The sequence below is a fragment of the Hetaerina americana genome, unplaced genomic scaffold (assembly GCF_022747635.1).
Source record: "Hetaerina americana unplaced genomic scaffold, ioHetAmer1.1.p SCAF_6, whole genome shotgun sequence".
In the NCBI taxonomy this organism is placed as follows: Eukaryota; Metazoa; Arthropoda; class Insecta; order Odonata; family Calopterygidae; genus Hetaerina; species Hetaerina americana.
This window is the reverse complement of record NW_027287205.1, coordinates 31,409,988-31,554,166: the sequence shown is the minus strand read 5'-3', so window position 1 is coordinate 31,554,166 and position 144,179 is coordinate 31,409,988.

Here is a 144,179-nt window from a genome sequence, read left to right as displayed (position 1 = left end):
CCTAAATCTTTAGGTATTTCATTAAAAATTAGAGGTATAGTAACGTCCAATTTTCTTCTACCTTGATTCGTATGATCTTTTTATATTTTATTAATATTGTCCCTTTATGGTTATTCCTTTTTATTTTAATTGGGTATTTTATATTTGTAATAAAAATAGTTTCATAATATGATGGCATATGTATACAGCCTGCCTACCGGTAATATTCCTAATTTTTGAAAGATATTTCTTTCACCTAGAATATTTATATTTTTTGATCTAGCCTCAGACTCTCTATGATTCTTTCCTGTTTATTCTATCTCTAGGAGTCTTGTTTGCTGCTCTCTCTAGGATATTTTGCTGTTTATTTTTTAGTGTATTAATTTGTGTAGAGGCAGTGGATCCCAAGACGGGTATACCATATCTTATAATACTCTCAACCAGTGCAAAATACGCTATTTTGATGACATGAAAACTTAAAAAACTAGAAATGTAGTGAACTTGACGAAGGATGTAATGTAATTTGTTATTTATTAAAAAAAATATGTTCATCAAACTTAATATTTTGATTATAGATTACCCCCAAATAATTATATTTATTCACTTGTTCCAGCATGGGCAATTACAGTTATTGGTGGGACAATGTAGGTAATTGGTGGATTAATCTTAATAATATTTCTAATAATTTATTAGGTTGAATATTTCCATTTTGATAATGGAAATATTATAAAAATATAATTTTATCTTCCGATTTGGATACAAGGACATTTTCTTTTTTCCCTTCTTCTTGCGGCCTATTTTTAATATCATTCGTAAAAAAATCCAGGTTTTATATGATCAAAGGTAGTAGGGACGCGGGCTATTGAGCAATTATCACTTTCGGCAAAGTATTTTCTTGAGTGAAATATAGGTTATCCCCATGGATACTGCTAGTTAGATCATAAGGGAATGAATTTATTGAATATAAATAAAAATAATAGTCTGGTCTCCTAAGAATTGAAATGGGCCAGGGACGTGCCTTACCTTGCTATCATGGTCGGGGTTGTAGGGATGGTTTTCTCCTACTCTCTTCTTCTCCTAATAATCCCTTATCTCCTTGCCACTTTCATTAAATGTAAAAATATAACATTCACCACTTATTGAATATGTGGACTTCTTGGTGATAAGAGAAAGCGATTGATGTTAAAATTGAAGAGAGGAAATTTACGAAGTATTTTTGTTTTATTACTTTTCAAAGTAGCCCCAATTGGATGCAGTGCACTTACCCCATCTTTTTCCAGCTTTTATTCGTAATCATCCTGGCATGCGTTTTTGGAAGGTAATTCAAAATCATCTGATCAGCATTTACCGATTCTTTTGATAGTGAAAAACTCTCTCCAAGAAGGTGTATCTACACGCTGATGAACAGTAAAGAGACGAATTGGGATACATCTTGCCCATAGGGAGGATAGGAACATCTTTTATATTGGTTTATGCCATGATAACTCGTCCTTTATCTGTGAATACTTTGTAATTTCCTTAATTAAATTCAAAATGCATATTGCTTTTCTTCTCCTGCCACCCTTTCCCAATCTCATGTGCCAGAGTACCAATTCCTCTTATTATCTCCTCCTGCATCTGCTTATCCTTCCTCCTTTCTTCCAATTACTTGCAACGACCTCCTTTCTTTCTCTACAACACCGAACATACGAGGGTCATCCGGAAAGTAGTACCCGTTCGTGCCGCATGAAGTGCTGACGACGCGAGTAGCCGCTGGACGAGGTCAGATAGCTTAAGTGGCTTGTCTGCCTTCTCTGAGCCAAGTTGCGTGACGCTAGCATTGCCTGTGTTGTTTCTGTGATTGTTTACAATGTTTAAAAAAATTGAGAACGCCGCCAGTTGTGAAGTGAGGGCAGTGATTAAATTCCTCAATGCAAGAAACGTTCGCCCATGTGATATTCATCGCCAATTAAAGGAGGTGTATGGAGACAATGTAATGGACGAGTCGTCTGTTCGGCGGTGGTGTCGCAACTTCAACATGGGGAGGGGGAACACACACGACGATGAGCGTTCGGAGAGACCGTCTGTCATTACAGACCAACTGGTGAGCTCAGTTTTACGAATTCGTGAGGAACGATCGGCGCGTCACAATTGATGACATCTGTGAGCATTTTCCCAATGTTTCTCGAACAATTGTTCATGAAATTGTTAAACACCATCTGCATTATGCAAAAATTTGTGCAAGATGGGTCCCTCGCGTATCTCAATGAGCTGGCGGCGAAGGACTATGCAGCAGGAATACAGAAACTTGTCACACGTTATGACAAATGCCTTAATTTGCTTGGAGATTATGTTGAGAAGTAGTTTAAAGTATCCTCTTTCAAATAAAATTTTTTATGCTTGTTAATATTTACTTTTGTGTCTTTATTTCACGAACGGGTACTACTTTCCGGATGACCCTCGTAGATTCGTTTCTGTTGCTTCTGCTCATATTGTTTTTACGTCCTCTTCTCTTCTAAATGTCTGTCCCTTTTATTTTTTCAATTGCATTGTTGTTTTTCTTGAAATTCCAGTATTTACATGCTTAACTTTTTTAGGTGAAGGGGCATCTTTCTTGAACGCATTTATGACATTTGAGATACTCGTAATGATATAGCTCTTTGTTTGCTCATCTTTACCTGTGGTCAAAAGTTTACTAAGCCAAAGAGGAATACAGAGTAAGGAAAGAAGGTTAGGAAATTTTTCTCCCGTGAGGTAGTATAATATTATTTGTATTGCCCTTATGTACGGTATCCCAGTTGTTGAATTCAGTTTATTATTGATGTCCTCGGTCAATATTTACCTGTGATGATGTCTACGCTAACGCTGACGGTAACATATTTTAAGATATGTCATTTTTTGCGACTTTTATTGGGAATGTCAGCATTTATGAATTAGTCTCTTGTTAGTATTCATAAAGTAAGCAAGAAAAACTTCCACGCGAGAATGGGAATCGGACACTCGTGACATTTGTAAGAATGTATTCGAAAGAATGCTTGTTATATCTAGTTGAAAAAAGTCTATACGTTTTCTGATCACTTTTCAGCGTATTGCCATAACCTTCAGAAACATCATTATCTTTTTCCACCTTAAGCAAATGATGCTGTATTGACATTTTTTCCTCCAAAATACACGAATGCGTCATGCCTAGTCATTCCAGCCATGCACCCAGGTTGATCTGCGATTCAACTAGACGCTGTTAAACTTCCTCTAAGTGACGGGAACTCGAGTATTAATGGCTCGTGCAGATTTTCATTTAATAATTTTCGTAGAAATGCACGAAATTTCCACACGTTTGCATTGAAGTTAGTCAAATGCTCTGCGAAAAAAACCGAAAACGAATTGTTTTTAAACGTAGAACGTTTCAGAGTAAATTTATCATACCTTTCCTAATATTGCTCGTATTTCACATTAATGGAAAATAGTATCGCCCTTCACTATTTGATGTCCCTGGTGAGATAGACCTGATGTCAAGCTCCTTCCTTGTCACTTTTTTGATGTAGCCATACCTTGGAAAAGTGATGAGCGAAGGTAGTTTCAGCCCTCTCTTTTCTGGCAGCATATAATGCTTAGGACGTACGAAAATGTTAAGCGACTTCTGAGAGAGTCTAAGTGGTTCCCAAGGGAACTTTATCCCACCCGAGAGATTACCTTCTAATCTTGGATATTAAAGATAAAATTGACAGTTTTGCTAGACCTAGCGTTGGCGAGTGTCTCTAACTCTAGGTTGAAAAGTACGGATAAGTGCTTTTACTGGGGGGTAATTAGTTAAATAGCGCTGTCCCGTCGAATATACTACCTTGATCAAAAATTTCCCGGAATTTATTCAGAAAATTAAAAATACAAGTTTATTCATCTAAATCTATATTGTCCCCTTCAAAGTAATCCCCATCGACTGCAACACACTTATGCCAGCGCTTGATCCAATCCTCGAAACATTTTTTATATTCGGTTTTCGGTATGTCCATCAGTGCTTCCTGCGATTTTTCCATTACTTCCTCTCGGCTGCTAAAACGCGTTCCCCGTAATGGTTTTTTAACTCGATTGAACAGAAAGAAGTCACAGGGAGCCAAATCAGGTGAATTCGGTGGCTGTTGGATGGTATTTGTTGCATTTTTCGTCAAAAAATTACGAATAATGATAGCACTGTGCGACGGTGCGTTATCATGGTGCAAAATCCACGAGTTTTCTGCCCACATTTCTGGTCTCTTTCGGCGAATTGCTTCACGCAAACGTCTCATAACGCCCAAATAATACTCTTTGTTTACTGTCTGGCCTTCTGGCAAAAATTCATGATGCACTACACCGTTGTAATCCATGAAAACCGTCAGCATTGCCTTCTTTTTTGACTGAAAACGACGTGGTTTTTTTGGTCTCGGCTCATTTGGTGAACGCCATTCACTTGCCTGATGTCTGGATTGCGTGTCGTACTCATAAACCCACGTCTCGTCTCCAGTAATGATCCTTTTGATGAATGTGGGATCGGATTCAGCCTCGCAAATCATGTCTTTTGCGACGTCAACACGGTCTCTTTTTTGCATGAAATTGAGGAACTTTGCTGCTACACGACGGAAACCCAAATCATTAACCACAATGTCTTGGGCGGATCCATAGGCAATGTTCAAGTCCTCCGCTATTTCTCTGATGGTTAATTTGCGGTTATTGACCAACATTTCTTTTACTTTATCAATTTTTTCACCGACTTTCGATGTCGATGGTCTGCCACTGCGTTCATCATCTTCGTTTGACTCACGACCACTTCTGAACCGCTCGTGCCACTGGTAAACGACCGTTTTTTTTAGAGAATCGTTGCCGAAACACTTTTCCAACATTTCCAACGTCCGTGCGCCACTAAATCCGTTTTTTACGCAAAATTTAATACAAGTTCGTTGTTGCAAATTTAAATCCATTTCTGCAATTGTAAAAAATCGCCAACACACACAGAGATAGATGTACTCTTGGCTACGTAACTTTTGCAAATGTCAAGTTATGACACTAAGATTTAAAGGGAATATCAACCACAGATGTACCAATTTAACAAAAAAAACAGAACTCAAATCGGAACGATGGGAGCGCCACACGGTGGTTATTCCGGGAACTTTTTGATCAAGGTAGTATACTGTTAAGTCTACGCCAAAAGTATAAAGGGAATCAAACTGAGAATTGGTTTGCTTCATATCTACACACCAATCTCTAAGTTGATCTGTTTCGTGATGTCTTAGTGTCTATTCTAAGTTATTATTTCACTGCCATGCTCTAGTGTGGTAGGTCACATAATGGGTGCTCTTTAATTAGATAAAAAGAATCTATAGGGAAGCTAATGTATCTTTGGGTAATAATTATAGGTTTTTCCAATGCTTTCCTTTTGACAATACAACCTTTTTAGTTTCAAATCACAATTTTTACTGCAAATAAGTGTGTAGTAGGCCTTCAAATGGAGAAAATTCTTAATATTCATACGCCTCATATATCAAAATTAATCTAGCAAGTATTTTGTTCAATCGGCCTTTAATTAACTGACCATCAAATTGACAAGTTGTTTGATTTCCAGCGCATTTAATTTCAATGAATACATTAAAAATCGAATAAAATGTTGAAAGTGTTGGAGAAACCGAATTGATTCTTCAACATCATGGTTCTTCTGCTATATGATGGCCATTGCCATTCGATAGGCTCCATGTCCTGCTCCCGGTGCTGAATAAACGTATGCATCTTAGAAGGATCTCCCCAATATTTATCATTTCTTGGAATCCTGTTTGATAATTTTTTTAGCGCCTTAATTTAACTATTCAAACTAGATGTAGAAACTAAAAATGTCCTTGTAAGACTAGTGACTCAATTGTAGAACCACTGGTATATATGGTCAGTCCCAAAAATAAGAAGAATAAGTCAGGGAAAAAATGTATTGCAGATCAAAGTACAAATGACTAAAATTCTTCAAAATAGCACCCTTGTGCATCGACATATCGATGTCAGCATCTCTTCCAGTTGCGATATGCATCCTGTAAGCCGTTGACGGGAACCTCGCTCTGGTGAACTCATCACGGTCTCTTTGACGTTATCCGGTGTTCCAAAATGGTCACCTTTCAAGCTCCTTTTTATTCTAAGGAATAAAATGAAGTCCAGAGGTGCTGTAGGACTCATGGGACAGCGTTGCCACATTTTTCTAGGCCCTGTACTCAGTCAAGAAGGAGGCGGTGTGGGACGGCGCTTTGTCTTGGAGCAGCCTCAAATTGGTTAAAATCTCCTTTCTTACGCGTTGCACTCTTTTCCGGAGCTTGTGCGTACCTCCACGTAAAATTTAACTATTCACTGTCTGTCCCTGAGGCACAAAAGATTCGTAGATAACCCTTTTGAGTCGAAAAAGACTACTTATTTTTTGGACAGACCCTGTGCACATAATCCTATTATATTATAAAGCATTTTGAATTAAATCTGTTTTTCAGTTGATGATAGGTAAATTTTCAGGATCAGGACTTATAATCTCAGAAAGATTAAATCGACCTTAGACCCGTGATAATTGAATCGAGAGAAAATGGGATAATATGGCCTAGGCTTTTAGTACAAGCTTAGATGTGTTTACATCAGACAATCAGCAGAAAACCTACAGTCAAGGGAACGGTTAGACCGTTAGAAGGCACTCTGCAAGTTACAATGCAGCGATTAAAAAGAATATCAAAGTCTCAGGGTCCATCATAAACCTTTTCTAAGCCGATAGACAACCACTTATAACAATAGTACGTATCAACCGCCGGAAACCATTTCATCATAGCTGCCGCTTTCATTATAGTACGCCTAGTTAGACATAAGGTATTTTTAGTGCAATGCAGTAACTGAGGATGGACTTGGCCTCTTCAAAGGAGCTTTACTTCCATCATCATCTCTTCAAAATTATCAACAAAAAATAATTTTTACTTTAGTGGAGTTTGATGCCTCGGGTATCTTATTGAAAAAAAGGATGATAGATACCTTAGATGGAAACTATCACTCCTTGGACAGTACTGAATTTTTGAATGTTTCAATATTATCATTTCCTATACATTAACAAACGCAAATCCATATGGATGCTTTCATTTTGGGACCGCTTCTATGCCAGAGATACATTAGTTAGAAATGCGAAGTAATCGCATTATAATTCAATGCATTTCGTTCAATTAGTCCAAAACAGTCACAAAAGTAGCTTCACACCCACTCCTAGGCCATGCCGCAGCCGGCTGCCTGGTTTCAACTCTTTGGCTATCTTTAAAAATACGTCGATGTATTTGTAGACTAAATTTTTTCTCATAGATGAGGTGAAATGTCTGAGTTCACCACGACAAAGACATTCGATTACTCAGAGATTAACCTTGTACTTGGTCTTTGGTGGAACTTGCAGGAAAAGTATCCGCAATCATCGAAAAATACCAAAGTATTTAAATTTAGTACCTTAACGGATATGGTTAATGCCTTATAAAGAAATTTCGAAATTTTAATCGAGACATTCCAAGTTTCAATTTAAACGAATAAAATACCGTTGATGAATATTTATGCCAAATTTCTCGTGCAAACTCTTGATCTTTCAGTCAAGTAAAAACCTTCTGCCGGGCTATATTTCTTCAGATGTAAGATAATCCAATTTTGTTCGAAAAAATCAGTTTGCGGTTATCTCGTCACAAACATTCCATGTAAAAAATTTACTTTACGTCAGTTTTTAATATCGGCCTCGAGAAGAAATATTGAAGTTATGAGTAGTAAAGAATCAACTATTACTGTGAAATCCGGATTGTTAAGGCTGATTAATACGAGGACCGATAAAAAAGTAGTTTAAAAATAGTAATTTTGTGGAAAGATTGAATAATTTGCATCTATAAGTCAGCTTTGAAAGTTTCGGGCGGCCATTCAACACGATTTGATTGATATACCCTGGATTAGCGATTTTTTACACCTATTTTCACGCCCCAGCAAATCTTAAGGCTTTTAGTATTCATATGTTATTTGTGTGAAGACCATTTTTTTTTAAATTCACCTCCCCAATTTGAGTATTATATGTGCCTCGGTGACGAAGAGACGTGGGTGGCAGTGCACTCATCCCGTGATTTGAATTGAGTCGTAGAGTTAGAAATGGTAAAATACGATCATCCAAACCGTTTAATACTTTAAATCCTTAAAAAAAACTCTTGGGAATGCGACTGCCATGCCCAGAAAAAATAGCCGTCGAACTAGTCATAAACTCACAGGCGGATCATAACTGCCATAAGGGTAAATTCACGAGATCAGCTTTTTCTATCGCGCTTCTGGTGGTGGGAATAGAGAAAAAAAGTTTATCCTTTCAATTTTTACTATTAGGAGATGTTTTATAAATGAAATGAGTAAGTTTATATTTGTAATTGTTGATGATGTCTTCTGGTAACGTAGTAATCGCTTCTACTCACTGATTAATCAGTCAGGGTTGATATGACTTAGAAGTTCGTTTTCTACTAGGACTTACTCTGAAAAGAAAAAGAAAGCCGGGTGAAATCTCGTACGGAGAGACAGATATAAACGGATGATACCATTCGTTCTATATGTCAAGAAAATGATTTAACCACTTATCCTGAACTCCTCTATTCACCACACTTTTTCACCCGAGTTATTCTACGATATTGGTTGGGCTGAGGCCTTTTCAAATAGAAGTATTGTATCACATAACGATGACCAATTTTCTGCATTTTCACAAATTCACTGGAAAAGTTCTCTATTGATGGCTGTCAAATAAATACTGAACAATGTAGCGTCTTCAAACTTGAAACATATGCTTTATAGATTACGTATTTTATAATGCAGTGATATTTTTCAAACAACTACCGCCATCTCTAGGTCAGGCCGGGTGCTTCTGGGTCTTCCTATATACTTGAAAAACTAAAATAGAAGAAATGGAAGCAATGTCTGTGGTCCTAGAACTCGTTAGTAAGGCTAAACCTCCACTTTCAGTTCGTGTTCATATTCTAAATGCAGAGTCAAGTCTTGCTGATTCCTCAATAATAATTTGTTCAATAATATCACCTATTAAAAATTGATATCTACCGGCTGTGGTTTTAAAAAGAGCATTTATGAGTTTTTTTACCGGATTGTTTCACAAGCAAACATAATGCACGGTCTAGTTAATTTCATTAAAATTCAATTCTTTTGTCAATGGGATTGTAGATGGTGGCCAAGGGCTGCAAATATGTACGCATAAATCACTTTGTGGTCTGGAAAAAAAGGTATTTGATTTCCCTCATATGTGACCAGTATACGTGCCGTCAAAGCGTAAACGAGTCCGATTTTATAAAAGCCAGTGACATTAAAAAAAGTGGAATTGTAAAAGCATACGATTTCCAAACTTTTTTTCTCACGGCTTATTTAAGTTTATTTTAGTGTCACATTTGAAGACTGCGGACATTGTTAAACTTTGGATTCTCTCCAGGAATATATTCCTTGGCGAAATGTATCAGTAAAATAAATCCCCGCGGAGACTTTCTGGGACTCGAAGCGCGCTTTGCCTGCTTGTTTTTTTATTCTATCTCCTCCAACCCCCTCCCTCCCTTTGCGCTTGGTAGTCGTCGTTGCGAAGGAGCACTGTTCCCTACTTGTTACACACATAAACACGAGTTGTTGGCACTACATTTCCTAGAGTAGGGAAAACGTTATTTCAAACGGGAAAGCAGTAACTCAAGGGAGGTTTAAAGGAGTTTGGATAGGTTTGAGACGGAAACCCATTTCCTCCGCGGCGGCGAGCTCTCCTCATACTTTCACACTTTCTCTACACACTACTTCTCTCCGTGTCCTCTCTTTCTCTTTCTATTTCTTTTTTTTCCATTACCCCTGAGCCCTACGGAACCAGAGAGAGAAAAAGGGAAAAGGGTGATATGTTCCTCTCTCTCTGTCGTCCTCTCTGTCGTTCTCTCTCTCTCTCTCTGTCGTGTTCTCTCTCTATATATATCCGTCCCTCTCGCTCCGTCTCCAGAGCCATTTTCTCAGTCCCATCTCGCCCTGCAACTCCCGGCCCCCTCCTCCGCTGTCGTCTCCGGTTTTGTCCCACTTCTTAAGGCTCGTCTCTTCCAAACCCGTCCCGTAATCTATTCGAGAACGTCTTCTTAATCCGTTATGCCTATCGCCCGGGAAATGCTGCTTCTAGGATCCGCTGTGGTTGAACAAACGTGGCTATTCTAGAGCTGTATTTTTTCCCCGTCTTACAGAAAGGGTAAAGTATAAAGAGAGGAATGAAAGCCTATTTTGAACAAAGAAAAATGGGTTATTGTGAAAATGTCCGGAGAGTGTCTAGAAAGGAGGTTATTCCAGATGGTTTCTAAAGACTTATTTCAATTAGTCTTGATAATCAGATAATTTTATTTGGGCACTTTACAAATTTTGGGTACTTTTGAGTAGTTTTCTAATCTTTGATCTAAATAATACCGCATCCTTTGATTTTGAGAAATATTCTCGAGAACTTTCACTATACGCATAGTTTTCCTTGCATTTGTCCGAAAAAAAATTAATTGGCGTTCACGTAATGCATGCTTGAAACAATTGATCATAATGTTATTTGATCAAACCTGGTGTTCATGATGTAGAATGCATTAAATAATGAAATAAATTTCTGGAATGAAATATAAATCCGACCACGTGAATAGGGCTGAATCAATCCTTCTTTGATTGTTATCCATTTATATGTATTTCCATTTTACTAAATAAGGTAAGCCCAAAATATGGGGACAGGAAAACTTTAAGACAATAGGAAAAAAAAATCGTATATTATAGTCTGTAACCCCATTGCATATGGGAAATACTTTAGTATTAGTTATGCTTAACTAAAGTATTCCTTTATTTATGGTCAAGTTCTTATTTCCCGTAATTCTCGTAATATCCGATTTTACGAAAATAAATTTACTTGGTTATGTTGATTATTCCTCATGTTAAATTAGTGCTACCTTTTTTGATAACTTCAGATATTGTCAAGATTGACCCATTGAATGTTATATCACTCTTTTAATTTTTGCTATTTATACTCATCAAGTAAAAGTGCTATTCTTGAGTGGTCATTGACTTGAAATAGGGATAGTAGGAGTTCTTCGTTGCTAAGATGTACTTTGTTGCTTTGTTGTTGGGATGCACGCTGCAGATTTAAGAGAAAGTTCATCGCATAGTGACGAACAAAATTCAAGGGTATAGTTTTGACCTTCAACCTTCGATTCAGCCGATGGATGCTGCACTCATTGACCTCGATGGCACCTTTGCGGGCGATCATTCAATACCCTTACTATTTCATTGAATTAGAGCGCTGTTGAGGTCTTTATTATTATTATTATTATATAAACTTTTCAATCAATTTAAAATGCATGCTGAAGACTTGTGAAACATTATGAGGCGCTGGAAAATTTCTTTCTGCTTTTATTCAGAATACATTTTAGCCATTTATTCCGTAATTTAATAGATAAATAAATAGATAAAAGTGTGTACTACAGGTACTTTTGAATATTCTTCTATACCACGGTTTATGAAGTGAATTCTCAATTTAACGTTGCAGCGACTTAAATCTTTTAAATGTATTTCATCGGAAGTTATTTTATCCTCAATAGTATTATGGGGAACTGTCTTGGGAATCGTAATGTTATATTTTCTTTCCTAAACATCTTTATGTCATTGCTTCACTTGCATAAAATACGAGATATCCTTACAAATAAATGTTACCCTCTCAGTCTCCTTTGGTTTCATTGTATTTTGTATCCAGCCATTAGTGCGTTCGGTAATTATTGGTTTTCGTTCTTATTAAATTTACTATTTGACCACATTACCGTGCGTGATGATGAAGACCTTGTATGTTACAACGAATTGTGAGGGTTAAAATGGATTACTTTTATCTGCATTCAGTTCTACTTTAAATTCTCAATATTGTTTCCCCTGCCAATGTAACCCGAAGCTAAATCAGTTTCTTCAGCTTCAATGTTAAGTTCCTACAACTTATGTCTCTCATATAGTGCTTGTCTGCTAATTTATCTTCGTTTCCTGTGGCTCCTAACACAAAATTATCAATATGAACGTGACTTTAACCGTTCTTGTGTAGCGTTTTTAAACTGAAGGTATAGCTTTCGGCTGTGTCTAGTTAAAGCCATAAATTTTGTCAATTACGACGGTTTCTAAACGTTTGCAGATTAATCGGTGTTGGGTGTGACCAATGAGAAATAACACTTCAAATTCAATTTTAACATTTATTCACGAATTGCGTCACGCTAAGATGATCTAACCTAAAACGTGATGAATCATTTTATATTCTAGTGTAAAATAATTCATCCAGAAATTCTAAAATAACGCGTTGTGCTCGTGTACGTGATGACTTTGCTCTAAAAGTAAGCGTTTTCCTGGATTTTGGTGTTCTCCCTAACATCATAACGAAGAATGAAACTTTTATATTTTTATAGATGTTAATGGCTCCGAAATTTTCCATTCTACTAATGTACTGTTATGTCCGTTCATTTTCAAAAGTATTTGATGGAAAATCTAAGTTTTCAGGGCTCAATTTTTTGCGTCGAATTATTTTAACTGTAGTTATCTTTTAGTCGACACTATCAGTATTTCTATCGATAAAATAGGAAGTGCTAAAGCTTGGCAAAATCGGATATCTTAAAGATCATGTGGTGTGAATATAGGAAAAAGCAACAGAATGGAAAGTACATTTCTTGCGTATCCTAGGCCATGATGAAATTTCCATAGTTTTACTACAATATGTTAGGGTGGTCAGAATCATCTCGTCAAACCACATAACGAGGCAGCGACATCCGATTCCTGTAGCTCAGAACGGTGGGGCATTTGTGGGGAATTTCAAGCTTAATACGAATTGCATAAACTATTTCGCCTCTCTGGCGGTTATCGATCCGGCTAAGGAAAGAAACCATTTGGCGCATTCCACTCCAGTTAAATGTGTGCCTAGAAAGTGCATCCGCGGGTAGTGCTCCAAAAGAGCTAAGCACGAATTCCACTAAATAGAAGCGACTTGCCTCGAGTTTTAGTGCTTTTTAGATTGCTGGAGGGTTGGCAGCCGGAGGAGGGCACACTCTTTCAGTGAAGGGAAGAAACAGGTCGACTTGATGAGAGGAAATGTGTGCGGAATTTCTGCGGAAAGAAGGTAAGAGGTCGTTGTCGTCGCTGCGGGTCTCCTGAGAGACGTAATTAAATAAAGCGTGGTTAATACCATGGAAACGCCTCGGTAATAATTTTATCACCCCCAAAACTCGGAAATTCAGGTCGTTTAACATATATTCATGAAATTCAGACATTTTTGCCTCATTTAGGAAGGTAGGAAGACGGTAGTGGCGTATTTAAGACAGTAAAACCTTCTTAGCACTGAGAATGTGGCATGATTTTTTTGTCTATTCCATTGCAGATCTCTAAATTAAAGTCATTGTGGGTTTGAATATGTGACATGAAATAATGCTCTCATTCAAACGAAACTAATCCGTTTGCAAGGAATACTAACAGCTTTAAAACAGATGATAAGGCTTGTGTGACGAGAAAAACTTCACGCAATATCTTGGAAATGTAATCGCACTTGGATAATTTCCGCCTGCTTGACGAAGGTAATATACGAGAAATATATATATATATATATATATATGAAATTACGTGTGTGTATGCAATATATATATATATATATATATATATATATATATATATATATATATATATATATATATATATATATATATATATATATATATATATGTATGTATGTATATATATATGTATGTATATTTGCATACACACACGTAATTTCATCAAAGATAGTTATTGGAATCATCTCATATAAATTTCTTTTTTTAATTTTCCACTAGCTAATTCATTTTTCATTCGGTGCATTATTCTTTTGCGATGAATGGGATTCATCAGCCGTGGTGTAAATAATTGTCGACAGAATAAATTTCACTTCAAACTCTTTCTCCGCCGTCAGCCAGATGAAATTAGGTAGGCAAAGAATGGTTCGCGATCGATACCTTCACCAGATCTATTGGTCAACATAATTAGTATTGCTATCCGAAGATTGGTTTACTGCGACCTTCCCTTATTCTGTATTCAGTGGTGATTCCCTCACCCCCTGATAGATTGTTTGTTTTTTGTCCTTAATTTTCCCTATGTACTTGAAACTAGATCTTTCAATACACGATTACCCCTTCAATTTTCCCTTCTATAATGTTTCTAGTTAATTCATTATGCCTCAATTTGTTTCCAATCCATTTATTTCATCTTTGACGTCGAGTTCTTCTCGTGGTCCTCTCCTTTTCTGCTCATATGTATACTTCCTCGTTCCTCACTATTGTCTGTCCAATTAATCTTCGGCATTCTCCTCCAGTATTAGTTTTAAAGGCTTTTATTCTTCGCTGATCCACTTTTCCCAAGTTCTATGGCTCTGATCCGTAGAGTGCCATGCTCTATGCGACCGTTTTGACGAACTGCTTTCTTGTTTGCAACCTAAGATTCTTTGACCAGAGTAGTTACCTTTTCACAAGCACCTTCTTAGCTTTAGTTACCTTTCGCTTGATGTCAGTCGAACTTCTTACATCCCAAGATATACTGCTTGTGGCGTAGATAAAAGATTCCCATTGCTCTACTGTTCTACGTGAACTTATCAATTTTTGATATCTCTGTCTTAAACTTCTCTCTTCCACATTCAAGGATTTTAGTTTTCTTCTAGTTGATGCTCATAATATTACCGAAGTAATTAGCCCGAAGCATGATAATTTGTCCGCCAGTCACATCCGCTCCTTTGATTCCCAAGTATTGTATTTTCATTACTGATCTCGATATTTGTTGGATAGTGCTGGCGCGAATTGGTATATTTTTCTGATACCTTTGTATATTTAGGCTTTTTTTGCCTTCTATTTTTCCTTTGCATAGTTCTCGGCTGAATATTGTTGTGATAATGATTTATTTTTCTGTTCTTGTAATCCATTCCAAGCGCTTCAGATATTTTGAACTACTCGTTCCATTCAACGTTGTCGAAGGCTTTCTCCATGTCCACGATTGCCACATATACTGGCTTTATGTATCGATAAGCAATATACATTTCAAATTAATTACGTATCCAAATGTCTGTATTTCTATTAAATTATCCTCAGTATTTCGATAATTTTATATTGAATGAATATTGCGAATATTCTACATAAAATACAACGCCACTTCTGTACGTCATATCCATTTGGTTGTATATTTTCGAAATACCCGGAAGTTATTGCGTAGTAGATGAAATTTCCTTTATTTGGTATCGTATTTCAAACCAAGCCTCATTTATGTAAACTTTTTTTTATTCAGCGAATTATAAGAGCTTAGGTAAAGTGCAGGAAGTCGATTGAAGGGGTTTCTAACTTTTACTTCATGGAAATTGAGATCTCATTATTGCACTCACTTGACCCTCTATAGTAGAGGAGCAATTATTTGGCTCGCCGGACTCGCTCTACCACGAATAGGTCCCTATTGTTGCCTCTCTAAGTGATTCCTTAATGGATTTCTTTTGTGAAATAGACCTTAAGTTTGACTGAACTGCTCAACTCAGGTTTCTGACGGGATACTATGATCTTTTGTGTCTATAATTATGACTCTAAAATTATTTATTTAACAGAAAGTAGCCTTTGGATTGGGGGTTATCAAACTGAAATATAACCTTGATGAGTAATTAGTGACTTGCTGTGAATATGTTATTTCGCTAGTTCAGGGGTCAATAAGGATTTCATAGTACGGGCATTAAAATTTACAGATATGAGTAATAACTTTATTGAAATGGACTTCCCATCGTTTTATGACCATGAAAATTAGCCCAACGGTACAATATACTGTGTATAGAGCACGAATATATTTGTTGGAACCAATATTTATGGGCAACATTGCCACAATATGGTTGAGTTGTTGAAATAATAACTTAAAAGGGATTCAGATTTGGGAGATTATATTTAAATGATGCCGGGCGGTGAAATATTTTTTTCTTTCATTATTTTCAATATGTAACGTTGAATTCAGTTCGTTTTTTCACTTTGGTAATGAACTGACTTATTTTCCTTGTTCTAACCTCATTCACTTGCGTCATTCTTAAAAGAGGGTTTTTTTCGAGATTTGATTGGAGCGCACAGCAGTTTACTTTTTTCAGAGGAGAAAGGACACTTTGCCGTGAGCTGAAGGAAGCACGGCCGATTTATACTTTGCGGTTCGGAAAATTGCCATCGCTGCGGAGGGATTTTCGTGAGAAATTAGACGGGGAATACTTGCCGGATTCCCACTTTTTTTATAACACGGTCCCACGAATCACCTGCAAGGGAGATGAGGAAAGTACTACTCTCTATCGTTCCCCCTATAAATCCCTCATTAATAAAGCGGAAAAGAGCACTCAAGTCGTCAGTCTGATCGACGAACTTTCCATTTCTTAATTCATTTGCTTTTGCAACCAAACTTTTTCTCCCTAAACTCGTAAGAAACGACTCACAGATATTTTAAGGACTCACGAAAGACAGATTTTAATGAAATAATGGACAGTGAGTTATTTCGCAGCTTGGAAATTTGTCTTATTCTTTTCGCAAGCATGGAACGATTTTTTTTTGGAAAAAGTTTCCCTGGAAAGGAATATTAAAAAAGAAGACAGTGAGGTTTAAGAAAAAATACTGAATTTTACCTCAGGTGTGTATACATCTACATAATACCCCGCAAGCCGCGGCAAGGGCGTGTGGCGGGGGATGTGTGCATATATATTTATTAATATATATATACATACTGTATAGATATGTATATATTTGTGTAAATATGTGTATATGTGTTGTATGTGTATACATGTTTATATATATATTAATATATATATACACACACACACGAGGTGTTTGTATTTAGGTGTTTGTGTTTGCACGTACACACATGTATATTGGTTTAGGTACAAGCGATAGAAATACAAGCAAGGACGAATTCAAGGAATCGACCCGGCAATTCGAAAGTCTATTGTTCATGTCTTTGACGAGGAAACATCCGCTCATGATCTGCGTCCTTCGATCTTCCCCATTAGCTTTGTCGTCTTACTCGGGATTTAAACCATGGACCAGCGGCTTGCCGGGGCGACGCTCGACCAATTAATTTATCGGGTAAATCTTACGAGTCTTACGAGCAAATCTCGTATTATCGCCGAAAGGCTTATGCTACTAAGTGCCCCGACTCTTTAGCCATAAGATATCACTTGGGAGTTGATTCATCCACTGCCAGAGAAATGGACGCACGTAATAGAAGGAAGGATAGTAGGGAAATCAGGCATGCGTTTTCATTTAAATTAGTTACGGCGCGTTTAAAGATACGCATCGCCGGAACATGCCCGCTATTTGAAAGATTCGGTGTTCAAGTCCCGGTCAAGGAAATATTGCTTAACTTGTGATCTTCTCGAGTCCGCCTTCCCCATCTCTCCTGTGTTCGTCTTTTATATGTGTTCCTATCCATTTTCCTTATATCTAATTCCATGTCTGATATTGATGGGGGGTTGGAATGCGACGGTAAGCGAAGGTGTTGAGATGGTCATGAAGTGGGGGACTACGGTTTTGGCACGAGAATTGACCGCGAGGAGAAAGCAATTGAGTTCTGGAGGAGACAGGGGTTAGTTATCACCAAAACTTGGTTTAGACACCACAAAAGACGCAGGTATACATGGAAAATGCCAGGTGACTCAGAAAGGTATCAGCTAGATTATATTCTGGTTAGACACGGGTTTAGGAAGAGTGTGATAAATTCCCACAGATTCTTGGGAGCGGATGCGGACTCTGACCACAATTTAGTGGTTATGAAATGTAGCGTCCGTTACAAAAAGATAAGGCAGGGGCGGCGGGTTAGAAAATGGAACGTAGAAGCATTAATTGGATTGAAACAGAAGGAGTACCAACAGGCTGGAGAGGAAATTATGGAGGATGGTAAAGGGCAAAGTACTATCGAAGAAATTGGGAAAGCATCAAGAAAGAGTTATTAAAAGCCGCAATGATCAAATTTCTCCCCGCTCGGAGCAGCCTCGACCTCTTCTTAGCTAGCTTCAGCTGTATTCAAGCTATGGGACGCTTATGACGGGCCCACGGCGAGACTTGGATGTCGGCTATCTTCCGTATGAAAGGCGCCTCCGATTCTCTCGATTTCTTGAAGAATATACCTGAGATCTTTGGTAGAAGGATGTCCAGGGGTTCTAGCTTAACGTCTTCGTGCATTTCAGAGACGCGGTCTTAATGATCGCGTTCTAAGATACAGCGAAGAACTTAGTTCTGCAGCCCTTGAATTCGAGCGAGACTCGATCACAACACTCATGGCCATACCGGCCCCGTGTACGTGATGGCGGGTAACACGAACGCACGGTGCAGTCGACTCTTCGTACCCATTCTTAGTACAGGCGGGCGGATAATCAAGCGTGGTCGTCTAAGCGCCGCGAATGACTTCGCACGAACATGAAGCGCTTGGGTTTTCCAAAAGAGTTTCCGATCCTTTAGCACTCCGAGGTAGAGAACCTCTGATTCCCGCGGTAGAACGACTCCATTCACCGACAGGTCCGCTCCTGGCGGCCCTCCACGTCTCGTGTGAAAGATAATCTCCTTCGTCTTCTGGCGTTGACTGCAAAGCGCCATTTACGATATCACATCAGCAGTCCGTCGACGGCTCCCTGCAGTCTCCGCACGGCGCGGCGGTCTCTTTCCTCTAGGATCTGCACAGGAGCGCTGCGTCTGAGGACAGGATTTCATGATTCCCACTCCGTGTTGGGAGAGAGATGTCATAGGAATAGATTTTAAAAAGCGATGGGCCTAATACGGACTCTTGAGGTACGGCGGCGGTATTTCCGTCTTACCCCTGATTCCGCCTCGAGCCATCGCTATCCTTTCTGCTGGATACGAAGGTAGGGTGAAAAGAAAATAAAAACCTCATGACTCACTCAAACGATTGTCAAGCATCAGATTAATGTCCAAAATGGCTGAAATATTGGTGAGTACCTTTAAACGAAGGCGCATACGCATTCTTCAACTTTTGTGAGAGAGTCTTACTATCTTCATGTTAAGATTGAAACTTTTCGGCACACCCTCGCCTATTCCCCGTCTATTATCTGTCGTGATTGATTACCATTTAGTTGTTATGAATTAGCTATCATAGATTGATATATTTGAAAATATTTTTACTACGTTTAATTTATTTGATTTGAATGTTACTCCAAATATACATTAATCAATTATGTATTCAAATTCTAATGATAAATGACTTCTACAAGTGCATTTGTTGCCTGATGTTTGGTTCTGTAGAAAAACTGATTATTTTATAGGTACGACACTTATACGTTATTTTTTAAACGACAATTTTGAAGTACTTATTCATTGATGGGAAGAGATCAGCGTAGTTGTCGGTTTTCATGAAAATTTTACCATAAAATGAACCATATCTAGTTCAAGAAGGTACAATATTTCTCCATAGAGTTGTTCTTTACTTAAATGATAGCTTTTCCTGAACGTTGCAGTTTTATCTACGGGAACTTCGAGGTAAAAAATCTCAGAAAAGTTTCGGTCGTATATTTTTCTCTACTCGAAACTGGTACAAGATGAGTTGCTTCTTGAATTCTTGATTCAGCAATTACTCATAAATACCAAGTTGCAGTGAATGAATCAACTTGGAATGATGAATTTGGGTAATGATCATAGACGCCCTTCTCTCAAGTTCATCAATATCTTCTGTGATGGTTTTGCTTTTTGGATACCGTTCCATTTCTTTCATTATAACTCCATATCAACTCGAATAAAGATCAGCGATACTTAAATAAAGGAAAACTAAAACCTTCAGAGGCAACCATAAGAATGGAAAATGGGGAATGAACTATGAAGTTAAGGACAAAGCGAGAGATTTTAAAGTGAATTGAAGGGTAGAGTAATAGAGGAATATGATCATGGAATCGTTGGAGCTAAATAATAAATCTAGCAGAGAAGTTAATAGAAAATATAGTGGAAAGTTCATAGCCCACCATATGGAGACTTTCGGGTACAGTTAACATTAGACGCACTATATAACGAATGTGGTATATTGGCAGGATGTAGGAAAGCAAAAAATGTACCAAATATACGTTATACGACATGGGAAATACACTTGGTTCAGCCGAAGAAGATTGAAGGAAGGTGGAAATAATGCATAGGGGAACTCAATGGCCGAAATATTACGATAGCTAGCTTATGGAAAGAGTTTGATAAAAAATCCATGGGTAATCTTGATAGCAACATAGAAAAAGTATTACCGAAAATAATAGGCGAATAAAACAGTATGAATAGATATTATCCCCGTGGATTTTTCAAGGTTTGAGTAATAATGGAAAGAGATTTATGAGTTTATACATTTCGCCCTCCACATTATGGGGAAGATATCTGTCGGAATGTCTACATTTCGATCCCCACCATCATGAAAAAGAGTAAAGCGGCGGTATGTGGAGACCAGACCAATAGGATCATAATCTTATTTCTACCAGCAGCAAAGGTAATAATTGGAATAACTTTTAATTAGCTACTCATGTTAATTAAGGGTAGGGGAATAATATTGAAGAAAGGATTCTCATCAGGAAGGAAATTGGCAACATGTGCGCTAAGACGAAAAAAGATTTGAAGACTTTACACATTGACTATACTGCTGAAGGAATACCAAACCTGGTTTCCGACGTAGGAGCATGATTGGACATAGGAGACTATTATAATGTGAGTATGAATAACAATGGAGAAAGTAAGTTGGACTGCGAGGAATACTAATGACGAAGCTATAAATATGGTGGGAGAAAACACGTAGTCGCTAGGAAAAAATTAAAGAATGGGGAAAACGTGAGAGGACCAGATATTGAGAGATAGTGCGATGTAGTCTGTTGTGATATGAGAAGTGAGGTATGGCGGAAAAAATAACGAATGGGCTTTTTGACTCGAATGAAAGCAAGTCACAGTTGTGAAGAACTGAAGAAGGGAAGGATGTGGGACAACCAAAAGGGAGTCCACACGAAAAGCTGTTTACAGAGATTTTGAATTGACAACGATACCTTTACAATTACCCTTTATGCACTGCTGCTCTTTACGTAGGCACGAGATCAATTGCAATTTACTGGCTGACTCTAACTAATAGTAGGGTATTGACAAAGCAGCTTGTGTTGCATCAGGTACGAAGAAGTTAACGGTTGGTCAACCATATTTATTCGAACTGCATTCAGCGTAAAATATGATCGATACGCGGTATATGTTCAGTTGCTACATCAAAACAGGGCGTTTACTCCAAGGCGTGCCTAGGCCACATGCACGGACGTGTTACACATCCAGAGTATTCCGTCCCCGATCCCCGATCATACGTACGCGCACGCGTGTAAAAAAACAAGGAAACATCCGACCGCGTGGAACACGTAGGGGCTAGGGATTTGTGTAACCCCTCCATGATTTTCTCCTCGTCGCTCTCACAGCCGGGAGGACCAGGGATGAAGCGGATTTTCATCAACCCCCCTTGAAGGGCAACTTAATCATGCTTTCACTTTTAACACCGTCACGTATTTCCACTTCATATATCTCTCAACTTGAATCATTCTCCCTCTCCCCGCAACGTAGCCTTCCTTTTACCTATTTTCTTCTTCTGGATACTTCATCTATTCCTATTATTCTCATCATATTCCTTATCTCTCTCCTTCTTCAAATTTATTCCTCATCCTCTCGCAAATTTCTTTATATAAGTTGACGCCATCTTATGTGTCAGTTATGCCTATTTTAATATCATGATTCATTTAGTCTTGGTTCTATCTAAAATTATGCATGAAAGGTGTTCAGGAAAGTTAGTCTTTTGTGATTTGCAGGTACAGATAGTTATGCCATTGTAAGATATCGGTTTCACTCTTCAGCCTCTGCCCTAGCTTGCGTGTAAAGAAACCCCCGAGTCCCTTAAGGAGCTCTCAAAGTGTGTATAGGAACGTTTGGGGTATCAGTTACTTAACAATTTAGACCTCAGAGCCTTTTTTAAAGAGAATTTAAGTATCCACAAAGAAATTGGACAAAATGGAAAATATTGAACGCTATAAGAATAAATCGTAAATTTCCCATACTGGCGCTCTTGTGATCACCTTGTAATAGCTTCCTTATGAAGAAATTCAATTTATTTCCATATAAATGTTTGGGGGTCTTCTTAATATAAAATTGTGTAAATCTAAACAAGATATTTTTTAATTTACTATTTATATCTTTTCTTGCCGTGTGACGTGTGGTGCTGATTGAGTACACGGACTTTTCATGCTTTAAACAATTGAGGATTATTTTGATTGTTAATTTACGGACTAGGAAACAGTTTCATAGGATATTAATTACCTAGACCACTTAATAATTCTTTATTATTCACTGATATTGAATTACCTTCCCTCAGTCATGCTGAATGATTTTTGAAAGTAACTTTCATTGAAATTAATGAATGATTATTTTATCTCAGCTATTATCCTGCAATTCTAGAATAATATATTGAATTTAAACTAGAGACTGAAAATAATTGCAAAGTATTCATGAAAAGCGTATCTTTGAAGTTATGTAAAACATTGCAGGAATTTCAGTAATCCGATTGCACTTATGACTCTTTATATTTCTCTATTATTCACGGTGATTACCCTATGAATTTTCTGAAATGGAAAAAATGAAAATAAATATATTACTTTGTTGAGTTTTATCCAGTCTTTCTCTGGAAAAACAGTAAAATATTATTAGCCCTGCCAGAGGCCATAATATCTTTCTTTATTCCAATGCAAACAGTCGATATTTAAACATATCCTCCTTGCTTCTCAAATAATTTGCTTTAAACTGAACCTTAAACAATTTCTTTACTGTGGACATTGCAACAGTTCTGGTTACTTTCATAAGCAACACATTTTTACTGTCCTTCTGACGAGTTCGCTCATTTGAGTAGTTAAAAATGCTTCTCATCCATTATTATTAAATTATAGAGGTGGAACTTGGTCTTTGAACCTGGTGTAGGATGACACCACGAGTTTGAAGATAATTAAGTTAAAATATCTGACATGGTCCGTTCAAATTAAACGGTGATAATTAGAATTTCTGGCAATAAAATGTTGTTGTTTAAAAACTACTGCACCACAATACTCACATGTACTAGAGAAATATGAATTTGAAGATATATATTGCCATGTGCTTCTAACTGGAGGACCCTGGTTTGATTACGGTTGAAACCCTTTAGCTGCTCTTTCAGCTTCACGCAAGTTACGTGATTTTATTCGGGTACCATATCTTCCTGGGAAGCCACAGGCGGCACAAAGAAAGGAGCTTGATCCCGTGCCCGTAAATTCCTCTATTATTAGGTTTAGGTCTAACCTCACCCATCAAGCCAATCTCACCATGATTTCCATGACGATTACCATGATTTCCAGTCTATTGTAAGGTAATGATGAAGTAGAGGGATATAAATGCTTGCCATAACATTTTCAAAATGAAATATTAATGGACAAATTGGACCAACATAACTTTTCCCGTCCATGATTCTAGTGTCCTGGTACGAAGGGCGTCTGTATTTAATGATGGACGATTCTCCATCAAACTTGAAGTTATCGTTAATATGGCTGATGAAACAAGTTCATGAATTTTTTAAGTACCAGTTTTGGTCGGGAAAAGATTGATTTAGAGTTAAAACAAAGAAAACCCTAGAAAAATAGCGAAAAAAACTTTTGATGCACGTATGGAATCACCACCAAAGTTGTAATTTTTGTCGCATTATTTTCTCGGTGGCAGGGTTCTCTTTTTTTGGGATATCTCACGGGGGATGAAGAGAAGGTGGGTTGAAAATCTGAGATGTAGGGACCCATCTTTTCCGTCGCTCCTTAACCCTCTCTTCCACCGATCCTCCTGGACCGCCCCTCCTCCTCTCCTCGTCTTTTCGCCTTCCTTTCCCCATTCCCCCTCCCCCCCACTTCCGCTTCCTTGTTCCCGTTTCTGCAACTCCAGCCCTCGCGAATTCCGCCTCCTCTCCTCACCCTCATATCCTCATCCTCTAACACTTTCGGTTATCCTTCTCCCCATCCTGGAACTCAACCGCCCCTACCCTCCCGACCCCCCACAGCTCTCTCTCGCCTGCCTTCTTCGATTTCCATCCGCCCTAACTCCGACATTTTTCTCCTTTCATAGCCCCCCCAACGATCCCTCATCTCCCAACACACCAATCCAATCTTCTCGTGTAGAGCCTACTGGGCACCCTTTCACCTCTCCCTTCCCCCCGGAACCCCTCACCGCCCCCTCACACCAAACCAACTACTTCTACCTACAACGCGAGCGTACACCTATCTACTGGCCACCCTCTTTCTCTACTTTCAACCCCCACTCCTCATCCCTCTCACCCCCGTACACTTTCGCCCTGGATTTCCTCCACTTTCTCATTCTACCCCCTACCCCTTTCTCTGGCCATAAGGATCCTCCACCCTGCCTCCCCTATCCCTCGCTCCATCCCCGGTAGCTCCTCTCTGGATTTTCCTCTTCCTTTCCTATCCAGTGCACCTTTCCACCCTCCCCACCTCTCGCTTTGATTTACGGTACGCCAGATGGCGTGCCGCGTTACTGCAGCGCCACCTCCCCATCCAATTCAAACCTCCCCTTCACCCTGGTTCCGCCACTCGTGCCGGCCACCTTCTGTGCGTAGGACAATCTGAGAGCACGGGGTCCGCAATCTACAGTGCGGGTTCAAATTATCTCCAACACCCACAAGATCAAGCCATGGGTCGTGCTTTTATACCGAAATCCATACTATCCGCTTCTGCAATAGAGCTAGGGACAAAAATAATGGGGAGTGCCCATGATCAATGATTCAGTGGAGAAGGAAATTAGAAAACAAATCACGTGGAGTTTGGTGGAGTTCAGTCTTTTTTATATTGTTGCTTCTTGAAACAGGTTAGGCGCAATCAATGAAAAAAATAACATGGTCTGATGGCTACATAAATTCTCCCGCTAAACCGACTAGCGTTTTGATGTACGCCTCCTTATGTAGAAGACCTTTTCACAAATTACTTCGGCGTATTTTTTGTTTAACTTCCGCGATGTTCCACCCGCTACATACTTATAAATCGGCGATGTATTAGTAATTTTTGAAGTTATCATTACTCTTTCACATTCATAATATTAGTGCGCTTTGAACTGTTTTTATATAATTTTGAAATAACTATTCAATGAAGCCTGTAGAATTATAATATTGAATTTAAAACTCTGATGGAACTCTGCTAAACTTCAAGTCTAAAGCATATTATTTATCTGGAGGCATTACCAAATATAGCTACTCTTTTAGAGCATTTATTCAACTACGTTCCATTACTTTATTTACCTATAGCACTTTTAATCACACGAAGGTCATTTATTTCTCAAATAGCTTAAGTATTTTCAAGGAAATTAGGGAATCCGAAACCCTCTTACCCGCTTTTAATCTGAATGCCCGTAGTTGTTTTAAGCATATCGCTGAGCTAATCATCGGAAATAAAACCCTTTCCACAATTTAACACGCTTCTAGGCTCATGTATCACGGAAACTCTAACCCAATTTCTATCACTTCATGGAAGTCTTGGTTGATTTTCTTTTCCTAGCGTTGACTTAAGGATAACTAATCTTCGGAAGAATCGTAAAAGTTCCCGAAGAGAAGGAAATATTATATGCATATTTAGGGTACATTTTTCGAATGAAATCAATAGTTAAAAAATATTTTTAAGAGAAAATACCTGTATAATATTTGTAAAATACTGCATCCTGAGTAGACTTATAATCCCGATTTGGGACAACCTCCATTCCGCCAAGCTGTTCAATTTTGTTTGTGTACCGTAACTTAATGGGAAAGTCTTCACAGTGAATGAAACTGCTCATATACCCTATCCGTAATATTCGCACACCGAAGGGCTATTTACGTACCTCTTGGTGAGTCCCAATTACACCATTCAAATCAATCTTCTGCTGGCCTAGTTTTTTACTGTTGATGAGGAGTGACCGTCACTTGAAAAGCTTCAATTCATTGAAACACATTAAGATCGTACTTGTCTATGGCAGTGACCATGAAATCCGAGAGAAGCAAAGAATTACTGATGGGACCAATGGAATTGTGACATTACAGGAAAAATATGAAGATAAAAGATGGACAGGGCAAAGGAATTCCTTGACGAAGGAAACAGAATTGTGTCTTTTAACAGTAGTGCTTAATAGAAGTGCCATCTACACTTGTCATCCTCATATTCTGCATGAAATACTATATTAGACAGAAATGGAAAGGACGAGGTGGAAATGATAAGAAATATACTGCGACTTCCAAGTATGCCTTTTGCGCTGTAGGCTATGAGATTTATGACTGTAGGAAGTTGGGAGAAATAAAAAAGGATATTTAGCACCTAAGTAGAGGGCTGCAGAACAGCGATATTCGGATTAACATGAGTTGATTATTACTTTCATCTCTGAAATTTTATGAACAATTAAAATCGCTCATGAGCCATTTTTGTATATCCATGGGTATTTTTTCGAATTACATTAGTGTGCTCTCTTTTTCTATAAAAAGCAACATATTAGTTATGGCCTTAGCCTTATATCCATACTATAAGTCGTATCCTAAAACGAACATAAAGGCCTTTGATGAAGCTGATTTCTCAAGATTTTCAATTCTCGAATATAATAAATAGCCAGATCGCAAGCGAGAACATTCTCTTTAAATTAGTTTCACAATAATTGGTCAAGGTAATGAAGAACTGACTACCTTACTGTTGGAAGAATTTACAAATTTTCCTTAGCTCACTGTCGCATTCCATGTTCTTTCCCTTTAAGTGGCGAGAATTAGCTGATTTTACAGATTTTTTTCAGTACTCCTTTATTCACAGCCAATTCTTGTGATCACTTGTTACCAGTAGTTTTTTCCTTTTCTTACGTAATTGATTTTTCATTGATTTACAATCAAAATGTAAATTATTGTACCTGATTTGCAGCTATTTCTCATATTGAGTGCCAATGGGTTATTTGGGTAATTTTTGATTAAAATTCTTTCAAATGCGTTTTCGTGTCCCGATTCAAAAGTTAAAGCTTCAAGAATAAAGAGAGACTTCGTTAAACCCTTTAATTACTCAAAGTGAAGGGCATACGGGTCATTAAGGTCATGTTTGTGATCCCCACTGCACCCAAAACGTCCTGACGAATCTTGCGTCCATATTTTAGAAATTACTTCGATCTTTTATATCATTTCGGTGCAATAAATTTTCGCCTAACTGTAAATAATTTTATGACAAATATACGAAATATGAGACTATTAATACATTTTTATGCACATTAAGGCTGATGAGTTAATAATAATTATTAAAAATGAATAACACGATAAATGCTAGTAATTTTAGATTTGAAAATATCTCCTCCATTAAAAAAATAATTTCTTATTAATATGAATAAGAATTAATATAAAATTGAGGCATATTAATCGGAAACATTGGTCGCACGGTAAAATGTGTGAGAGATGAATTTCTTTTCGACATACGATAATGTTTCAATTAAATCAGGGCTCTAGCTTTACAAATTATAGCCTGCACGTTATTGGATTAATTTCATACTGGAACCTAAGGTGCCATTATTTGTTTGATGACAGTATATGTTTTTGCATGCGTGTTGAATAAAAGAATTTTTTCATGAATGAATACGCCACTGTGGGTATAGTATTGAATGTATGTGTTGATTTGACATGTGGTTTTATTCCTTTTTACGGGTGGTGACCTAACACCCCCCGCCGCACGCCCTTGCGGCGGCTTTTAGGGTATTATGTAGATGGCTTTCCTATAAATGGCATGTGTTACTAAAGCTTATATAGATCGGTTGAAAAAAGTTGGAACTGATTAAGCGAGAGGATAAAAAGCATAAAATATCTCAATTAAAAGCTTAATTCAAATCCTCATCGGTAGGAGAAATAGTTGATGAGGCATTGTAATAATTTTTAAATTACCTTTTTTCTTTATGTAATTAATAGTTGTCTCATAATATGTTCCAATTAGTCTGCTGCAGTCAACGTTATTAATAAATCAGGGAACTACCATCATCTTTGGTACTGAATGAACAGGGTCAACTTTTAAATGTATGATAGCAATAACAGCGGGTTGAGTGAAAGAATAAAAATTTCCGTTTATACCAAAATTTTATTATTTAAGACCACCTCTTATGAAAAAAAATACCTTTGGTAACTCAGCTAATCAATACATTACACACTCTGAAGTTAGAATTCAAAATGTAACATAAATAATTAAAAAATAAATGACTAACTAAAACAAAAATTTAAACAAAAATAATCCATCAAAACTCCCTGCGACCTTCTAGAAATAGACGTCATTAGTTGGTGTTTAACCTCTGAAACTTAAAATTTCCGTATTTTTGTGTGCTATTTAGTGTATTGAAATTAAATTTTCGATTCGGTGATTCTCAGATTTGCTATTTTAACGTTTAGGTTATAGTTTTACGGGGGGCACTCTTTGTGTAATAATTTGATCAAACACGCTCTTGTCATGCCTAAATTTTAATTTAACATTCATTAAGAAATGGTTAGAGTATGTTGCATGAAGCTGATTATAAAAGTACGAAGTGAAAATGAGAACCACATCTGGTAAACATCTTTTTAGCTCTAGCATGGTGGTTGTACTTCGTTTGTGGACTTCCCGCTGACGTTAGCGGGGCCTGTGTTTGTATTTTGCCAAAATGATGGAGAAATGCATAGTGTCCCAGTGGGTAGAGCTACCAACGGAGGGTTCGGATTCGATTGCCGTTGACGCCTTAGACACCCTCAGGTTCATGCGAGCTATTTGAGTTTTCGGGTACACGAGATATCCAGGATAAACTCAGGCTGGTCTTATTTGAAAGGAGCTAACTAACTCACTTTAATGCTTGACTTCCACACGCCATACTCATAGGGCGTCAGTACGAGGTTGGCTTTACCATGGCCTATTTACAAAAATTCCGGTAATTACTGTGGTTTGTTAATTTTTAACGGCTTATTATCTAGAGAATAATTTGTAAAAAAACTAGCTTGGTTTATTTTCGTTCTCTTTCGCCGAATTTCAAGACTCATGCATTTTTATCGTTTATGTAATTTTATGACGTCATATTAAAATGGCGCCGAACGACTTTTGTCTTATTTCGCTGGGCTACTTCGAGTTGTTATTAATAAGACAAACTGGGACCTTACTTAGTACAGCCCTAATAATTGTGTTCTTTCTTTATTATGCTTCCAAGTTTCGAATTTCTAATTATAATTAAAAATTTTTAATAGCTTAATTCAACATATTTTTACATGTATACTTGTTTGTGGCCGCTAACATTAAAGGCTTGGATATTTTTTAACTCTCTACTATTAGAAATCGTAGCCCCTGAATGGGTTTGCGAGAAATTATATGCATGTATTTAAAAAGCACGCTTTTGAAGGGTCGATTAGTGGCATACTTTAATTGAATTAAGCGTATGTTTCTCTGGAGTATGTATTCGCAGTAATACGGAATTGAATCTTGCAATTAACGATGATGCACAATTCTGATCTTTCTCCGTTGAGTTACTGCTCCTTGGTTACAATTAAACGTTTCCCTCAACTTTCATTCCCTTCAATGAGCTTGAATCCCTTAGAGCTCATATTTTAATTATCTTTAACATTCTTCTTAAGTATCTTATCTTATGCATTCTTTTTTGCATTTCACCGTCTTCAAACATACTTTAAATCCCGTCCTAATACCTTCCTAACATATTTACCCTCATCTACTGTGCCGTCAATTTATCTCTCGTAATTCTGTCTTTCCGAAAGCAGTCTCGTTTTCTCCGTCTTTTCTCGTTATTTTTAACTTCTCCATCATTTCTTAATTAATCCACGAGACTCGCCATATCTTCTTAAGGCTTCGAAGGGTTCAGTAGGGTTTCTCAAATATTTTCATCCTCCCTCTCGAAGATTGCCAAAATTTCCACGCTGCCCACTCCATTCACCCGTTTAAATTACCATAGCAGGGCGTATAGCAGTTTAAATTCCCCAGTGATGCATTCCCTTTAATCTTAATCTTACTCTCTCATGGGTGTGTCGCTGAAGTAATTTTTTTCTTTCTGATGAGGAGGCGACAAAATTCCCAAATTTTTTTGACTGATCAATACTGATGCTGATCTGATCTTACGATGTCATTATGAATGTGCATTTTCTTGCTTGCTGAAATAATATAACCGAAGAATGTAGAGTAAAAATACGTAAAATCCTAAAAATATCTTCTAGGAAAAGAAATAGTGCTTCGCCGAATATTCTAAATGGAATAAATCTGATTTAAACATTGTCTTTCTTCAATGAGATCCCGAGGTCAAATCCCAGGACTCGCCGACTTTTTCAGTGTAACCGCGATATGGAGGACATGTGAAGGGCATTTGAATCGCAATCCATCCCCTGCGTGGAAAGAAAAACTAAAGAGCTCTTGGGGATGTTTTTTACACAGGTCTAAAGAGTACTTCAGTTCCTTTCTATAATTCTTCTGTTCCCTAATTATTTTATAATCACAATTTTCAACACATTGCCATTTCAACTAACGATCTTAGATGTCGGGCCCCGTGTATAACAAGTATTAATAAGCACTGCTGTTTTTTGTAGCTTGTAAAGTCAATATTCACATAAATGAGAAAATTACCCTCAAAGACGTGATAAAATAAAATTCATGATGAACTTGAACATGCAGAAGCTAGGAATATTACTCCTAAAATAAGAATTAAGGGAAAGAACATAATCTAAGAATTTTACACTATTTAAATTTTACGATGCATAAAAAATTGATGCTCACTCAGCCTCAACATTTTTAAGGAGTTTTAAAGCTTTCTTTAAAAAAATGAATTTTTAGGTCTTCATACTTCGCATTAAATGTACGTATTAGATTTTTTCGAAATCATTTTTCTACCTCACCCAAATTAAAATTCAAAATCTAGAGGTGAAAGGAAAGAACGTTGGTAGTGTTCACACTTGAGTAGTGTATAAAGTGGTTTTAAGCCTTAGCCCGAGTCATAAAATATAAGTTATTTGACACCCTTAAGCAGATAATTCTTGGGGAGTAAATTTAGGGAAAATAACGCGTATCTTCCTTGGATTTATTCCTTCGCGACTTTCGAGCCTCGGAAACAGCCTCCTTACTCCTTTCCCAAAAGCATTAAACCCCGGGCCCCTTCTTTTTTCCCCCACTCTCCTACTTTCCAAGTCTTCTCTTTTCGCGTAAAATCTTAATTTCTTCACTACTTTACGCACTCTCCTCCCTCCCCTTTCTCTTGACTCCTACGCCACCTCTGTGCAGTGTTGCCTACTCAGGTCCATAATAGGAATGTGGGAGAAATCATTAAAGCGTGACGACGGATGAAAACTCTATATAAACCATTCTCTGCTGCTATGTATTAAAACAAATACTTGACTCTAACCATGCTTTGGTGTTAGAATGCACGCGTAAATTAATTCTCCATGAATATGATGGAAATCTCATGAAGGGAAGTTCAAAAAATTCAAATATGTATTGCTTAGGCATATTTTCCTCCCTGCCAATGTTAATCAGTAATATTTAAAACTTAAAAAAGGTCGAAGGGTATAACATGTACAACACTTATTATTGTTCAAAAGGAATTCAAATTAGTATATTTATTAAATGATTGTACGATAACACTTTGGTGATAAATGTTTTCTGATAATTTCTCTTCAGCGTATTCATGCAATATTTCGCATTTTCATTCAACTAATTAGCGTAAGCGCGAGATGCAACATTTTCTCACCTGTAGATACATTAGCTTTTATAGCTACTGGTTTAGTCACCCAGGGTATGTATTCATATCAGAATATGTATACAGATGTGGAAGACTTTCTTATGTATTATTCATGTTTCAAGAGGCAACATGTAAGGCATTCAGAGAGTAATGAGAATTGATGCAATGGCTCTGCATCTAGGAGCAGGGCTAAGGGAGACAACATTTTTCGACACAATCGCTGAAACGGCAACGCTGTTCGTCCCTTTCCCTCTCTCTCATCTCTTTGCATTATCAATCAACCGTTAACCAACTTCATTCCTCCCAACCCACCCCTCTCACACCCCTCGCTCCCAGCCTAATACTACTTCTCCCTAACTCGACACCCTCACCCTTCTCCATCCCCTCCTCTCTCGACCCATCTTCTCGCCATCATCTCCCGTCCACCCCGCTTCATCTCCTTGCCCCCAGACCCCCTTCCTTTCCCCTGCGTATAAGGCTCCGTAAATTTTCTTTCAAGCCATGTGCACACACTACTCTCTTCCGTCGTTCTCAACCATTCTCCCTCCCCTACCCCCTCTCCCGCCTTATCCTCTCTTCCCGTCTCATATCCTCTTATTACTTGCCTCCATTCTTCTTTTCCCGCCGCCCCCATCCCCACCCCTACTCCTCTCCAGAATCTCATTCTCACGCAAAACTTTCCTCAAAAGTTTTAAATTTGTCACTTCTTTCGTGCCCGGAGCAGATTTATCGACGAAATCATGCTATCGACTAGTTTTTATGGACGATATTCAAGATTTGCTTGCTCGGTGAATGCATAGAATATCCGTGAATTTGAAATTTTAATGCTCATTGGAATTTAAATTAATGATTCGAGGTGTAAAATAATTTCACTTATCGATATTGATTTGATAACTGCAAATTTATTTTCACTATTTCTACCCAAGGGCTAATTTGAGTGATTAGAACAATTACCAGTTTGACTTATTAATTTTAGTAACGGGTATAAATTGGTTTTATCTCTTCTTAAACAAGCTCCAATAACTAAGTAAATCACCAAATAGCATCTAACACTGAATTATCGATTGAAATGTAGCAATAACTCTTTATTCACATCTGTTATACTTCAAAATTTCTTGTGTGTGTATGTATACATGTATTATGCATATTTAAACGTACATACCACGACCTAAATGCCTCTTTTGCAACATAACTCGGTAGAAGTAGTAGTTTGTGGACAGTATTTCTGGTGTAAGTTTAAGAACATTTCAGCGAAGCAGATGTATTTATGGGAAAATATTTGGATATAACTCTTTTGAATTTTCAAGTGATCGGGAAATTGGTTTTGATCGAATTATAAGATTATGCCAATTATTAAAAGTTTTCGTTTCGTTTCTTACTTTCTCACAGAGACTGTTTGAAATATTCCAGCCCGTATGTACTTTGTCATGTCGGGATTACTTTCATAACAATTTTATATATTCCAGATAAATTTTTAGAACTACGCCAATCATCTTCATACGAGTGATGAAATGTCAACTTGTGACTGCTGAAATTATTTTTGTCATCTTAGCCTTAGCCTGTTTGATCGGTATGGCCAAAACTTTTTTTCTTGATGCACGCTCGAGTTCTTGATACTGAAGGTAGATTCATGAAAATATTTGGAATTACCATTGCCTCTCCTTTTTGATTACTTCCTTTCCTATCATAAAAGATTCAATTTCAAGTTTAGCGTGCTTTCTTACCACCTTGTTCTTTTGTCAACTTTATTGCCCAATTAAGTGTTTAGGAAAAATCCTATGCCCTCTGCAGAGACAGGTATTGTGGATTTAGTATTATTAAAGCCCATATTCTAAATTAAATTTCGATACTGGGATATTACATGATCTGAATTTTTCTCCGGGACAGCAATTCTATTGAATGCATGAATCAGTCGAAACTTGAATGCCTTAAATATGACTTTTGATTGGGCTCTTGTTTTTCACGGCATATATTTATTTGAGTATATAAGTGAACACGGAAAAGTATGCGATGTATATACCTGTATGTAATAATAGTGGTACAAAGTATATGAAAACCGCAGACTGTCGTTTTATATTATTCACCTCCCCATGAGTCATTAGCCTCGTCAGGAGGTTCTTATGTATGTAAACGTTCTTATGCATTTTAAAGAATATGCTCTCTATGATATGTCTTTTCAGACTGAATTAGAAGGGGAATAAGGAAGGAGATAAGTTGTATGTAGTTTCATTTGTTAATCCGAAATTTACTAGTACAAATCAAGCACCGAATATGGTATTACATCTGCTGTGAAATTATAAACTCTGGTCGGTGTGCATTGAAAATTGATACCAGCTGTTTTAAGTGTTTCTATCCCAATTGCGTTTATATAGTAGTAATATATTTCAGTGATTAAATAGCGTAAATATTAATGTAATTTTACTCCTAAGCTATTCTGATTTATTTCGAGGTTGTTTCCTCCTCATATCTCTAACGTTTTGCCGGAAGAATATTCCTATTTAATGAATCTAAAGTGCCTCAAACAAACTGTAAGCGCTTTTAATGCGTTTATCGCCCTTCCAAGCGCGATGTCCGCTCCCAAAGATATTTCCCTTTCGCTTGCACACCCCTGCTTCCTATTTTCAGAATTCTCATTTTCCGTTCTGATTTCATGTGAAGAACTCCAAAGAACTCTCTTTCCCAACCCCCCCTTTCTGCTCTATTCTCTCTCCCTGTCCTCTGATCTCTCTCTTTTCCCTTCTCTTCAATTCTCTATCCTTTACTCCTCCTGCACACTCGATTACTCCTCCTTTCAATGTCTCTTTGCACTACATTTCATTCTTTCGCCCTTTCGGTTCGAGTAACTCTTCACGTTGTTTCTTAAGCCCACGGCACACACACAAAAATGCTCACCGAAGCTCTTTTTCTTCAGTAGTCTGCGCAGCGTGGATTACCCATCACACGGCCTTTTTCAGCACCTCGTAGCTTCTACCCAACGACATATCCATGCCTCTCCCCGCTTTTCCTTTTACCTAGCCCTGAAAAACTCGTATACAACAGTATTCAACGCCCATCTAGCTCGCATTATCTCGTTTGTACACTTCCGCTTTCCCATAAAAATTTTCCTTGACGCCTTCCCTTCCTTTCCTAGCTCCATCTAATACTTCTTCGTTTATTTTTCCTTTATTTTATACCAGACTTTCATTTAGGAAGTCAACAATTAGGGTCTATCGTCTTTTTCCTCGAAGAAGGGCTAAATGAAACTGAACGCTCGGTGAAACATTTCATCCTAAAATGAACTTGAAAGTCAATAATTTGGGATGCCACTCGTTACATTAAGGGTGTTTTTTTTTTTTACAAATATTGGAATAAATTCTTCAATATATTGGATTCGAAATAAATGTGGAATTCAAAATCCGAAGGTAATACTTGAAGTTATTTTCCTTGATTACTACAAAAATGAACTAATGATGGCCATATTTTGGAGAGACTGAGAATATAAGAAATTCCTGAATAGAGTAACTGTCTAAGTCAACTTTCGTCCGTAATAGGGCGGGTTTTAAAGTTTTTTATGGACCATCTATGTCAGTAATACAGAGCAGACAAGGAAAGTGAGACATTTGGTGAGGATAATGAACTATAAATTTTTCATTATTTGCTGATTGGAGCATTTTCATTCCACTATAATTTTTTTCCCTAATACTCTTCGTATCTACCGAAGAAACATAACTGAAAGAAAATTAGTCACACCCGAAATTGAACTTAGAATATTCAGTCGCCATTAAGGAAGATATTTTCATTCAATTTGACGGAGATTCATCGTAAAAAAATACTTATTGAATACCTATTTCGCTTCATTTTAAATATGGGTGTGAGTCTTTATTTTCGATTTCAGATACTCCAAAATTTAGTATCGTGTGAAAAGGAAGATATTAAGAACAGCGATGTTATTTATCGAAGCATGCATTGATGGTCAGCCTTAGGACACGTGTCGGTGCTCGTAATACAAGCTTCTCATATAGCAAAAGAGACTTGTCATTGCCGAAAATGTGTAAACGCAAGACGGATGAATGTAAAGGGATCTCTTCTACTGCTTTTAGTTGAATAAGATCCGTGGGAATCTTGGAAAGCTGCATGGAAGTAGTGGTAGAGTAGTAGCCAATGGATGAGGAAAGGTGATGAAAGATGGAGGTACGGAAGACGATGGATATGGCATGATGAGAATGATTATCTATAGCAAGGTTACGAAAGGGAAGGTGGTCAAAAGGGTTGCTAGGGGATTACGGAACCGGCCAATGGAGACGTGGTAGATTAAAGCAAAGAGATTCACATCAATCAAGGGGCTGTGGTCTGCACCCTAATACCTCAGCTTCCAATCATTTCCCTGTCTCTTCCGGTGTGGAAACTCCTGAGGATTCCCGCCAGTATACAAAATCCATGTCTAATTTCTCCCATCTCCTCTCCCCTCCCTTCCTTTTCAACTTCCGTCGCCAGGACTACCGAAATCTGTCGGGCGTGTCTTCATGCCGACCCCCAGCCCCGACAGGTCCACTAGTTAAGGCTCATCCACCAATTAGAGTAACGCACATTGCCCATTGGACATGTTTTGGTGATGAATAATGCAATTCATTGCATTTAGGACTTCTGTCTTCATGTCCACTACACTATAGAAGTGTAATTGAAGCCATTAATGACTTCATGAATTATTATTTTAAATTGAAAGGATTTATGATTACGGATACGTTTATGCGCCGTAGATGTACAAATGTCATTTAAATATGTTTCTTCGTTGGAAGATTTGTAAACATTTCGAAAAATTACTTCCCTATGCTAATCTAAGTTTAGCATTCAAATTTTCGACACCAATACAACCTACGAACCCAGAATACAACCTTAGAACGAACTCCCTGCATCATCGTAATCATACTGTATAGCTCCGATATAGCTCCTGAGTGAGTGAACGGAAAAAATCATAAAGCTTTGATATGTCTAAAAAGTTGATTGGTATATAGTATGTTATAATTAAAAATATCTAATATGAGGATTCAAATTCTAATGGATTAATAAATTAATCGGGTGCTTTAGATGCATTTAGTTAACGCATAGATATACCTTTGACGCATCAGTAAAAATTGTTTCAGAAATATTCTTCCACTATTTGAGGAGAATTTTACTTTATATCCTGTAATTCAGTATCCGAATTGTGCACTAACTAACTTCTCTCACAGGCACATAGTTTTCTTATGTATTCTATCCTTCTATTCTATCTGTATGTATTCTGTCCTTAGGAGCCTTTTTTACGTATTACGTATTCCATTCCATTAACTCAAGAGTATACTCTTCAAATCTATCAATCAATAGGGAATATATATATATATATATATATATATATATATATATATATATATATATATATATATATATATATATATATATATATATATATATATATATATATATATATATATATATATATATATATATATATACATAAACATACATATATACGAGGGTCATCCGGAAAGTAGTACCCGTTCGTGAAATAAAAAGACAAAAGTAAATATTAACAAACATAAAAAATTTTATTTGAAAGAGGATACTTTAAACTACTTCTCAACATAATCTCCAAGCAAATTAAGGCATTTGTCATAACGTGTGACAAGTTTCTGTATTCCTGCTGCATAGTCCTTCGCCGCCAGCTCATTGAGATACGCGAGGGACCCATCTTGCACAAATTTTTGCATAATGCAGATGGTGTTTAACAATTTCATGAACAATTGTTCGAGAAACATTGGGAAAATGCTCACAGATGTCATCAATTGTGACGCGCCGATCGTTCCTCACGAATTCGTCAACTGAGCTCACCAGTTGGTCTGTAATGACAGACGGTCTCTCCGAACGCTCATCGTCGTGTGTGTTCCCCCTCCCCATGTTGAAGTTGCGACACCACCGCCGAACAGACGACTCGTCCATTACATTGTCTCCATACACCTCCTTTAATTGGCGATGAATATCACATGGGCGAACGTTTCTTGCATTGAGGAATTTAATCACTGCCCTCACTTCACAACTGGCGGCGTTCTCAATTTTTTTAAACATTGTAAACAATCACAGAAACAACACAGGCAATGCTAGCGTCACGCAACTTGGCTCAGAGAAGGCAGACAAGCCACTGAAGCTATCTGACCTCGACCAGCATGGCGTATTTTAGAGCGTAAAATTCTGTGTGATAAATGATTTAAAATAGCTCAATAGAAGTAAATAATTAACTTGGTTGCTTATTTGAAGAACTTAGTCAATTAGAGTTGGGAATGATATACGAGGGTCATCCGGAAAGTAGTACCCGTTCGTGCCGCATGAAGTGCTGACGACGCGAGTAGCCGCAACTTCAACATGGGGAGGGGGAACACACACGACGATGAGCGTTCGGAGAGACCGTCTGTCATTACAGACCAACTGGTGAGCTCAGTTGACGAATTCGTGAGGAACGATCGGCGCGTCACAATTGATGACATCTGTGAGCATTTTTCCAATGTTTCTCGAACAATTGTTCATGAAATTGTTAAACACCATCTGCATTATGCAAAAATTTGTGCAAGATGGGTCCCTCGCGTATCTCAATGAGCTGGCGGCGAAGGACTATGCAGCAGGAATACAGAAACTTGTCACACGTTATGACAAATGCCTTAATTTGCTTGGAGATTATGTTGAGAAGTAGTTTAAAGTATCCTCTTTCAAATAAAATTTTTTATGTTTGTTAATATTTACTTTTGTGTCTTTATTTCACGAACGGGTACTACTTTCCGGATGACCCTCGTAAATATGTATGTCTTTATTTTGTGGGTATGTTATGCATGCTGTGAATGAAAAAGCATAGAGACGGAAATTAAACTATTGGAAACACATGTTCTCCCGTCGGGAGGCACTCTGATCTCGCGTTAAATTAAATTGCTTCCCCATTTCAACGGGCACGCAACAACTTCTGAGCGCCTAAACAAGGGGATGCGGGAATATCCACAATACCATGTCACTCTGTCCAGAAGGACCCTCACCCTCGTTGACCCCTTTCTGTCCTCTCTAGGTTCCCTCAAATCACTCTTTTGCCTTAACTTTTCCTCCCTTATTTATCCAACTAAGAACTCTACTCACGTCCCCACTGACGTTCCGGAAACTCGTCCTTTCGCGCTTCTCCATCTAACAGGCGGAAATTATAGTTTTCCAGACAGGCTACAACAGAATTATTGGTGTTTTTGGGGTGCTTCGACCCAAAAAATATTTATATTTATGTATACACATATGTGTGTGTGTGTACAAAAGGAATGGACACATATTTGACGATATTTTGGGGGTCCCAGTCAACTTTATAGGAGAATGAGGGCTAGCTGAAATGACACACGAACAGTGATACGAGTTTTACATATACTATGCTTACACATATAAACGTCTATATTTGCATTTTTTTTAAATTAGCATTAATCCGAAACCAGCCCCTTTTGGCCTTTAAATCGGACTCTTATTAATGAATTGCAAACAATTACACTCAAATCCTAGGTTGAGAACCATGTATGCTTCTCCTAACATAAAGCTACCGGATAGAGGGGAGAATGTTAGGCAAATCGATCGCCTAACATTCTCCCCTCTATGAAAGTCTTTAATATCCCACTGCCGATTAACACGACCTTCATCCATTTTTTCTCTCCTTATTATATGATTACTTCCAAAAATCCCCTCTTTTCTCCCCCCCATACATACCACTTCATTTGTTTTTCGTTCAATCCACTTCACCTTCTCCATCCATCCCCACACCCACATTTCAAAAGCCTCCAATCTACGTCTATCATCTTAATTATTAGGTAGTATTTTCAAATCGTAAATAAGTAGGTTCCATATCGATGTTTTTCCGTGTATTCTCCTAACATTCTTGCTCAACGTCCCTGTCATTAATTTCCGCCTCCTTGTAAAAACCTCTTTGCCTAGTTCAGTTCTTCTCATTATGCCCCTAATAGTTTGATCGGGTTGGTCCAAAACACTTCCGAGATTCGTAAACTATTCCGCCTGCTCCAGTTTTTGCCCTCCTATTTTAATGTTAAGCTTAGCCTTTGTCTTTCTGGAAAATTGCATAATCTTGGTTTTAATTATATTGATAATCATCCCATATCTATCGCCCTATATTTCCTGTTCACCCGGCAATGCTTACAACCCCTTGGCTGACTGACAAACTAAAGCTTGGTCATCAACAAACCTAACTGATTTAACGAATTCCCCACCGACTCTGATTCCTACCTCCAGCTCATTTCTCTTTAATCATTACCACATATATGTTGAACAGCAACGGTGATAATGGGCAACCCTGCCTTACACCTCTTCCTAACACTGCACATGCGCGGCTCCTCGTTCTCCGCGCGCACCTTAGGATGATATATTTCTTTATCATTATGTTTTTGGGAATGATAATTGAGGTGGTTTCCCGTTGCCTTCCTCAATAGTTTTTAACGTGACACCTTCACACAATGGCCGCCCCACTGGGGTCAGACGCCATTGAAGTCGCCTCACTGAGGAACAGACGGTGCGTGGACTAACTTTCGTCTCGCTTCTAACGTTCGACCCATGGGTGTACCTACCAGGAGCAATTATCATTCCCCCCGCCAACAAAGCTCGAGTGGTCATTCGAATGCTCAGGTCCTTACAGCACGTCTAGGTTTTAGTCCATTGGAGGGCCATTTAAATATAAAGTTCAAATATTAATTTCCATATTTGAACTGTAATTATATTTACTGGTAATTTATTTTTAGAATGAAATTTTTTACCTACCATACTTGTGTGCGTCACATTGTATATGAGTTTGAATTTACGAGTGCAAATTTTAAAGACCGTCAAAAGTAGCCGACGACAACCTACTCAAGTTATAACAATTATGCATAAAAATCTTCAAGTTGATTAAAAACGCCTGACTTACGGATTCATATGGCCAACCATGAAAAATCTATTTGAAGAATAAACCATATCGGAACAAAATTTTTTATTGAATGATTTTTTAGCAAATTATTCCTTTTTTACTGTAATAGCTCCGACGTATCGGAAATACGTAGCCGAAGGCGAGAGTCATTAAACAAGGCGTAACTCCCAGAGTTGACAAAATACGCTGGCAGATTATAATGAAAAAATTCTAATTTAGCAATATGACAATGCTTTTTTCTTTCATAAGAACCTGGTTTCTTGTTCCATTCTTCTATTTGGCGTCGTTCCCGTCTCCAGATCTCTTCATGTCCCTCTCTGCTATCCCCCGCCCTAGAAAAATCCATTTCCGCGAGCTTCTCCTCCTTGGCTTTGCTGCTATTACTCAAGTCTCTTTATCCAGTGCACATCCCTCTTACTCTCATCGTCCCTTGTCCTATCAGGGGAACCATAAAAATTCCGCAAACTTGGCCCAGATTTTCGTGTAAAATTGGCAGAGGAAGAAAAGGGTGGTGATGGCGAGAGGGGACTGGCAGTTGGTTGGGAAATGGTGCGAAGTTTTCGACTTAGAACAACAACTCGTTAAAATTCTCCTTGGGGGGGAGGGGGCGGGAGTGCGAGGCGAGGAGGAACTAGTAATGTGTGCACGTGATTTCCGAGATATCAATTAAAATGATGCGCGTCGGAGCGGACTGGAATATATTTGCCACAGCGGCGGGAAGAATGCGTTATTCATGAGAGAGGAACGATACAGTAGAACTGGCGGAGATCATTAACATCGGTTTTTTTTAGTGAGCGTGTATTTCATTTCTACGCTTAAAGATGAGTGTGGGCGGAGAATTTCCGCTCTTTTTTATGTCATGCACGTCAATGATACATGGCGATCGTTTTCGAATGTCGTTTACTTAAATCATTTAGGGTGAAGAGTGAGGTCAAAAAATGATTCATTGATAAAGCAAGGGCTTTTTCGCTACAAGAAAACACACAAGTACGCACGCATGCTAGCAGTTTCGCATTCCATTATTTTATAACTACAGTATAATTAATGCTAAAATATGTTTTACTTGTATAGGATAATTGTAATACGTAATACTATGTTGCAATGCTAATGGATAGCCTAATTCGCAATGTGGCTAAATGTATGATCATAGATTCATTTCATCGTGCAGGTCCGTCACTTCATTTATTGGGAGACTGCAGTAGTCAGTAGGAAAACACCCATATCGCTTAAGGCATCATAATAAATATTTAATCAGTTGCAAAGTTGTGATGTGGATGTCATGGCAAAACCACCGCGTTACAGCCCGAGGATTCTAAGGTCGCCAATCCTCCTTTTAATTTGTTTTGATTTTATTATTTAATTCTAAATGTAATTAAAAGTAAATTTAATTGTAAAGAAGGGTTGTTGAAAATTTGGATGAGGTGCTAGGAGCGAACGGCAGGAAGAGGATACAAGAAGACCAATAACATGCGTAGGCCATGGATGGACATAAACTACGGTGTTGTTTGGGACCTCCCTCTAGGCGAAAAACTGTATTTCGATGAATGATCAACGTAATGGTGCTCTTTAAATGCAACAATTTCAGAGTGTAAAAATCATTCGCCTTGACTGGGACGAATGATTTTTACACTCTGAAATTGTTGCATTGAAATGCACATTAGCGGATGACTCCGTTAAAAGTTACTTTTGCGGCATCTCCCGCAGTTTCTTTGGAATTTGTAATGGTGCTCTATTGTGTACAATATTCTGGGAATAAACAAGTCCCTTATTACGATCTCTAGACTGGAACTAGTGTGTATATCATTCAAGAGTGCCGATGAATATTCGGTTCAGGACTGTTAGTGTCAGGTTATCAGAGACTTAGCATTCAGAAATAGTCTAAGAGGAAATGGTTTTAGAAGGTTTTATAGGTATTTGATGAACCGATTAGGAAAAATTACAAATAGGGTAAATAGAGATTCGCAATAGTTAAGATATAAAAGCTTTGCAAAGGACGTAGTGTTGAAAAGTCAGCCTATATACATGTATGTGTATAAATATATATATATATATATATATATATATATATATATATATATATATATATATATATATATATATATATACACACACACACACATACACACACATATATGTATATGTGTGTTTGTGTGCGTATAAAGGCTCTTGGAGATTGGAATTCGTGGAACAGTAAAAGTCAGTGTAAGGAAAATAACTGTTTCAGAGAGAAAGTATTAAAAAAAATTCACCCAGAGTAAACTAAGGGAAGAAAGATAACATCCTGTCTTTATCCTTGTAAAGCAAACATTTAGGACTCGCAAATAGACTGAAAGATACTCTTATACTATTCGTATAGGTAGTTACTAAAATTATAGTATTTATGGAGTGCTACCATTAAAAGTTGATAATCATGACGAAGAATACCTCATTCTCGTTGGTGTGTGTGTGTCATTTTTAGCGAAGCACGAATTTTTCAAAGAGGCACCAGGTATTGACAACATCCATCAAAACCTATAGAAAATGCAGATAAAAAGATGTGGACACAGCTACACAAAGTCATATGTAATATTTAAAATAGGGAAGGAAAAATGCGATCATATGAAACATCAGCGTTCATATGAAGAAAATAGGCGGAAAAGTTAGAAAACTTTAGAATAACTATTCTGTTTGTAAACACATCTATGATATTGAATAAAGTTATCTATCAACTACTTAAGACGAAAACGTAATAGTTTTTATGCGAAGAAAAATAATACTATTGAAGAAATAGAAGAATAAGGATAAGCTATTACTTTTCAAAGGTTATATCAGAGAAGGGAACAAAGAAAGATAAACGGAATTTCAGCTACGCTAATAGGGATAAAACGCTGTGGACCCTAAAATAAATTGAAATTAGCGTACAGGAGAGATAATTAATACACGCTCTACAGTGAGAGCAATCAGAATTGTACGTATATGATGGAAACGGTGAAGACGTTAAAGTAGAGAAAGGGGTTATGCGGGGATGTTCATTATAATTAGCAATATGCAAGATCAAGGAAAAGGTGCGGGTGGTGTAGGGATGCCTGGAAAATATTGATTTCGAGGATTGGGTAAGTAAGAACTGAAGATATAGTGATATTGTAGGCTTGGGGACTTCTTAGAGCAGTTGGAAAGGCTTACTTCTCAAGGATGTGTTTTGGACTAAAATGACCAAAGTAGTAGGGTTCAAAGAGAACTTGGGTTAGGCAAAAACGATTTCTCAATGAGAGAGGAATACGTGCTCTACCCAGTGAGTTTATATTTGCTGAATTTAATGATAGAATTCGTACGTGTGAACTTGTGCTAAAGCTATTGATTGGAAATAGTTATTGTAATATTTCAGATATTAATTGAGGATGTTAATGAAGGCATTCTACCGTTTTTGAAGGTAGATCATGGGCGATTCCTATGGACTGTTCATTTCCAAGTATCGTGGGAACTTCCCATTTTCCCATTTCTTTCTTCATTACTTTGTAACTTCTCCCGGTCATCATACTGCCTATAGAGCCCCTCTTTTATTCTCTACCCCGTTTAACCAACATTCCGTTTCCCTTCTATCACAGCTTTATCAACGTGCAACTACCCTTCAATATTTCCGCCATCATTTTCTTTACCCTTTTATACTTTCCACCAGTAACTTCCTCTCTTCGCTCGCCCTGTTTAAAATCTCGGCGTTTATCCTCCACTCTGTCCTTTTTTCCCTCCATTCTCCACCACACCACATCAAAAACCTCAAATATGCGCCTATTTTCATATTGCCTGAAGACCAAGTCTCACATCGATTAGGCGCTTGGTATCATACTGAAGTTTTTACTAATAATTTCTTCATATATTTACTCCAAGTACCCTTCTTTTATTTTTCTTCTTGCGAATGCCACTCTAGCTAATTCAATTATTTTCTTAATGTCCAAAATACAATGACGAGGGTGGGGTGGATGCAATAAACGTAATGAAATTTTATTGAATTCTTTAATTGTATGCAAAGGAATAATTGCATTAACTAATGGACACTGCCTAGTCATTAAGGTCGAAATAATGGAGAATTTTCTGGCAGAGCTAAAAAGTTTTACTGCTGTTAGCTTCGTTACTAATAAACACTATACAGGGTAAAAATACAAACCTGTATTAAAAAATCAGTACCCAAGTGAATTTTATTGAGGTCTCACATTGTTTGAGGAATCACTAAATATGTTAGTTTAAAATAAATGTGGTAATATGATATTCCAACACAGCTGAAGCACACATGAGAATTAAAGGAAAGCATAATAAGTCAACGGTGTTGACTGTTGCATCAAATGATGGTTGCATCCTTATACTGCCTATACCATTATGCAATTTTGAGATACTGCTGTTGTTTGCACTTCAATGAGTCCAATTATACTGTTATCCCGACATTCGCAATGAGTGCTAAAGGTGTCCGTCATTTTATAAAATTGGCGCCTTTTCGCACCAGTAGATGTTTTCACATGTTCATGGGTGGTCCGATCCAGTCCACTCACTAAAATGACCTATTACCTATGTGCATAATCATTAAATGTTTTATTTGTCATATTCATGGTACGTCTATTTTTATGCCAATATCTATTTACGTATATTTGTTGATATCCATAGTACGGCTATTTGGATGGTGTTTTTTTAAGAGACTTTATCGTGATATGGTAACTATTAAAATTAAAAATGGAACTAGTTTTGAATCCCTGAACACAGCTTTATAAAAATGCTGTGCTCTGGGACTAATGATGAAAAAAAATATTGGTAAAATTAATCGATAAACACCTCTAAGCGTTTGGGCATTTATATGAAAACATTTAATGATATCATGACCCACCACAGGGATGAATGCTTCACGGAATAGTCACAGAGATAATATTATTATTATGCGGCCGTAAATTGCGGAATTATGAGTGGAAGTTTGGTTTGCCTATTTTCATAAAACCTATTTCAAAAATAAGGTACGAAAGGAGTGGAATTAAGGGTCTTCGCACGCAACGAGGGAGAATCTTTTCTCTGAATGGCGTTCTTGATGTCACTGGTTGATGGATTGATATAGAAAATGAGCGAACAGTTTAATAGGCCAGTGAAGATACAGAAAAGAATGTTTGAGGTTGTGGAGGAGGAACCTTTAAGAAATTGGCAAGTATGCTGTAGAAGAAAGAAAAGGAGTGAGAACTACCTGGTGATAGCGTGAACAAGGAATTTACCTTAAATATTTTGTGCCCTCGAACAGTAAGCCGCAAATCACGGGTGGCATAGGATTTTCGAACACCATCCATGAGAGAGGGGTGGAAGAAGACTATTAAGGTGAAAAATATTTATAATCAGTTGGCGATACTTCGTATTTTGGGGTCGTGAAAAAGCGAGGGAGGAACGAGCACTAAAATCTCTATATCTCATTTTGTCGCTACTGTCTGGCTTAACTTTGTTGTGCGGATATTGTATTATGTCGCGGTTGTTAAGAGTGAAATAGTCTCGATAGATATCGTAAAAATAACTTATAGTCCAGTATGAATCCTTCATTTCCTACAAGGTTCACTTCAAAAATTGTAGTACATGTTTGGTGTGTGATATTCCTAAATGTCATCTCTTTCATGAACTTTGCTCCTTGTTCTATGGTTTATCAATTTATGATAAAAATGCTCAATAATATGGCTGCTAAATGTTTTTGGAGCTCTTGTGGACACATTATAGTGTTTATGTGCAAGGATTTTAATCAATAAAATGAATGTTTACAGGCGTTACTTTGACGAACGACCGCATTTTAAAAGACGGTATAAAGAGTCTTTGAAGAAATTCGTAAACAAATTAATCTTAGCGCTTCTGGCTTTACTTCTACTTATCACCTGATACAATTTTGTTTCAAGCATCGAGGTAAAGTTATTTACTGATGCAGAGGTAAAGGAGGCGATGGTGACCTCAAAGGGTCAGGTTAGAAGGTAGCTTAGGGAGAAGAAAGGTTGAGTGGTGGGAGGGGAAATAACCATTTGACAGGCTTCCACCATGATAATCTTTTCTTTGCATATTTACCATATTATGGTAATAACTTTGGACCAAGTGGTTGTTCTTTTTTCCTTATGAATGTGTATTATATTTGTTGATATTTAATTATATTTTAAATTTCAGTAAGCAAATTTTAAAAATTAAAATTTGAATCGAAAAAAATAAATTGACATTGAAATTTACGAGGGTCATCCGGAAAGTAGTACCCGTTCGTGCCGCATGAAGTGCTGACGACGCGAGTAGCCGCTGGACGAGGTCAGATAGCTTCAGTGGCTTGTCTGCCTTCTCTGAGCCAAGTTGCGTGACGCTAGCATTGCCTGTGTTGTTTCTGTGATTGTTTACAATGTTTAAAAAAATTGAGAACGCCGCCAGTTGTGAAGTGAGGGCAGTGATTAAATTCCTCAATGCAAGAAACGTTCGCCCATGTGATATTCATCGCCAATTAAAGGAGGTGTATGGAGACAATGTAATGGACGAGTCGTCTGTTCGGCGGTGGTGTCGCAACTTCAACATGGGGAGGGGGAACACACACGACGATGAGCGTTCGGAGAGACCGTCTGTCATTACAGACCAACTGGTGAGCTCAGTTGACGAATTCGTGAGGAACGATCGGCGCGTCACAATTGATGACATCTGTGAGCATTTTCCCAATGTTTCTCGAACAATTGTTCATGAAATTGTTAAACACCATCTGCATTATGCAAAAATTTGTGCAAGATGGGTCCCTCGCGTATCTCAATGAGCTGGCGGCGAAGGACTATGCAGCAGGAATACAGAAACTTGTCACACGTTATGACAAATGCCTTAATTTGCTTGGAGATTATGTTGAGAAGTAGTTTAAAGTATCCTCTTTCAAATAAAATTTTTTATGTTTGTTAATATTTACTTTTGTGTCTTTATTTCACGAACGGGTACTACTTTCCGGATGACCCTCGTATCTTCCATTTTCAAGCAATATGCTGATAAACCAATTCATGTTTGCATCGATCAAATGTTTAGTGCGAAAAGTGAATACTTGCGCAAAGAGACATTATTGTATTTATTAAATTAGCAAGAATATAGGCCTATCCGTGCAAAGGCTGTGGAAGTTAGTGGCATAATAACTTATCAAAACTAATCTCTCCTGCCGAGCAATTAGCCATTTTTTTAACTCCTAAACATTTAATCAAAGCCCATCTACACTCGTTTCGCTCTGTGATATGACGTTTTCCCTGGTCTCATTATATAGTTTTCATGAGAGCCGAATAATCCGGTCAAAGTCAACAAGCCTATTATTTTAGCGCATTCCAATTAATTGGGTAATATATATTGTAATTCTGCGTGTTTTTAATTATTTGGGACGAAATTACAGACATTGAAACCAGAGTTAATGAGCGCTTTGGTAATAAATCATTTTGCGCAACAGTTTTGGGGTCTCAAAATATTTTCCTGAAATAACCCATTGCCCATTAGCTGGATGGGGAAAATATTTATCATCATTATATATCGTCTGGAATTAGTCTGATACGTTAATGATTTGGTGTTTTTTGGAGTTAATTTTTCCTCACGGCTATTCGATACATTATTAGCAATTAAATTTATTTTATTTTAATTTTTTTCACAATGACAGAGCGTTTTGTCAGCATATAGTATGAATAATGCATTAATATATTTAATTAAAAAGTGTGGAAAGGAGTAAAATAGCTCATATAACCGATGGGAAGTCGGAAAATAATTAGTTATCTGGTTCAAAAAGAAAATTCAATGGTTTATTTGAGCGGACAAGCGCCAGCACAGGCGCACGGTATCATGGAATGAATGCAATCATTAATTTGAAAAAATAATAATTTGACCGGTATCTACTCTTTGTTCGTATCAATTGTGAGGGGTAGGGAGACAAGAAAGTCAAATTGAAACATGTACAGGGTTCGTCCGGAAAATAAGTGTACTGAGCTCAGGAAAAAAATTTATTACACTTTTACATATCTTAAGCTAATATTCCTCAAAATAGGACCCTTGTGAGTCGATACAATTGTTCCAGCGGCGTTCCCATTCCTGGAACGCTTCCGCGAAGGCATCATCGGGAACCTCTCGAAGACACGTCGTCACGGCCTCTTTGACGGCGTCCAAAGTCCCGTATCGCGTTCCTTTGCGTTCCTTCACGTCTCGTCACCCGAAACAACGTTCTCTAAAAAATGTGGATCATTTTTGCAGTGATCCGCAAGTTGTGTCGCGATTTCCAAACGATTGGTCATCACTGAGCACTTTCGGCACCAACTTTGCACAAATTTTTCGCATCTGTAATTGCTCCCTAATAATCTCGTGCACTATTGTTTTTGGCACATTACACTGCTCTGCTATCATCCAAACACTAAGACGACGATCAGAGTTCAGTACATCGCGAACTTTTCGCACATTTTCGTCGGTGAGTGTCGTTGATGGGCGTCCAGGCCGTGGTTCGTCGTCGACCTCTTCTCTGCCCTCCACGAACATCTTGTGCCACCGAAAGATCATGTTTCTGGACATGGCTGACTCCCCGTAAGCCTGGTTAATCATACCGACAGTTTCGGTAGACGATTTCCCAAGCTTTACCGCAAATTTGATGGAATAACGCTGCTCCAAAAACTTCGGCATCGCGTTCCGTGACGTGGGTCGAGCGTGGAGGTTCGCGTTAACAGAGCTCCTCACTACACCACAGCTCAGAGCCGACTGCCTTTTTCAGCGTCGCTTGCCAACATATCCCCCTCCAATCGCAGCCCATCAGAGCGGTGCTGGGCGCGCCTGGAGCGGCGGGAAAAAATCAGTACACTTATTTTCCGGACGAACCCTGTATGTATTGCATTGTAATACAGTTAGTACTCAAACTGTCAAAATAACTCGTAAATGAGATTATGGCTCAGAAAGCACGCCGCTAAGGGTCACCATAAGAATGCATTGACATAAGATTTTAATAAAATAAAATTATAATTTCTCATCTTGAACTCTAGAGGAAGATGGGAAAATAAACTTTTTCTCGAGATATTCATTCTCCAGGGGTTAATTGAAATACCTTAGTTCTCACATGCCAATTTCTGTCATTGGCGTTTCATAAACATTTTCTCACCTTGTGTAATGTATTTGTTGTAATTGAATTAATTTTATCTTGACTTAATCTCACAATTTTTTTAAAACTTTTTGAATAATTTTTATATAGGTATAATACATTATATTATATGGCCTCAGTATTTATTTATGCAAATCACTTGGAAAAAATATGATTTTGTTCATTTATACAAAAGGGGACCCCTGAAATACATTTTTAGTCAAATTGGAATAAAGATTCTTGAAGTGGATACTTACAGATAGTTTTCTATTTCTTATGATTTTCCTTTTATGAATGGTAGCAAAAGAAAAATGAAATTTTACACAAGGTTTGTACCATAAGAAATGAGACTTTATTTTCCGGATAGACGGACGGACGGACCGGCGGCGGTTTCTCTGTCTGGTTTCGAGGAAAGGGTGTCTCGGGAAAGGCCGGAGGGTAGTTGGCTCCCAGCCTTTATGGAATGCAGATCGTCCGTCTGCGAATCATATTCACTGGATTTTGCCCGCTGCGACATTTTCCTATTCCCAAAACTGAAGAGATCTATGAAAGGATTTTCTACGAATAAGGAGATGAAGACTACATCGCCGGAAGAGGTTAAGGCTACACCAAAATGACGTTCATCAGAATTGAACAGAACTGACGTGAACAGAATTGAACGGTGTTCATCAGCGGACGTGAAATGAGATCATTATGAAATACTAAGAAAACTAATGTCAGATTCAAAAGAAAAATACAGGGAAGACGGATAAGGAATTAGAATATAGACAATTAACCAGGACAATTACAAGCAGGCTATCAGGCTGTACATGCCAGTACAAGCAGATTGTAGATAAAATCATGAGTTCGGATAGGGAGTCTGGTAAAATAGGAAAAAATACGAACGCATCAAAAAAGGGATATTGATAACTGAAAACTAAGATTTGGAAGCAATAAATGGGAAAAGGAAGAGGGAAACATGGATCTAGGACTAGTTGATTAAGAATATAGATGAGAAAAAGACATGGAAGATGGTAAACAAAAAAATAACTTAGTAGAAAGTAAAATACAGATTTGTATAATAAACTGTCGTTTAAATAAAACAGTTTCTGATGTCACTTGGTGGAAATTCTTCATATTGAAATTAAATTTCAAATAATTCGCCTTTCGCCTTCGCCTTCGGTATAACATCATCAGGTGACCTGATGATGTTATACCATAACGAAACCTAGATCGTAATAAAAGTGTTTTATGTGGAAAGGCGAAGTATTTTAAATTTAATTTCAATATGTAGTTTAAATGAAAAACTGAGGCGGGAAGCTAATTGGGCGAAAGGAGTGGGTTGAAGGCGCAATGCCAGGATAAATAAGGTATACAAGGGAAGGGCGATTTCAGTGCGTTGTTTAGAAAGTTGAAAGTTTCAGAGTAAGGAAGTAATCTGTGGCAACAGTCGCAGATAAATCAGCAACGTTATTATTTGAACCAGGGAAGATTCAGGAAAACTAGAAGCAATGATAGGATAACTGAATGGTGAAGAACTTAGGCCAGCAAGGTTAGACATAGAAACATAATATGATGTAGATGAGGATAGCTTAGGTCCAGACTTACTCGATGGTACAATAGTAAGGGTATTAAGGGAATAGAAATCAAATAAGTTCGAGGGGGTAGACAAAATTCCCGCGGAAATACCTATAGATTTAGAATGAGGTGGAACGAAAGATTTTCATGGGCTAATTCGTATAATTTATGAGGGAACAATCTGGCCGGAAGATTTGTTTGATGAATGATAGTTCCTATCCCAAAATGGGAAAGGTGGCAATATGCGATGGATACAGTAAAACAAGCTTGATTTTGTACTCGACTTAAGTGATTATCAGAATCTTGAATCAGAGGATGGAGAGGAGGGCAAGTTTGCTTAGAGGATGGTCATTTTGGGTTCAGGATTGGAAGGAGCACGCGTGATACCATATTAGTACTGGTCACTAGCTGAGAGGAACATTGGATACAATCAGGGCACATTTGCCGGCTTCGTGGTTTTCGGAAAGGCGTTTGACAGGGTAAACTGGGAAGAATTGATTGATTTATTGCAGAAATATTTGGTCGGTTGAAATGACAGGCAATATAAATTGCAACCTGTAGATGTCACAGGCTGTTCAAGTGCGAGCGGGGGATGGAGAGTCTGAATGGACAGTGTTAGGAAGAGGAGTGAGGCAGGGATATCTATTATCACCTGCGCTGTTCAATTGTATGTGGAGGAGATGGTTAAAGAGCAATGACAAAAACTGGCGGTGGGAATGAAAATCGGTGAGGAAATCAGAAAATTGCAATGGATTGCTGATGATAAAACTTAGGTTTGTCAGTCAACCAAGGGATTGTAATCATTGCTGAGTGTATTGGAAAGCCAGCGCTGAATTTAGGACAAGAATAATTGAAAACAAGATAATGTTTATGAGGTTTGCGAGAAAGAGAATAGCTAATTTAAGTATTGAAATAAATGTCAAAAATTTGAGCAGGTAGAACATTTTAACCAATTTGGAAGTATTTTGGACCTAAATGGTCGAAGTGGTATGGTCATAAGGAGTAGAATCGCATTAAGCAAAGGAGTTTCAAGTAGAAGGGAATTGGGGACAGGGAAATTGAGGGAGGAGATTAAGAAAATGATCGACAAAACTTGGATATGTAGCATAGTTATGTACGGTGCAGAAACATGATCAATAAAGGAGGAGGATAGGCGTATATTGGAGGCCTTTGACCTGTGGGTGTGGAAAAGGATGGAGAAGGTGGAGAGAACAGAAAGGAAAACAAGCAAGGAAGTTCTAGGTATGGTGGTGGAGGAGAGGAAACTGTTGGGAGAAATTCGAAGGAAGCAGAAAAGAGGGATGAAAAATAATTTTGCAATGGGGTTGTAAGGAGTTTGATCGTGGGTAGAGCGTGAGAGGTGTGTGGATAAGGCAGTCATGTCTGACGGAATGAATGAACGGAGGAAGTATGCGAAATTGAATACGATTTATTCTACTGCTTGACATCAGTTCCTGTTTCCTTTGGAGGGGCTAAGAAATATATCGATGATCATCCCATTTCCATTGAAAACCTTACTTTAGCGATAAGGTGCAAATTGATAAAAATGATTACGTATTTTATGATTTGGATTCTTCCTGTTACATTATAATAGGATTAGGGTATTTTATTTTGAGGAGCGTAGCATCTAGTATTCAATTCTTTAAAATTGATGAATGTGGACTAAATTCTTTTGGTGTTGGCGTTAATCGCAACATTATAAGATATAAATAAAAAATAGGGAATGCAAGCAGTTTCTAAGAAGTTTCAATGGCAATAACATTAGTTAGCATCAAAGTACTCGCTAAGGATGGTTATATTAGTTTCAAAAACCATAACTGCAGTTGCTATTAATAGTGTTATATAGATTTATGGTGCAGGGTTAAAAGACAGCGAATTTAGGAAAGTATTGATGCAGTTCAGTTTTCTGAAATAAGGGATATTTTTTTTGTCCCAACAACCAGCCATATTTGAAATTTCCTTTATTTTTCCTCACATCTTTCAACTCTGGCCGTATCACATTGGAATAGAGGTAGCTGATGTATGCCCACCGTCTTATCGTTCGTATCCATTACTTATTTACGACAGTCATTCAGAGGAACCAAATACTCTGCGTGACTCGGCATACATGAATGAAAAACTCTTTAGAGTTCAAAGTTTTCTTCTTTTTTTTTAAGGGTTAACCCAAGAAACCTTCAGGTTAGGTAATAGGGAGTACGTAACGCGGCGGAAACAGCGAAATCTCGCTGAAAGAACCGCGAACGAACGCCTCGAGGGAAAAGAGCTTGTTACGAGGGAAATTTCATAACGTGGTTCGGTGCAGGGAAACGAGTTTCATTGCAGTGTTCCGTCTACATTCCTCCCTTCTTCGGCTCCTCTCCACCTCGTCACTGCATCTCAGCCCAGCCAATGTTACTGGTGAGGTCCTATTTTTTCCCCATATCTGCGGAGAAATCCCTCTCCGAAATATCCTCACTTTCAATCTCCTTTTTTATACCACTGAAGCGTCAACGTTTTTATGGACACAAAAATTCTTTGTTCCCTGGTGAGCGAAAAAAATACTACTCTTTCCGTTGAATAAAACCAGTTGATTTCTTTCTTGGCTTGCTGACAGGATCGTTTTTTTTCTCTCTCTCTCACAGTACCTCGAATATGTATGGGGAATCGTAAAAGTCAGCAGAACTATTTCCTTCCACTCATTATTTGTAAGAATGGAGCGTGTTGTTGGAGAAAGCTTAGTTTTCCTCCATTAATATGTGACTGTTACAGAAAATTTGAAAAGTATTCACATTTTTAATCTAAAGGCATTCGAACGAATGATTTATTGTGAGAAAATTAATATGTAATTCATGAAGTAAATAGTTATAAAATGGATACGTGCAAAAATGTAGAATTTTATTATCATATCTATTAGATGGGTATGGTGCAGTAATTTTTCATGTTATTACCCCTTTCACTGTTATATTGGTCTTACTTCTGTTGAATTAATCCATTGATTTTGCTGTTAAATTGTCTGATTTTTGTTATTGAGAAGAATACTGAAATAAAGCGAACGAGGAAAATGCTGTAATGCGTGATACTGTTTTTGAAAAATATTTTTAAAATTGCTGTATGTTCATTCATTATTTGTTCTCGAGCATATTTCCTGGTAGAAAAATCATTACTAAATTCACATAAGCGGCTGTACTTCATTCATAAACAATAATAGTAAAAAAATGACTGGATGTCCTAAAGTGCAAATGGCCAAAAGAAAATGGCCACGTAAGTGAAAATATTATCATTGTAGAAAACGAGTTCGAAGAAACTGCGGGAGATGCCGTGACAGTAACTTTTAACGGAGTCATCCCCCAATACACATTACAATTCAGCGATTTCACGGATCCGAATCTAGGTCAATGTGAAATATTTTTAGACTTTGATATGGTTGCCTTGTAATCGCAGAAAACACTTCATAAATATTCAAGTATAGCATGATTTAGTTGAATATTACTACATTTGTACACATAACTTACACTTAATATGCGAGTATCTGTTTAATATTATCAGCGTAAATATTTCAGGTTGTCATCGATTTATAATGAGAACTGAAAGAGTTCACATATACAAAGCTATGGTTTTGTGGCGCATTGTCGGATGCAGCCTGGGTTTTAAGTAACTTCTTACTATGCTGCATTTTTTGTAGGTCCTGATCTGCATTAGGTTACCGTTTCCTACGACCTATTGGTATAACATTTAAACCAATATAATTAAGCTTCAATTTTTACCGAACACTTTGTTTGATCAGCAATAAGTGGTAATCTGTACAATCGGAAGACATTTTCGGAAAAATTTTTGCTGCTGAGTATTAAGATGCAGATAAATATGGTTCTTGATTTTTATCAGAAAAAGTGCGGAACAAAAATCAATATATTGTGTTTTTCATATGAATTCAGTTAACGCAAGGATTAGAAACTATTACTGACTAGATTCAATGTTTAGCAAGATCTTTAGTGTCAGATAATGATTCATGGGCATTGTCGCGTCAATATAATTCAAAGGTCATGGCATTTTATGGAGAGTTAAAAAAACTGACTGCATTAGAAGGCAAAAAAATTGCTAAGGAAATTGAGATTTAATTTTTCAAATTTTATTTTTTATTTTATAATCTCTTCTCCAGACTGCTCAAAATGGCGTCGTGTAGTGTACAGGAACATTGTGCCGTCCACTTTCTCTAGTTTCGTGGTTTCAAACTTATCAATATTTGTTGTCTGTTGCTAGAGATATGCGGTGATGGTGATTTGGTTGGGAAAAGGTGCGTGAGAGTCAAATGTGATAACAAACCAAAGACGCATCGGCCGTGGACCAATCGGTTTTTCTAGTGAGCGAAAGGGATCCCTAGTGGGAACGTTCTCGGCGGTCATAAGAATGCCGTCGACGTTGTGAAAACCGTGTCTATACAGGCAGATAATGTGGAGAGAGAACAGAAATTTCCACTTTTTGGTGTAAATAGTTTGATGGAATGAAACTTGAACAAACATCGTTAATTCAGTGGTAGCTTAGTAATTTAGTGACTGTAAAATGTATAATGGTTCAAAAATATGCATAATACATACATATATATGTATATATATGTATATATATATATATAATGACACAATAGAACACAAAAATAAAATTTATAGCACGTAGAAGGACAGATATTTTAGAGAGTGTGAACTTCCGGCCTTCTTCAGGTATATATATATATTTATATATATAGTTAGTGACCTCGGAGAAGGCTGGAAGTTCACACTCTCTAAAATATCTGTCCTTCTACGTGCTATAAATTTTATTTTTCTGTTCTATTGTGTCATTCAAATGTTATATACAAATTTATATAATAAAACATATGTATATGCATATATGTGTATATATATACATATATATATCTATATATATGCGCATACACACACATACATGTCATATAGTCGAAACTAATCTGCCTTCTTAGTACTCGTACCACTTCTATCTAGTTGTTTCTATGCTTAGTTTCAATCCCTTCTTTCCATAAAGTATATCACTCTACGTACAAATTAATAATTTATATCCATTTTTTTCTCTTGGCTATCCTATATCTTTATTCCTAAAGCTACCAATCTACGGTTTTTTATGTCCTTAGAAACCAAGTATAAAAGAAACCTAATTATAATAGAAACTCCTGAATTCATATTTAAACTATCATCCATATTTTTAGAAAATCTCGAGCTTTCGTTTTCGAATGCTTTGCAGTTCACACCCCTCATACTGGCCTCGTTATTTAGTCAGCGTTGATTCAAATTATTTGAATTACTGGCTAATCTAAGCTTGATCATGACCAAATATATCATAGGCCTCTGGTTATTTTTATTTTTAACCAAACATATACCTTGCCCTCTTTTAAAAATTTATCATACAATTTTACATTAAGACTGACTATCCATATATCCATTATTTCCACAGCTTGAAATTGGTACCTTCCATTTATCAAAACAAACTCATCAATGCTTATGTTGCCATTATATTCATCTCCATTTCTGTTTGTCCTTATTATTAGCTTTTCTGCTCGAAAAATTAGAGAATTTTTCTCTAAGTTCTGAATGCTACTATTTTACCTTTTTTGTTTGCAATTTTTAATAATCTTACGTAGTCATCTGACCTTTTTGCTTCCTTTTAAATGCCGAACCTCTACTTATTTTTCACAAGCTTTTCTTTTTAATATTTAGTGGTGTGTAGAGATTTTTTTATTGAATTCCTGATGATTCTTTCAACTTTTCGAATAGAGTACCCATTTATCCCCGTCTCTTTTTAAATGACTTCGTAATCCTCATTCCCTTATGTTTTCCTCGCTCTACTAATTGATTAACTTGATAATCAAGTTTTAAGTTTACTCTATAATGCTTTAAATTTTAATTAATTTAAGCACTGCATTAATTAACATAATTTCCTGCTTATTTCTCCGGCATTCCATTTCTACGTTTTTATATTTCTCCCCTCTTGTAACATGCCAATCACTTCTGCTGAAGTCTTAAGGTGTCTTAATCACATCCCACTACCATTCGTCCAATTATTTATGATTTTATATTATTCATTTTAGAAGATATTCTTATCTCTCTTCTGCAGCTCCTTTCTTCTATTGTAATAAACATTCATCAAGTGATTCCTATAATTCCTTCATTTTCGTTCCCATTGAAATGTCTGAATTCCAGATGCTCGTACGTAACCCCTTTCCCTCTTTAATCCACTTCAATTTTACGTTATATTTTCATATGTTCTAAATTACTATAGTCCGAATGCATTCACTATTTCTGGAAACTATATTCGTTGCTTATACTTTTCAAAATTTTACCTCCTTGTAAGCCATGTGGTTTCAACGTGTTACTACTCTTTTGTTGACTTTTGGTCATGTTTTACGTCATTGCTGACACTTCTCCAAACAAAATTACAGAATATAACTCGATTGTATTCGTTCCATATTCATTACTTTTTCCAAATCCACTCTCTCCTAACTTCCCTTAATCTCCCCTACCTCCCACCGTTGTGTCACAATCTCTTTCACCAACAAATGTTTACCGACCGAAATGTTCACAATTGCTGTGATTAGTTGACCGTATTATTAGTTGAACGTCTTTCCGCGACAGTTAAAATTAGTCGCGTATATTTGAAGAATAAAAAAATTAGTTGGCTACTATTTCTCAACATTTTAAATACTCCTCTTCCTTGTTTCAATCTATACTTTCAGCTATATAACACACCGCAAGCTGTCTCAAGGACGTTTCGCAGCGGGTTTTAGGTCACCAGCCGATCTATATAATATACATTTCATCCACAAACATATGGTATCCCGTGTTGAAGGGCGCGTGGAAGAGGATAACTGGACATCATTCATTCAACATCCAATCACAAATTACACCTGTTTCACTATTATTAAGCCCTCAACAGACTGCACTAAGAACACAAATAAGGAATTTCATTTAAATGGGCAAGCTAACATTAAACGCAATCAACAACTACCATGCAGCAATCCACTCATGCAGGATGGGCGATATACAAATACATTAGAACTACGAATGTATTTAAACGACACCCGGCCAACCGGCCTAAGAGCGCGTGGCGGTGGTGGTGGCTGTTAGGACGCCATTTATTCAATGCGGGGGAAAGTTTTTCTTTCTTTTCTGTTCAGTGCTACTGATAGTGACGCCAGCTTTTCTCCTACCTGGGATTTATAACACGGTTACTTTCGCTTCGTTTATCCTTGCTATCGTTTCAACTCAGATTTCGCAGATTTAGTATATCTGTATTTCCCCTCTCTATCCCTTGCTGGGTATTTTTTCCCTTCATTATCTGTCATACTGGTAGCACATTACCTATTCTAACCCTTCATACTAGAGGAGTCTGCAAGTATAGTATATACTCCCCAAATGGTTTAGCTGCAGAGCGTCCAGCCGAGATTTAGTATTCTCATATTTGGGTTTCTCAGTATTCAATGGGAAAGAACCTGAGAGAGTCCTTTTTCCAGTATCGGAGGTATCGAAGTACTCTATTTCTTCGCTTAATATTCATCATAATTAAGAATTTCTTCTAATGGCATTGAAGTTTACTTTGCGTTCATACAAGGTCAGTACAATAAGTATCGTGACTGAGTCGCTGTAGCCTCCACGGAGCGGTTAATGGGGGTCCGACAGGTTGGCTCGGTAGAGGGTTCCCCCACCACCCAGGCACACTTTAGTTCAGTTGCCTCCGGGCATGTTTTGACACAGGAGGTGGATTTTTGTGACGTGTGATTGTTTGTGGTGTCGTCGCGCCAGCATGGAGCGCACTGTCGAGCAACGCTACGCTGTGAAGTTTTGCGTTAGACTCGGGAAATCCGCATCGGAGACCATTACCTCATTAAACAGGCTAATGGGGATGATGCCTTAAGCCGCACAAGAGTTTTTGAGTGGCACAAAATTTATAAGGAAGGCCGGGAGCTCGTCGATGACGAGCACCGCGTCGGACGCCCGACGACCGCTCGAACCGATGCTCAGGTGACCAAAGTGAAAAAAGTTTTGGACTCAGACAGGCGTTAAACCATCGATCTTATCAGTGAGGAGACCGGCCTTTCAGTCGAAACCGTCCACACCATTGTAACAGAGGATCTTGCGATGAGGAAAATGTGCGCGAAGCTGGTGCCGAAAGTCTTGAGTGAGGAACAAAAACTGTCGCGGGTGGTAATTTTGCAAGAAATTTCGGGCTGCGTCCAGGAAGATAAAGATTTTCTCGACCACTTAATTACCTCAAAGGATAGCTCAAAAGGAACTCAAAAGATATCGGTTCGACTCCATCGAGGCGGTTCAAACGGCGACGACAAAGGCTATCAACAGTATTCCGGAAACCGACTTCCAGCGGGCTTTTGACGAGTGGCAGACGCGCCGAACTAAGCGTATCGATGCAAGAGGAATGTATATAGAAGGTTATTAAGTAATTGTTAAGATAACTGCAATGAATTTTTAGTTTTGTAATTAATCCCGATACTTATTGTACGGACCCTGTATGATGTTGCCCCTTTGTTCTGAGAGTTTATTGAATGTTTTCTTGAACAAAATTGTTATACACGTCGTCGCACACAGTCTTCAGCCACATCTCTGTTGTTTCTCGCTTGTCGATCGGCATATTTTGTAGCACAAGTAATCTTTGTCAATTTCTGAATGTTTGATGTATTATTCTTTTCTTTTACACCAATTACTTCGTCAATGATCTATGATTATAATTTTGCAGGTTTTCAGGGACCTATAGTTTTCTTTATTTTTGACAAATTCATCTTTATCATTTCCTTATTTCCTTCAGTTTATCTTGTCAACTTTTTTTTCTGTTTCCGATTGCGGTAGGAAATCTGTTATTAGCCTGATTCCCCTCAAAGTCTCTAAACGTTTCGGATGGACCGAGCCGTAGCAGTGAGAGGCTATTTCTTGATTCTCCGAATTACATCCTGGGTGAAATTCAGAAGTTTATATTTCACAGAGACAAAATTCATTTATTTGAGCTTCGAAAGCCAATTTTCCATAAACGTAGCCTCATTTGCGTGGAAGTGGAAAAACAATGTCGATAGTTGAATAAAAATATTTGTGAAAGAAAAATATATTTGAAAACTTTGGGTTCCAGAAAATAATTTTGATTCAGGTACTCCAGACATACAGTAAAAAAGCTTCATTACTGAAAAACTATGTATGACTGAAAAATTCCGATCAAGATATTGGAGTTTTATGTGAAAATTGATGTCAGAGAAAATTCCCTGTCTTTTGTGTGTCGAAAATCGTGTTGACAGACTATGATTTCTTTCTATTATTTCTACAGTGTAATGGAATTAGCAGGCCCGTGAAACTCTTCACTCAGTCAAGGTTTTAACGCATGTAAAGGACGATTTTATGACGGCCGAAAAAATAAAAGTTTATGTTAAATATTAAATTATTTTTCAGGTGAATTATAACTAACGGAAATGTAATCTCTGTCATACTTAATAATTTACAATTGCTTCGGAGTTCAATAATTATTCGTCAAATTCACAGCTGTTATTTACGCTTATGATTTATTCATTACGTTAATTCTTTTTTTCCCTACGTTCGCCGCCGTACACCTTTTCGCTATTTTTTTGATGCTTTAACATCACCCGTCCGCATCATCAAAAGTTGTTCAATTTTTTCTCTGAGCTATACTCTTCTTCTTGCTTTTTTTAAACTTTGCGATGGCACGATGGATTAAGGAATTTGATTGTCCGTGGACAAATTACACTTAATTTTATTTTCCTCTTTTTATTGACCCGAATAAAAGAAATGCAAGAGTCCTCTCGACTTAAATATTCCTGAGTTAATCGAGTCCCCTTTCCGAAGTACGTGCCGGGACTACCCGAGAGAGTACACACCAACGTATCGATCAATTTAGGATTGGGAATTAAAATGTCACGTCACTCGAGGCATTAGTGCTTTTAGAGGATTTAACTGTAGAAATTGGAAGAACGGAATTAAATATCTTGGATGTAAACGAAATGATGTCGTGGCCATAAAAAGGAGACTTTTATTGCGCCAACTATTGGATATTTCAAACTCAGTAATTGGTGATGCGAGAGTGGCTCAATATTGTGAAATAGTATTGCAATGAAAGTGAATATTTCTAAGTGAATGGTAAAAGTAACATTTTTAGAGATAATATTGAAGAGCTATTAGATACATGAATGAGATCCTTTGGTGGGGATTAAAAAATTACCGCCAACAGTGATAGTTTTCCCCAATTAAAAACCATGAGGAGATAATGTGTGTCGTGAAAATATTTAAGCAAATATTTTAAGCAACTCACCACCATTCAAATTAGAAAATTCAGGTAGATTGGAAGACTTAAATTTCGGCGTCGGTAATACGGTTCAGCGGAGGTGTCATTTTTGATTCTGGAAATTTGAAACAACCAGCGCACATATAGCTTAATTGCTATTGACGGTAATTTTTACGCTGCGCTCTAGTAAGACCTTGCAGGTTTATCCGGGTGGCATTAAAATAAATATATTCCTCCTCGGTGTTGTTACGTGAGCTTGGATCCTCAAACTACTATAGTCACTTCGAAGTTCAGAATAGGAAAAGTAAAACCAACCGGCAAGCTAAGATTCAAGATTGAACAAATGCCGAACTAAAAAAAATAAAGATATATATGAAAAACGAAGCCAAGGGAACAAGGGAGTGTGCGGCCTTTTACTCGAAATATTTACAAAAATAAAGAGAACCATTGCGATTGAAAGAAAAGATATAACTCTAGGTGATCTTCTCACAGCGCACCGATGCTTATGATAAATGCAAGTACAAAAAGTGTTCTTCAAAAAGTGTATCTTGGTGAACGTTTACAAAGGGGCCAGCTAATTGTACACATTGCGAAGTATAATAGTTAACTGGACACCAAAATAGAAATACACGGCGGGGTAAATTGCAGGGGAAGGTCAAAGATGAATTACGAGGAACAGATATTCCAAGATGGCATAGAAAGGAAATACGAAGAAGTGATAACATTAGCAGTGAGTAGTTTTGAGATATGGCAACATTCAATTCTTGGATTGCTTTGGCAAGATGGTGACACAAATACAAGTGAAAATGTATACAATAAAAAAATTGTATATAACATGCAATTTTTATTAACATGGAACTGGAAATGTGATTTTCAAAGTTAAGAAATAATTCTTTTAATGCTTCAAATAATTGCGTATCCACTAAAAAGGCAACGGCGTTCTTGCGTGTCTCTAAAATTAAGAAACTGTTCTTTAAAAAACATTTTGCCACTAAGAAGAGATAACCTCGCAAAAATCTAGTGTCGAGTCAAGATAAATTATGAATCTGGAGCTTAGAGTTTGAGAGTAGTAAAAAGTAATTCAATTAAAAGTAAGAAAATATGCTTAAACACAGATTTAACAGGGATCGGGTAGTTTTTATAATTCCTTTCACTTAGGTTTTATTTGAGTCTAACAATAAGATGCAAGAAAATTTTTTAACTAGCATTTAGAGCAGATAATATTCAACTTAATAAACTACAAATGATGGACAATAATTGAGCGGAAAAGATCAAAAAAATATTTGTCATCGTCATCTCGCTCTTCTCCTTTGATACTGTTCAACACCGTTTACTCTCCTTTCGTCTCCTTAGCATATCTTTCATCTTCACTCTTCTTTCACGTATTCTGACAAATATGTCTTACTCTGCTTCTCTACTCCGTAACGTACACACCCTTATCTAAGGTCGCTCTCTGTCCGGCAGGCAGTCCAAATTGCGCCCCATCGGCCGAGAAGCTGACGCGTGGTCACGGCCTAACTGCTCCCAAAGGAGAAACCTTCGTCCACTCCGAGATTTACAGCTGCTCCCAACAAAGGTGGAGTGACATTAAATGTGGGGAGATAAGCGTTACCGCGTAATGGCCAGTGGGAGAAGGAGAGATGGATAGAAAAGCAGTGCCACTACTACGCCGCACTTTGTAATTGCCACCAGGAAATTATATTTTGTACTATCTCTACAAAATAATATGCTAAAAAACGAATTCCACTTCTTGGAACGGGTCAAGCCAGAGAAGATATAAGGTCTTGTGAGATATTTATATGGAATGCAAAGTGGTTAAAACATTAAAAACCCAGTTCTCTGAAACTTTTTACGTCAGAACGTTTAAAGGGGCATCTCCATTCCACCGAAAGGTCAAGCGTTGATTTATAATAGGGTATTCGGATGTTACTTGCGCTTGGAAGATTGATAAATGCAATGGAGAAACCGTGCTATATTTTGATATCGCGTTGCTTTAAATTCTTACAAAAGTTGTATTCAATGAGGTTGTCTTCTTCGTTTCCGTTGCGACGACACATACTGCAAATTTCCTTCTAATAGATGTGTACTGCATGATTTAATATATAAATAACCTAATTTCATATGCAATCGTGAATAACAGGGTTGGCTTTGACCATTGCATCTTCGCTCTTAAATTAGGATGGAGGAGGAATAAAGTAATCTAAAATTAATTATCGTATTGAGACATTTTGGCGTTATTGGCCTAATGCCAAAAAAATCCTTAATACATATAAAGATTGATACTGTATTGCATAATATTTTTTTGAAATTTGAATCATAGGTACGAATCTTTTCTATGTCCAGCAATTGTTTCGGTGCATAATAATGTATTACAATAATGAATTAATTATTTATCGCACGTTGTTATTCTGTAGGTATTGAAGCAATCAACAGAATAATAAATTGTAAGCCTACATCCTGAACGTAAGCTTCTTACGCACTTACTCCTTTGGATACCTCTTATACGATATTGTGGCATGTACCCCGATACGGTCAGTTGTTAACTTCTTGTAGTGGAAGAGGCACGGACATTGATCTCATGTCAACCTTCATTGCATTGACCAAGCGAGAGAATTGACCTGCGTTACCTGATATCTTGCGTTGAAGAAGAAATGCTTGGTTGAAACTTTCATTTTTAAAAATTTTTAAATTTGTTAAAGGAAGTGTAAATCTTATGTTAGACTTCCTTTCTTCCTTATGTAAGGTAAGCCGCAAGCAAGACAGTGGAAAGGCTGTAGGCGTAGATGGTGTTAAGGGATAAATGTTGATTTAGTGGGTCAAATTAAATATTAGTCGTCTGTTCAATCAACCTTAAGTTTTTATACCTATAAATTATGTTTTCCAACTTTATTTATGGATCCAAATCACTGTATAATGTAAAATTTGTATTTATATATTTAACCTCCTGAGTTTTTGATCAAATTTTGATTTTACTGAAACGGACGGAAACCTTTGGCAACATCTTATTAGTTTAATGTGGTAGAATTTTAAATTTCTTTTGCTTAAGACTTATATTATTTAGAACTGATTTTAATGCGATTCATGTATGAAAATCCATTGGGGTAGTTTATGAATCCCTGTCCCCATGAAGAACAACCTAGATATGGAGGACGGGAGCAAGTGTTCGTTTTAACGACCATGCTGACAGGACCAATGATGATAATTCTTGTTTGACTACCCATTAAAGATAGGTAGCAGTGTAGGATCTATTCGAAGTGCAGTCCGTGAAGAACAACAGAGCCGCCATATGGTGCCTCACACTGCTTTTATTTAATCTGCATCATAATAAAACTCACAGTGACAATCACGCCATCAGTATTGCCATCCATTGGCGCATGCCAAGCAAGACTCACAGCCTTTTGAACAAGTATTGAGTTACGAACCGAGAGCAACCGAAGGTACATTCATATATTTTCCTAATATACGTCGTAATTCTCTCATTTAGATCACTTCTTTTCCCCGAAACGAATAAGCTTAAGGAATTTCCTGGTAAATTTAGAAAGCCGGATAATACTTACTAGTCAAAAAATAATAATAAGGATGGGAAAAGTAGGGAGAAATTCCTATGATAATATTTGGGTTCACTGAAATGATCAGCAATATGGAGGAATATGATAGCTCCTGATCTTGGGAAGACATATACGTGTATATGATCATGTCTTCAGAAATTCTTGATTACCGCCGCGGTACACTATCAAACAGATTTTATATGTTTCCCTAGGATGTTAATGCCTCTGATTATGACGGTTAGCCCATCGAGATGTCAACCATTTTTGTGAGTGTATTATTTTTGTGTTTTCATGTTTAGCTATGTTTTTAAACACAATTTATGCGTGTACATTTCTTGACTTATAAAACAAGAATGCTACAACTAATTAAATTAGAATTTGGTTGTGGTTCTATTAACATATTAATTAAACAATAGATTCCTTTTGAAAACATTCTTGGAAACTTGCATAGGATTTATACTGATGCGGATGGTTTAGCAATTTAATATATTTGTAATTTAAATGTAAACTAAAAGTAAAAATATTTAAAAAATGACCGTTTTGCGGCAATCCCCTTTGATTTTTACAGACCTATAACATGAACTTGTGTTAAAAAATCATTTTTCTTATCTTATTTAAACAGCGATGTTTATCAGAAATTCCCTGTAACTTTAGAAATCACGTCAAAGAATGAAAAAATAACTTAAGCATACATTGCAGCGACACAAAACGAAGAAGCAACGGATGAATGCCAACGTCAAAAGAGGCGGGTAGGGCTGAGAAACGGGTCGGGATGGTCTTACTTGGCAAAAATCGAGTCTTTGCGAGGTCACTTTTTGCATCCAACTAACGAACCATTGAGAGAACAAGGTTAGAGAGGTCTGGGGATGGAGAAGAAGAGGTTGGCTGGTGAGGGGGAGGAGTTGAGGCGGGAGGATTTGCTATCGAAAGAGGTGTGAGCACTGTGCGGGAAATACCGTAGCTGTGTATGTGTGTGTGTGTATATAGAAGGTGGTGTGGGATATGGTGATCAAAATGGCATGCCGTTTGGGTTAACCGCTTTATCCACCCCAAATGCTTAAGTCTGAGAAGTTTCGAGGGCAGTCCACATGTCGGCGGAAGCTTCCCACCCTAACCTCCTCTCTTTCCCTTTCCATCGCCCCCCCCCCATCTGAATTCAGTAAAGTTTTGAAACGGGTCACCAATGCAGGCGGAAGTTTGAGTCACCAGGACAGCTGTACTCGGCAGGGAGGTCGGGGATCGTTTGTTATCAGGAGGCGGCGAAAGAGGGTTGAAGGGGGGGTGGGAGTGGGGTTGGCCGGGAGAAGAGGATATGAGGCTGCATCCAGGACACAGCGGATTGCACAGGCGATCAAACGTGGCCGACTTACGGCGTCATTTGGATCCAGCGTTCATGAAGAGTGCGAGACAAAGAGATAGGGGTAAAAGTTTTGCGTTGCATTTCTGTCTCGGTGACTGTAATTGCTATGAAAGTGATAAACCTGGAAATGTTTTCCAAAACATCTAGGAAGTGAGCTCCCAAATTGTGTTATCTCTGGTTATTGAAATCATTCCTAGCTGTTATGATATTTACCGCTGAAGTTTGACGAATGAGAATCTGTTAAAAATGTTTTGCATTTTAATTTCATAATTTTCATTGTGATAATTTAAATACAGTAATAAACTAGCATTTAGATGAAAATTATGTTCATATATGTTGAAATAATAGTCATAGATTCAATCTATATACAAACATCCTCTCAAAATACTTCTTTCTCACTTTAATGTTACATTTTACTATTATCTTGTAGATGCACTAAATAAATGTGTTTTAAAAGCCTGGGAAATATAAAATTTTGATCTATTCAAAGATTAAAGAATATGTGAAATCAATAGCTATTTTTTTTAAATGTGTGCTTTTTCTGGCATAAGGATTACACACTTTTGGCACGCTGCAAATAAAAGGGGACAACTAATTATAATTTATATACTCCGAAACACAAATCGAGCCGTGAAGCTATATGAAATTCTTAAGTTTTCTTTAGCTGTTTGGTGTGAAAAATTGTAATTTACACAATCCCTTTTTATTAATATTGGGTCTAAGATATTGATTAGATCGAAGATGTAAATAACTTTTGGTTCTCTATACTTTCTTCTTTCATGATTTCAGCACAGTCTTCCCATTCGACTCTATTCCTCTTCCGTGTTCCAAATCTTTTTTTCGATGGAAGCACCAATTGCGTTCAACATTTCTCTTTAAAAGCCCTATTACCCGCAAAATGTTTCATCCTCCAAAGCCCAAAACTCAACAGATTTTCAATCTATCATTTAAAGTCTTTTCTCAGTTAAGGGATTTTGAATGGAAGAACCCTAGCCGCGTTGGAAATTTTCAATTTTTTATTTAGATACATAAATATAGCTACATCACATCTCTCTGAATAATTGTTGCGCCAAAACTATTATTCTTATGTTGCCCTGATTATTTTGCTCCTTGGTTTCTCAACCCACTTTCCAAATATTCCACTGTTCAAAGTTTCCCCTATTTAACTGCAAGCCCTCAACTGACTCTTTAACGATCGACTTATCATACACAAATATGGCATGATGAAATCTCATAAGTATTATCTGTCTGATTATTTCAGTTTTATGATTTCTAAGAAGTTCAATTGAAATCCCAATGTAATGTTCGATAAACCAAACCACCGCCCAAAGACTATAAACTCCTTGTTAATTATTTTCCATGATTCTTAGTCTTTAACTTTAAAGCCACCCTTAAAATAAATGAAAAGTCAACGTTAAAATATGTATTGAAAATAAATTGAATGTTTAAATAGCCTCATAAAAGCTTTGTTTTTAATTCCGTTTACTCCGAAAGGGAACAGTAGAAGTTCACAAATGAATATTCTTAATTTTGGATAGATTTTGTGAAACGTTTACAAAATATGTCTCTGAAATATTAGCTTGCAACTCGGAAGAAGCGTTGCTTTGGTTCAAAGCAAGAGCTTTTGTTTTTATTTATTCTTAATTCAAAGCCTATATGGTATTTATAATATATTTTTGTTTTAATCCCGGTAGATATTCTTAAAATATCTTTTTCACGAAATGAGGGCGAAAAAATGAGCTGGCGGAAATTTGCAAAAATGTCCTTGAAATATTAAATAGCTCTCTCTCCATGTTTAATGGTACCATAAGCATAATTGCTTCAGTTCGTGCTGTTACAACAAGAGTGACTATCGTCAAGAATGAATATCAGATTCTCTTTTGAATACATGTACATTTCGTTTCTTTTGGCCTTCTTAAAAATGAATAATTATCTATTTCATTTAAATCAAACTGCAGAGACAGCTTAAATGTAGTTCATATTTTGTAATTGTGAAAATCCTTTAAAATGTTCCTTCCGCAAATCTATTCAGGTATAAGTTCAAAGCCAAGTTAGGGTTTGAAATGAACTTTAGTTGACTTATCCTTTGGATAACCCCATCGACCTATCAACTGCATTGTGGAGAATACAGTAGACGAAGCTGCGGCCTAAAAGGGCCTTTGTTTAGGCACTGCACGCGGGTTTATAGCTTGTTCAATAGTTAGCATAGGGCCGTTTACTAGGATTTAACCTCAAAAACCCTGTTCGCTATTTAAATGCACATATCCATTCATACTATCGTATGCCACAAGGATTCAGGTACATAGATACCTGTTCATAGTGGCATCACCTTTTGATGCCTTTATCGCTACCCGGCTCATAGTTTTCACTCCATTGTTTATTGTCTGAGCTGGTGCGTTTGAGTTAACAAAAGAGTAATTAAAACAGACCAGCGGGGCATCTGCAAAGCTGTAAATGAATTGCGATATTATTAGAAAAATAAATTGGCTCCCAAAGAGAATACTCCTCATCTCCTCACAATAGTTTTGGTGAGATAGTTGAATAATTTTGACTTATTAAAAATAAAATAACGAATCGTTGATTTCAGGATAAAAATATTTATCATATTAATATGCTTGACTTCTTTTAAAATAATATTTCTTTATTTATGTTTTTTTTAATATTTGAAAATATCAATCATAAATGAAGAATAAGTTCTAATACTACGACATATTATCATTAAGTTTTAGTGAATTCTTGTTTTCGGGCTAACATCTCTGCCGAAGAAAAATTAAATTATATTATATGGTTTACAGCCACCATTGTTTTTTTTCAAGTTCGTGGACATGTATTTATTATTTTATCCTAAAATAAAAGAAAGTATGGGAAATTACATCAGTGAGTGGTGCGTTCTCACTTAAATACTGGCAGGGTGACTTAAGGCTCTTTTATACCTCCACAATTAGGACGTTAAAAGTGGACGATCTTGGCGTAATTAGACCACATAATATGAAATATCTTCAATAAGGAAACATAGCCACCAATGTATTTTCTAAAAAAATGGGAGCAGATCTATTTTAAACGCCTGAGACCTATGATAGCCACCGTAACCGGGAGATTCAAGTACCCTATCTTCCCACGTAACCATAGAAAAATAGGGCAAAAGCGACCGTGAATACTTGGGTATATGTACGTATACTTATGAGAAATACAGGCACAAGAATGATTGCATAATATATATTTCGATGTGGGTGGTGGGTTGGTAGAGCGTTGGACTACTGACCCGGGAGGGCCCGGGTTCCCGGGCAAGTCCCTGGGCACCTGCAGCTGCACCCAAGCTATGTGATTTTTCGGGTACCAGTTCTTCCTGGGAAACCATAACCAGCACAGGGAAAGGATCTGGCCCCCGTACCCTGATGTGTGAATTTCACACGCCATCGGGGTAATACTGGGTGAACTATACCATCACCTACCAAACTGACCTTCGGGTTGATTGCTGTATTTAGGGTTTTTTGTGTTATGTATGTATGCCTTGTATGTGCTCAAGTGCTTTCATGAGATAGCTAATGTACGAGTATATTGTATTACGTGAATGAATTTAAATTTATGAGCGTTGGTTGGTGTCCTAACGCTCCCCACGAGACGTCTTTGCCGGAGCTTGCGGGTTATTGTGTAGCTGTAGATGATTAGGGGTTTTATCAACCCTTAGAATATTTTCGGGATTTAAATGCAACGATGTCAGAGTAAAATTCATTCGCCTTCAAGGCGAATGATTTTTACACTCTGAGAATGTTGTATTGAAATGCATATTAGCGGATAACTCCGTAAAAAGTTACCGATGTGGCACCTTTCGCAGTTTATTGGAATTTTCGGGATGTTAAAACAATGAACTAATGATCCTTTCACCAAATTTTGAGCCTTGGTTTCTGCCATTCGTCTCATAAAACGTTATTATAAAACTGTTGCAAAATTAATGACTGATTTATACCTTTAATCATTTTTGAGAATGATAACATATTTATCCAATCGAGTCTGGACTACTATATGTTCGTTGACCTCGCTCATTCTTGCTATTATATATGTTCGTAATAACTTTTTAAAGGTAACCTACCGGTTAAGGTAGGTTTTTGGATGGACACAACTACCAAACAAATATTTTATTACTCCTAACAAAACACAAAATCCATCATCCTACTCTATATCAGGTCCCTCTTCATCTCTGAGTACCCTCTTCCTCCCTTCATCCCGTCAAACATCCCTATCCTGTTCCTTCCCTTTCCTCTTTTGCCCAACATTCTACCCTCTATCACAGTCTTCAACATCCCACTGCCGGTCAAGACCCCCTTCATCCACTTTTCCTGCCTCCATAGGATTGCTCCCAACAAACCCCTCTCTTCGCCCACCATACCAAGTACTTCCTCATTTGTTTTCTTCTCTGTCCATTTCACCTTCTCCATTCTTCTCCACACCCACAATTCAAAAGCCTCCAATCTACGTCTATCCTCCTCCTTCAATGACCACGTTTCCGCTCCGTACATAGCTACGCTCCATATCAAAGTTTTTACGAGTCTTTTCTTAATGTCCTTACTCAACGTCCCTGTCATCAACTCCCTCCTCCTTGTGAAAGCCTCTTTGCCTAGCGCAATTCTTCTCCTTACGTCCCTACTACTTTGACCGTGTTGGTCCAAAACACTACCGAGATACGTAAGCTGTTCTTCCTGCTCTAGTTTTTGCCCTTCTATTTTAATGTTAAGCTTAGCCTTTTTCTTTCCAGAAAATCGTATAACCTTTGTTTTATTAATATTGATTCTCATCCCATACCTGTCGCACTGAATTTCCAATTTACTCAGCAATGCTTGCAGCCCCTTGGCTGACTGACAAACTAAAGCTTGGTCATCAGCAAACCTAACTGATTTTACGAATTCCTTGCCCACTTTCATTCCTACCTCGAGTTCTTCCCATGCCTCTTTGATCATTTCCTCTGCATACAGGTTGAACAGCAACGGTGATAATGGGCAACCCTGCCTTACACCCCTTCCTAACACTGCCCATCCTGACTCCCCGTTTCCCACCCGCACCCGAGCAGTCTGAGACATGTACAGGTTGTGGATTAGCCTCCTTTCCCTCCAATCTATTCCTATTTTCTGCAATATACTCATTAGTTTTTCCCAATTCACTCTATCAAACGCTTTTTCGAAATCTATTAAACAGGCAAATACCTCCTGGTTGTGTTCTATATTCCTCGATTAATAATCTCATTACTGCAATGGCATCACGAGTACCTCTCCCCTTCCTAAACCCAAACTGATCATCCCCTAAGTAATCATTTGCCCTACTCTCTATCCTTTTGTTTATGAACCTGAGAACAACTTTAGCTGCGTGGGATATCAAACTAATTGTCCTATAGCCCTCACATGACGTGGCCTTTACCTTTTTCGGAATAGGAACTAAAACTGATCTCACAAAGTCTTCCGGCCAGGTTCCCTCCTCATAAATAGGACGGATCAGCCCATATAGCCTCTTCCTCCCACATTTTCCTAAGCATTTTAAAAGTTCCACGGGAATGTTATCTACCCCCACGGCCTTATTTAGTTTCATCTCCCTTAATGCCCTTTCTATCTCATCGTCTAGTATGCCTGGACCTAAGCTGTCTTCCTCTACGTCATTTTCTTTTTCAATGTCTAACTTTGTTGGTCTGAGTTCCTTACTATACAGTTCTTCTATATACTCCTTCCATCTCTCTTGGATCTTCCCTGCGTCAACTATTACCTTACCCGCCTTATCTCTAACTGTTAGCATAGCTCTTCCTTTCTTACTTCCCGATAACGATTTGACTATGCTGTACAGCGCACCGATTTCACCCTTCCTCTGCAGACTTTCCATATCCTCGCACTGCGTCTTCCACCATGCTTCTTTTGCTTTATTTGTTGCCCGCCTCAATTTATTGTTCAATTCTTTGTACTTCATTTTGCCTGATTCTGTATTTATATTCTTCCATTTTCGCCGCTAATCCATCTTTGTGATCATCTCATCCGTGATCCATGGTTTCCTAGTCCTTTCAGCGTTAACGGTTCCAATAGTGTCTTTTGCGGCTTTAGACAGCCCTTTCTTGCTCATTTCCCATTTTTCTTCGATAGTACTTAGCTCTTTACCATCCTCCATGATTTCCTCTACCGCCTGTTCGTATTCCTTCCTTTTCAAACCATTTAATGCTTCTACATTCCATTTTCTAACTCGCCGCCCCTGCCTTATCTTTTTGAAACGTACGCTACATTTCATAACAACTAAATTGTGGTCTGAGTCCGCATCCGCTCCCGGGAAGCTGTGGGAATTTATCACACTGTTCCTAAACCTGTGTCTAACCAGGATATAATCTAGCTGATATCTTCCTGAGTCACCTGGCATTTTCCATGTATACCTGCGTCTTTTGTGGTGTCTAAACCAAGTGTTGGTGATGACTAAGCCCTGTCTCCTCCAGAACTCAACTGCTTCCTCCCCGCGGTCATTCCTCGTACCTAAACCGTAGTCCCCTACCTCATCACCATCTCTTCCTTCGCCTACCGTCGCATTCCAATCCCCCATCACTATCAAATGTTTCCCTGCAGGAACACACGCGATCATGTCCTCTAACTTATCGTACATCCTATTGATTTCTCCCTCCTTATTATTGCTCGATGGCATGTATACCTGAACAATGGCCAAGTTAGTCGGTTCTGCTTTTATCTCTACTAGTAGCATTCTGTCCGTTACTTGTTCTATGTTGACTACGCTTCTTCCTACCTCTTCATTTAATACTATGGCAACCCCTCGTTGGCTCTCGTCCCCACCGCTGTATATTATTCTATACTTATCACTCCAGTAATCCCCGCTATTTTTCAATCTCACCTCGCATAGACCTAAAATATCTATATTTCCCCTTTCCATCTCTCGCTTAACATTCTCCAATGTCTCTGTCCTCATCATTGTCCTAACATTCCACGTTCCTATTCTAACTAAATTGGTCTTCTTCTCCTGCGTCTTCTGTCCTGCTGCTGCTGGTTTTCCCTTGCAAGGGTTTCGTGGGATGACGACCGCGGAAGCCTTGCCTCCCCCGCTGCCAGGCACGACACACGGCTGATTGGGGCGAGCCCCGTAGTTGCCAGGACTCATATTCTCTGTAGTGACCATCATATTTATCTTGGGAATGATAATTGAGGTGGTTTCCCGTTGCCTTCCTCAATAGTGTTTTTAACGTGACACCATCACTTACTGGCCGCCCCACTGGGGTCAGACGCCATTGCAGCCGCCTCACTGAGGAACAGACGCTGCGTGGACTACCTTTCGTCTGGCTCCTAACCTTCGACCTATCTGGCATGGGAGACCCTACCAGGAGCAATTTTTATTACTCCCGCCAGCACAGCTCTAGGGGGCATCGGAACGCACAAGCCCTTCCACCACGTCAAGGTTTTAGTCCGGGGAGGGGTCGTAATTACTAAAAAACTTATATTTGATATTTTTTTACTCATACCCTCGATATATATTTCAACATTCCTTGGCATTTGTATCTATATGGGTGCTTAGTGCATGTTGAGTAACGGGTGATGAGTACCAGCTTGAGTTCATCAGCAATTAATCTGCAAAATTTATCCGCAAATTTAATAGCAAAAGCAATATTAAAATGAAAGCTATCTTTAACGTCCCAGCTGACCGTAATTATTTTCGAGGATACCGTTTTTGGTCTATGCAAATATGTTTTTTTTGGGAATATGAATTTCCAATTATTCAAAGTACACCTGAATTGTAAACAGTTATATGGACCTAATAGCTCGGGCGAGGAAAAATATTTTCACCTTTTTATTTTAATGGTGTTAACATTTTTAGAGAATATTCAAATTTAACGTTTTGTAGATGATTAGGAAAAAGTTGGCATGATAGAAATGTTTTTTGAAATGCGTGTTCTAAGTAATTTCAAACCGTGTGTAGAAAACTTGAACACACATGTTTCAACACATGGACCGCATTACTTTTCATGTGTGCGTGTCCTTATTGTGCCTTTTTAAGTGTAAATATATACATTGTAATGTTATATTTTGTATTTCGCTTCTCGCCCACTTTTTCCTGGTATTTGTGCATCTATTTACGCAAAGAGTATCAATCAAAAACCTCCCTTGACCGGTAGACTACTCTCAATAAAAATATACACAAACTACATTAAATTCCTCCCCGGATCTCATTCTTTTCTTCCTCTTCCTACTCCTTATGCACCTTACCTTCTTGGATACGCACACTTCGCCTATTTTCTTTATTCGCATTCTTCTGAGATAGAAAGTTTTTTATTTTCTTTCTCCGTTCACTCGCTCTCTTATTTTTCCCTTCGCTCTGCCTCCTGACCATTCTCCTCATTTGTTCCCTGAGATGAAAGAATTTGACGTTGCGGTGAAAATGTGGGGGAATTTACGGAATTTGGGAAGGGAGAAGGGGATTCCGCATTCTTTCTTCTAACCCCTTCATCCCTCTCGGTCTCTCTTCTACTCCATTTCGCTTCCTCCTTAGCCCTCTTATATACCGCCACATCTTGTCCTCTATACGGAACGACGAAATGTGAGTAAAAGCGGTAGCGTCAGGCGTGCGCGATCTTGGAATTGGACCTTGGAGTTGGATTGAGTGTGGGTACTTTGAGAGTGGGGGAGACTAATAGGGTGAAGGGGTGAAGGCAGTGAAAGTACGGGAGGATAGAAAGTGATCGCCCGTGGAAAAAGGCTTGGACGCCACTCCTTGCCGTAATCGTGTAGTGCTTTACATTCGTTAAATTATCTTTTTGAGCCCTATTTTTAGGGTATGTTTCTTTCGGGCGTTTTAATATACAGAGCGATCACTAATTAAAAGCTTAAAAGCCACATAGTACCCAAATAAATGAAAAAATATAAGTAACTAGGTTCATTTCTAAAATATATTTTCTCTTACTCTGAAAAATCCAATTATGCGGTTCCTCTTGATTCGATATTGTGTAAATAGCATCCAGGATGACTTTGATATTTTGTAAGGTTTCATTCGTTACTCTTGGAGGATTGTTACTCACGATGTGTTCTTAACTTGGTGGTAAACATGCACATATTTTCTTGTTATTTAGAAATTTGTAAAATGGAATTCGTCTTTCATTGAGTTCAAAATCCTATTTATTTCTTAAAATAAATAAATTTTATTTATGTTGCATATTATTGTTTTCGAGTGTTCATATGGCGTAGTTACTGACTTTAATATAGCCTTATCTTGCAAACTAAACGATTTTAACTCATAAAATATTTGTTCCAGAGCATATATGTACATCAGAGCCGCCCTATTTAAACATTGGGTTTGCTATAATCAAATTTTGCTATGTGTAAAATGAGAAATCATCGGGAAGTATACATATTAGTGAAAATAGCATTAAAGGAAATCGGTGTGTAAATAAGCTAAACTGGATTAAAAAACCTATGCATTCTAGCGGCCAAGTTTTCACTAAAAAGTTACATTATCGCAGATATTGTCGAAAGAGCAGAATAAATTGCATTTAGTCAAGCGCTAGCCACAATTTACAGTTATTCGGCTGTTTGTGCAGATATTACCTTGCAGGTCTGTGTTATCTTGGCCACTCCAGTTTTTGCACGAATTGCCTTTAGGCACTTTCCTTTGAAATATAGTGGTCTCATCGGATTGCATAAATGGCCGTATGATAAGAGAAAGCTAATGTTGGAATTGAGGATCCATAAATTATTCGGCGAGTGTTTTTTGAGCCTCGATGTCGAAAAACTCTTTAGAGAAGTCTTAAAAGAATATAAAAAATGTGAAGTTGAAGGTATGAGTGTGTTGTTTTAACTGTATCGTATTAATGCCTATATATTGTCTCTTTCCATTTGAAGTGGTTTTCCTTCCATTTATAAATTTCATTTTATAATACGAGTAATTCACATTGAGACCAAAGTTTCAAAAAAATGATTGAATTTATTCATCCATGATTTAAGAAAAGTGTCGCTACTGGTAATGGACTGTTTATGCTTTATTTTCATGCTACTGTAGGGTTCTTTTATGTATGAAGAAGCTGCATTTTATTACTTGTTCCAGTAAACCTCGCCGTTCAGGTCCCAAAGCCTCGATAATATCTCATTTATTCATCGCATCTCCGATAACACGGTGTTCTGCAGAGGAATGGGAACCTAGCTCTCTGTGCTAAGGTTTACTTCACCTATTCAAAGCGAAAGGTTGTCCTTTGTTAACATACCAGAGCGATGTGTAGCGGTCCGGCGTCGAGGGAATTAGGCATTGCACGCTGTATTATATTGCGAAATTGGACGCCGCGGCAAAAAATAATTAAATTTCATGCTAAAGCATTTGGAGATTATATTGTTCTCTCATGCGTTTCGAAATCAAACCAAAAATAACAGAAATATGAAGCGATTTTACAATCAGAGATTAAGCATCTGTGCAAATTATTCTTGGCTTTAATGTAAAAATACATTGAATGCTATCAATTTTAAATATGAAACCGTGCATCTACATATGTTGGTAGACAGTTCATCAAAAAAACTTTTATTTCAATCTTATACGTTTTTCTTCGTTTGGTAATCAACTGGCATTATTGATATTCTTTGCTTCGCATCACACAAATCAGCTTGAGTGGTAGATATTAGTCGTATTGTGTGTTATACAAATACTTATTTCATTTTACCGATATTATGTAAAATTTCAGATTTAACAACACCATTTTATCAACGCTATAAGAAAAAATATTTCCAAATTTCTTCCAGTCGCAATGCCGAATAAATCCTTGGATATATCTCTCCGACGGTCTATTCACGTAATTTATCATTGTTGCCCTAATTGTCAGTTTACGGCACCATGCACTGTGAAGTAAAGGTAATGGTAAGTTTAGAATTACTCGTGATATCCTTCCAATTTTTGATATTTCATACCGATCCATCTGTTTTTAAGAAACGGGTGTCGTACCCTTTTCACCAATGCATCAATCATAATTGTTGTTTAAATCGATGGAAAGTATTTAACTAAGGCTGTTTCTTTGAATGTTTTATCTTCGGCGAAAAATATTATATTAACATATATTCTAGAATTGATATAATGTTAAGGACATCGAAACTCTCATCGTGTTTACGTGAGTTATCATATAATATATGCATGTAATATAAAGTTGCCGTTTTCGGTTTCAGAAAACCACGTAAATTTGTTTTTCTTTTAAAGTTTAAATTAATTTTACGCCGTTACGGCTGAGGTATCAATTTATCGTGTGTGATTTAATCCACAGCTTCAATTAATTTAGTCTCGTAATTTCCTCTATATGTTGATTTTATTATGCCAAGTATGCAATGGTTGAAATGTGGCGCACACAACCTTTTTTTTGTATATCCGTGAGAATTGTGAATTACGTGTTTTAAGTCGTTTTGTCTTGTATTATAATGACATTCGTTATAACGACATACTGTACTGTTTTACGGGACAAGAAGAATGGTTTATCTTGGTTAGTTATAAGTTTATGTCGTCTCCTTTTTGGTGAGAGTAGATACAAGCTATGTGTCAAATCTGTTTTCTTCTAAAACTAACTTTCTAATTATGCTTACAAAGAATGTAAAAACGTCGGTTACGATCATATTTAAAAAATCTTGCATGGATTTTTTGGCCCTAGTGCATGGTATTTGTGCAGTTATTCTATGGTATAATGAAATAGTTCATTAAAATATTCCGTGTAAGGAGCCTTGGTTAGATTAGGTCGGAGGTGTACGCTCCCAGGTAAAAATATTTTTAGAATTTCTTTTTGTAATTTTGGATATTAGCAAAAGTTTAGCCCTTGAGAGATTCAGCGGTTTACACAGTAGATACGTTAACATCATTATTTTCTGATTAAGGTCATGAATCAACGCTAAAATTATTCATATATTTATCCAATTTATCCTTAATGTAACGAATTTTGATTATGTAGCTTATTCATCTTGAGTTTTATTATATTTTGACTTCATAATTATGCATTATATTTTTAGAGAAAGTTAAAGGCAAATTAAGATATAACATAGGAGTTAATGCACTAGAATGTGTAGAAAAGTTTACTCATTTTTGAGGTGTTGTGCACCAAGATGATCAATGTAGTCCGAACATGCGTTAATCAAAGAAGATTAAACGAGAATGGATTTGATGACGAATGAGTAAGTATTTTAAGAAGAATTATTGGAAACCTTGCGATGGAATTTGGTTATTTTACGGCGTGGAAAACGTGCTCATTGAGGCAAGAGACATTGAAGGCTTTTGAGCTATATTTATGGAGAAGTGTGGAAAAGGTTAAGTGGCCAAAAAGGGAAAGGTGCTGGACATGATGGGACGGTGAAGGGATTAATGGAAGAAATCCAAAGGAGGCAGAATAGGTGGATGTACATCGTTTTGATTACCAATGAGGTGTTTAAGATTGCGAAAGAGGGGGGGAACATTAGGTGACGAAGGGGTTGGAGTGGGAAAGGAATATGGACGGAAATAAGCGAGGTAGGAAGTACGCGGAATTGGAGAGCGGTTTGGTATGGAGTTGTGTATAGGTTGTGTTTTGTGGGAGAAGTAAGAAGATTATTTGTTGTACTCCTGTGTAGTATATGTCTATTCAAAAATGACCTAAATCGGTGGATTACCAATAATAATGGCTGTCTAAGTCTACGACATACACAATAATGTCGGCCACTCTTCAATGGAGATATGTCGCCGATTTGATTATTTTCTGTGGAATTGTTTTGGAATTAGTCGATTTTTGTTAGGCTTATTGAATTAATGGCCGAGCAATACCGACGAGAAAACAGACAGGTTTTATCGATTTGTACCTAGAACAATGAAGAAAGGGGGAGAGAAAGAATTCATCGCTCATGTGTTATGAACAATGAGTGGTGTCTCGTACGGGAAAAGAACTTTCCATTAATCTCATTCGGTAGAGGAAGGGGAAACGGTACCACAGAATTGAATCAGTTCCCTTGTAAACTGGAATGAGAGAGTACGTGTTCCGTAATGAGCCGGAGTGCGCTATCGCATCCACTCATTGTCTGTTTTGGGGCGTGATTTGGTGCGGAGGGGTGGTGTTAGGAACGGTAGAAGTCGGAGGGTGCGGCGATGGATTGGAGAGGGGGGTAGGAGGGGTGACGGGAGAGGAAGTCCAATCGAGCAGACCTATTAAAGGGAGATAGTGGAGGGGAGCGCCATGAGACGCATCACGCCTTGAATTGAGAACTTTCGTGGTTCCGGAGAAAGTGTTGCTTTTCAAATTTCCTGATTTTAATTCCAATTCAGTTCGAATTCCAAATCGGGATATAACTTATGATTTGATTCATTCGGGGTCTCACCAACATGATCCATAAATCTCCTTCGCTATTGATTGATGTTTCCAAAACAATACAGCCGAATTGAATGACAAAAAAAAGATTTTCCGATACGGCAGCGTTTCCCGACTCCACTAGGAGCAGTCGAAAAATTGATTGCAAGTTCAAATATAATTCTTTATTTTGACCTATACATATTTGAAATAAGTAGTTTAAACTCTCCGGGTATTTTTCTATTTTACGTCTTGGCATAGTATTACTCTATTCACGACTAATGGATTATTAATAAGAATAAAAAAGATCATTATTTAGTAATTGAGCGTTTGAAGATAGACTTTTTGATGTACACAAACGGAAGTCGTAAATTTCTTAGTCTTGCCTAAAAAGATACGATCTGACAACCTACATTACTTTTTAACTGTTCTATTCCGAATATATTTTGTATCCTTTCCGTCTGTCTAAAATTCTTATCCTAATCCCTTCCTTGGTTGCCTAACATTCCCCCCCAATCACAGCATTCCATCGCACATCAAAATGCTCTACATCTATCTTTCCCGCCTTCCTTGGACTTCTCCCTCTCCATCATCTCCATGCCTAGTAATTCTTCATTTTCGGTAAAATATCCGTCCATCTAAACTTTTCTATCTAAACGTCTCAAACGCCTTCAATGTACAGGTACACATATTATTTTCCTTCAACGGCCAAGCTTATGATTCGTAAAAAGATCACTCTTCATACCAAAGTTTTCAATAGTCTTTCCTTAATCTCATTAATTAGCATCCTAATCATCAATTTCCTCCTTGTGCCTAGCGCTATTCTTCTCATTATATGTTTGTACTTGCTATTGTAATCATTTTCGTATGTGACACTTTCCAAGATCTGTAAACTTTCCACCTGCTCTAGTATTTGTCTTCCTCATTTTGAAAAGTACTCCTAGCTTTCTTTATATTGATTATCATTCCATGCCTATCGTAGTGATTATATATTGAGCCCAGCAATGCTTCACTGATTGGCTAACTAAAGCACACATCATCTGCAAAACTAACTTCTCTTATGAATTCCCCAGCGACTTAAATTCCAGTAAAGAATATGTCGAAGTAAATTTTCACCACCTAATAAATTTTAATTAATATGTCAGCTATTTGTCCTTCAAAAAGTGATTTTACCGGTATGTGGAGAATTGGAATGTGCACAACAAAATTGAAAGCGGTGATGTTTGAGATTAACCTATTCTAGGGCTCAATAAAATTGAAAGCGGTTATGTTTGAGATTAACCTATTCTAGGGCTCACTTTCTTAATATCTTTCAACAGTGCGTTGAAGTCACCTTTTCATGATTTTTTCTTTCGCGGAAAATAATTTTTTATAACCACCTTGGAATGCGTTACTGCAATTACACTGCCAAATCGTAAAAAGAAAACATCAAGTTATATTTGTCTCTCGAAAATTTTGGCTCTAAATATGAGTGCCACTCTTTCTTCGAAGTTCATTTCTCGAAATATAGTAAAAAATTCAACTATACAATTATAGAGTCGTAATAAACCTTTGATTCGATCTTATGATTTCCCATTTTATCCCCGTTTATGCTGATTGGAATTATAATGAGTAGAAATTTATTAAATTGAAAATAAAAGCTTCAACTATACTTACGGTTATGCCGGGGGCTCCGAACAAGTAATTCAGCTTCTTCTTGTGTAAGAGTTTAGGGAGACTAAAAGGAAAAATTATATTTATTATTAATAAATGGTTTTATAACTATTCGAACGTCAATGGTTATCTTTTCAAAAGTTTTTTCAATAGTATTATACAGTACAGTATAATCAACAAGTAGAAGATTGATCGACTGCCAGCCATTTTTAACACTTTTTCGGCTAACTTGCTCACACTCGGATAGTATATACGTTTCAGATCCCTCCTAACTTGGCCTACGAGTACATATTTTTTTCTCGACACTCTAAGGGGAACTTCCGTTATATTTTCCTTTCTAATACGTTCCTAATAACTTTATCATGTTTCAAATTGTGCTCATTCCTTTGAGCACATCTTCTGGTGCTCAGTATCTTCGTCTTATCTTCTATGCTTCTGAATGTATCCTCATTTCCTTATATGCATCCAGAATAAAACATTCTTGGCATATTTTTTCAGTCACTTGTGTTTCTGATCCTGAGATTTCCATACTCAAGACGAATTCTTTCTCGTATTGTGCACCTACTGGTAAAATTATCTCCTGTTGAGTCTACTAGTCGCCTCTTCTTTGGCTTAATTCTTGACGTGGTTTGTTGGTCTTCTTATCTTGAGCTGTGTACTACCTGACGACTCTTTCCATTCCACGTTACACCATTTCCGTAGAAGTATTCTACTTGGTCCGTGACAAACTAATTTAGTCCGGAGGAGGTCTATTCAATGAGTAACTGCATTCGTTTTCTGGGACTGTTGGAAAGCTAGCCTTAAGGAACATGCTACCATGATGTTCAAGAGTTGAAATATTGTTGAAATGAGTTATCCCGTCGCAGTTATTGAACAATTGGAGTTGCTTATCAGAATTTAACCTCTTAGAAGACCACCAGAGGTATCCGGGGAAGAAAAAAAGGTTTTCAGCAATTTTTTATCTTGTTCCACTTAATATTGTCAAAACCCATCTTCAAGTTCACACATTACACTAATCCGCATTTGTCCATCTAAATTTAGCAACACATACCTATAGATTTGCGTGCGTGCCTAAATAATTCCTCCATTTATTGTGTTTGCACCTTAATTTCGTCCTAGTTTGTCACCTTTCATTTTGCCATCTTCTTGGCTAGATGAAATTTGATCTTTTCACCTTTTTCTTGGCTTCATTTCTACCACCATAACTTAATTGCAGGCTTTTTTTTATTAATTGCTGGTATTTTCTCCGCACTGTTTCAATTTAATCTTTGGTAACCTTTTCAGACTATCGTGTAAAGCATGCAAGGTTAGTGGCGGCACTAAATGAGCAAAACAATATAAATTGAGTTCCCCAAATCAGCATTTTACGTTATTGGTCAAGAAATATCTGTTTTCATATAAAGGCCTTTGTGAAAATCAACCTGAAATTATAACATCTTACATCATATTCTCTTGCTCCAACTTTATGTGTTTTGTTAATTTTGCCTATAGTTTCGTTCCCTTTGACTTGTGGTGACCTTACGCCCTTGCGGGGTATTATATAGATGTAGATGTACGTGTCTCCTTCCTTATTACATTGTTACCAGGCCGCCTTCCTTATTATGCTTACAGAATCTGTCTAAAAAATAATTATATTTTTCTCTTCGTTTTTTCGTACTCAAAAAGGCGTTTCCCCAAGCTGTAAATACATAATTAATTTTTTTGTGTATACAATGCATGTATTCATTACAGTCCAAGAAACTTCGGGAGATGACGCGTCGGTAACTTTTCACGGTTTATCCGTTAATATGCATTAAAAAGCAACAATTTCTGAGTATAAAAAACAACCTAAGTGTTTAAAGTCAAAGAAGTGTTTTTAAAACAACCTAAGTGTTTAAAGTCGGCGTTAACCTCGTGGACTGTGGCGCATCGTGCCTAATAATTTGGTGATATTTTTATTTTTACAACCTGCTTTTATATTCCTTTTGCCATCAAATAAATAGTTAACTATGAGACGATTGTTTCAGTTCTAATTGATCTTATAATCTCTGAATGAGAAAGAAGCTGGAGAAAAATATCTACGTGCCGTTTTCATTTACCAGTTTTTGAGGAGGGGAGGCATATGATTTGCGAATCTATTCAATGAATTAATAGTACTTATTTTTCAATTTTTGTGTTAGTTTTTTTCGATGGAAAACCATAAATAAACATTAACTCTCTCGTATTCGCAGCCTCCAGATATTTATATTATTTAAGAGAAACGTATGTTAAATGATATAGCTCACGTTATCGGACATCTTTTTTTATAACGAAGGTGATATCATCAATGCACTTCGACAGAGATTAAAATCTAATTCTAGTAGTATTGGACAATTACATAAAATTTCCATTTGCGTTAGGAATTATGATGGACTAATTGAAAATCTAACGAGGCCCACAATTCTCCGCAGTACATCGGTCGAGGACAAGGTTACGGGAATTGGGTTGGGCGGAGGACGGGTTGCCTGGGAGTTAGGGCAGTGGAGAGAACCGAGTGTTGGTGTGATGGAGTAAGAGTGTATTGGGAAGGGGTAGGAATCCCTTAACTGAGCACTCCGTCATGGAATTCACACCTGCTACAATTCGCTCTCCTCCCGTCGAGAAGGGTCACATGGGAGGGTTTGGACGTTAGCGGAAAGAGATGGAAGGGATTGGATTTCATATTTTAAGAGGAAATCAATGCGGAGGACTGAGATGGTCATGGAGCGAATTGGGAACTCCTGTCGGGGTCCAGCGAGCGACTTTAACTGTCTCCCTTTCTCTCTCTTGACGCATCCTCCTCGTTTTCCTCTCCTTCTGCTCTCTTTCCCCCCCTCATACTTTCTGCTCTCTCTCTTTTCAACGTTAGTGTGCTCCTTTTTTTCTTTTTCTCTCCGTTCTCGATTTATTTTTCGCGTCCTCAACTCCCATCCTTGCCAAAGCCGCCCTCTTTAGCCCTTGAGCCCAAAATTATTTTATTTTCCACTCTCCTTCACTTCAATTCTTTCGTCATGCTTTCTCGACTGCTCCCTTCGTCTTCGCGTGGGATTGGATTTGTTTCCGTTCTACTGATTCTCGCTCTTTCTCTTACTCAATCCATCCTCTTTCAATTTTCACATAATTTCGCTTATATGAACGATCATTATTCACAGAGCTGTTTTCAACTTTTAAGTTTTTGATTCCAGTGCAAACAGTTTTTCTATATTTTTTACTTGTCATCTCTTTGGATCTAATTTTAAACAGGTGAATGATTTGATGGGGACGTGTTAGTCCAGTGGGTTGAACGCTGAGATGCTGACCTGAGTACCCGTGCTCTATTCTGGGTGACGTCGTTGGGCACTAGCGTTTCCAGGGAATACACAGGGGGAACAGCGAAAGAAAGTGGTGCCCCTTATAACCCTGATGTACGAATTCAACGTACCGTTGGGCTTAACACGGTGTTTTCTCTTTTTTCACCAATTACACCAACAATCGAGTCGATTCCGTTATAGGGTTTATTTAATGTTTACTTAGAACTAATTTTATGCCTTTTCAATTTGTTTCCCATTATTTGGAGAAGTTAATTTTATTATTTTTACATCTAAGTTGTTAGAGATTTTAATCGCTGGTAATCTTTATGTATAATAATAATCGCTATCTATTCAATATGTGCGAAAATAATTCAAACGAAAAAGTGGGGAAAGAGAAGGGATTGTTGGTTGAAATCCAAAATGGGAGGAAAAGTGGATGCATAGTATTTTAATTGGATGGTGAAGATTATGATCCCGAGGAAAATGTTAGGCCATCGTTGGAGAGGAAGTAGTAAGATAGACGTATGCTCTGAATGGAATGATGGGTGGTCGATAGTATCCAAAGTTGAAGAACAGTTTTATATAGTGTAGGATGTCGTCAGTTTGTGTATTTATAGAAGAAGCTTATAAAATGTAGCGATGTTCATGTGTCCTTTCAAAATCTAAACTAAACCGTAGACCACCCATAGTGACTTAATATTATTGTATCTATATATTATCTTTTGGGTAAAATAACAAAAATGCATTTCTTTAATGATGGTTTAAGTTCAGCGGATTAAAATATTACCCTATGAGTGTTTCTTTGGTAGGTATTTTACATAAAGTGAATTTAGCTGTATTCATGTATATAAGTTAATTATCTCGACCCATTCATGTATTTGTTCTGCTATAGTTCACGTCTCCGTCAACTCAGAACGTCTTATTCCTAGTGTGATGCGTTTTGAGTTTTGACTACCCCGTTTTCAAAATGGATATTGGAATATTGGTAAAATAGGAATTTTATTTAATATATAAAGAAAGGTTCGTCAGTGTTTCCAAATTAGATTGACTAAAGAATACACTGGAGGTTGACTTTCATTGTTTTTGACTGACTGACGTTTCTTCCCACCTTAAGTAAACATAATGGAACCAGATATTCTGCAGATTTAGTTTTATCGAATGAGCATGAATGCGGGACGCATGTCATTAGGCAAAATGAGTCCGACGTTCTAAAATTATTCTACACCCGAAAGTAATGCTTAATAGTTGTAGTTTCTAGTATATTAGCAAGCCAAATGTAGTTAACTGTGACTACCACTTTCGAAGTTCTTTTCTCCCGACTTAATCCAACATAAGCATGACTCCTTGTCCTTCGTGACCCTTAGGTGATTTTATTAACATATCCTGTGAGATGTGGCATGGCATAGATAGTGTAGACTTAAGCGTTGAGGTGATTGAAGAACACTTGAGTTTGTAGCCATAAAAGGATAAGACCTGGTCTTTGGTACGAAACGGAGCGATATTTTATTCGTGGCAGACGGAATAATCCGAACTTACGCGATATTTTACCGCCACTGACGAGAGCTGCGCACTTGGTGATTGCCCTAGAGTTCTTCCCTCTACGTTTATGTAAAGTTTAAGGAAATGCTAAATTTTATAAGCATGGCGGAATTAACTACGTAGGAAAAAGAAATAGGACGGCGTAAGAACGAATTCCGAAGAAACTGCGGGAGATGCCGCAACAGTAACTTTTAACGGAGTCATCCGCTAATGTGCATTTCAATGCAACAATTTCAGAGTTTAAAAATCATTCTCCTTGACTGGGATTCGAACCCAGAGGGATCTGGGTTCGACTCCCAGTCAAGGCGAATGATTTTTACACTCTGAAATTGTTGCATTAAGAACGAATCATTTTTATCTGGGCTAAATACCGTTTTGCAAGAAATGAATAAGTATCTAAAATGTTGATTTTAGAAAAAAATTATAAATGTGATCTGAGAACAGATCTAATTTTAATTTTGTATCAACAAATTTAGGCACACGCTGAATAATTAATGTACAAATTGCAAAATATGTTATTTCATAATATTCAAATGGTAAATATGAACAAAAATTTGAAATGGAGTTATACCTGAAGTGTAAACGTTGCATCAGAGTTGATAGCCTCGTGCTCTAATGGCTATATTAGACTTGTGCTAGTAATGGATAGAACTCAACTTATAATTAGTTCATTATTTTGTGATAGAACTTGATTCTTGCGCTGAGAAAAATTATTAAGTAGCAGTAGGACATGTAATTACAGCATTATTGGATTACCCATTGCGATACACTGAGTGTTAATTTGATGTTAATGGCGTCTTAAGCCGCGACGACTATAATGTTATAAATAGATTTAATTACATTTAAAAAAAGTATATTTCAATATTTAAAATCACATCCGATATTTCATGAGCAGAAATGTATAATTTTTAACACGTAACTCTGTCTGACTATTTTGCTTGCAACCCTAATTATTCTAATTCAAATAAGGAAATGGAACTAAATACGCTTCGAATTTCTATCTTTACCCATATTATACTATAGAAAGAGGAAAATGTTTATTTTGTGGATTCTAGAACATTATTATGGATTTCTGATTTTTTATCGTCAGACATGTAACTGTATAACATCTTTATCATTGAAATTTGACTCAAATGTCAAAATTTTGTGTACCTGTTTTCCATATATACTGCATTATTTGCTCTAGAGATTTTTAGTACCCATTAAATGAGCTGCCACAATCCGAAAGCCAGATCACTTGGTGGCTGTCTTGTAATTCGTAGGTGGAGAAGATACACACATCAATAAGGTGAACGAGTGAGAGCGGTTTCATCTTTACTTAAGCTTTACACAGAAATTGTAAAATTCATTGGAAAATTGAATTAATTGGACTTCATTGGAAAAAACGATTCATAAATTCAAATAGTATTTTGAGTGCAGTAAGGTAAATGTTAAATACCCTAACGAGCGAAATGAATTTTATAGAAAAATGGCAATCCCGACCAAAGTTAGAGGCTACTTTTTATCATAATTATATGTATGTGTGTTCGTGCGTAATATATGCATTTCTCTCATGCTGAATATTGCGAATAATTCAACATCTTGACAAAAATTCGTTGTATATCTTTTAATATAGCTTGAATTTTTCAATATAGTAATTGAGTTTCAATGTTATTATCTAGTGGTAACTAATTGTATATATACAGTTATATATGCAGTTAGAGATAATAATTTATTTAAGCAATAAATATTTTCTGTTATGAAAACACTTCAGTTTACGGTACAGTTAGAGATAGTGACTAGTTAACAAATAAATATATATTAATTTATGATAACACTTCAGTTTACAAAGTTATAGAAGAGTTTTTGATCGTACACGAGGCAGAATATCCCGTATCGTTTCCTTTTTCCATGGCGTGCTGAGCCAGATGTCGTGCCTTAATATTTTCAAGTTTACACATTCCTTTAATCAATACTTTGCTGAGTCTGGTAGGATGTCACACGATATTTTTATTAATAGATGGATACAGTCGAGAATCAAGTTTTATTGAATAAATGTTTTCATTGCGGCAAGGAAAAATCACACTGTTTGTGAATCAAAATGCTGGGTGGCATTTACCAATCTCCACTGTTAACTGTTCCTCTTTCGTGTTATTATAATACATGCCTAAGAGTCACTATCTGTTCGGTTCATAGCGTTCGTACAAGCTAGAATATGTGACTTTGCCCGGAGTACTCATGCCCAAGAACGCCTTCCATCATATCGAGATGAAGATGTGCAGAGAGGTAAATGCAGGATGAATTGATCAGATAGCTTGGCTATGGATGGCTGGCATTACAAGAATCTCATAGATTCTAGTGATTTCTCGTAGACTTGATGTCCATCAACTTCGCAGCAACTGCGCCTTGGCAGGCGGCAAATGCAATAAGTTTTTCTCATTACCATTGCAGGTTGCGTTTTCAAACTTTGATGAATGCCTAATCGTAAGGATAACACGAACAATTTTATTGATCTTGAAAGGGTATGAATAAGCTTGAATGACCTAAAACCCAGGGTAGTCATAAACCCTAATTTCGAACCATCCTTGCTTGTCCGCTAAGCCCTCAAGTGTGAAGGACCCTAGTGTCCACTTGGTGAGGAGGGTAGAGATCCCGGATTTCCGAATGTCATTCACCCGTGATTCGATATAAAAGTGTTTTAAAAAGCGTCCAGCCATGTATTAAAAGCTCCCTTCTCGAAAGATATAGCATATTTATCATCCAAATCTATTTACGAGGTCGTTTCCTGGACGGGTATGACTCCAAAAATTTTTTTTCTGGAAGGATTTCCAAGTAAGTGAATCATAAAATTGACTTAAAAAAGCGTGTCACGCGTATTGTATATACCTGAGAAGCCCCTCTGTTCGGGTCGTGGAAAGCTACCATTTGGCTCGAGAATCAAACCCTTTGCTCCGAGAAAATAAATTTAATTTATCGAATCCTCTAGTAGTTTCAAAATCAAAAGTTACTATTTTGGTAAAATTCTGCTTATAATTCAGTGATACAAGCTTCATTTGAAGTTACCCTCATGGCAAGTTAGTTCGAATTCAGGATCTTGCATCTCTTTGGAGTTTAATTTTATTGTTACTGTCATCCTATTCAACCACTGTGATAACGATTCACCACGGTGATTCTGCTGATGGTTAGTCGTAAGAGCTGGAGTTAGTAGCTGCAAATGACCTCGGTCGTCAAGAGACTCCTTCCTATAAGGTTGATTTATTATTATTATTAAACTTTGTTTAGTGATTTTTTTCACCGGAGAAGCAATGTTTCACTGTCTATGCGCGAATAAAATCAGAAACCCACGTTTGGGCGTTGTTTAATCCTCATTTATACGTTATATTGATTTCTCGCGTCCTTTTTTTATTCAATATTTGGTGTAGTATCATTCGAAGCTAGTAATTCAGACATCATACGATAAATAGTCACCTTACTCGAAGAATTTATGTAGATTCACAAACATCAATAGCTATCCCTTTTTAGAATTAGTAATGAGAGCGTATATATATTTGATGCATGATTGAGCTTAGGAAGTATTGCATCATAGAGTAACAAAGTATCTTCATCGCATGCATTCGAATCATTGGAAAAGGTGCCGTGGCCCTTAGTCCTTCTCGACAACACCACTGACTATGAGTCCTCTAAATTTTTATGTAGAACACATTAGATACTTCCATATAACTGAAATAATATGCTTAGAAAGTTCAAGGAAGAAAACCGAACGCTAGTGATATGAAAGATGAAGCTTTTAAGAACGCAACAACACTTCCTACACGTCGTGCTAAAATGTGTATCGATGTTGCTGGGCAACATTTTAATCTCCCATATTGATGAAATCATCTTATACCTACAGGTTAGAAATGCACTTAACAGAATCCTGTTCCAGAATCCAGAATCCAAAAGACATCTGTTTCCAACAGATGTCTTTTGCGGTATTGATTCAAGATAACGTACAGTTTTTAATTAATTTGACCATTTAACTATTTTGATTAAAATAATGATTGGCAGGTAGGAAAAATGTGAAGCCAATACAATCACCTCCGCGTGTTTAAGGTGCACTAATTTCATTATTATGAAAGAATTTGTCTTTCAAAATCCCGTCAAGTTTATAATTATACTGCCTCCCTTCACCATGTGATTGAATATCTTAAATAATTGAAGCATATACGTAAATAAATTCAGAATTCGTGTTTTCTCTTTTTTTTAAATATAAGGTTAACAAAATTATTAATTGAGAAAGGAGGAGGGAGACCCGGTGTTGGCTCGAATGGCTTCAATGGTTACGCAGTTTAGCGTCCCATCTGATCGACGGTGCAGAAAGTGCTCTCTACAAAGCACCTCAAGTATGGATCGGAGTACCACTGAAAAATATCTGGCGTCTCCAGAATACGAACACCGGCCCTCTTGGTCGGAAGCCGGTACGTCAGCCACCGTGCCATCCCAATCACATTGGTGAAGTGCTTCAGTGGCCATGGCTTCATAAGGGCTTAAGAAATTGTACTTGAAATTGAAAACGATTATGTATTATATTTCTGGTTCAACCCCTCCAGTATATGTTCATTAGATTGTCTGCTGATGTTGTTCTCAAAATCACGAGATTCAATTTATTTCCTTACGCCTCAGTGATTGACGAGTCTTTAGTTTCCTTTTGATGTAAGTTGGCTTGTTTTTATGTCAGATATGTTTTCTTGGATGATTTTTTGTTTTAAAATTGAATTCATTTAGATTTGATAGCATTTATTCTTTTATTAAAATTTTAATTAAGAATATATAAGAAATTATGAACAACGATACATCAAAATACCATTTTAATTGGAATTGAATGCGGGCAGGTTGAAAGCAGTCGCTATCAAGTTTTACACGTGAACTCTTTTGTGTATTAATTTCTTCTGAGAGGGAAATTACTTTTTCCCTGTTTTTGATGGCCGATCTTATTTATGAAAACAATTTGTACAGATGGATGTAATTTCATGCACAAGTTTTCCTGAGTTTTTCTGAATATTGCTGAGTAAAAGCAAATTTGAAAGCAGGCCCGTGTATGTTCAGGAAAAAACCAATTACGTAAAATCTAAATCTGTATTAATTTTTTTTCAGGTTTATGTGTTATTTTAGAGGCGTTCATTTTCTTTTAAGGTCGTATCGGGAGAGCAGTGAAGACATAATTCCGCAGGGACTTAGGGAACAAATGGCTTCTCTTTTAATTTTTTCTCCCTGTAGTTCCGCTTACTCTTTCTCAGTTGCTTGTAATTTCCTTATACATCCATTGTACTGCTTTCCCTCAGAACTTACACGATGAAATATCGATATTTTGTCGACATTATTTCATTGAAGTCATTCAGGCTTTTCTACTTCTGATCTCTTCATCAAATTCTTCTCTCACACCTATAACAAACACGCCACAATTCACTTTCATCCCCATATAACTACTCGCCATTCGAAACTTCACATTGTTCAACCTTTCTTTTTTATTTTTCGCTGCCCTGGTAACTTCTTTTTGTGTTTGAGAGAGCAGTTCCTATTTATCTTTTAGGCGTTTATAGTTAACTTTGTTTTAGGAGATTTTAATTTGGAGCATTCTTCTTTTTTGAAAGGAAAATGAAAAAAAGGAAAGAAAATTTGTATCGGTTTCTTTTTTCATTTTGCGCGCAACGACCGGACTCCGTTCCGTCCCTTTTTTTCCCACCCCTAATATTCGGCTCGGTCGTGAATTTAAAATAACTGGCTCTGAGTTAAGTGATTCCGAAAATTGAAAAATCAAACCGATTTACTGCCATGCCTAATTGAAACGCATTGCACCACTGTTTTTCTTTTTTTTTATTTGCCACGGGTTCTTCTGTAAAAATTAGCTTAGCCCAAATGAATCCGTTCCATTTTATTATGGTTCTTCTTTTAATATTTTACACCGATTTCACGATACCGTAATTTATAGTTTATGGACAGATAATGTGTCTCGAACATTCCGCCATAGGTCCGACATCTGTGAAGAATATTTTCGTGAATGCCTTTCATATCTCATAATCCTCTGCTGTGAATGCGAGAAGACTTTGTTGTTCCCCTTTTTTATGAATAAAGCACCACCAAACACGAAAATTCAGACTGCTTCAATGAAATTTTCACTCGGAAGATTTGGATTTTATCCATATTTAACCGTCAAGCAATACGCTCTTGCGTGAGGAGAGCTGTTATCAATTTAATCTTTCGTTTTAACTCTTGGTTATTTTTCACTCTCACCCCTCAGTATAGAATTCAATCCTACTTATGTTGATGATCAATTGTTAGCAATTGAGATAAGCTGTCAGTTCATTACGGTAGCTATTTTGTGTCTAGTTGTTGCTTTCCAATTTGGTAATATATTTCAACGGCTCCATTCAACTCATTTGGGCTAATATCCGATATTTTTGAAGTTTTAGAAGTCGTTTCCCGAGTGAAATATTGGTGCCGATTTTGCCGAGTGAATTATTTCATGACGCCGACCATCCATCACGCATTCATTCGTACGTAATATCGAAGCTTATTTAAGCCCTGAAAAAGCGCGTGGCAGGTCCATTTTTGAGCCCGCGAGCGTCGCTCTCCGAAGTGCCAAATCCCCACCGCCTTTGGTCACACCCCCATTCTACTCTTTTGGCTCTACAAAATTCCCAGGACCATCCCTCCGAAAACCTTCACCACCAAACCAATCCACACTCAACCCCCGATAAAAAAATGGATTCCCTTTACCTCCCGGCGTGACTCTCTCGTTCTCCTCCCCTTTTCCCCTTTTCTGGCAGCATCACCACCACCCACACCGAACCCTTTTCCTCTTGCCGTATACCCTTTTCCCCTACTTTCGTCTCCGTTCCCTTCGATTTCCACCCCTCTCAAAAATCCATTCTCCACCTCCCACCCCTGCAGGGGACTCTCTTTCGCCAACCTGCCTCTGCCCTCTTGCGCGCATCCCTCGTCTGACAGCACACGAAGTGGTTTTACATCTTCTTTTTGTTCGAACAGCGCCATTTTTTTCATTTTTTTGTTTAAAAAAGTCGATCTTGTTCCATGCCTCGTCATCCGCAGTTAATTATGTGGCATCCATTGATCATACCTCAATTATTTGGACGGTATAACGTTCTCTATCATGATACTTGCTTATACTACCTTGATCAAAAAGTTCCCGGAATAACCACCGTGTGGCGCTCCCATCGTTCCGATTTGAGTTCTGTTTTTTTGTTAAATTGGTACATCTGTTGTTGATATTCCCTTTAAATCTTAGTGTCATAACTTGACATTTGCAAAAGTTACGTAGCCAAGAGTACATCTATCTCTGTGTGTGTTGGCGATTTTTTACAATTGCAGAAATGGATTTAAATTTGCAACAACGAACTTGTATTAAATTTTGCGTAAAAAACGGATTTAGTGGCGCACGGACGTTGGAAATGTTGGAAAAGTGTTTCGGCAACGATTCTCTAAAAAAAACGGTCGTTTACCAGTGGCACGAGCGGTTCAGAAGTGGTCGTGAGTCAATCGAAGATGATGAACGCAGTGGCAGACCATCGACATCGAAAGTCGGTGAAAAAATTGATAAAGTAAAAGAAATGTTGGTCAATAACCGCATCAGAGAAATAGCGGAGGACTTGAACATTGCCTATGGATCCGCCCAAGACATTGTGGTTAATGATTTGGGTTTCCGTCGTGTAGCAGCAAAGTTGGTGCCAAAAGACCTCAATTCCATGCAAAAAAGAGACCGTGTTGACGTCGCAAAAGACATGATTTGCGAGGCTGAATCCGATCCCACATTCATCAAAAGGATCATTACTGGAGACGAGACGTGGGTTTATGAGTACGACACGCAATCCAGACATCAGGCAAGTGAATGGCGTTCACCAAATGAGCCGAGACCAAAAAAACCACGTCGTTTTCAGTCAAAAAAGAAGGCAATGCTGACGGTTTTCATGGATTACAACGGTGTAGTGCATCATGAATTTTTGCCAGAAGGCCAGACAGTAAACAAAGAGTATTATTTGGGCGTTATGAGACGTTTGCGTGAAGCAATTCGCCGAAAGAGACCAGAAATGTGGGCAGAAAACTCGTGGATTTTGCACCATGATAACGCACCGTCGCACAGTGCTATCATTATTCGTAATTTTTTGACGAAAAATGCAACAAATACCATCCAACAGCCACCGAATTCACCTGATTTGGCTCCCTGTGACTTCTTTCTGTTCAATCGAGTTAAAAAACCATTACGGGGAACGCGTTTTAGCAGCCGAGAGGAAGTAATGGAAAAATCGCAGGAAGCACTGATGGACATACCGAAAACCGACCGTAACTTTTGCCAATGTCAAGTTATGACACTAAGATTTAAAGGGAATATCAACAACAGATGTACCAATTTAACAAAAAAAACAGAACTCAAATCGGAACGATGGGAGCGCCACACGGTGGTTATTCCGGGAACTTTTTGATCAAGGTAGTACTTGGCCGAATTGAAGACTCCAAGCTTAGTTATTTGATAAATGAAATACTTTTCACATGGGAATGTCATATGTGCGAAATAATCCCGAATGTTGTAGTTTCACTCGTACTGCTGCCAAATGGATTATTGTGATCACAAATTTCCGTACATCTCTCTCTGCCATCGCTTAATATCCTCGATAGTTGAGGATGATCCTTTTGGGGAAGTGCATATTTACGTATATTATTTATTTATGGTATATTGGTTTGTAAATGCATTATAACTCCCAAAATCATGTATCGTATTTTTTGACTTAAGTACTGAGGTGAGCATACCATTCATAAAATTCTCTCAATTATTCAATATCCATTGTTTCTCGATTCGCAATTACATTATTCTTGTTTAATGATAAAAAATGTACTTATACCTGAAATTTCATCGTGAAATACAGTATGTCCTGCTGGTATTATGAAGTTATTCATCAAAAGTATACATCGGACGTATTCATCGGAATGTGTGTATGGAATCTCAATGCTTGCTTCATGACACTATTCCATCAGTGGCTGAAGAAATGGATTCCCTTATGTATGAGGGTAAAATTATTGGTGTGCAAATAAATATTAAGGATTTTTATAGTTAAGTTTAGACATCAATCATGAATATAATGTCCTTAGATTTTCACTGAATTTGTGCAGTGAGCTCTCAAGTAAGTTTCATACCTCCGAGCGAAAAGTTATTAATAAATAACGTAAAAGATTGAAGCTTAGAATAAATCATGCCTTTAAGAATGCATTGCCAACTATCATTATTGTCTCCCTAATACTTGGAAACAAAAATTCATTACAATTTTTACTGCTGTTATTTTTATGAAAAGCTAAAATATTAAAACGAGCTTAGATTTTATGGAAGAGAAGCATTTAATGTGTTATTTTAAGGCTGTGTCCATCTTCAGTGTGCGATCCTTACAAATATATACTATTGCTTGAACTCAGACATCTTTTTCTTGAGTATGAAGTTTTTCTTATAACCAGGGAAGGTCCTGCAGTAGCGTAACTAAATTTTAAAGTTTCAAACTTAGTACACTTTCAAAATGTTTCAAGGATTATTATGGAATGTCACTTAATATATACAGTTTCCAAATATCCACAATATTTCTGGCATCGGTGATGATTACTAGAGCAGCGAACGATATAATCGTTATTGATCTTACCTTTGACATGCATGATTTTGACATTAATTTTAGATTTAAGTGGAAATCCCGACGTTACGCCTGCCATTTAACTACCCCTTTACTTAAATAGAATTGCTAACATGGGAGCTTTGATATGGGATCGGGCACTATCCAGCATCGCTATTGTAGCAATCACACATTTGTTATATTTTAACGTGTTGGAATTTGTTTTTTTTTGGAATAAAACGCACATTAATGATTTTATTTAATAATTTATGCTTAATTTTAAATGTCGCTGGTGAATTACGTTCAAACACAATTATTCAAATTGCTGACTAAAATTTTCAATGAATATTGTTACATTATATTTTTAATCAATTGAAAGTTTAACAGTTAGTTGATGGAATGAAAGTTTATTTTTCCTCCCTCAGAAAACATCATCGAATAGTGTTATCTTGAATGTTTACTATGAGTATATGAATGTCGCAGTCTTAATGTATAGATAACTCGTTTGTGATACTAAGAGTTCCTAAATTTGCTAAACTAGGCGTTGTTTTATGAGTAATTTGAACATTCTGCTACTAAGGCGTATTTTTATCATACTATAAATAGTTTTCACGAAAACAACTATCTTCTTCTGTCAATGTACTTTAGCAGATTATCTTTTTTGGCTAATTGAATTTAAGATTTAAAGAAAATCCATGTGGTCATTGGAATCAGAGAAAATTGACCATCTTCGATACCATCTTACGCTTAATCCACAGATAATGACAGTATAACAATAAGACGAAAATTATGTTTTGTTAGACTATTCTCTCTTGCAGGTTAATTTACTCACTGGCCATTCTGGTGCTCGCAGTTATTAATTCAGAATGATATCTGTAATTTTTTTACAATAGCTAATTCACCGCTTGCCATTTTTACTCTCCCTGGTTTATTAAATCGTATCCATTCGTCAGTGAGAATTTTAGATTTTATTTCTATTTTTCTCCCACGGATCTATTACATTATTCTAGTGGAAATGAGGATTTCCCTATTATTTGTCCAATGTAAGCAATAATTTAGCGTAACCTCCGACTTCTCCGCATTCGGAAATTGTCTCCCTAGGTTGATTTATTTTACGTACGTCGATTATTGAAATGGTATAATCATTGAAATAAAAAAATATTTTCTTTTATGATAATTGAATCAGTTTGAGACTGGGACGGAGATAGATTGTGGAAAAGTTATTTTGTGTAGAACGAATTTTCCGTTCGCAGATACGACATCCGTTATTTTTCCTTTCACCAGTCCCATTTACTCTCTCCTATTCCGTCTTTCACGTTTCTGTCTTCATCCACACTGTTATCCTTCTTGCTTCCCCCTGTGCCTTATCTCATATTCTCATCGTTACTTTCTCACATGCAATAAGGTCTTTTCTTCTTCATGACTGTTAAAAATCCCAACTACACTCATGGCAAAGCTGGAGTCAATTCCTCAATCCCACGGCGATCGTGCCCCGCTGTATAACGAATGCGCCCCCTTCCTCACCTTCTCCCCCAGCATGAGCTCACCGTGATATCCTTCGAAAACTTGGGCGGAAGGGTGGGTCCCAGAGATTTGAACCCGTTGAATTTTGCCAAGGAATCGGGGAATGTGCAGAAGTGGGATTATACCCGTGGGTGGGGGTAGACACGTGGCGCATCGTTGGACGTGTCACACCGTCGACATAACTGCCGATAAATTCCGGCCAGCACTGTCGTCCCACGGATGAATCCCTTTACTCCCTCCCTCCCCCATTACCTCCTTCTCTCTCTCACCCTCCCTCCCCTTATCCTAACCACCTCGCCCCAGTCTCCGTCAGCCATTGTTTGGCTCTGGCTCCGTGGGGATGATGCTGTTCCACGGCCCTCCTCTCTGGCAGGGGGTCCACACCCCTCCTTCTCTGTGCTCTTCACTCACTCCCTGTCGGTGGCACCGTACTGCCCGGAAAGAACAAAGGGTTTAATGAGCCGAAGATAACCCTCCCCCTCCCAGATCACAGTTGGGGACGCCTATGTCTACGTGTGTATGCATGTGGGAATAGGGGTGTGCGAGCGTGTTTGGTAGTTCAGGGGAAGCAGTCGTTGTGTGACGTTAAGTCGGACCTCGCAACGGGAAGACATAGTGAGAGGGAGAGAACCGCGAGCGTCAACCACTCCTCCTAAACTACAACCCTAAAGGCATTCTATTAGGGAGTTTTGAGATATCAATGGGGGTTAGGGTTAGGGAGGTTATCAATTTGTGCCGATCCAAGTTCAATTTTATCCGTTGATGCGATATCGGAGGGGTTTGATTCACACACTGCCCACGGCTAGGACCGTCACCCTTGTGCCGTGGATTCGACGCCTTTGTTACCGAGAGAACGCTATAAATTTCGCGCCGTCGCCAACCTCTCTTATTCCCGTACGCCGCTGTTCGCCACTCCCCCTTCCACCACCACTCCTTCCCCCCACCAACATCGCAACCAGTTCGGTCCGGATCCCCTTCCGCCTTTCCCATCCCTCCCTGCCTCTCTAACACCTCCCCCATGGGATTCTACACAGCAGACAGCTATCGTGACGACGTGACAAACGTCCTACACTGCCTGCCGAGGGGCAGGCGGGGTGGCCGAGTTGGCTTCCCCATCTCGAACGATGGGAAGCGAAACAAGCCGAAGAGGAAATAAAGAGAGAGTGAAATAGGTGGTCGAAGAAAATTGAATGGAATAAGAACCCAGATATGAATCGGCACAAAAGCAATGAAGGAAAGGAGAGAGAAATGCGTTATTACCGTGATAAACCCACGGCCAAAATTTCCGCTAGACTGTTGTGCTACTGTGCATTTTTAATTTCAGGCTTAGAAGAGATTTAACCTATTGAATTTTATCCTAACTCTGTTACAAGATGCTCTATAGCTGTATCCATGAGTGATGTATTTGTTCATAATTTTCTGAGCTACGTGCGTACTTCATAAAATATACTCTTACATGAAAATTTGACCTCGTATTTATTCGTATTTATAAATCATAAGAACTAATGCTAAAACGGTACAATTAATTGAAATATTCTTCTATCCTAATGGAGATAACAGCATAAAAGGCTATTCCAGTTTGTAGAAGCTTTAACAAAGTTTTTAGTTAAACCACAGACTGAAAAAAACATGCACAATTAACTCGAGAATTGATTGCTGGAAAATAAAGTAAGTTTTCCTGAATATGATAGGAAAGATTATAGACGCTACATATGCTTTAAAAAATGATCGCACTGCAATTAATTTGAATGCTTGTCGAATAATGAAAAACATATCAATGGTCAATTTGGTACGCTTAGCCAATCCTTAATGTGAATGATGATGAAATGATGAATTCCGCTGTTAAGATTTTTTTCGTTGAAAGTTTCCCCTCAGAGAAATTGTAAGAGTAATTCAAGTATAATAGTAAGCTGGTTAGCTCAGCATATTCAATTAGTATTTTCATTTTAAGTGCTGAAAAACGAAGTAGCCGAGATCCTAAACTTGATTGGCACTAGGTTTGTAAAGGTAAACTTAGCTAAGGGGGAGGTAAAAACAAAGTTACAGGTAAGGGGAAAGATAGGGAACACTCACGAGGCCACTTGGGTATGTTTGGTAAACAGTGACCGACGTATACCTCAATCACAAACAAAAAAGCGAAATTAATAAATAATAAATCCACACTTACAAACTCTAGGTCACAAGGGTGTGTTAAGGAATAACAGTCACTCTCGTTAATTGCATTCTCACACACACACTCAGGATTTGCAAGGATATCTCCAATGCCAGGGACCCGTTGTAATGACGCAGGAATGAAAAACAATTGAAATAAAAATTAAAAAGAAAAAGGCCCAAGTTCACGTTCGCCATCACTCAATCGCTCGGGCGTGTTAGCCCTTTGAGAATCGCACTCACTCACTCATTCAGAGTTTACAAGGATTCCTCTTATGCCAGTGACCCGTCAGCCATACAGATTAATATAATAATATAAAACGGATGAACGCGAGTTTTCACTCATTTACTTAACCACTCTGGTGTGTTCGGAAAAGGGACCTTTGCGATTCATAAGTACCCACTCGTTCAGGATTTACTAGGCTACCTAATATGTTAGGGACCCGTCTATCACACAAAAACAAATAAAACGGATGGACACAAGTTCTCGCTCATTCAATCAACCATTCGGATGTGTTCAGAAACAGAGACCATGTATAGGGTTTACAAGCATTTCTCCTATGCCATTGACCCGTCAATCACACATAAATAACCAGACAAAACAGAAACCTTATTGCCATTAGCTCCTAGCTCCCACCTCCTTTTTCCCCCGTCCCATCAGTGAGCCAACCGCCAACTTACCCCTCTTCCTTATCCACCGTTATACTTCCCTGTACTTTTCCTCCTCCACCCCCGGTGAACCCTCAATACTCTTATTGGACCGTCTCTTCACCCACCTCTTTTCTGTTGTCCAACCACGAGATTCCTCACCTTTTCCCCCTTCTCCTCCCACCGATCTTATTCTTTCAAACCTCCCTAACGGATATTTTATTCTTCTCTGAAGAGATCTGCTTGGTAAGCGAAACTTCTGGTGTCAGGTTTTCTCTGGGAACTTATCTACCCTCGCTACTTATTTCCTTGCTTTTTGTTTGAGTGAAATTCACAAAGGTCTAATACACCCTAGTGATGGTGTGATTGCGCGTTTAGTAAGTCCTTTCAGTCCTAAGAACTCTTTAGCCCCATGACAAAGCTCATTATTTTATTTATTAAAGCACTAACATTGAGTCATCAAAGAATACAAAGAGCGTTCTTATTAATTATTGGTTTACGAAGCTTTATGTATTTCTTTCTAAATTGTGTTCATGTGTCTAATAATGCTTTCATTTTCTAAAATTCAATGTTAAACGTGTGAAACCTTTGCCCTCTGACGGATAAACGTAGGGTCCATTAATCAACTCCCGCGTGGGTGTCTTTATATTCTTCCACCAAAACCCTAGATGTACATTTACTGTCTTCATAAAACAAATTTGAGAAGCTACTGGCGAATCCGGGGAAGAAATATTGCCAATAATATTAAGGGTTATCTCTATCCCACCTGACGTTTTGAGTTTCTACCTTATTACCTTAAAAACCATTAAGGTTCATTAATGAGGCTAATTTTTGGTATGCTACTTCTTTAAACTTGCGTTTTTAGTAAGATAACGAATTTATTGCAGAGTATAGAGATATCGAGTTTACAAAAATGGTTTTTTCCCATATTCCATAGTTTTAAATGCCGATGTTTACGTATCACCTTAGGCATTTATAAATCTGAAAAAATATAAAAAGTCATATCAACTTAGCTGCCAATTTGATATATAGGAAATAAATTTTATCCGTTCAATTTTGAAAATAATATTTGCGAAGGATCAACTATGGAGTTTGATCCTTGAAAAAAATTTGAGTCCACTTCTGTCATTTATGGTAAATTAAGTGTACTGCTTACAGATAGGCTGGCTGGCAGTCAAATTGACCGACCCAAGCGATGTAGATTTTTTTTGCGAAGTTTAGAAATCCCGGAAAATGCATTTCCAAAGGGACGAACCAGGACTGGATTGGGGGGGTTGGATAAAAGTAAGATACACAACGTGGTGCCGCATTCGTGAAAGAGGAATGGGAGATTGGAAGGTGAGAGGAGGGAAGAGAGATGAGAATTGTCACAGGGCAACTATTCCCGACTCCGTTGCCGCCCCTGGAAGCTTATCGAGATGAAACGCGCAGTCTGCAAAGTTTGATCAAAGTGACGACTGGCGGCGCTGGCGTCTCCGGTACACCATCCCCCTTCACCCCCCCTTCACCCCCCCCCCAAACACTCCTCCCTCCCCACTTCCCCGCACCCAATTTCCCTATTCCATCCCACTTTGCCTCTCCCCTGAAATTTACAAAACTTTTCAAATAGGATTTGTGTCCCCGCGGACGTGAAGTGCTCCACCCGAATAGGTACTCGGGACGAGTGGAACGAGATATTCATCCGTTATAGGGGCGGGAAGGAGGGAGTGGGGAGGGGCGGGAGATATGATCGGAGCGTGAAATGGCTTCACCTGGTCGGCGCCGAATTTGGGCGGCGACAAAAGTTGTCAAGTGCTTTTGACACATAAGGCGAATGATCGTATATATCCGGCGACAAAATGTACAGGGGACCGTCGAAGTGTTAAATCCGGCCTTTAGCACACTCGCCGGGAAATATTTATGTGCACATCCAGCGAGACTGAAGTTATTTTATTATTTTATCAGCATTGTGATTTGTGTTGGAGGGAAGTGCCAGGGTGTGGATATATTTTAATAAAAATTTATTCGCTTTCGACAATCGAACTGGGGATCCTTTTTTTTCACTGAGGTCGTTGCATGCTGAGTTTGGGATAGTGGGGTATGTTTTACTAATCTGACTTTTATGCCTAAAAACCGTGGATATTACTACTGAAACTATCGCGTAAATTTCCGTTAAATTAGTCTTTTAAATGTTACCTAGCTAGTTTTTACAACGATTTAACCCACAATGTTTCGTAAGTATGAGCAATAATATTCAAACAAGGAGCATGGTGCAAAGGAAGGGCAAAAACTACCCTTCTTTACAAAAGTATATTTTCCAGCGTTCGTGCAAGGGCAGACAGCAATGAACTCTTTCAGGGCTTGTATACTTATCGCTAGTTTTATTAAAAAAGCCGTAAAAAAGGCAATGTCTTTGAATTTAAATTTATCAATGAATATTGAGAATAATGTTATGAAAAACATGGCGAACGAGAAAACATCGGAACGCACTAATCAAAGTTTGGCTCTACTTGTGGCGAAAAAAACCGGAAGGAAAAGTTCGACTGTATATTGGGTGGAATTAGTCTGGCAACATTAATTAATAATCAGAGTAAACGTTCAATTTTACATTGGAAACTTGAGAGTGAGCATTTTTAATGGTGAAATGTAAAGCATCGGGACTGCAAACCGGAGGTTTAAGGACTTACTTACGTGTTCTTCAATTGCTAAGCTAAAATTTACATAGGTAACCACAGAAAAATTAGAATACAACATGGTCACTATATTCAAATTCACAATCTTGCATCATATCTAATTGTTATGATAGGCAAGAATTTTTGAAATGCATAATATCCATAAAAATGACTTGGAGAAATTAAGAAATATGTATGCCATCGCTGTTCTGGTTTGGTCTTCCGTAGATTTTCTTTCCGGTGAGCAGAAGAAGACATGGTTAGAATGTAGTTATTCTACAGATGAAGGCGATTTACCTTCTGTAAGTCTGTTGTACTTATTAAGTGAAAGGTATTTAACTTTTTAAAGTACACTCGTGAACATTTTCTTATTATTATTAGAAACTTAATATCCAAACCGAATAGGAAATACCTTCCAGAATGACTTCACAAGCTAGTATTAAGATGCCATGAATAAAAGCGTCATATATTATTAATTTTAATAAGCGTTTGAAGACTTCGACTCCTAAATCAATGTAGCATTAAACTTTGTGCTTAACCGAGCTTCTCAAGCGGTGTTAATACTTGAGCGTTGTTGATTCATCAATTACCAACCGTGCGCACTGAGCTAAGTAAATAAAATCTTATTCCAAATTTTACATGTCCAAAGATTAACTACTAGTTAAAACTATTTTCAAAATTGAATAATGACTATGACTTTGAAAAAATATTTATGGAGTGGTACATAGTTAAGACATTCGGTCTCCAAGTTAAGATGGAGAAAAAGAATATCACGTAGTTGAGGATAGCTAGGGTTCAAACGTATTTGATTGGAAGACTAAAAGAGCGTTCAGGATATTGAAAAAGGAATAGCCCGCGGAGGTTTATCAAAATCCCACGGAACAGCTCCAGGGTTTAAGAAAACGTGGGAGGGATAGTTTTTATGGATTTACTCAAAGAATATTTGAGATAGGAATTTAGGTGAAAGATTTTGTGAGATCAGTGTCCGTTTCCATCCCAAAAAATGGAAAGACAGCCATATGTGAAGGGTACAGAAGAATGTTTGATTTTGCTTTCAGCGAAAGCGGTTATCAGTTTGGAGAGCAGGGCAAATGATTGTTTAGATAATGAATAGTTGAGGTTGAGGAAGGGGAGAGGCGGGCGTGATGGCATTTTAGTGCTGAGGTCACTAATACAGAGGATCATAGAATACACGCCGGATGTATTTGTCTGTTTCGTAATGTTCTACGTAGAAGATCAATGGAGAATATTGGGAAGAATTGATGGCTTCGTTGCATAAAAAATGTGGTAGGTTGAAGGGATATGCAATATCATTGCTACTTCTACATGTCTTAAACTACTGTGGTGCCAGTGGCGACTTGAGAGCCGTTACGAGTAATGTTAGGAATAGGTACAAATCAAGGATTTCCTTTATCACCCGTATTGGTCAACGTATACGAATATGGTGAGGAAATGGATAAGGAGCCATGAGAAGGGCTGTTGAACTAGTTCCTCTACATGGCATGTTAATGACTGAGTGGAACAAGAAGGCATGAAAAGAACTGTTGATAGGAATTAAAGTCTGTTGGGAATGCATTTAATCACTTTGCCTATCAGCGGAGAGGTTGCGAGCATATTGCTGAGCGAATGTGGAAAAAATGAAATAGATATCGGATAAGAATAAATGGAAATAAAAGCAAAGGTTATGCTGTCTTCAAGGAGGGTCATTTTAACTATCAAAATCGTAGTTCATAAACTAGACCAGGTGGAGCAGTTGACCTATCTCGGAAGTGTCCCAGACCAAAATAGCCAAATTAGTAGGGGCATGGGAAGAAGAATTGCATCAGGCAGATATAAACTTTTCCAAGGAGGAGGGAACTGATGGCATGGACGTTGGGTGGGGATGTTAGGAAAAGGCTCTTTAAGACTTTGATAGGGAAATGTTTTCTAAATGAGGGAATTGATTATAAGGACGCTAACCGAGGATGTTGAGAAATTACTTCCGTAAACCTTAATATGGAGGATGGATTTGTACGGTGAGGATACTTGGTTATTAATGTGAGATGACAGGATTAGAGAGGAGGCTTTTGAGATTTGGGCGTGGAGAAATATGGAAAATGGGAAATGGACAGATAGGGAAACAACGAGGAAGTGCTAAGAATTTTGGGGGTTGAGAGGATTGTTGGAGAAATCTAAAACAGGGAGGAAAGATGGATTTAGAACATTTGATTGGCAATGGGATGTTAAAGACTGTGATAGAAAAAAAAATGCAGCAAGCGAAGAAGTTGAAGTAATAGGATGGGTATCTTGGATGAGAGGAAGGATGGAGGCTGAATTGAAGGGGGGCTTGGATTCAGTGTTGGATGCGAGGTGGTTTTGTGGGTGCAGAAGTATGAATCAGTGTACTATTTTATATCGTATGTATAGGCAGGGCCCATTTAAAAACCTACCTTTAGCGTTAGAATACCAATGATAACATTAATAATTTGAAAATTTTAATGTTTTTAAATTTGAACATTAGCCTCTGAAGAGTTAGATTTAAATGTCTTCATAATTCGTTTCCTTTAATTGTGTAGTGCAAAATGGTTTTGAAATGATAGATTAATCATTTGGCAAGGAAAAATGTAGACTCCTTTTCCCCCTACCATATTACAATAATTACGAGCATTGTTTCATTTATATTTTATCAGCCCCTTGAATGTTGGTAGGGAATTCACAGGGGCACATATTTGGTGTTGATACATCCTAATATAGCTCTCTGCCAAAGAATTAAAATCATTACTGAGTGCGATATGGGAGTGTTTTGAACGAAGTTACCCAAAATAATAACATTTTTTACCGCAAGAAATTTTGCGTTGGACAAGGAATCTCTTACAAAGGGAAGAGAGTTAGTGAAAATGATCTTAGGTATCAACTTAATAAAAAGATTGGTGAATATTGTGACGTGGAGTTTTGTTTGATCATTGAAAGAGGAGGAATACCGTGTAGATTGGTGGCTGTTGAAATGCAGATGCAGAGTGGAAAGAAAATAGTAAACGAGGATGAAAAAGTGATCTTCCTGGGGATACGATTGTTGAGTGAAATTTCAAAGAGGATATAGAAGGAGTGCATTTGAATAGGTTGAAAAATTTTAAGGATGGCGATGGAGAGGAGAAAGGTTAGCATGGGCGTCCACAGATGAGACTTCCACATTTGTTCCTATTAAATTGCCCAATTTGTTCACCCTATGGTCATGGTTAAATCGCAGCAAAGAGTAAGTAAAATGCAATCTCTTAACACAATTTATACGGAAACTATTGAATGCGTTAGATTGCTTTTTTAAAAAATAAATCTGATAGCGTGAGGTCCTACACACATGGCTTGGGATCATGAGATATAAACAAGAGATAAATATTAGGATTCTGGGATGTATTTCAATCACCTATCGGATTCTCCTTTGTGATTTATAATTTATGCGCTATTTAAATTGTATCCGTGTCAGCAGTGTTTACGGTGTTCCATTCTTAACTGAATGATCGGAACAAGTACTTCAGAATGAGTGCGAGTCCGAGCGTTGTTAAAATTGAAGGGAAATATTATTATGAAAATTACACGGCAGCAAAAAAATGAATTCGACACATTATCTAGTTTACGCCGTTTTATTTTACTTGTTTGTATTAAATTCGGTTAAGGATGGAGATGAATTTTTCTGAGTGTCGCATTCGTTGTTTCAGAATATGAATTAATGGAAAGATGTTCAGATCCATACTATAATAAGTTTATAAAAACCGACTTTTACGGGCGGCATCGTTAAAGCTAGCACAATTCTCAGATGTTTTTCAAGGAAACTTTTACGTTGAACAGTACATTTTACTACATATCATTTTTCCATGAATCAGACATTAAGCTGCATTAAGTCCCGCATGATGGATAATATGGGTCCATAAGCACATTTTATTCAAATGCACTTTATATTCATATTAATGCAACCCCTGAAACTCCAAATACTTAGCACAAATCGTCGTATGGTTCCTTATTGTATGTTTAATGGATTACTTTTACTGAAATTATTACTCTTGAAATTCTGTAAAACAGTTCATCACTGCATCCTACCTTTCTCGTTGCAGCAATTGCTGTTTCTGCCTTATTTGTAAATCTTTTAGATCGCGACTTCTGTCGTAATTGTGGACATCGGAGTGGAATACTATGCGATCTTGAAATTTTTTTACCAGAGAGAAAATCTGAGGATATAAATCGCAATGGAAATATTAGTGAATTGAGACCCCTGAATCCTACTCCGCGGAATTGAGTTTCTTTCCCGTTTTATCCTCCGTGCCCCGTGGCCGCAATGGGCCTCTTCCCCTAGGGCTCAGGTGACGGAGCTCAAGGGAATGGTTGCCTTGGGATCAAAGCGAGCTGAAGGAGCCCTGATTCATGTGAAGGATGGACGGGGAGGCCTCCAAAAATCTCCAGCTAGCCATATAGGCCGGAAGGTGTGTGCTGGATGCGGATTACGATTCCCAATCTCCATGGGATACAATTGTCGATCAGGGAGGGGGAGAAGGATGAAGCCAATAGAAGCGCTCTCTCCCAATCCGGGGGTGACAAGTGGTATCCTCTCGGCCGGCGATCCCTCCTTCCTCCCAAAAGAAATTTTCCAAAGGGAACGCTTAGGATGGTAGTTTAAGGTAATAGGATGGCAGTAAAGGCCTTCGATAGATCCTATTTAAAAAGATTTAGTCGCGATGTACTTGTTTTGAGTGTAGCCGTTTTTTTAAAAAAACTGGCGAAATTGTTGAAAACATTTTGGAGAGAAACCGGGAAATTCTCAAGAAAACGTTTTCGAGCCATGGTCAAGGATTCATTATATTTTTCAACATTCTCATTTAGAAATTCCTGTGTACGGCAGTCGTAGTAAAATTTTTAAAGTTATGAATCCCGAATGTCTCATGCCCAACGAAACATTTGACATTTGTCGTGCGAAATAAAATAGTTAATCGTACGTATTCTGAATCTTCGGAAAAAAATGTACTTAAGGAATCAACTATGATATTAAAAATGAGCGTAGTACGATTCAGTAATTTTGTTTCTTTTATATTACAGGCTCTTTTTATCTGAGGTTGGATAGACTCAGGTACTTGAAGTACTCTCTGCAAAACTTGAATCGTATCATTACATATTTCGGGTTACGGTTCGGGTACGTTTACGGTTTAGGGCTCGATATCGAATTTCAACTTTTTTCATATGAAGAAACACCTTTGGCCCACCATCGGCAAACAAGGCATAATGCAATGGTAAACATTACAATTAATATGGTTAATGTGGTTAATATGGTTAACTACAGTGGGAAGTATATGCTACCCTGACACTCTAACATCTCCAGTTTTTGCAGTAGTTTAGGCGGTTCGTCCTTGGCCCGAACGACTGTCCAAATACGACCTATTATGTTCTAGGTGGCAATCATCACAATACTTGTTGTTACTCCCGTTATATAATTACTACATTTAGGCAACAAAACGTATGATTTATTAAAAATATAGCTTTAATTGAAGTAGTCTTGTATGAGAAATATCGAAGGGCTTTAGGGTTTAGCCATTGGCTTGCTAATAACAGATAAACTTCAAGCCCAACCCTAAAGCCCTTCGATATTTCTCATACAAGACTAAAGGCCAAAGAAGCCATATTAAAAGAACGCTATCGTCAAAAAGGCCAAAGAAGAAATCATGATCGTGAACTACTTTAATTTAAAAGGATTTTGAAGGCAAATTGGCTAGATAACATAAAAAAGATCGATGTCGGAAGGAAGCCTAGAAGTATGAAATTTATGTGAATTAAAGTGGAAAAATGAAGGGTACAGGTAGTACTGCGTTTACATGAAATTGTAAGCTGGAAAAAAAGACAGATTTATCTCATAAAATAGGGAAAATATGTAGCCAGTATGGAGCCGATGAATCTTCTATAAAAAATTGCTGATATAGAGGTAAAGCAAAGGAATACGCGAGTATAATTGAGGTAGTCATGCCTTCAGGAATTCGTGAACAGGAAGTTATACAAGTGCAGGATGAAACATACTCGGTCTGATGGTGAAAGACGTATTTTTGTCAAAAAAACGCGCTAATTTTGTTACGTATTCCGCTTTTAGGTCAATACTTATGCTTCAAGGTTTTCCCAGTGAGTAGATGCTATCGCGGAAATTCAATTCTGGAAGGTCGACATAATACCCATCTACTGCTGCCTTAACCTTTTCATTGAATGCAAAACTTTTTTCAGCTGCAGATTTTTTTAGATGTAGGAATAGGCGGAGGTCAGAAGGTGCCAAATCTAGTGAATAGGGTGAATGTTCCGTCAGCTGGTACTTCATATCGCTCAGTTCTCCCATTGCTAAAGCACCTTTGTGGGCAGGTGTGTTGTCCTGGCGAAAGATGGCTTTCTTTTTTTGTTATCCAAGCCGCTTCTCGCGTACCTTTTCATCCTATTGATCCGCGCATTATTTACTAGTTATTGTTTTATCCTTTGAAAGGCAAAAAGTAGACCTCGTTGGTATTACGTTTATGGTCATGGTCAGAGGAAGAAAATTCATTGTGTTACTGGAAGAAAAATCTTTTCATTGTCGAGTTCATGGAGAGGCGAATGTTGAGATGGAAGTGATGTAGAGAAGGAGATATATGCAAAGATCTAATTAAGGAAGATGATATTGCTGCGGGAAGGATATAATACAGATTTATAGGAGTATAACTAATACTATATGTATATATATATATATATATATATATATATATATATATATATATATATATATATATATATATATATATATTAGTATTATACTAAGGAAATTACCTGCGATTGGAATATGATGCTTAGAGATTATTTTAAGTTTCTACATTTTTCTATTACGATCCATTGTTCATGTGCACCTTTTTTGGGAGCAGTTGTTATAAGGAATAACCCATTCAATATTATTAAGAAAAGGTGAAGGGGTGATAAAGGATAATTTAGACTTTTTGCCTGGCATAAAAATACGAGATAACAAGAGGAATCCATTATATTTTATTTTAGATGAATAATATGGAGAAGTTTTAGGTTAGGGAGAAGGAGCAAGAGAAGAGGGATGCATTAGTGAAACTGGAAAGAAATGTCCGCAATAAAGGTGAAAAGATATGCATGCCACAAAATTTTATATTAGGCTGAAATTAAATTATTTGAACTGAAAGAGTCAGGAAAGATATTTAGAATTTCTGGAAGATCTTTTATTGTAAATGATATTGAAGCAATATGCTTATATATCGCTAGAAAATGTGACAAAATTGAAGCAGGCTTGATTCAGGAAATGCTATATAGCGAAGTGAAAAGAACAAAGGGACTAATGCAGGGAAACACGATGGTCGGGATAGAAAATATCTCTTAAAAATATTCACGAGTTGACGAAAAAATGGAAGGAAGAGAATATTTGGGCTCATTAACAACGACTAATAGGTAGCAGTTTGGTTAGAATAAAGTATTGTAAATCACATAGGAAGCGTAACAAAATTTTTAAGAGTTGTATTATGCACAAAAATCAGTTGTAGATAAAAATATCCCCAGAATATACCTTTCAGAAAATCCAGAAGATTATTATCCAAAATTTATTTTTTCACCTATTATAGATGGTAGTAATACCTCCTTGGCATAAAAACTCTTCGATGATGACTTCATGATGTATGTGAAATACCGACTCAATAGCGTCTTTAGTTCTGAACATAGGGTTAAAGAAAAACTTTTGAGTTGGATACCTACAAAATCGACATTATTTATGTTAATCTATCTATTTTAGCGACCAAGTGGCCTTTCTGGGCTTGGAACTATATGGAAAAGTCAACTTTGAAAATGTAAGCTTTAAAATTCTGGCTAGTATGCACAAGACTTATCTCCGCATATGAACTGAGTATGGTTTTATTGATGCGTGTCGGAGAGAATAGAACTACTCTACTTAGATTTGAGCGGAAGCTACCTTCGGAATTAATCAGACCAATAACGTCTTGATCGATTTTACCAATGTTCACAAGAATATTTGGGAGAATGATAGAATGGCTTTCTAGCAGAATTTGGCGGAATATGCTTTGAGATTTGAGACGAGTTTTATTTTAAGTATGAAGAGAGAAAAATTACCGAAGTTAGTCAATGCCGTGACGATATTGTTAGCGATAACATTGCAATTAGCTGATTGAAAAAAGTACTATTTCTCATGAATTAATAATGTGCAATGCCCTCCCCGAAAATTAATCGTGAAAGGACGAGGAAAGTTTAGGGAATCGGTTCAGGAGAGGCAAAGAAAATTGGCTAAAGAGTACTATTTCAGAAAAAATTCCGAAATAAATATTTGGAACAAAAAGGAACAGATGATTGATTTGAGATGTAGTAGGCTTCATGGGTTCCATTCTCTGGCGTATAATATGAATGCCTAAAAATAAATCTGGCGTGGGAGTAAGAGCAGGGAAAATCATTTGAGGGGAAAAATAGTACACCAAGGAATAGGGGCCATTTAATGGTTAGCATTGCAGGAATATGTTACGTGTCATAAATTGATTTTGTTTATTAGTGCCGCTCGTTAGAGGGTAAAATAAACGAGAATCAGTCTCTTTCGTTTTGGGTTTATTGATCTCTTAGAGGAGCGTATGGAACTGATTTAACGATGTGAAAGACGTCCTATCAAGAGATATGGACATTTAAGAGAAATTGGATTTATAGTTCATATTAGGGAATAAGTATTCATTTATTTCTAAGAAAAAATGCACGAGCGATACAATGCAATTTTATGTGAGTTATTACTAATCAATAGTATGTGCTTCAGGATAAGAATATTTTTAAAGCTCAATTCTATGCTGACAACGTGTGAGTTAGATTAATTGATAAAAAAATTCAAGAAAATTAATTAATTATTTATTTTCTAGGTTTATTTAGAAATTGATCTGATTGATTCAACATCAAAATTGTTTTCATTTCAAAGGATGAACTTAAATTTCATTGAGCTTTACTCACTGACCATACCGCATAAAATAGCCGTTTCTCCGAATATTATATTTCTTTCGATTTTGGGGTTTTGTATGACGTAAGATTTTGCTGTATATATATGTCTAATTCTCAGTTTGTTTACAAGGCCTTTCGTGACTCTGTTATGTAAGTTATAATAAGAGATATCGTAGACTCAAGGTATCTGTTTATATTCAATATTGCGTTTAGTAATCACAGTTTACCAATTCAATAATCGTGGGTTTCAGTTTTTCGTAGAAAACTATGCATTCCTTAAGGATACTCGGAGTGGTGGGATATTATCTATGTTCTTTTTGGAATTTCAATGTGTGCTTTTCATTTGACCGACAATTTTTTGCCTGCTAAATATCTGTGGTTTTAAACTTTTGAAGAGGTGGTGCGAGCTCATATTACATCAGTTTGGTCATGTAAAGGGGCCCCTTCAAAATTGGCAGGCTCTACATCTAGTATTTACGTATTCGTAAATCGTTATATTGTGTATGATACAGTCTTTTACCCGGGCGAAAATAGCAGGATCCATGATCATGGAACCTGTAACTGTGATAGTTAGAACTTTTCGTAGTCATGTTTTTATACGCAAAAGAGGGTCTTCAAATGGTAATTTTTTACATGGTATAGTCCTTGACAATTTTGAAGTTTATGGAAAAGTATGGTGATTTACAAATTTCATATGAATTTTGAAAAGTATTAGCCTACTATTAGAGCTCCTTTATCTCTCTCAAAATTTTTGGAAAGAAAAAGAAAAGGAATATTCTAACATAATTTGGAATAACTGCCAAATAACTTTTCAATATTGGTCTTGGAGGAGCATATCATGCAAAATATCGCTGGTTTCATTGAGTCCTGAGGAAAAGCAGTAAGAAATAAAGCCAAGGATTTTATTGCTTAATGCGTTTTCATTATCTTTATGTATGTATGTATGTATATATATATATATATATATATATATATATATATATATATATATATATTACGAGGGCAGTTTTTTCAGTCTCAAAAGGGCCATAAAAGACGAGTGAATATTTAAATATTATTTAATTACATTTAAAAGTTATGTACACTTATGGTTACTTTTCGACATAACCTGTCGATTGAGGCATTTTGTCGTTCCTGTAGACAAGTTTTAGAATACCTTCTTCATAAAATGTTGCCGCCAATGAATTTCAATGAGCTTTGACGCTGTCTTGAAGCTCCTTTAAGGTTTGGAATTTCTACGTTCCTAGCCACTTCTTCAGTTCAAGGAAAAGATGGAAATCACTTGGCGCTAGGTGGGGACTGTATGACGGTTGATCGAAAATGTCCCAATGAAATTGCTCGAGGAACCGTTGCATTGCACCAGCACTGTGAGGTCGAGCCTTGTCATGGATCAGAACAATTCCAGGAGTCAGTACGCTTCTTCTTTCGTTCTGACTGGCTCTCCACAGATGTCGTAACGTTTCTCAATAAACATCTCATTAAACGTTGTCCCCGGCTTCATGAATTCAACAAGATATACACCTTTTTGGTCCCGAAACACGGTAGCTACAACGGTTCGATTGTTGAAGGTTTGTTTGGTGAATTTGTGTGTATCCATTGTTGTGATTGTCGCTTTGTTTATGACGTGTCATATCCAATCCACGTCTCATCTGTGGTCACAATTGATTTCAAAATGTCTTCTCTTTCAGCGGCTTAACGGTCAAGGAACGTGGAGGCTGAAGCTATTCGGTGAGTTTTGTGGTTGTCACTCAATATTTTTGGGACCCAGCGAGCACAAATCTTTTTGAAGCCTAAATGTTCGGTAACGATTAAGTACAGAGGAGATATTGGAACTTCCGTAAATTCCATGGACGAAGTACCTATGGTGAACCTACGATTTTCTCAAACCACTTCGTCCACCCGTTGAACAAGGCCGTCTATAGCAAAAGATCGCGTGTTTGACCCCCTTCATCATGCACATCAGCTCGGGCATCTTTAAATTTTCAGCACCATTTATGCAAAACACAATCTCTCATAAAGTTTTCTCCATGCACTCAGCTCATTTTTCGATGAATTTCTGCAGCACTATTATTTTCTGCTTTGCAAGAAACAAATAACGCTTCGTAATTCGCATTCGGCGGGAGAATCATATGAGGCGGCCATGCTTGTGTGGCTGCTACTCAGCACAGACTGACGACTTGAGTTCGGTAGTGGCAGAGCGTGTGATGCGGGTGATGCTCTGTTCTCTTCTAGGCCCTCCACCCGCCTGTCGCTTGTCTTGCGTTTATGTTTTGCGATCGGAGGTTGAAAAAAACTGCCCTCGTATTATTTAATTTAGTATATTATTATTTTAAATTATATGTATATGTATGTTTATATATATATGTATATATATATATATATATATATATATATATATATATATATATATATATATATATATATATATATATATATATATATATACACACACATACACACACACACTAGCTGACCCGGCGAACTTCGTACCGCCTAACAATCAATGAAAAGTTTACTCACACCATTTATAAATCAAGAACGGCTGTACCGATTTTAATCATACAAAACATTCAATAAAACAACAAAAAGCATTGCAAAGGCTTTTCAGAAACAAATTTTCTTCATACAGTCTATATATGCGAGCACTCGACTGAGTCGAGCTCATTCAGATAATAAAAAAAAATTATTTTGTTATCAAGTGCATAACAAATAAAGCGGATGGTTTACAAACACGTGAACATGCCACATATGAAATGGATAAAAACATGGGTTTTCTAAATTCATGCCACAAACACTCAATAATTGGCCTTGTGATTTGTTAATCTTTATCGCGAATGCAACACAAATTGGAAATTGAATTCATTTTAACTCAAAGGGCATATCGGTTTGGAATCCTCAGATTGAGAAATTCCTCATCTTTGGATTTTCCTTTGAGTATCACATTGATCATCAATTTTTTATCACCAAACGCGTTCCATTTTACAGTTTTGGTCGGTTTAGGTTTCGAAGCATCATGACCACCAAGCCAACCTTCAGCTGTTGATTGTGCGGTGATAAGCCAGGCACATCCAAGGAGTTATATATATATATATATATATATATATATATATATACATATATATATATATATATATACATATATATATATATATATACATATATATATATATACATATATATATACATATATATATATATATATATATATATATATATATATATATATATATATATATATATATATATATATATATATATATATATATATATATTATATTTAAGATCACAGGCGCACAACAAAGGTTCTGTATGCTCAGCAGCTGAAATAAAGTCGAATGGAAAAATAATCGATGACATGAGTCGATAATAAGTAAACTCAAGAAGGGGTCATATTGAAAATTCTCTCTAGTATGCATAGAACTTCTTCTGTCATATTAATCAAATATAAAATCTATCCTGAAAGAAAGCGTGTCTTATCAAAGCATACACTTAAACTGTGAGGATATACTACCTTGATCAAAAAGTTCCCGGAATAACCACCGTGTGGCGCTCCCATCGTTCCGATTTGAGTTCTGTTTTTTTTTGTTAAATTGGTACATCTGTTGTTGATATTCCCTTTAAATCTTAGTGTCATAACTTGACATTTGCAAAAGTTACGTAGCCAAGAGTACATCTATCTCTGTGTGTGTTGGCGATTTTTTACAATTGCAGAAATGGATTTAAATTTGCAACAACGAACTTGTATTAAATTTTGCGTAAAAAACGGATTTAGTGGCGCACGGACGTTGGAAATGTTGGAAAAGTGTTTCGGCAACGATTCTCTAAAAAAAACGGTCGTTTACCAGTGGCACGAGCGGTTCAGAAGTGGTCGTGAGTCAATCGAAGATGATGAACGCAGTGGCAGACCATCGACATCGAAAGTCGGTGAAAAAATTGATAAAGTAAAAGAAATGTTGGTCAATAACCGCAAATTAACCATCAGAGAAAAAGCGGAGGACTTGAACATTGCCTATGGATCCGCCCAAGACATTGTGGTTAATGATTTGGGTTTCCGTCGTGTAGCAGCAAAGTTGGTGCCAAAAGACCTCAATTTCATGCAAAAAAGAGACCGTGTTGACGTCGCAAAAGACATGATTTGCGAGGCTGAATCCGATCCCACATTCATCAAAAGGATCATTACTGGAGACGAGACGTGGGTTTATGAGTACGACACGCAATCCAGACATCAGGCAAGTGAATGGCGTTCACCAAGTGAGCCGAGACCAAAAAAACCACGTCGTTTTCAGTCAAAAAAGAAGGCAATGCTGACGGTTTTCATGGATTACAACGGTATAGTGCATCATGAATTTTTGCCAGAAGGCCAGACAGTAAACAAAGAGTATTATTTGGGCGTTATGAGACGTTTGCGTGAAGCAATTCGCCGAAAGAGACCAGAAATGTGGGCAGAAAACTCGTGGATTTTGCACCATGATAACGCACCGTCGCACAGTGCTATCATTATTCGTAATTTTTTGACGAAAAATGCAACAAATACCATCCAACAGCCACCGAATTCACCTGATTTGGCTCCCTGTGACTTCTTTCTGTTCAATCGAGTTAAAAAACCATTACGGGGAACGCGTTTTAGCAGCCGAGAGGAAGTAATGGAAAAATCGCAGGAAGCACTGATGGACATACCGAAAACCGAATATAAAAAATGTTTCGAGGATTGGATCAAGCGCTGGCATAAGTGTGTTGCAGTCGATGGGGATTACTTTGAAGGGGACAATATAGATTTAGATGAAAAAACTTGTATTTTTAATTTTCTGAATAAATTCCGGGAAATTTTTGATCAAGGTAGTATTATTGTTTCTGTTAGCAAGCATTCCTCATTGATGCCTCCTTATTCTTGCCATGGAATAGCATAAATATTTCATCCGATTAACGCCAGTTTTAAGCTATTAATTTGGAAAAGTTTAGTAAAAATATGACAATAAGAGCAAAGGAATTCTAATATCACATTCATCAAAGTATCTCCACATCGAAATAACTTTTTTTGTTTCCTCTTTGAAGAGGGGAACGGGCGAGCGAATTACTCCAACAGGGTTCAACCAATGCGAAAACTCAGCTCTCTCTTTTGTTACTGGTAACGAGTACCATTCAAAAGCAGCTTAGCCTAAAGCATCATTCCACTTATATAATATATTATATATATATATTCCACAATATATATATATATATTCCACAATATATATATATATTCCACAATATATATATATATATATATAAATATACGTACATAATTATATATACAAAAAATATATATAAAAAATTCGTAAATCGTGTTAGTTACACCATTTATAACTCGAGAACGGCTAAACCCATTTTAATGACGTTTGGATTTTTCGATACGACTCCACCCAGAACAGCAGAATAACTATTAAAATGTCGTAAAAGTATCGTAACGTAAAATATCGTATCATACCGTCGATTTTAATAAAATTTGTTTTTTTCGAGTTATCTCATCCAATAATAGTATAATAAGCATTAAAATATTGTATCATATCGTCGACTTTCATTGTATTTTTTAGATTCTTCACAGGTCAAAATAGCGGAATGACCATTACAATATCGTAAAAGTATCGTATCGTACTGGCGATTTTAATGACATTTGGTTTTTTTGGTTCGCCTCAGCGCTGAATAACCATTTTTATATCATAATGTACCGTATCTTAATCTCGTATCCTGATATCGTATCGTAATATCGTATCATTAAATCGTATCGCTTCGCCGAATATTTTTTAACGTCGAAAGCAAGGCAATGCGGTTCCTGGTCATTCGGATGTAGGTTCTACTGATACTCTTGGCCGTATTTATGCACTTCATCCGAAGAATGATGAATGCTATTACTGGCGAATGTTCGAGGGCCAACATCGTTCGAATCACAACGAACTGTTAATGGTGTAGCGCGCCCAACACTTCGTGCTGCATGTCAAGAGCTCAATTTGTTTGAAAACGATAATTATTAAGACACGACATTGGCTGAAGCAACTATTTCAGCATCTCCAAGTCAGATACGCACATTAATTGCTTTCACCCTTTCGACATGCTTCCCATCCAATCCACGTGACCTGTGGAACAATTCAAGGATAACATTTCGGAAGACATTTTACATCGAATTCATTTAAGTTTAAGAAATCTCGATATTGGGGTAAATGCGGAGTTGCATAACCAGGCTTTGCTGTTGATTGAAGGTATTTGTTACCTCATGTGCGGCAGTTTATAAGTGAAGTTAGGAATACCAGCGCCCGATCGTGGAATGAAGGACGCGTTTGATAGAGAATTGGAACGTGAACGTGAATATGACCGACGTGAATTAGGCCAATTAGTTCAAACGAATGTATCCCTGCTGAAAACCCAACAGAAGGAAGTATATGATACATTAATGAAGGCAATTGATGAAGAAAATGGTGGCTCATTTTTCCTGGATGCCCCTGGGGGCACTGAGAACACATTCCTCAAATCATTGCTATTGGCCACTGTTCGTACGAAATCGGACAATGCGGTAGCAGTTGCTTCTTCTAGCATAGTGGACACATTGTTCGAAGGATGCCGCACGGCTCATTTGGCGTCAAACGTGCCGTTAAACCTACAAAATTCTGAACAAGTGGCATGTAACATTTTGAAACAGTCCGCCATCGCCAAAATTTTAGTACGATCTAAATATATATATATATATATTTTTTTTAAGGTAATCTACCGGTTAAGGTAGGTTTTTCGATGGACACAACTACCAAACAAATATTTTGTGACTACTAACAAAACACAACCCTAAATTCTACTCTACACCAGGTCCCTCTTCATCTCTGAGTACTTTCTTCCGCCCTTCATCCCGTCCAACATCCCTATCCTGTTCCTTCCCTTTCCTCTTTTGCCCAACATTCTACCCTCTATCACAGTCTTCAACATCCCACTGCCGGTCAAGACCCCCTTCATCCACTTTTCCTGCCTCCATAGGATTGCTCCCAACAAACCCCTCTCTTCGCCCACCATACCAAGTACTTCCTCATTTGTTTTCTTCTCTGTCCATTTCACCTTCTCCATTCTTCTCCACACCCACATTTCAAAAGCCTCCAATCTACGTCTATCCTCCTGCTTCAATGACCACGTTTCCGCACCGTACATAGCTACGCTCCATATCAAAGTTTTTACGAGTCTTTTCTTAACATCCTTACTCAAAGTCCCCGTCATCAACTCCCTCCTCCTTGTGAAAGCCTCTTTGCCTAGCGCAATTCTTCTCCTTACGTCCCTACTACTTTGACCGTGTTGGTCCAAAACACTACCGAGATACGTAAACTATTCTACCTACTCTAGTTTTTGCCCACCTATTTTAATGTTAAGCTTGGCCTTTTTCTTTCTCATAACATAATGAAAATCGCATAACCTTTGTTTTATTAATATTGATTCTCATCCCATACCTGTGGCACTGAATTTCCAATTCACTCAGCAATGCTTGCAACCCCTTGGCTGACTGACAAACTAAAGCTTGGTCATCAGCAAACCTAACTGATTTTACGAATTACCCACCCACTTTCATTCCTACCTCCAGTCCTTTCTATCTCATTGTCTAGTATGCCTGGACCTAAGCTGTCTTCCTCTACGTCATTTTCTTTTTCAATGTCTAACTTTGTTGGTCTGAGTTCTTTACTATACAGTTCTTCTATATACTCCTTCCATCTCTCTTGGATCTTTCCTGCGTCAACTATTACCTTACCCGCCTTATCTCTAACTGTTAGCATATATATATATATATATATATATATATATATATATATATATATATATATATATATATATATATAACACACACGAAAAAGAACGCTCTTCGGCGACGCCCAAAAATATAAAAACACTGATATAGATTTTTAAAACATAGAAACACAAATGAAGGACACTCACATTTTATCACATGTTATATATGTATGTATATATATATATATATATATATATATATATATATATATATATATATATATAAAGTGCAAAGTGCAATCTAAAATATTTTACACTGGGATTGAAATCACTAACGTCCAAGTTTTTGCGACTCCCTTTGAAATAATTACCGTTGATGATATAATACACTTAAAATGTGTTATTTTTTTTACAAGTTGTCGAAACATTTTAGAGCTTACTGACTTGTTTTCATCTTGCATAGCAGAATTACATGAACTTCCCTGATTGCGAAAGTATGCTTTCATTCTTATGGATATGGTGTTTTCCTTTTTCTAGCTGATATTTTTCGCATTGAACCCCTAAAAGGCTTTATCTAATGTATAGAAAAATTACTTAGGTCTGCTAGAATCGCTAATATATTTTTCGTATGCAAACCTTCATTCAAGTTTTTAAATTTCCCAATGATTTCTTCAATGCAGATACTTTTCAGATACTTGCTTCCTTTTTTGACTTATTGTTCTTATGGCCTATCGCATCCCTCGATAATCAGAAATTATCAATGAAAAATGAAAGGTTTTCTTAAAAAGTTGATACTACTTGGCACAAATTGCGCATTTTATCCATATATTCTTACTTCGGTAGAGAGAAATGTTCCAAAGGACGCGATTTTTATAGATTTCAAGAAAGCCTACGAAAATGTACCTAATACTACTCGGAAAGCTTGAAGCATTTGACATAGATAAAAATATTCGGGGTTGGATTAAAGATTTTTTGAAAGGTCGGGCAAAAAGAGTAGTCCAAGATGGTGTTAGCTCAAATACAGTAGAAGTTACTTCTGGTGTTCCCCAGGGAAGTACTATCGGACTTCTTTTATTCCTACTGTGTGTCAACGAAATTGACTCCGTAGTCACTAGTAAGATATGTTTATTTGCAGACGATGCAATGGTTTACCGTGATATCCGTGATCCACGCAGCGGCTTTATCAGATGACCATAATGCTATAACGCTGGGGTGACACCTGGAAATTAGAATTTAACTTAAAAAATTGCGTAGCATTATATTTTTGGAGAAAGAGCAATACCCTCCCAAACGCCTACTGCATTGGGAACACTGAAATGGAATGTGTAGACTCAATTAAATACCTAAGCATTACCCACACTCATGATCTCTCCTGGGTCAAACACCGACGGGGAATATGTGGACAAGCAAACAAAAAATTAGGATTTACTAGAAGAGTGCTGGATAAATGTGATGAAAAGGTCAAAGAGAAATGCTATCTATCGCTAGTTATGCCTCATTTAGAATTTTCTGCAAATATTAGGGTTCCTCACGAAGTTAAATCAATTACCGAATAGGACCGTATGCAGCGTGGAGGAGCTACATTTTTAAAACGTTGTTATGATAAACTTAGTAGCGTATCCAAAATATCCGAGCAGTTAGCCTGGGTATCACTCACGGAGCGAAGGTTAAATTACAGATTAAATCTCTTGCATAAATTGGAAAGGCATCTCTCTACCAGTGATGTTGAAAATGTATTATTAACCCCATCGCACTACGGTAGGTGAGATAATGCTAACTAAATCATAGAGATCAGGTGTAGAACAGATAGATTTAAGATGTCATTGTTTCCACGAGCGATAAGAGATAAGAACAACATGGTCCGTCCGCGGTAGGATCGTGTTTGGCTAAAATTATTCCGGTGTGTATTCACCGTCTGCTGCAAACCCTAGCGGTGGCTTGCAGGGTCCTACAATAAAATAAAAATGTCACATTTCCGCTTAAAAATGACGTTTCTATTCAATTTCTTCATTCAAATTGACTTATATTGTCCTTTTGCCTTCCAATCGCAGTGTGAAATATTGCATTGAAGGTTAGTTTGCACAGTATTTTTAAGTCGTAGAGTAGATCAGTGTCTGCTTTCTGTCCATCACTGGTGCATATTATTATTGGTGCTTGTTTTTATGCACCTGCTTTCCACCTTACTTACACGAAGTAGAGAATCTTTCTATTGTATAAAAATGGTCTAAAAAACAAAGAGATGTATAACTTCGAAAGAAATATTTATTTTGTGAGCACGTACATTTTTAGTGACATTTTTGCTCATATATTCTTTTCAATTGGTTAAAAGACTCTTATTTTACTAAAAATTTCATGAAGTTGAGATTAAGTCTTCAAGGTGAAGTTGTTGAAGAGGCGAACTTATATGTAAGGATGAAACCTTTTTCTTATTGTTCCCAAAGAAAGAGAAAAAGGTCAACTAGTTACCATATGACATGCGTGCTTGTGACGCTGAAAATAAATATCTACAGTGGCCTTTGAGGTCGATAACGGGAAAAGATGGGACGTAAGATTGACGTTTTAGTGGCAGGAAGTAAGCCCGAGAGATAAAATCGGACAGGCAGGGAGATGATGAAAGTATGGGAGGAAGAAATATTAGATGTTCGAAGAATTGGGGGAGGACAAATATCATCTCTGGTAATGCGTTACCCAAACTATTGGCAAACATTTCGCCGAATGAAATGGATTGTAGTTTGATCGCAAAGCATTTTGTTTGGCCTATAAATGCTAAGTTAATATTCGAATGATACAGCGCATGTATCAACCAGATGGTGGATTTGATAGGTGAAAAAATACCTCGTCTCATCCCAAGTGTGGGATGACCTGTGAAATTCGCATGTACGTCACACTACCTACCTAGCCACATTCGCACGTACACACACCCACATGCCCGGGAACGTAGCGACTATTACTAGTGAGAGTCAAATGAAAACTATATATTTCTAACCTTGTAATTTCTTGAACACAAATTGTTCCCAATTGTATTACTTTCCTATGCACTCCCCATGGTGTGCAATAGAAATGTTCCAGCACTTTGAAAACTCTCGATAATTATAGAAATGCCATGGCTTAAACTGCTAATAAGACCTGTGATGCAAATACTTGTTGTGTCTGACCTGGTGAAGGGCAGTCTCTTCGAGAAATAATGCTATTTGGGAATTGCTTGGTCCATATGTAAACTTGTTGGAGTGACAGAGATGAATTACCAACTTTCATTCATTGATGAATTTCAATTTCCTCCTCTTAGTTACTCAACAAACAAATGATAATATACTGTTCATCTGATGCAAATTTTGCAAAATTTTAATCATTATACTTCATTGCATGTAAATTATGTAAATATAGTCTTGCGCATAAAAATAAAAAATATGTAGTATCGGATTTTTTCTATGAATATTATTTGTACCCACGGAATCAATAGATACGAGAACACAATGACATTTTTTGGGCATGAAAAATGAAGCGCAAAAGAATGGGAATCCCCAATGCGATGGCGAATGTATCAACGAGGTATCGACAGGAATATAAAACTACCGTTACCGCTGTTCGTTAGATGTGCAGGGTTAAAGATAATTTTCGGGGTTTTCAGCTTTTTAATCTTGTATAGGGTCTTTTGTGCTATCACTTGGACTGCCTGCTCCAGAAAAAGTATTTAGGTAAGGTCATAATATTTCCTTAGGTCCTATCTTTTCATTCATATAGTATGCCAGACAAAATTGATTGGTCTATCCCCTCAAGGTAGCAAAGGGAATTCCAATGAGTATGAAAGAAAAGTCTTTCATTTCTTTTTTGCTAAAATGAGAATAGTTTAAAATCGGTGTTCCCTTGTTGGATAGACCCTATCCTAGGTTTAAGAGTAAAACCAGAGAAACCGCTGAAACGGTAAGAATTCCAGTCCTGATGTAAATGAAACTTAATATTTTTATCCACTTAAGATGTAAGAGACTTAATCATCCTAAAATATATTTTGCCAGATTACACGATGGCCAATCAACTTAATACCGTCGGCAATCTCCGATTGCACTTCATAATGACTCAAACCGAGTGAAAGAGGAGGCTTAAAGGGATACCTAATCCCGCCGCTGGGAGACCCCATGCTTCGAAGCGCCTAAGAGATGCTGGACACTGAGGCTTGGAGGCAGCTGGCCGTGTCACGGGGAGCCAACAGTCTGCTCATTCGGGGCACCTGCGTTAGGGCTCTGGATGGTATACTAAGGACGCTGGCAAGGAGCATGGAACGTGATGTGCGGAGTAGGGGAGCTATGTGGGTGGTAGGGGTGATTTTGGATGGGAGAGAAAGAAGGAGGTGGAAGGGATAGAGGGAAAGAAACAGACAAAAATTGACACGGAAAAGAGCGTGAGGAGGTGAAAGGAGGGAGTGTGGCTCTCACTTGCGGACGTGAGTTCATCCGTGCCCTCTTCTGTCTCTCATCCTCGCTACCTTCTGCTTCCTGGCATTCTTTCCCATTTCCTCTTAATTTATAACCCTCTTCCTCCGCTTGCCCCCAATCACCCCCGTCTTTTCCTCACTACACCTCTCACTGCCTCCACCCACTGTTCACCCGCCCTCTTACCCCATTAATCCCTAATAAACTGGAGCCTTTCGCTTCATCTCCTTCCATCGCTACTGCCACCAACGTCGTCGTATCCTCCCGTCTCTCTTGCCTACCCCCCTTACTCTCCTTCCCTCTTCCCCTTCACCTCTCATCTTTCCACTCTTGACCTCCCTCGCATTACGCTAGGTAAATTGAAGCACTTCATCGCCATGGCTCGTTGACTTTCATATCGTCCCGTGCAAGGCCTTTTGATTGCCTTTCGGTCATTGTTCGTCTTCTCATTCCACCCAACTCCGACCTTCTAACCTTCTCCATTACCACCTACTCCCGCCTTTCTGTTACTTTTTCGTCTCACCTTTAATTCCCTCTCTTTTGCCTTATTTGCGGGTCATTATTTCCTTATTTGTTATTTTCAATCATCTCTCCATTTCTACTTGTTCCTATCGTAGTCGTATTTTTTTCTTCTTCGGCAAAATAAACTTGTTTTTATCCCACATTGGTGCTTGGTATTATTATTTCAATCCAATATTGTCAATTAATGAACATCATTGACAACCGGTTTTTTTGAGATATATTAATTGAATAATTTTTAAATGGCAATGCGGTCCACTTTGAATTTCATTTTCTTTGTTTTTGGAGCCTCAACCTTCCTTCCATTTTTGTGCATTTTTTTGATGAAATCACATTTTACATCTAATTTATGCATTGAAATAATTATATTAAGGGAAACCCACAGCTATTTTTAGCTGCATTCAGAAGAAGGTTCTTATTGCCAAACGTTAACGTTAATATATTTTTAGTGTCACTTTTAACGAGTTCCATTGCGTTCTAGTTGATGGGTGACCTTTGAGAGTTGATGAATAATTGATTGTTTGTATGATTTATATTCATGGTGGTGTGTGAAATAAACGTGTTAATATGTTCTTTTACATTTGAAATAAATAATCCTCTTTTATCTGTATTTTCAACAAGTTGGACAAATCATCCGCATTGAAATACATCTCATTTCACATTCACTTTTTTATTTATTCAAATTATTTCACTTTCCGGTAGCTTGATGCCTCTTCTTGTTAGATTGCAATGCACATGGTTTTCTTTATCTTTCGATTTACCAGGAATCTAAGCCGCCTAATCTAACATATCACCCGCGACAAATGAAAACTTGAAACCCCAAATAATGACGTTGGAGGAGGGCGAGAAACCAACCACCAATCCTAGCTGTTTTAATTTAATTAGAATTCTGACTCGGCCGATACAGCCATATATTTTTGTTATGTCATATACATGAGCGTAAACCAATATTATTGGAAGAAGCCCAAGGTTTGTTTTCCATGGATTTTTTCTGTAATGAGCACTACTCCAATCGCAGGGAACCTAATACTTTATTAACGCCTCATATTGCAGCATAATAGTTTTCAGCTCCTCAGATTTTTCTTATCTTTAATTCGATTACAAAACATTCTCCTCTCCATCACAGTTTTAGCATCACGTACCAACTAAAAATCTCACGATCCCTCTTTTATTGCCTGCTCCGTATTTATTCCAGCAATTTACGAGTAATATTCGTATCTCTTCCTTTTTCTTACCGAGCATTTATTTTGTTTTAGTTTTAGTTCATTTTACTTTTGCCGTTATTTCCCACACCCGCGTTTCAAAAGTCTGCAATCTATGGTTATCCTCTGGTCTCCGCGACCAGGTTATTCGATTTTACTTCTATTCTGGTTTCATTTTCTCCTCCAGTCGCAGTTTTTCATTTATGGCCGCAGCATATCTTTCTCTTGTGCTTTCTTCCTCCACGCTTTTCTTATTCAATCCTTGGCCTTCTATAGCCAACCATATTTTTAAATTAAACTCTTTTTTTGGAATTAAAGTAATTTTTCCTTTAAAATACCTGCTTCTTTTAATTTAACCTTTAATGTTTAGATTCGTTCCAGAACCTAGTAACTCAATTTTGAGGCGCAGTTTATGCAAAGATGGTTTTTTATATTAAATTTGAAGATTAAAGGTAAATGAGGCTACGTGTGATTTTTGATTGTGTGTGAGAATGGGAATAACATTTAGTGGGTAAGAAGATGCTAAAACTTGCTATTAATTTACGTGTGAAACATATCAAACCTAATTGTTACCAAACATCAAAGGATCAAGTTCATTTACGGTATCTTCATTTTATTAAAAATATTTAATTTAAGTTCAATTTTCGTCTAGTTACCTCGACTTCACAGTGCGCAGATCTCAGGTGTTGTGGTTCTGTGAGAATGGCCTTTCACTGCAGTTTAGGACCTCATAAAAAAGAGTCGCGTCTACTTAAAGGAGATTTTGTTTCAGGGCAAACCTTGTGGTGGTTTTCCATTCGTCTTTAATTTCTTACAGCGTCTTAGTTCCAACAGCCAACATCAATATCTCTCACGCCGAGTCCTGTGAAACGCTTTGATCTTCAGCCCACGCGTATTTCTTCAGCATCACCTCCTTTCTCTTCTCTCTCGCTTCGGTCCCATTCACTTGATATTTATCGTCGTGTTACACGATCCCACTTACCTATTCGCCATCTCCTATCTCCCGCCCCCCGCCATGCGTTCACTCACCATTTAGGGCACAAACAGTTATTGAAGCGCCCTCTTTCCTTTCGTGCCTCGGCCATCAGCGCACTTTTTCTCCCCTACCTCTTTCTTCGCCCTCTTTTCTGCTTAATCGCTAAATCAGTCAAAACTTCCCCATAGCAAGATACATAATCTCTTCCAACCATTTCTCCTAACTCACTTTGGAGAGGCAATTTCTCACGGTGAAGAGTGGGAGGATTGGGGTAGGTGTTTGGAACACCTTAGGGAACTACCTACGACTACGGCTATCCAAACCCACTTTGAGAATTTGTTTTTCCTGTCAAATTCATCGCCACGAAGATAGGAGTGAGTTTTTCCTTTTTCATCATCTATAGTTGTAACAAAATGGATCAATTATCGTCTGGTACGTAAGGGATAGTAAATATTCAGTTGATATTGCCTCGCTTTCATTGTGTTTTGTTTGGATTAGTAAGTCTTCCGGGGAACCATCTCCGAGGGTTGTGATGGGATCAATGTAGCATGAAACAGATAACATTTTTTAGCGGTTTGATTAATTGTGAGAGGGTACAAAACAACTATTATTTCCTAAATCGGAAGGAAAATGTTATCTTACTCACAGAGTCTTTGCAGTTATTAATGTTGCCTGTATTATTATTAATAATAGTCTTCTTCTCGAAATTATATTTGATAAATAATTAAAAATATTACAATTATATAATTGAAATAAGTACTCGGGTACTTCAATGACATCAGGTTAACCTTAAATGGAATAATGTTAATATAGAATAAAACAATTCCTTTATACAGTATTAGTCTATCATATCGAACAGATAAAGTGCGTGCGTGAGAAGAGAGATATTTGTAAAAAATAGCGACGCTTCTAACAGTAAATTCAGGATAATCCGTGAGCATAGAATATACGTTTGTATCGAGATTCAATATTCCAGATATCATCATGGAAATGATTGAAATGTTGAAAACATTAGTATCGCAGATGAGGTATTGAAACGGACACAAAAAAGTGATGAATTTTTAAAGAGGCGAATATTTCCAGTTTCTCTTTAAAGATGATCAGCTTTCTGAATGGTTTATCTCTGTTTACTTTTTGCATTTATAGTTAATTAGAAAAAGCACTCAATGTCTCCTTCGTAAATGAATAAGCACTCGTGGATTACTGATTCGTAGAAGATTTTTCAAAGTTGAAGTTGAATTAAACTCAAAAAATTGTAGAAACTTATTCGTTTTCTGGAGGAGGTAAACTTTTTTTCTACACGAGTTACTTCCAAATAAGTGCAGAGCAGTTGACTTCAACTCCAAAAGCTGGAAACTTTTCCGTTTTTATAGGTTCTCCTTTTTTCTGTCTATTTCGTCCGTCCGTCTATAAGTAAGAAGCCGTAAATTATGAAAATTTTGAAATAGTTTAAATGGTAAATACAAGCATCTATGCCATTGGAATATTTGTGCATGCAGCAAATGATAGCGCATACCTAGCCATCATTTAACGAAACCAGTTTTGGAGATTTAAATGTGGAACTTCGATTGTAACATGTAGATTTTCTTTGAGGTCACGATAAGTCCGACATAATCCACTAATTTATGAGTGCTCTGCTGACAGTAAAGATTGGTAAATTGTATCTGACAAATACTTATCTAATTGGCTCCCTCATAATAAAAATCCGCATCCTATTTTCCACATGAAATAATATTTGATCTCGTATTTTCTGAAATTCATTAAGATTTCCGTAAATTAACTATTCCCAGCTTTTAAGCAACCCTAGAAATTTTTAGTTGGAAGTAATTTTTGCACAATGAAATTCGGCCAATTTTCCTGAAAATTCTAAGATTGAAAATATTGGGTTAACATTCTTTTTCAATAATTCAGGTAGAGCCTAGCTTGATTGAAATGGAATTAAAAGTGAACTTTATTCATTTTTATTAAAAGCAATGAAAACTGTTCATATGAGTAATTCTTATGTTATTCCCTTTGGATTGGTGGAAAAACTACAAACTTCTGCGAGATATTTCAACCATAATTTTCACCACCCACTTAAACAAAAAAAGCTACTCTAGTCAGAGCGCAATAAAACGATGTGACTAAATTTATGTAGACAATAAATCAAGGACATGTTTTTTATAAAAATCTTACCTTGGGCACTCATTGATACCATGTTATATTCACATTACAACCATATGAACATACTTAGCTATCCAGACTATATCCCAACCCTCTCTTACAGATGTACCAACCACTAATAGTATGTATGTATATATATAAATATAAATATATATATATATATATATATATATATATATATATATATATATATATATATATATATATATATATATATGTACACACACACGTTATTAATCTTTTTTCATGGACACAATGCTCTTCATTTTACATAGGCGAATGCATTAACCCTTTATCCATTCGAATGAACAATCACCGGTACTCCTGCAACTCTCCCTTACTCTTTTCTCTTCCTATTCCTTCACACACAAATTCCCACAACTTTTCAGTTTCTCCCTTAACCTCTTAGAATCCCTAACCGATTCAGCCACCACAATTAAGAGGTGAGAACTCGTGAATCCGCATATATACTAGCTTTTCGATCTTTTAAATTTCCCACTCCCCCCCCCCCCCCCCGGGCCGCTAACCTCTCTCCGAAATTTTCAGTCTTACTTGAAGAAGGCCTCTGAGAAGGTCGAAAGCTCAAACAATCTACAATGTGAGTGTCCTTTTAAATTTTATTATTTTATTTGTGTATAACGAGGAAAGGGAAGGAACAGGATAGGGATGTTGGACGGGATGAAGGGAGGAAGCAAGTACTCAGAGCTGAAGAGGGACCTGATGTAGAGTAGGATTCTGGATTTTGTGTTTGTTAGGAGTCACAAAATATTTATTAGCTGTGGTAGCTGTATCCATCCAAAAACCTACCTTAACCGGTAGATTACCTAATAATAATAATAAAAAAATCTGGAGATTGAGATGGTGAGGTGGCTACTATACTGGCTTCCCACCCAGAGGGCCCGGGATCAAATCCCGGCGGTGTTGAATATTTTTCAGTGGTACGATCGATCCGTACTTGAGGTGCTTTGTGGAGGGCACGGCACTTTGAGTGAGTACGCCGTCCGTCGGATGGGACATTTAGCTGCGGACCCCTTGGCGCCTTTTGCAAAGAATAGGCTAATGCCGACGCCGGGTTTCTCTCCACCCTTCATCCTTTCCTGTCCATCCCTAATGGCGCTAATGACCTCAGTTGTCGGTCGCCTCCCCTCAAAACTACTACTGCTACTATACATAATCAAATCACTAGAGTTTCTTTGAGTTTTAATCCAAAGGTGTTCTAAGAGGAAATACAAGTGTTAATCAAAAAGTCATTAGCCATTTGCATTTTATTTTATCATCTTGTTCCTTTTTCTGTCGGTTGGTGGATTTCACAAAACTTGTTTATCCACTTATTATGTCTAAGTTTGCAAATGTCTTAGTCGTCAGCGCCCGTATTACTATTTAACCGCTATAGTTTTTCTTGTTCCTTTTCCTTTCTTAAAACTCTCTGAATCTTGATAAGAGCTTAATTACCTGACTTGCAGGCGTTAATACAGTATGTACTCTCAAATAGGCACCTCAACTTCTAATCATCAGTTAGTCGGCCATTCTGTTTTTAGGTCAGTGCGTTCCTCAAGAATTCTTTGCCCTATTGATGCTCTCATTTAATTTTTATAAAATAGTAACCTATTTCGAGAGCATATACCTAGTGCCAGGTGGGTAAGAGTGTAATATTTGGATGGATACCGCTCTTTACTCATGCACTTGTGAAAAATAATGACATTATCTTAAGTCTTTCTACCTGATTTTTGCTGGGTGTTTACTTGGCTTTTATTTTCAAATAATTCTGATGACAAAGGTGTGAGGATAAATCAAGGTAAATCTACCTATGAAGAAGCAAACATGTTCTTAACTTGATAAATAAAAGCGTTTCTGGTGTCACTAGTGGGAAAATCTTCATATTGAACTTAAAATTCAACCACCTGGCTTTTCCTCATAGAAAAAATTTTTTTATTTACTACATATGTTTCGTTATGGTATAACATCAGATCAGATGATGTTATACCATGAAACCTTAGGATGTAATACCATAACGAAACCTAGGTAGTACATAAACAGTTTTTCTGTGTGGAAAAGCCAAGTGGTTCAATTTTAAGTTCAATATTCTTAACTTATTTTCTTCTGGTTGCGCTAATCTGCAGAAAAGACATAACCAATGATTCATAATAAGCACGTGTTTCCCGCATATCTAAAATATATAAAGGGTTGAATTTCAGAGTTACTTTCATCAAAACTGGGGGAGCTACTTTCTCTATCAAGCAGCTTAACTCCTACTTACTCATGTAAAAAATGAAAAAAAGAAACTCCAAGCTTTGCGTTTACGATTATTCTCAATATGAAGAGACAAATATTTTTGAGTATGGAATGCTAATAATACAAAATGGTGGATTTCATAGTGCATTTGCATTTGTTTAGTCATTTATATATCAATTTCAGATCCATCTTCATTAATAAGGGAGCATTTGTAAGATAAATAAATCCCCACAATTGAATTATGGTTTTGATGCGTGGCTCGAAATTTTAATATTATTTCGAATTATATTTAAAATTTCGTGAGAAGTTCTTTCTTAGACTTCGGCGTGTACACATTCTTTGATCACTCTCTTTCGGCTTCATCGTCCATCAACAGGACCACATTGCCATCTCTTTAATCTTTTTCCAAACACCCTAACTTTCTCTTATATACCAAGGGTATGTAACTCTGAAATGAATTTGTTTTCTATTGCGTAATATAGTACTTCAAGAAAGTTAGCCATCATGTCATAAGTATTCAACCGTTACTAATGAGCTAGGTTGAAGGAAACTAATATCTGTCTAGATTTTTTGATAGAGATAAATTATTCTGATGGTACATTTAAGGTAAAAAATATCAAAGCAACTGATTAATAGTATCTGCTGGAAATCCGGTCTAGTTTCCGAAAGCTTGAACTCCCTCCAGCTATTGTCTGAGAAGCTTGTCTTTCAGTCAGTAAATATTTCATATTATTATGACAATTTTATAATTTTACCTAACTACAGGTTTATCCTAATCCTAATTAATAATTAAAGAATAAAAAAAATTGTAATTAAATCTTATGAACAAATAGATACGTTGTTTTGCATGGCTCGGAAACTTTGGTCGCTGAAGCAAGATGATTAGTTTAAATTGGAAATATTTAATGTTCCTAAGTGGAGATGGATGGAAAAGGTAAAATGGATGGAAAGGAGAAGCATCAAGCACTAAGAATGTTGGGGTAGGAGAGAGGATTGATGGGAAAAATCGATAGGAGGCATGAAAGATGGATTCAAAGCTTTTTGTCTGGCGATGGGATCCTGAAAACTGTTAGGGAGAGAACGTTGTGCAGGCGGGACAGTGGGAGGAGCCAGAGAATAGTCGTATTGGACGGAATGAAGGGAGATATTAAGTATGCTGAATGTAAGAACACTTGAATGCAGTTTGGGATTAGGTTGTGTATTGTTAGGCGGGGCTAAGAAACATAGGATTGTTTAATGTGTGTCAATTCAAAATCTAACTTGAACGGTAGACTAAAAAATGGATTAAACAGATATGCTAATTAACAGAGGTATTGCCTAATATATTTCCTATGTTGGAGGATAAATTACGTAATTCTTCTGCACTGACTGGGAATATGGAACGATTTCATCAAAGTATATATTCTATTTGCTTTAAAGATACCAGATGAAATTTCAATCAAATGCTCAATACACTCGCGATTCTCATATTTGCTTCGACTGGTAGTTTACTTTGCCATTGAATGAAACAGCAAGGGATGCATTCAAAAGGAGGGAGATGGTTAATCGAAAAGCTTATTACTTTCCTTCTTGTACTTCTTCCCCCATCACGATATCTCTATGCAGAGAGTACGTTTCATCAAACGAGCGCGACTGTGGCCTCCCCAGCCAGTAGGACATGAAATTTCCCTCCCGACTTTGAGATCCTTTGTAGGACGGTGGACTAATCTACTGATTATTCGGGGCCAAACGGTTATTTTTTCGGAAATGTCCTCCCTGCCTAAGCTCATAGAGATTGTAGTATGTATCTAGCTGCTTTAAAATTGTTCCTCATCGAGTTTAGGCCTCTTGTAAGTTAAATTAATATCGGATTTGATCAATGGAACCATAGCAAACAGGGAGTACAGAAGACGATTTATTCATGATATCCTGCCTGATGGGTTGGCGTTGTGAACGATATAACGAGTATTAAAGTAGACCTTTATTTTCTCAGATTTGCTAATACTGATGGGCGAGACAATGTTCATTGAAAAAGAAGGTACTAAAGTGAAATTTCGTTTCGTGTGGAGAATGAATCATTTTAATTTTGGTAATAAATAGATTCAAACAGAGTACTTTTCCTGGAAAATATTGAATCGCAAATGATGACGAATCATAGTACAATATCAATAAAAAAGATTCCATATCTCTTCAGTCGACGGGTATAATATCTCGAAGCATATCTGAAAAAAAAGTCTGTTTATATTTTCCTCTTTCACGTAACTCTGGATAGCTGATAGCTTTGTCATATTGCCTTATAAATTGATGCAAAACATGTAATAAACGATTCGCATTGTGTTTCTTAAATCATAATCATAATTAATGACATGCACTGGTTGATTTCATCAACCAGTGCATGTCATTAATTATGTATCATCCCCCTCCCCATGTTGAAGTTGCGACACCACCGCCGAACAGACGACTCGTCCATTACATTGTCTCCATACACCTCCTTTAATTGGCGATGAATATCACATGGGCGAACGTTTCTTGCATTGAGGAATTTAATCACTGCCCTCACTTCACAACTGGCGGCGTTCTCAATTTTTTTAAACATTGTAAACAATCACAGAAACAACACAGGCAATGCTAGCGTCACGTAACTTGGCTCAGAGAAGGCAGACAAGCCACTGAAGCTATCTGACCTCGTCCAGCGGCTACTCGCGTCGTCAGCACTTCATGCGGCACGAACGGGTACTACTTTCCGGATGACCCTCCTACGATATATGGTGAATCTAATTTAATAAACGCAGCGGACAATAGGAATCAAAATGACGTCATTTTGCTTCTGGTCGTCCTTCACCTTTCTTCAACCAAATACGTTCAGGCCTATCACAAGGTACAGTGTTTTAAATTTTGCATGGAATATTCGCGCGGAAAAATCCCAGCAAGAAGGGTGCCGCGTTTGCTCTCTGTGGAGAAAATTACAATCGTCGATTAGGAGGCTGGTTTGGTGCTTTTCCGGCGCAATCCTGTCTAGATTCTGCGTCGATACCTAAATGTGAACGGATCGTGCATAAGTGCGCTACTGCACTCCAGAGACAAAGGAACAGCGGAAACAATGAGTTTTTCAGGCATTACGGCTCCGAAGAAGGAGAATAAGGTGAAATCGTACGACAAGGTGATTGCCACGGTTTGTGGGATGCACGCGGAATCATCCGCAGAGTACATATAAAAAGGAAAAACGATAAATGCTTCGTATTATGCGTCGTTTTGATATCAGTTGAGGGAATAAATCAAGAAAAATAATCCTCAGTGGACTAAGGAAATAGTTCTCCATTAGGGCAGTGCACGGGTGCACCTCAGTGCAGTTTCGTAGAAGAAAATTATGGAAATTATGATTATAGATCGAGTTATTATAGCATATTCACCAAATTCCACCTTATTCACCATATTTGGCCCCCAGTGACTTTTTATGTACTTGAAAAAATGGCTCGACGAAAACAGATTCCCGTCGAAGGAGTAACTTATCGCCAAAATATAATGAGGACCTATAGAAAAATTCCAAGATGCAGCGGGAGTTACCGCACCAGTAACCTTTGATGTAGTCATCCGCTAATATGCATTACACTAAAAAAGTTTCAGAGTTAAAAATCATTTGCCTTGATCGGGATTCGAAACCTGATCCCTCGATTTCCGGCCGAGAGGCATACTCTTTCTACTTTCTGAGATTTTGGAGTGTGAAAGGACACTTCGATAACTTAACTGGCCAAAGCACTCGGCCGAACATCGAGTGATACGGGTTCGAATCCCGGTCCAGGCGAATGATTTTTACACTCAGAAATATTTGCATTGACCTACAGCAATTTTTCCATTGAGATTGGGAGGACATTCAAAATCCTACTTTTTGGATGGCTTAAAAGGTTGGAGAAATGCTAGGCAGTTGTGCTATCGAGCTAAAAAGTACTTGTATTGCAATATAAGAAAACTCTACCAAAATTAATTAGTTTAACTATTTTTTCTTAAGGATTTATTGAACGGTCCGCGTAACCTACTTTTCCGCATTTTATTACGGGAATGAGAACAGGCAAACAATAATACGCTCTAATTACAGAGAAGATAGACCAAACCACCCTTCCTCTGGGTGATGCCAGAAATCAGCTAACTATTTGAAAATGGGCACCACGAATCCCTTCCTCTCCAGAACTTCACGTCTCGTAACATGAGTTTAAAGTGTGCATAATTCGGTTTATATTCTGAGATCGCCTCCTATTTATTTTCATTTCTCAACGTCAATGTTCCCTTCTCTCCCATGTCTTATTTCTTGGATCCATTTCCCTCCTTCAGCCCCGTCAGACGCATCATCCTTCCCGTGCGTGTCCTAGAATGCCAATTTGCACTTTATTAACGCCGTGAGGACAAGGGGACGCCTGCCTGCGGGAGATAAGAAGACGTCTTTAGGAAAAGCATTGGGGAGGGGGAAGAAATTGGGGAGGCGCTCTTTCATCCTGGTGTGCTTTTCTTCTCACCTCCCCTAAACCACAACTCCTCTCCTTTGCTCAAATTTCCTTTCCTTCACTCCTCTTTTCACCTCACAAAACCTGTCCAGCAGTCTTCTCTCATGGCCTCCGTAACCCAATACACTCCTGCGACGTTTCCACGCTTCCAGGGAAAGGATTCCGCACTCTCAATTCAGCGAAAACTTCCTTTTATTTTTTTCCCTCTTCGCCTCCCTCTATCTCACTCTCTCTCTCTATTCCAATTTTACTGTCTTTCTTTCTCTCTCTCTATTCCTATCTAACTCTCTCCCTCTTCCTCAATCTCCATCGCATGCCCTGTTTCGGCCACTCCACTACCCTCGTACGATTAATACGATGGAGTCGATTGGGGATTTCTTGAGAGAAAGTGGGTCGTCGTCTTCTTCTCTCGAATTGAGTCGACTTAATTCGGGGAACAACAAGGGTCCAAAACAGATTGGGAGCGGAAGAAACCGAGTGTGCGTTGAAGGCCTCAAGTGTGTTAGAGGCTGAAGAGGAAAAACATTGGCTAAAGAAAGGCAGCAGTAATAAGTTATCTTCTAAAGATAACAATATAGAATTCCCTGAATTAGAATTAATCTATTTTATACACGTATGTTTATGTGTGTGTGTGTGTGTGTATATATATATATATGTATATATATGTATATATATATATATATATATACAAATATATAAAAACACAGATGTAGATTTTTAGAATATAGAGACACAAAGAAAGGACACTCACAATTTGTTATTTTACGTTTCGACAGCACGGCTGTCGTCTTCAGAATCTGAAGACGACAGCCGTGCTGTCGAAACGTAAAATAACAAATTGTGAGTGTCCTTTCTTTGTGTCTCTATATTCTAAAAATCTACATCTGTGTTTTTATATATTTGTGTGTCGCCGATGAGCGTTCCATTTCGAAGATATTTTATATATATATATATATATATATATATATGTATATATATGTATATGTATATACACACACACACAAATTAGATTTCTGGCAACTGCGGAACTCGCCCAATTTGTCGTGTGTCGTGCCCGACAGCGGGACAGGGAAGGCTTCCGCGGTTATTATCTTTGCAAAAGAAAACCGACAGCAGTAGGACAGAACTCGCAGCAGAAGAAGAGCAATTTAGTTAGAATAGGAACTTGGAATGTCAGGACAATGTTTAGGACAAAAAATTGAAAAATATTATTCGAGATATGGAAAGAGGAAATATAGATAGTTTAGGTTTATGCGAGGTGAGATGGCAGGATAGCGGGAATCACTGGAGTGTTAGTTATCGAATAATATACACTGTATACGCTATACGCGTAATCTTACGTGTATGTATATATATATATATATATATATATATATATATATATGTGGGTTGCGGTAGTCTAGTGGTTAGAGCGTTGGACTACTGACCAGAGGGTCCCGGGTTCGATTCCCGGGCAAGGCACTCTGGGCACCTGCAGCAAGTGTTCTTTTATATGTGTCTATTCTTTTCTATTTGTGTTATGTTGTGTCAGCCCATTATATATATATATATATAATGGGCTGACACAACATAAGCAACAGCCCATTATATATATATATATATATATATATATATATATATATAAACACAGTAATCAACCCGAAGGTCGGTTTAGTATATATATATATAAACACAGTAATTTGAAAACTGCAACATTTATAACATATTTTATCCAAGCATATTCTAAAAACTTATTGGCATATCTGATAAGATTTTTTCGCAATGTCTACCCTAATCTTACGTGTATACACACACACACACATATATATATACACGTGTATATATATATATATATATATATATATATATATATATATATATATATATATACACGTGTATACACGTAAGATTAGGGTAGACATTGCGAAAAAATCTTATCAAATATATATATATATATATAATATGCCAATAAGTTTTTAGAATATGCTTGGATAAAATATGTTATAAATGTTGCAGTTTTCAAATTTTTCAAATGAGATAACACTAGTGTGGGATTCTCGGAAACCCCCACTATCGGTTAACTCTCCCAAGGAGTATCCCCCAGCATACTAGGCAGTGTATGGTGATGTAGTGCGGGTTTCTCGGAAACCAAGACAAGACAATGTCTACTACCCAATTCCCTTGTTGCTACAATGTGGCTACTATGTAGCTACTTTCAAGTCATCTATCGCCCCGAAGGCGCGATACCTTATAAAGCGAGACGATCCTGGAGCGGGGACCAATTCCCTTCCCCATTCCTCAGCCGATACCCTGTCTCTGAGTCCGTCGGTCGAGCCTACGACCACATCAGAGATGCCCAGCCTTGCCCCGCTCGCTCGTCCCCACACCCCGGTGCCTGAACCCCATATCTTGAAAAGGGTTAAATAAAGACTCATAAACCGAATACGACTCTCTTATTCTGTGCTACGCTCCCACCAATGATGACGCGGCCACCAACCACGCGACAACATTTCCTGTGATGGTGTCCCGTGCCTATCACAAGCAGTACTAGAATACCTTATTCCAGGAAGTATCGCTAACACCCTCTGTTTTTAGAAGCCTTATTCACGTTGGAATGTGAAAAAGAGTGAAATGAAAACATTTCCGATTTTTGTCTCAGTTGTATGGTTAATTTTCAAGCACTGAGGATTGACATCTCATTTGAAAACCTTCAACTATATTGCGTCTTAAATATTCGCACTTTAATGAAGATGCTGCTTGCAAATTATGCCTTATGCTCACATATGCTACTGAGGATTATTCTCACATATGCGACTGCTTTCCTTATTGATTTCTTACCAGAAGCAATACGAAATCACTGGCTTGGCTACTGGAAGTGTTCGACGAAGAAGAGGATTTTGATAAGTAATTTCTCCCCGAATTCATTTGATTTCATCATAAAGAAGGGACGGAAAATGAGGTGGTACCTGTGAAAGAAATATTGATCGAGGACAAAAACTTCGGAATTGAGATTCCTTTACGTAATCCCATATAACTTGGTGAAATTTGAATTCCGGAAAAGGCCATGAGAGGGTAATGGGAGCCTGCGGCAGGCTCAAACACCATTGAATATCCTCAGTGGAGAGCGAATGGAGAGTGAAATGAAGGGAAAATTTCTGTGGCTGCAGGTTAAAAGAAAAAAAATCACATCTGGGCACCAAGTTCCGGGAAATTCGACTGAAACGGCAATGAAGTATTTCGGGCGGTTTTCGTTTGTTTTTTCATTAGGTGTAGTGTGAATCATCTCTAGGCATTTAAGCTGTTACCGGATTGGCATGAATTACAAAACAATGTACTGGAAAATATTATCCTTTGGACGTGTTGAATCTTTATAATTTAGAATACGAATGAAAGAGGTTAGAAGAGAAATATTATATTACAATGTAGCACGGCATTAGTACTCAGCGTCAAATGGAAAAAATCAGTTCCCCGAGTGTTAGTTTTCAGATATAGTTCCATAATGATTTGATTGAGAGCTATCTAACTTCATTGATAAAGATTAAAACATAAAATTTTGTTGGTTATTTGGTTTGGAATGTAAGGACGCTTTTTTTATTGTTCAAGTGGAATAGCTATACCTCTTTAGAATTTATGCAGAGTGCTCTTAGATGTTTATTACTTTTATTTCCGCTGCATAAACAGAATGCGAAATCATGAAGTACCACGGAGATTGTATTAAAACTAAAAAATATACAATTGTGTAAATTAAGTGATGGGATTTAACTCCCACGAACTGAGGAATACGAAAGCTTCTGTAGATGCGACCGTTGGCAGACTGTCACCCGGCGCCTGCGGACTGGCAGCTTAAATGACATATGCAGTCTTCAGATATTACTTACATGTGTCCACAATTTAAATTACGCCTGTAATCAATCCTGGAATCGTTATAAATTTTTCACGTAAGAGAAGAATGAGAATTTAGATTTTTTTGCCACAACGGATAAAGGAACTACAAAGTAACTACTAACCTGTATGACCAACGGCACGGAGGGGTAGGCAAGTATTTTGTTGTCATTCTAAGTAGCCAAGTGTGTGTTTATTTTTTTATCTAGTCTTATTTTATTATCCTTTTTACTATCATCAGGTCGTCTCGTATGCGTAGAAATGTAATTGACAGGTACTGTTGTGCATGTGAGTATATTAACTATCATATACTCGTATACATATTTATTGGTAACAGACGATAAAGATAAACTTTATGCCTTTCACAAAAACCCTTGAAGTGGCTTGCAACTTACCACGTTAATGCAGATGTAGAATCGTGTCGAATAAATTTGGATTGCGAAGTATTTCCTACGAAATTTGTCTTTAAATGTATAAGCGTATGTCGCCCGGTATATTCCTCAGAATTTCTCCTCGTTCGTTTTTATCTTGAAGACGGTCATTTCCAGATCATATTGTATCAAAACTTTTCGCCACATATTTCAAATTCGCTTGTTGCAATCCATTTTCATTCCTGCCCATTTCCTTTTTTCTGCTGTCATTTGCCAAGTAAAATGTGTTCACTTCTAGCATTTATGTCGTAACATCAGTAGCATATTCTACATCTGCCAAATTCCGTTTTTAGTTTTGGGGTATTTTCAGCTGGGACCACATTGCCATTTTCTCAAAGTTGGCAAGGGCCCTCTTCAGTTCCTCATCTCTCTGAGCTACGGTAGCCTTGTTGTTGGAGAAGTTCAGAGTACTAATTATTTTTTTCATGGATACTCAATTTTGAAATATTTTCCCGACTAATGTATTTTCAATCTGAGGTTTGAAAGTAATGGATCAGTGTCTAGACCCTGCCTTATTCCTCTCTTCGTTTTTAATTTTTACTGCAGATTACAGATTTAATTACAGTGAACTGTTTTTTTATGTGGCTGTGGAACACTTCAATCATTATGAGATACTATTTTGAAAAAATATTTTTCCTGGATGATATCGTCGAATTTTTTTTCCAGATGCATGAACTTTATGAATAGCTTCCCTTCTTTCTATTCTATTTCATAGAAATCACCTAAGGGTCAATGTACTTTATATCTTGCCTATATTAAAAAAAATGCCATTCGTTCTTTGTAAAGGAACTCTCCTAATTTCAGACGCAACCTCCTGTAGTTGATTATATATATTTCAGAATATATCTGCCCTCATTCTTTTTGAAAATGACAATTGTATTCTTCTGGACGTCTATCGGTGTATTCCAGCTGAGTGAATACCTAAAATGCAAATGCACAACTTCATTTAAACGATGCCGCTGGTATTAGCAGAAAGTCTGCACGCAAATCAGTGAATTCTTGGATCCTTCCTGGGGTCTTTAACATATAAATCGAATGCTGCCCTGAGAATAGAGTATTCTTTATCGCCTTGATCAAAGTCCGCTTTGATATTTTTGTATTAGAGATCGTCCTCATGTAATTGTTCGAAATATTTTTTCTTCTCCTTAAATTAAAATGTGCACTTACCTGCTCCAAATAATCCTGCATTCTACTCTTCATTATTCTCCTCACATTAAGTTTCTCGGAATTATGCTGACATTTAGTTATTTAGTAGCTGTGTCCATCCAAAAACCTACCTTAACCGGTAGATTACCTAATTACATATATATTTGTGTGTGTGTGTGTGTACATAAATTCATTTAAGAACAGATGTATTGCCGGGAATTTCCAGGACTAGTCAATTAGGTCTCGCTTGGCGAGGTGGTTAATCAAACATTATCGACGACATACTTAGAATTACGAAGCCGCTCTCTAAACAAAGAGATTATTTCATTTGATCATGAAACCTCTTTTTGTTTAATTTTAAACAAGCCACCCACCATTGTTTTAATTTTACTTTGTCAATTTTTCAAATATATTTTATCATACACGTTTTCCCTGCTGAAATGTTACCTCCATGGAATCATTGCCCATGAAGGCGACGGATATCATCACCATATAGCGACCATAAAGATTCCAGAGCTTAGCTGCCAGCTTCACTTAGGCTCTTTAATCAAACCGAAATGTCACATTATTCACGTATTATTGTACTATAATACGTTTTGCATGTGTCTGGCCCACTTGAACCAGGCTCTGTTGATTACTTGTAGTGCCTACACGCCACTTATATAGTTTGGCTTGAGTCCTTCAATCAGGCCATGATATGGGACTACAAAGGGTTGAAGTAAGGTTTGCGTAAGAGAGTTATGAGGGTAGCTTCATCTCCTCTGCATCTCTTTGCCCATTCTCGTAGGATTGTTCCAATTATTTTATTTTCTATTGTCCCTCTAGAATCCTAACTGTTTCGAGGTTGACCCAATGCCTTTGTTCCCTCTTTTCGTTATAGTGCTCCATGGGGTCATTTCCTTGTCTGTTCTTCTGTTTACTTCCTTGTATCTCATCTGTTCATATGGCCGTAAACAACCGAATCCGAGTGTCAAAGGTACATATTATTCTTTTCTACATGTTTATTTTGGAGTACCTCGAAATTGTCGAGCCTCTATAATAGCGAGTATTTGACATCAAAGCCGCAACAAATCCCTAGTATGGCTTGTTTGTTAAAATTCTGATGGGACCACTTCTTCATTGTCCAAACTCGGCCATTTCTAGTCTTCAGATGAATTACGCTCTCATTTTAATGCGTTGTCACTATAACCTTTCTCGTTGGGGATGTTATATTTGTTTTTAATAATGTTATTTGAGGTCATAAAGAAAATCTAAACTCTTATATTTGAAACATAAATTTGTATAAAATATTCATATAATTTATTTTAAAACGTATTACGAAAAATTTATGAAATATCTGAAATATAATTAGTAAATTGATTGTTCCGTGTAACAACGTTCCAATACCCCGAAGGCAAAGATAATTGGATGTTAAAGGACGTGAAAGAAGGGGGAAAGTTGGATAAGCGGGGTGGAGGAAGTAAGACAGATCTAGTAAAAGTTACGAAGAAATAAAATAAGCCGTGTAGGGAAATCAATGAGTAGTTCTCGTGTCCCTTCGTTCTGACCCTTTTTCATTCATTTAATGAATATTATTTCAAATATATCCTCTCAGGATCATAAAACGTACGATATTTTGTCTAAATTATAATATTTTTCAGTGGAACTCCTTCCAAATATTATTGATTCTTATTCCGAGGAGAAAACTCAACAAACCTTGAAAATATTTGAGATGAGGTAGATTGTTTTTTGGACATAGTATTGCGAATGTCCTGTGATACGCTGCGAAACCATTGTGTAGTTAGGAGAATATATAGCCCTGAAGGCAAAATTCGTTTATTTCACAGAGGAAAAAGCTGCTTTGAACTTTTCCGCTACCGGTGTAAAGGTTGAACGACCCAAGGATGAGACAGGTTAATTGAAGTGGCGGAGTTTCTAGCATGCAACTAATGGGCGTTGGGTTCGTGTCGCAGTCCCCTCGGGAGCCTTTTTGTATATCCTTCTTCCGTTTGCTCGGTGTTATATTCGTCGCGTTATTTACGATGCTTCACTAATGCGGTCTAATTTTTTTTTACAAAAAATAGGGTCCGGTCACTACACAAAAAAGGTTAATTGTTGTAATATGTTTGAAATTGCTTACGATAAAGCTTAACATCTACAATAGTCCAAGATAATTAACTCGGGAGGGTGAAGCGTTTGGATTTTGGGGGATCATTTACAGATTTACCTACTAAGTACTAATGCTGCGTGTACTATTGGATAGGAATGTATAAAACGGGAATCATTTTAATATATTTGCTATGTTTTACTATCTTAGATTAAATATTATATACTAGGTATACGTATATATAAAAACATTGTTTTAGACATTTAAACACAGAAGCACTAAGAAAAGGACACTCACACTCTTACATGTAGTTTTGCGTTTCGGCGGCACAAGCGTCGAGCACGAGCATCCCGTTCTCGGGGAAAGAGCGGAGAGGTTCTGTGTGGGAGGGGAGGATAGGTTAGGGACGAATGGGAAACCGACAAGGGGTTGATAGGAGATGTGTAGGCGGCTATTGGATGGATTTAGTGGGCCGAGTTCAGTTTGGGAAGTTGAAATGACTGGAGCACCATCGCCATCACCATTGCCATTGACTATACGCGATCCCACGGTTTCTCACCTCGACTCGACTAGATTCCTACCACTTTCTTTTACGTTTACACTCCCTCCCAATACATCCAAAAACACGAGCATTCTCACGGCTTTAATAGACGTCACCTCTCTCTGTACCTCCATTCTCCACAAGGAAGGCCTAGAATCCATCAAATATTACCTCTCCCTACGAGCCAAACTACACACTCTGCCCACAGATTCCCTCATCGAACTGAACCTACTCAATCTCACCAAATATGCGTTCAAATTTAACAACGAAATCTACTTACAAACAAAAGGCACTGCAATTAGAGCGCGTATGGCTACTGCGAACGCCAAACTTTTTATGGAACATACCTTTCTCCACCAATAAACCCTTAAACCAATCTTCTGGACCCGCAACATTAATGAAATTTTCCTCCGTTGGTCCCACGGTCGCGAAATTTCTTCCTCCTTCTCTGTATGTTTTTTAATCTATATCTACTTCTAATATTACTTTCCTGCTTATCAACATTGACCTACAGATCAATACGTTTAGCACCTCAGTCCACATTAAACCGACCAGA